Genomic DNA, 133,959 nt, shown 5'->3' on the forward strand with positions numbered 1-133,959 from the left:
TAGGAAAGCGATTGTTGGGGGCGGGATGTTCCAAATTCTGTTTAAAAGTGTGTTGTGTACTTCCAATAAAGGTCTTCCTGTTTGAACTTACATACAGCCTGCCTGGTGTTTGTTCTAATGGATTACGAACGGCATATAGCTGTAGTTCGGATCCCGGAGCCTTGGATGACCGAACCATCAGACGTTGCGATCTGCAAGCTGACTCACTAGTAGCAGAGGAGTGTCGGGAGAGCGGAAGCGAGCGAGCAAGGGTCTCGTTACAGTAGGCACAACCATTGGTTAAAAATCCAGGCATGCTCGGAATCAAGTCGACGCATGCTTGGAAGCATTGAACTTCGTTGTTTACAGCACGTCGTTGTGTTTTACGTCACCGCATTCTGACACGATCAGTTTTTAAACCGATGGTGTGTAGGCGCAACGGACCATCAGTCAGCTTCATCGGTTAACCGATGAAAACGGTCAATCAGTCCGCTCTCATCAAATGGACTGATTGCGTGTACGCGGCATTAGAACTGGTTCACACTGGGGAGGCACGACTTTGGGGGTGACTCGGCAAGGCGACCTGAAGACAACTTCAGAGGCGACTTGCAAAATGACTTCTGTATAGAAGTCAATGCAAGTCGCCCCCAAAGTCGTACAAGAACCTTTATCTAAGTCGGAGTGACTTGCGTCGCTCCTATTAGAGCGGTTCTATTGAATAGAATGGGACGCGACTTGTCAGGCGGCTGAGTCGCCTGACGAGTCGCCCTAGTGTGAACCGGCCCTTAAAAAATTACACTTTGCTACAATGTAAAGTAGTGAGTGTGCAGCTTGTATAACAGTGTAAATTTGCTGTCCCCTCAAAATAACTTAACACACAGCCATTAATGTCTAGAACCTGGCATCAAAAGTGAGTTCACACCTAAGTGAAAATGTCCAAATTGGGCCCAATTAGCCATTTTTCCTCCTCGGTGTCATGTGACTTGTTAGTGTTACAAGGTCTCATGTGTAAATGGGGAGCAGGTATGTTACCTTTGACATTATCTCTCTCACCAGGCCCGGACTGGGACAAAAAATAGGCCCGGGCAATTTGGAATGAGCAGCCCACGACATTTTTTAACGACCCCTTCTCCACTCTTCATCCTGATGGATCCCCCGAGAGAGGGGAGGGGAAAACCCGGCAAAGGTGCAGGGGGCAAGGGGACAAGGAAAGAGAGCCCCGGGAAGAACCTTGAGAACATGGGGTGGGGTGAGAGCACGAGGGAGGCGGGGAGCACGGGGGGGGGGGCAGAGAGCACAGGGGAGAGGCAGAGAACACAGGGAGGAAGAGGAGAGCACAAGGGGACTGGAGAGCATGGGGGCCTGGAGAGCACAGGGAGTGGGGGGTTGGAGAGCACAGGGGGAAGCAAAAACACAGGTTGGGGCAGAGAGCACAGGGAGGGCAGGAGAGCACGGGGGCGAAGAGCACATGGAGGAGGCGAAGATCACTGGGGGAGGCGAAGGGCACAGGGGGGGCATCAGAGAGCATGGGAGGAGGTGGAGAGCACAGGGGGTAGGTGAAGATCAATGGGGGGCCTGGAGAGTACTGGGGGAGAGGCGTAGGGCACAGGGGGCGACGTAGAGCATGAGAGGAAGTGGAGAGCACAGGGGGGGCTGGATAGTACTGGGGGGCTAGAGAGCACTGGGGGAGAGGCAGAGGGTACAGGGGGCAGCGTAGAGCATGGGGGAGGTGGAGAGCACAGGGGAAGAGACAGAGGGCAGTGTAGAGCACTGGGGGGGCTGGAGAGAATTAGGGGGAATTGAAAAGAGCACAGGGGGAGGTGGAGAGCACAGTTTTCTCTAAGAAATCCCATCGGAAGAACAGGCTGTAGCAGGCTCCTCTCCCTTCCTGGCCACGCCCCCCGGCACCACGGCTGAACTTCACTGGAGCGGTGTCTCCTCTAGTCCCTCCCCCTTCTGGAGCTGCTGATGCCGATGCCGAAGGCTGAGCCTGAGGCTGAACTGGCAGCCGGGCGGCCACGGAAAGGTCGGAGGACCAGCGCGGGCTTAAAGAGCAGCCTGCCTTGGCCCCACAAGCCAGAACAGCGGCCCGGCGGCCGCAGCCCACCGGGCAAATGCCCGGTTTGCCCTATGGCCAATCCGGGCCTGTCTTTCACTCTCTCATACTGGTCACTAGAAGCTCAACATGGCACCTCATGGCAAAGAAAATAATTGCTGCTCTACATCAGGCATGTCCGAAGTCCAACCCACATATCCTTTGTGGTCCCCAACGAATCCCCAAGCGCCGGGGCCCACGAAAGATGTATATGCTGGCTGCCTTGAAGGGGACAGGAAGGGGGCGGTATGAGTGCTGTACATATAAGAGAATTCCTGTTTACACAGTGGCCTTTACGCTCCCATTGGATGACTGTTCTGTACATCATAGGAGGCGGGACTTTGTATTAAAGAGTCTGCCGAGAAAACAGATTCTCCTGTATGTAATGTGCTGGCGCTCGTCACGCCCACTTCCTGTTCCCTACGAGGCTGCAGATGGGCATGGATCAGGCTGCACTGATGGCAATGGTAACTGGTAGTGTCATTGTCTGGGGCTGCATGACTGCTGCCGGCACAGGGGAGCTACAGTTCATTAAGGGAACCATTGCATTCATGGCAATGGGGTTGCTGCATTCATGGCAATGGTGGGGGTGCTGCATTCATGGCAAAGGGGGTGCTGCATTCATGGCAAAGGGGTGATGCATTCATGGCAATGGGGGTGCTGCATTCATGGCAATGGGGGTGCTGCATTCATGGCAATGGGGGTGCTGCATTCATGGCAATGGGAGTGCTGCATTTTTGGCAATGGTGGGGCTGCATGCATGTCAATGGGGGTGCTGCATTCATGGCAATGGGGGTGCTGCATGCATGGCAATGGGGGTGCTGCATTCATGGCAATGGGGGGCTGCATTCATGGCAATGGTGAGGCTGCGTTCATGGCAATGGTGAGGCTGCGTTCATGGCAATGGTGAGGCTGCGTTCATGGCAATGGTGAGTCTGTATCCATGGCAATGGTGGGGCTGCATCCATGGCAATGGTGGGGCTGCATTCATTTCAACGGTGAGTCTGTAATGCCACGTACACACCATCACTTTATGTGATGAAAAAAAACAACGTTTTTGAAACTTAGATTTTCAAAAACGACGTTGCCTACACACCATCATTTTTTCACAATGCTCTAGCAAAGTGAGGTTACGTTCACCACTTTTTTCCATTGAAGCTAGCTTCATAACTAGCTTCTGGGCATGCACGGGCGTAAAAACATGGTTTTAAACGTTGTTTTTTGCTACACACGGTCAATTTCTGTGAAGTAAAAAACGACGTCACAAGACATAAAACTACGTTTTCCCCCACACACGGTCATTTAAAGTGACGTTTTTAAAAACGTCGTTTTTTTCCATCACATAAAGTGATGGTGTGTACGCGGCATAAGTGTTTTTTCCTGAAACTTCCCTCTTGTGTAGGTGCGTGTTATACGCTAATAAATACTGTATATATAAATAACACTGGAACCATGTCCTGTGGTCTGGTGAGACTACGATAAACTTATTTGGTTCAGATGTCAAGTGTGTGTGGCGGCAAACAGGTGAGGAGTACAAAGACAAGTGTGTCTTGCCTACAGTCAAGCATGGTGGTGGTAGTGTCATTGTCTGGGGCTACATGACTGCTGCCGGCACAGGGGAGCTACAGTTCATTAAGGGAACCATTGATAGAGACTCATTAATTAATTTCCTGACAACCTCAGGGCTAACCATTTCTGCGGCTGATGTCAAATTACTATGGGTGAGACAAATGCAATCTTAGAGACAAGAAAAGATTCACATGCTCACCTTCCAACGGTCAACGGCCAAGAGAGCGAGCTATGCCCCCACAGCTTTATTAAAAAAAACATAGAATCACAAGGAATTACAGTTGATTGGTTCACATTAAACAGAAACACCCACTGATTACTCAGTACCACCCACCCTCTTGTGACGTCTGTAACACATGGCACATATTTCAAAGTCCATGAGAAAAGGGAAAGAAATGGAAGTCCATGTTTGGGCATGCTGCCCTAGTCCAATCAGAGGATTACACGAAGCAGAGAGTAGAGAGTAGATTCAGCATAACAATCCTCGTTACTTAAAAGTTCCTCTTGAAAATCCACGTGACAAACGTTCTCTCAGTAAAGCAGACCAGTTTACATAGAATTCCTTTGGTGGGCTGAAGACAGGAAATGGGTTAGCTTCCTTTGAAAAGTCCACACAAGCCTCAAAGAAAAATGTACAGGAATTCAACATAAAGGAGGGGCCGTAATTAGGAGTGAGGGGGGGAAATAGCTGCTTCTTGATAATAATCCTTTGTATATTCAAAGTTCTAAGATGTACTTATAACTCTAAAACATTTATTTCTTCATTTTATCAATATTCGACAATATCTGCATTGCAACACATACCCATACATACATATGCATATATATCTTATAAGAATACAAGAAAAGCAACATTTGGCAACATTTAAGTGATTCTAATAATAAAAAGAATTAGCCTAATTTAAAAATAGGGATTTTATAATCATCCACTACACCATAAATGCCAACATGTAGTGTGACATACTGAATCAGAGCTGGATCCCCTCCCTTTGGAGACTGGGCTGCACGGCAGTATTTCAAGATAACAACCCCAAACACACCTCCAAGATGACCACTGCCATGCTAAAAAAGCTGAGGGTTAAGGTGATGGACTGTATGTCTCCAGACCTAAACCCTATTGAGCATCTGTGGGGCATCCTCAAACTGAAGGTGGAGGAGCGCAAGGTCTCTAACATCCACCAACTCTGTGATGTCATCATGGCAACCTGTGAAGCTCTGGTGAACTTCAGGCCCAAAAGGGTTGAGGCAGTGCTGGAAAATAATGGTGGCCACACAAAATAACCATACTCGCGGGGAGAACACAGTGATCATTGCTAGCAGCTATAAAAGACATAAATCCAGCAGGCTGGTTCTACGCAAGTTGATCAATCGGTACATTCAGGCTGCCCATACATGGTTCGAATCTCTGCCTAAACTTGCCAAGGTTTGAACTTGAAGTTGTCATATCGTGAAAAAAACTTCCAATTGCCTGGCACCTCAAGGAAACTGATTATATATGCAATTTAACCACTTTGACGCTAAAAACCGGGGTTAATGGCAGCAGCTAGCTGCCATAACCCGGTATTTTCGGGAACGCTGTGCGTTTCTCTTTAAGATAAAAGTGGTCAGATTTCCCGCAAATTCACTTTTATAGGTGGTGGGAGAAGTGCCCACCCCCTCCTGCCGTGCTCCGGTCATCTCCGCCGCTTACCGAACCCACCTGTATCAGCGGAGACTATTATGTCCTCTCCCGTGGATAACTGGCTGCTGACTGAGGGGAAGATGACCCCTGCTCGGCTCCATAACATCGGAGAGCAGGAAGCAATGTCAAACGTCACTTTCGCCCATAGCTCTTAAAGTAGGAAAAGTTATTTTTTTGAAGTGACATTTTTTTTCGCATTTTAGTTCCCCCCCTCTCACCACTTCCCGGTGGTTCCCGGGCTTACATTACTGATCGCAGAGCCCAGAAACCATCCGGGGCCCGCAGCGTCTGCCACTGCTCATCTCTATGCCCTTGGAGGACTGGAGCGATGTCATGATGTCACTTACGGTCCTCCGGCCATGTAAACATACATTTTTTTTCTTAATGCAAAAGATAGAATAATTATTTTCGTAAACAATATATTGTGCAATGGAATCTAATGGGGGAAGAGGGCGCTAGTAAAAAATACCTCTAATGGGGTGTTGAAAACGTGATCCCAAATGGTATATGTGGGAAATGTGTATATGATACACTCTAATGTCTAAACAATTATAACAAAAAATATCTCGATTTGACCATATGCAATCACTGTGCTAATATAGCACACACACTGGTGACCTCAGTGAAAGTCCAAAAAACCACTATCCAAATAGTGCGTCTTACTGCGGTACTCAAAACCATATGCAAAATTAAATAAAACAGTCCATGTGTGCTTATTGACAAATCCAAACGATCATTGGAGCATGCAAAAACGGATCTTGAGTGTTGCTACAGCCACCACCATTAATACATTTGCACCCAAAGTGATCTTGCTAAAAGGGAGGCTTACCAAAGGCAGTGGACCCCTTTCATATGAATTGGGTCAGATCAGCTGAACAGGTGTTAGTGCCTGCACACTGATGATAACGTGCAGACTGCAGATTCAATGCCAGTGATGATCAGGATTCCATCCAAAAACATTAACAGAGAGAAAAGCTATAGTGCATTACCGTTTATTTTAAAATCACATAACATAAAAAGCTGATTGGCCCCTTACTTGGAGAGTGCCTGCCCGGCACTAGGACTGCATGCGTCTAACAGGACCCTCAGCTGTGTGGGTTGCTGTGTGAAGAGGCGCGTTGTTCAATTGCAGCGGCGTGCGGGATCAGCTGGTGTGCTGAGAAAGTGCCAGACTAGCCTCCGACAATTGTTTCGTGGGTTACCACGTCATCAGGGGGGCGTGTCTGACCGCTGGGGATTCTGGTTTATGTAGGCAAGAGAGAGTCAATCTGGACAAGGGGTGGGCGTATCCTAATGACGCATGCACTCCTACTGGCGTGCAATAGGCTTCCCTTACAATTGCTCAAAAAACATTACACCATACTAACGCACATCAAAGGAATTACAAACATAAAAATACTTTAAAAAATGGTATCACAGACTCTGTATTCAACTAGCCTGATTGCCAATTACATACATAGTATGATAATGCCTTGCTATATTGCCAGCTGTAGCACCTTGCTGTGATACTAGCTAAAAGGCTGCATAATTAAGTTTTAATAGGGAACATCTACCATATTAATTAATAAAATCTCTACATCTTTACATCTGACCGATGTTAAATGTAAATGTGTTATGTAGTTGCACATAAATATATAATTGGGAAAAGAAAGGATTCTTTTTATTTATTTATTTATTTATTTATTTTTTTGACAATAATACTGCCATCTTGTGGATTGAAGATAAATTGTTTCAAAAGCATTAAACCAATAATTGCATCCATTATATGTGTAAATTCTCCACCTAATGTGAAAACGCATGTACTATAGGTTGCCTTATTAGAAATGGAGTTTAAAAATTGAACCATTGTGGGAATTGTATATGAATTGGACCTGAGGTTGATAGGCCATGAAAAATACTATTAGAAAGAAAATTGACAATAGGACCATCACTCATTGGCTAAAAAACAATTAAGGTCCAACCCCGTGGGGTGCATAGTTTGCATTCTGTGTATCCACATGGTTTCGTTTTGGGATACGCTCCGGGTCATGTGTGTTCCCCTCCAATGTTTGGACACCTTATCGATACCGTAAAAGGTACACAGAGAGGGGTCACTGTTGTGATGACTGGTAAAATGCCTTGATACACTATGATTAGGGAATTCGTTGCGAATATTGGCTAAATGCTCATTAATTCGTGTTCGCAGTTTGCGTGTCGTTCTCCCCACATATTGTAGTGGACAAGGACATTCCACCACATGCGTTACATGGTCTGAGTCACATGTTATCAGAGGTTTAATTTTAAAGTTTTCCCCTGTTACATGTGATTTGAATTGTGTACGTTTCCTTGGAGCACTGGCTTTCTGTGTTGTTTTACAAGCCTTACATCTGGTGCAGTGATGGAACCCCGGTATGTCAAGAAATGTGAGAGGTCTTTTAGGTGGATCGGGCACATTGCCTGCCACTTTGTTTCTCAAACCTGGGGCTCTCCGATAAACAAATTGTGGGGTTTCAGAGATGCTACCTTGGAGATCTGGATCTTTTAGCAGGATGGGCCAGTATTTTTTGTATATGTTTTCGACTTGTTTGTACTGTTTATTGAACCCAGAAATGAGTGCCACCTCTCTGTGTTCTTTCTTTTTTTCTTTAGTTTGCAGGAGAGACTGTCCATCAATCTGGGAAACTTGTTTTTGAACTTTTATTAATGTTTTCTTATTGTAGCCTTTTTCTATAAGTTTGGCTGTAAGTTGTTCTCCTTGTGTTTGATAGTCTTGATTGGTGGTACAGTTCCTCTTAAGTCTCATATATTGGACTTTTGGGATGGCTCCTAGCCATCGTGGGTGGTGGCAGCTTGTTGTTGGTACGAAACCATTGCGATCTGTTGGTTTAAAATAAGTGAGGGTTTCGAGACTGTTTCCCCTTTTCTTGATGGTTAGGTCAAGATAATTGATTGACGAATCGCTTATGTCAGCTGCAAATTTGAGCCCGTATCTGTTTTGGTTCATATAGATGACGTATTGGCGTAGACTTGTCTCAGAGCCCTCCCAAAAGATGACCACGTCATCTATATACCTTTTATAGAATTTTAGTGCCTGGTGTCTCTGGTGGAAAATGTTCTCATATTCCCATTTGTTCAGGACAATATTAGCTACGCTAGGTGCATAGCGGGCACCCATGGCTACTCCGCCCACTTGGGTATAGTAATGTTCATTAGCCCAGAAATAGTTATTCATCATGGCTAGCTCTAAACCTTGTAAAATGTAGTTGATTTGTTCTGGTTTGAGTTTCCCATCTTTGTTTAAGGCCCATCTGAGTGCTTCAATGGCATCTTGATGTTGGATGTTTGTATAAAGAGACTCAATGTCTACTGTAGCCATAATGGTCACTTCTTGGATTTCTACCTTTTGGATGTCCACTATCAGATCTCTGCTGTCTTTAAGATACGAGGGGCTCATTCGTACTAGTGGTTTTAGGAAAGTATCTAAATACTCTCCTAGTCGGGAGAATAACGACCCGATCCCACTAATAATGGGTCTCCCGGGAGGTTTCTCTAGGTTCTTGTGAATTTTTGGTACAGTATACAATACTGGTACTCGAGGTGCTTCAGGAACCAGATACTTTGCTTCTTGTGCTGTAAGTATTTCTTGGTTAAGTCCTATGTTAATCCAAGCGGAGAGTTCCTCCTTAAGTCTTGGGGTTGGATCTCCTTTCATGCATTTATATGTTTTCGTATCCTCCAATTGTGATTGCATCTCACTGTAGTAATATTGACGATCGAGGATGACCAGTCCTCCCCCTTATCTGCAGGTCTTACCACAATTTGTTTGTTTTTTTTCCAGGGATTTTATACCTTCTTTGAAATTCGCACTTCTGCTTGCTGGAATGGGTAATTCCCTGATTTCATCTTGCACCATCTTGCGGAACACTTCAATATGATGGTTTTTTCCTTTTTGGGGATTAAACACTGATTGATTTCTCAGTCCACTGTGTACATATGGTTCCGGAGATTTCTCCATTTCTACTAAATTTAGGTTTGCAAAATGCTTTTTGATATTGAGCTTACGAGTATGTTTTTCAACGTCGATAAACAGCTCAAATTTGTCTAATTCTTTACTAGGGGCGAACTTAAGGCCTTTCTGTAACACCTCCAGTTCTTGTTCTGTAAGGTCTACCCCAGCCAAGTTATATATTCCCTCATTTAGTAGTTTCTTCTCCTTTTTCTTTCTCCCTCTTCCACGTCGGCCTCTTTTTCTAATTCTTCCTTGGTAGGTTGGGGCGATCTCTGTGGGATACGATATGTATCCTTCCCCCCTCTCCCCTCCCCCCCCCCTGGTGGGGAGTATGGTTGGGACCTGGTCTTCCTCTAAAATGGCCCCTTGGTCCTCCTCTCGGGGGCCTGGGTGGATAGGGATATCTATAGGGATCATAATAATATGGATCTGGTCCCCTATGTTCCAGTGGAGCATAGTGATTATAGGTGTCCACTGGGTACTGATAAGGGTACTGTCCCGGGTTGGAATAAACGGGAGGTTTCGTTGGGCCCCCTTGCGATTTAGGACCTTGTTTAGCTGTTTTTTTCTTCACAGGTTCTTTGGTTGGAGTGCTTGATGCCTGTGTTGTTTTTGGTATAGACACCACTACAGAAGGGAGTGTGGATACACTTTCTAATGTAGATTCTGGAGATGTGCTAGGGCTCATGGTGGTTTGCCACTTGTATACTTTATTATTTTCATAGTCTTTTATGTCTCTCTGAAATTTCTTCAATTTTTTATTCTTAATTTCCCCATCATATTTCGTTAAATGTGCATATCACTAAGTGGTTAATTGATTTCATTAGTGAATTATAATTATAATTAAATAATTTGGCGCGGAAACACATCTCACCTTTAATAATTATTTTCGATCTTTTGCTTTTAAAGGGGTTGTAAAGGAAAACAATTTTTTACATAATAAGCATTGTTTACCTGCAGACATTCCTCTTTTCACTTCCTCATTGTTTGTTTTTGCTCAGAAGTTGCTCTATTTCTTCTCTGTTCTGTTCACTTCCTGCTTGTCTGATTTTACTGACCACCGTGACGGGAGGGTTTACTGCGGTGGTCAGTAACGTGCTCACCCCCTTCTGGGAACTACATCTGTGCGGCAGGACGCTCTCTACGTGTTAGAGACTTCAAGGAGGTGTGAATTACTGGGCGTGCCGCAATTCATACTGGGAAATGTAGTTCTTACATGAACAAACGATGAAAACCAGGAAGTGAATGAGAGAACAGAAACTAGAATGCCGGAGATGATATAGATGAAGAAATTTAATAGGTATTTACTCGTTTTTTAACAGAATCATTACACAATTCTGTCTGTCTACCTTGCAGACATTAATTTTAGGCAAAAAAATGTTTTCCTTTACAACTCCTTTAAGGGTAGAGGAGAGATTTTCAGTCTTTTAGACCCCATATCTCTCCATTAGGGATGAGCCGAACATACCCGGGTTCGGTTCGCACCAGAACGTTCGAACAGACCGCGGGTTCGCGCGAACATTTCGAACCCCATTGAAGTCTATGGGACTCGAACGTTCGAATTCAAAAACGCTAATTTTAAAGACCAATATTCAATTTAATGTTGGAAAACGTTGTTCAGAACCCGGGTCTTGCCCCAGGGAACATATATCAATGGAAAAAAAAGTTTTAAAAACGGCCGTTTTTTCCAGAGCAGCGATTTTAATGATGCTTAAAGTGAAAAAAAAAATGAAAAATTCCTTTAAATATCACACCTGCTGTGTGTCTATAGTAGTGGCACGTGTTTAGAAATGTCCCTGCACAACATGAAATTATTATAAGAACAAAGTAATTTAATGCTGCTTGCGCACGTGCTGTGTGGCAACAATATCTCGATTATTTTAGGGGTGGTGGGCGGGCCATTATTTTTGTGTGAAAGCAAAATTGTAGAAAAAAGGGCACCCCTCAAACATACTGTAATTGGAGCGCAACAAAGAGCCACGTGCAAAGTATTGCATCAAAAATTGTTATTAGGCGCCCCTGTTACACAGGGGCACAAAAATTTGTCCTTAGGCACAACACAACACTGCAACCCCTCCCAATAACTGTAATTGGAGTGCAACAAGGAGCCACGTGCAAAGTATTGCATCAAAAATTGTTATTAGGCGCCCCTGTTAAACAGGGGCAGAAAAATGGTGCCTTAGGCCACGTGCAAAGTATTGCATCAAAAAATGTTATTAGACGCCCCTGTTACACAGGGGCAGAAAAATGTGTCCGTAGGCACAACACAACACTGCAACCCCTCCCAATAACTGTAATTGGAGCGCAACAAGGAGCCACTTGCAAAGTATTGCATCAAAAATTGTTATTATGTGCCCCTGTTAAACAGGGGCAGAACAATTTGTCCATAGGCACAACACAACACTGCAACCCCTCCCAATATCTGTAATTGGAGCACAACAAGGAGCCACGTGCAAAGTATTGCATCAAAAATTGTTATCAGACGCCCCTGTTACACAGGGGCAGAAAAATGTGTCCGTAGGCACAACACAACACTGCAACCCCTCCCAATAACTTTAATTGGAGCGCAACAAGGAGCCACGTGCAAAGTATTGCATCAAAAATTGTAATTAGGCGCCCCTGTTAAACAGGGGCAGAAAAATGTGTCCGTAGGCACAACACAACACTGCAACCCCTCCCAATAACTGTAATTGGAGTGCAACAAGGAGCCACGTGCAAAGTATTGCATCAAAAATTGTTATTAGGCGCCCCTGTTAAACAGGGGCAGAAAAATGTGTCCATAGGCACAACACAACACTGCAACCCCTGCCAATAACTGTAATTGGAGTGCAACAAGGAGCCACGTGCAAAGTATTGCATCAAAAATTGTTATTATGCGCCCCTGTTAAACAGGGGCAGAAAAATGTGTCCGTAGGCACAACACAACACTGCAACCCCTCCCAATATCTATAATTGGAGTGCAACAAGGAGCCACGTGCAAAGTATTGCATAAAAAATTGTTATTAGGCGCCCCTGTTAAACAGGGGCAGAAAAATTAGGCCTTAGGCACTGGTGGCGGAGCCCAAAAAAAAAAAAATTCTTGCTAGATATCAGCAAGAAAAGTGAGGAGGAGAAGGATATTCCATCAGCAGCATGAGGCTGGGTTCACACTACGGTTTTCCCGTCCGTCAGCCGCATACGATTTCAGTATTGAAAACGTACGGGCCCGGACGGGAAAACGTATAGATAGAGAATGCATTGCAAATCGTATGCACTCAGATGCATCCGGGTGCGTACGATTTGCTGGCAAAACGTTTTTTAAACGTCCGCAAAACCGTGTTCAACCACGGTTTTGCGGTCGTTTTTAAAACAGTATGGCAAACGCATACGTTTTCCTTTAACATTAATGTTAATGGAAAATGCACATGTGTGCGGTTCCATACGTTCCCGTCCGTTTCAGCCGCATACGGTTTTCCATATAAATCGTATGCGGCTGACGGACGGGAAAACCGTAGTGTGAACCCAGCCTAACAGGACAGTCACTCAGCATCAGCATACGCAGTCTCAAAGGGATCTGACATTTCAAAAAAAAATCTTATTCAGTAACATCAGCATCAGGTGATTGGTAGCTGGTGTTGATCCAAGCCTGATTCATTTTGATGAAGGTCAGTCGATCAACCGAGTCGGTGAGGAGGCGCACCCTGTGATCGGTCACAAAGCCTCCAGCAGCACTGAATGTGCGTTCTGAAAGAACACTGGATGCAGGGCAAGCCAGTAGCTCAATTGCGTACTGTGCAAGCTCTGGCCAGTGATCCATCCTCAAGACCCAGTAAGCCAGAGGATTTTCGGTGGGGAAGGTGTCCAAGTCGGATCTTGCCGCTAGGTATTTCCGGACCATGTAAACCAGACGCTGGCGATGGTTGCTGGAACCGCTCAGACCTTGGGGCTGTGGACTAAAAAATTGTCTGAACGCATTGGTCAGACGGCCACCTTCTCCACCGCTCCTTCTCTGACTCACCGAAGCCTCAGCAAGATGTTAAAAAAGAAAATGTAGCGCCCAAAAATATAAGTAGACCTTTAAAAAGGTGAATAAAGTGTGTACCCTGAAGGTAAAAGACTTGATGTCTAAGTCTGATACCTCTTAATACACAACGGTGAAATTGTGAAGTGGGTATTTGGAGCTGAAATATACAAAACTGCTCCTATATAGCAAACTGACATATAAATCTGTGCTATAAAGAAAACAACAAGCAAATATGCATATGTGAAACCAACTATGGTGTGAACACCACACCTGTGTACAAAAATGTATAATTATATACAACAAAGAAAAAAAAGAAAAGTCAGTGATAAGGACAGTCCTCCAAGGTCAACGTTTCACTGTTGATCGAGTATGCCTAAATAATAAAGGCGTAAACCCAATCCTGCAGATATTAAAAAGTCTGCTGGGAAATGTGGAGTCTGAAATTGTGTATATGAACTTCCAATGTCGGGTGGAGCAAATATCTTCAATATCAACAAATCTTCAGTGCTGGACACGTAAATAAATAAATGGGTGGGTACCCTTACCAGAGTTGGTGGACCCTCTCAACCACCGTATAGTGGGAGGGTCGTCAAGGCTTTTATAGACCGATTGTCTGGGTCCAGTGGTCCTCACTCCGCGTGCCAGATCCAGAAATGGTTAATGAAGCACTTGTTCTTCCAAGATAGACAGCCAAGGTTGGTTGATCGATAGTAGCTCAAAACACCCAAATTGGTAAAAAAGGAAAAATATAGAGGTGCTCCTCATAGTGTAAAAACATTTAATAAAAAAAGCATTGCAAATACACACACGTGGCAAAAAAATGCAATGAAAATATAAAATGTAAATATAAAAAACTTTGAATAGCCACACGAGAAAAATAGATCACTCTGCTAGTAATCAAATGAAAAAATAGCAAAAGTAAAAATAAAAATATAGCAGCAAACTCCCACCTGGATAAAGGTGTAGGGAGTGTTCCAACAAAGTTGAGAGTGCAATGGGGATGCAGTGGAGTAATCACCCGACCGGTTTCGTCGCTAACGGACTTCTACTGGGGTAACTGATCCTCCTCTGCTCCCCCCATTGCATTAAATACCTTACATCCAGGTCCCTGATTGCTGGCATCTGCTCCTCCATGTCTGACTGGCGTGCGTTCCAACACAAGGAACCGGAAATGACGTCTGCGTTCCAAAGGCCGGAAGTAGTGGGGCGGGGCTTAGCCAGCGTCCAGACGTAGTTATCGTCAGGACATAAAGGATGACTTAGTCGCTCCCCTTCACCTCCTCCATGACAGGCAGGAGGTGTGGTAATCCGCCAACCAATGGGCATTAATCGGCAGCCCTTTCGCAGCGTCATGACGTCACCGTCATACGCTGCGTTCCACGATGCGCTCCAGGCATGTTATAAGAAAACGTCAATGTCAGCACATAGACGCACCAGGGCCCACAGCGTCATGTATCCGCCCAAAGGTAGAGAACCCACCGGGGTTAACCGAGGTCATCCTAAGTCACCCCAATCTAGTTGGACTTTATAAGGTATAAATACAAGCAGTATATAGATACTATATATGGATCAGATAAGGCAAGCAATCAGGGAGGTGAACTAAAGGCTCCACTTAGAAATATAATAATTAAAGAGACATGTACATATAAAAATTCATCTTTAAAACTTCAAAGAGAACTTATTGACTTATTATCTCTGAGCCTCAAAAAATTGACGAATCAGAAGGAATAGAGTCAAGTATAACAAAACAGGTGATCACAAGAATCGAATAAATTATGAATTAGGACTGGTTGATAAAAGCATTCACGTCCCATTCGACGTTCAGTCCAAATGGGGCGTAACTCTTGAGGGTGTAAATCCAATATACCTCTAACTTAGAGACCCCCCTGGTACCCGGTTCACCCCTCCAATGAGGAACAAATTTATCGATAATCAAAAAGGAGGTACCTGTCAATGATTTGTTGTGAACCTGTAAATAGTGTCTGGGCACTGTGTGTTTATCGTTGCCTTTCTTAATTTTAGCAACATGTTCACCTACCCTTGTGGAAAAACTGCGGATAGTACGCCCCACATATTGTTTTCCACAAGGGCAGGTGATCAAATACACTATATATGTGGAAGCACAAGTGGAGAATTGCTTCATGGGATAGTCCATCTGAGTGACACAGGACCGGAAAGAAATACTTTTCTTTCTCCCATGAATATTCTCAAGGCATACCTTACATTTCCTGCATGGGTGGAAGCCTTTGGATAAGGGGAAAAAACGTTGGTTTTTTGGGCGGGTCAATAACATTGGGGGCGACCTGATTCTTTAGGGAAGGGGCGCCTCTATAGATAACTGTGGCTTTGCCTGGTAGTGAAGGTCCCAAAACTTGATCCTCTTTGAGGATTCCCCAATGTTTGCAAATGATATTCTTAATTTGCTTATGTTGACTTGAAAACGTAGTAAAAAATGCGTTCTTAAATTTAGGATCTGGTGACTCTTTAGTCCTTTCAAGTGTAAGTGTTGTACGGTCAACCCTTCCAATATGTTGAATTTCTTCCTCAATTTGTTCTCCCGAATAACCTTTATCCAAAAACCTCTGTTTTAGGACCTCTGCTTGTAAGTAGAAGTCCCTAGTATCGGAACAGTTGCGTCGTATACGCAACAGCTGACTCTTAGGGATGGATTTCAGCCAAGCCGGATGATGACAACTATCCGTAGGGATATAGCTGTTACGATCGGTATTTTTGAAATATGTTCTAGTTATCAAACGATCATTTTTGGCTTCAATAACGAGGTCTAGGAAGTGGATGTTGGAGAAACTTGCCTCGTATGTAAGAACAATCCCTACTTCATTATTATTTAATGTGGCCATGAATGAGGCCAGAGAGTCCTGGTCACCCCTCCATAGGAGGAGGATGTCGTCAATGTACCGAGCCCAGAGGACAATTTCTGGTCGGTTTAAAGCATAGACGACATCCTCCTCCCATTTGGCCATAAAGATATTGGCGAGGCTGGGGGCAAATTTAGCCCCCATTGCAACCCCTCTTTGTTGTAGGAAAAAGTCACCGTTATACCAGAAATAGTTATTGGTGGTTGCAAACCTTAACAGGTCCATAATGAAATATTTCTGTACAACCGGGAGGTTGTCGTTTCGAAGAAGGAAACATTCCACCGCCTGGAACCCCAAATGGTGGGCGATGCTGGTGTAGAGAGAGGACACGTCTGCCGTTACCAGCATAATGTCCCCACTATACTCAACGTCATTAAGGCGAGCGATGGTGTGTCTCGTATCCTTTAAATAAGACGGAGCATCTTTGACCATGGGTTGCAAGTGAAAATCAATATATCTCCCTATTCGGGAGGTGATGGAATTGATCCCACTAATAATGGGTCTTCCAGGGGGGTTAACAACATCTTTGTGTATTTTTGGCAAAAAGTACATAGTGGGGATACGAGGAACCTTAGGCATGAGATATGCTCGTTCCTTTTTATCAAGTATCCCTTTTTGTGTTCCTTCAGTGAGTAACTTACATAATGAGGCTTTAATTTTAGAGGTGGGGTTGGAGGGTAATTTAATGTAGGTATTGGTGTCACCCAAAATCCGGAGCATCTCTGCATGGTAGGCAGATTTGTCCAACACAACAATGCCACCCCCTTTGTCCGCTGGGCGGATCACCAGATCTTTATGTTCACAAAGACTTTTCAAACCAGTCCTAATACTAGGGTCTGTGAAAGTTTTCTTTAGAGGTAACCCCTCAAGGTCCTTGAGGACCATATCTCTAAACACCCTCACATTTGGAGCCATAGGGCAGGAGGGGTTAAAAAGAGAAGGATTAGAAAATCCTGTGTGAACAATTTGGGAGGAGGTATCTGGAAGATTGGGTCTACAAGGATTACTAATGAAATATCGTTGTATGTTTAGTTTCCTTATATATTTTTGCACGTCAATAAACGTAGCAAATTTATTCAACGTTTTGGGTGGAACGTATTTAAGTCCCTTATCCAGTACTGCTTTCTCTGTATTTGATAATAGGACTTTACTAAGATTAAAAATTCCTGTCCCTTTTAAACTTTTCTTTTTTTGCGACCGGGCTCGTCGCCCCCCTCTCGAGCCCCTTTTGGTTCTCTTCCCCTGGAATAATCTTCCTGGTCCCGATGAAAATCCCCCTGGTATTCCAACCTAGGTTGATCTTGATTGTATGTATATGGGGACCTGACCTGACGGTAGTCCTCTCTTTCCATATAGCCATATGTATGGTTAGATTGTTTGTGGGGATTGGGTGGAGGAGGTCTCCACCCCCCATATCCAGGGGTAGACTGTGGATATCTGGTGGAATAATCATAATACTTATGACCACCATAAGGGGAAGAATCATAGGGTCGAGGATCATGGGAGGTATCCCTTCGGTTCTTGGATCTCCCCCTAGGTCCTTTGCCCTTGCCTCTGGTAGGTTGTCCCCTTTGTTGAGGATTGGGGGTTCTTGGGCCCGTTCCTCTGTTGGTAGAGCCCTCATTCCTCCCCAAGGGGCCTGATGATGGACCGGGTTGGGAAAAGGCCAAAACTTTACCCTCACTAGAGGAGGGTTGAGACACCTCCATATCAAGGTCAGGATGTTCAGTTTCATCGTCTCTAGTAATAAGACTCTGCCATCTAAAAACTATACCATTCTTATAATCAGCAACATCTCTGGTATATTTTTTTTGTTTTTTTTGTCTTTTGGTCTAGTTCTTCTTTGTCTAAGTGGGTTTTTAAACTTTGGGACAAGGTGCTATATTCAGGTGTGGACTTGGAAGTGGATAATTTTTCTTTGATGTCTTTTATCTCTTTATCCAATACCTCCATTCTAAGTTTTTTCTTATCATTTAAAAAATTCAAAAGTGATACCCCTTGATTATTAAAAAATTGGTACCAAGATGTTAGATCGAGTTCCCCCTGTTGTGGGTGGACATCCCATCTCAATCCTCTGGGGACCATACGTTCCTTAATGTATTGTTTTAAGAACGCCTGGTCCCACTGTAGGTGGAGTTCGGAGGTCATAAGGTTTTTAAGCCTCATAAAAAGCCCCCCAATCTCTGAATCATTGTCTGAAACGGAGAATACCCCCTCCGTGTTCAACACCCGACTAGTACGATAGTCGAATATATCCATGGGGGTGATTGAATCTGGTTGCTGCAATGTAAGTAATCCAAAGAAAATGTAAAAAAGTGTATATATATAATGCGCAAACCAGATATATGACGTGGATCAGGCTGCCAACATACCATATGGATATAAGGTGAAAAATGTGAAAAAAGAAAATGTAGCGCCCAAAAATATAAGTAGACCTTTAAAAAGGTGAATAAAGTGTGTACCCTGAAGGTAAAAGACTTGATGTCTAAGTCTGATACCTCTTAATACACAACGGTGAAATTGTGAAGTGGGTATTTGGAGCTGAAATATACAAAACTGCTCCTATATAGCAAACTGACATATAAATCTGTGCTATAAAGAAAACAACAAGCAAATATGCATATGTGAAACCAACTATGGTGTGAACACCACACCTGTGTACAAAAATGTATAATTATATACAACAAAGAAAAAAAAGTCAGTGATAAGGACAGTCCTCCAAGGTCAACGTTTCACTGTTGATCGAGTATGCCTAAATAATAAAGGCGTAAACCCAATCCTGCAGATATTAAAAAGTCTGCTGGGAAATGTGGAGTCTGAAATTGTGTATATGAACTTCCAATGTCGGGTGGAGCAAATATCTTCAATATCAACAAATCTTCAGTGCTGGACACGTAAATAAATAAATGGGTGGGTACCCTTACCAGAGTTGGTGGACCCTCTCAACCACCGTATAGTGGGAGGGTCGTCAAGGCTTTTATAGACCGATTGTCTGGGTCCAGTGGTCCTCACTCCGCGTGCCAGATCCAGAAATGGTTAATGAAGCACTTGTTCTTCCAAGATAGACAGCCAAGGTTGGTTGATCGATAGTAGCTCAAAACACCCAAATTGGTAAAAAAGGAAAAATATAGAGGTGCTCCTCATAGTGTAAAAACATTTAATAAAAAAAGCATTGCAAATACACACACGTGGCAAAAAAATGCAATGAAATGTATGTACTTTTTGCCAAAAATACACAAAGATGTTGTTAACCCCCCTGGAAGACCCATTATTAGTGGGATCAATTCCATCACCTCCCGAATAGGGAGATATATTGATTTTCACTTGCAACCCATGGTCAAAGATGCTCCGTCTTATTTAAAGGATACGAGACACACCATCGCTCGCCTTAATGACGTTGAGTATAGTGGGGACATTATGCTGGTAACGGCAGACGTGTCCTCTCTCTACACCAGCATCGCCCACCATTTGGGGTTCCAGGCGGTGGAATGTTTCCTTCTTCGAAACGACAACCTCCCGGTTGTACAGAAATATTTCATTATGGACCTGTTAAGGTTTGCAACCACCAATAACTATTTCTGGTATAACAGTGACTTTTTCCTACAACAAAGAGGGGTTGCAATGGGGGCTAAATTTGCCCCCAGCCTCGCCAATATCTTTATGGCCAAATGGGAGGAGGATGTCGTCTATGCTTTAAACCGACCAGAAATTGTCCTCTGGGCTCGGTACATTGACGACATCCTCCTCCTATGGAGGGGTGACCAGGACTCTCTGGCCTCATTCATGGCCACATTAAATAATAATGAAGTAGGGATTGTTCTTACATACGAGGCAAGTTTCTCCAACATCCACTTCCTAGACCTCGTTATTGAAGCCAAAAATGATCGTTTGATAACTAGAACATATTTCAAAAATACCGATCGTAACAGCTATATCCCTACGGATAGTTGTCATCATCCGGCTTGGCTGAAATCCATCCCTAAGAGTCAGCTGTTGCGTATACGACGCAACTGTTCCGATACTAGGGACTTCTACTTACAAGCAGAGGTCCTAAAACAGAGGTTTTTGGATAAAGGTTATTCGGGAGAACAAATTGAGGAAGAAATTCAACATATTGGAAGGGTTGACCGTACAACACTTACACTTGAAAGGACTAAAGAGTCACCAGATCCTAAATTTAAGAACGCATTTTTTACTACGTTTTCAAGTCAACATAAGCAAATTAAGAATATCATTTGCAAACATTGGGGAATCCTCAAAGAGGATCAAGTTTTGGGACCTTCACTACCAGGCAAAGCCACAGTTATCTATAGAGGCGCCCCTTCCCTAAAGAATCAGGTCGCCCCCAATGTTATTGACCCGCCCAAAAAACCAACGTTTTTCCCCTTATCCAAAGGCTTCCACCCATGCAGGAAATGTAAGGTATGCCTTGAGAATATTCATGGGAGAAAGAAAAGTATTTCTTTCCGGTCCTGTGTCACTCAGATGGACTATCCCATGAAGCAATTCTCCACTTGTGCTTCCACATATATAGTGTATTTGATCACCTGCCCTTGTGGAAAACAATATGTGGGGCGTACTATCCGCAGTTTTTCCACAAGGGTAGGTGAACATGTTGCTAAAATTAAGAAAGGCAACGATAAACACACAGTGCCCAGACACTATTTACAGGTTCACAACAAATCATTGACAGGTACCTCCTTTTTGATTATCGATAAATTTGTTCCTCATTGGAGGGGTGAACCGGGGTACCAGGGGGGTCTCTAAGTTAGAGGTATATTGGATTTACACCCTCAAGAGTTACGCCCCATTTGGACTGAACGTCGAATGGGACGTGAATGCTTTTATCAACCAGTCCTAATTCATAATTTATTCGATTCTTGTGATCACCTGTTTTGTTATACTTGACTCTATTCCTTCTGATTCGTCAATTTTTTGAGGCTCAGAGATAATAAGTCAATAAGTTCTCTTTGAAGTTTTAAAGATGAATTTTTATATGTACATGTCTCTTTAATTATTATATTTCTAAGTGGAGCCTTTAGTTCACCTCCCTGATTGCTTGCCTTATCTGATCCATATATAGTATCTATATACTGCTTGTATTTATACCTTATAAAGTCCAACTAGATTGGGGTGACTTAGGATGACCTCGGTTAACCCCGGTGGGTTCTCTACCTTTGGGCGGATACATGACGCTGTGGGCCCTGGTGCGTCTATGTGCTGACATTGACGTTTTCTTATAACATGCCTGGAGCGCATCGTGGAACGCAGCGTATGACGGTGACGTCATGACGCTGCGAAAGGGCTGCCGATTAATGCCCATTGGTTGGCGGATTACCACACCTCCTGCCTGTCATGGAGGAGGTGAAGGGGAGCGACTAAGTCATCCTTTATGTCCTGACGATAACTACGTCTGGACGCTGGCTAAGCCCCGCCCCACTACTTCCGGCCTTTGGAACGCAGACGTCATTTCCGGTTCCTTGTGTTGGAACGCACGCCAGTCAGACATGGAGGAGCAGATGCCAGCAATCAGGGACCTGGATGTAAGGTATTTAATGCAATGGGGGGAGCAGAGGAGGATCAGTTACCCCAGTAGAAGTCCGTTAGCGACGAAACCGGTCGGGTGATTACTCCACTGCATCCCCATTGCACTCTCAACTTTGTTGGAACACTCCCTACACCTTTATCCAGGTGGGAGTTTGCTGCTATATTTTTATTTTTACTTTTGCTATTTTTTCATTTGATTACTAGCAGAGTGATCTATTTTTCTCGTGTGGCTATTCAAAGTTTTTTATATTTACATTTTATATTTTCATTGCATTTTTTTGCCACGTGTGTGTATTTGCAATGCTTTTTTTATTAAATGTTTTTACACTATGAGGAGCACCTCTATATTTTTCCTTTTTTACCAATTTGGGTGTTTTGAGCTACTATCGATCAACCAACCTTGGCTGTCTATCTTGGAAGAACAAGTGCTTCATTAACCATTTCTGGATCTGGCACGCGGAGTGAGGACCACTGGACCCAGACAATCGGTCTATAAAAGCCTTGACGACCCTCCCACTATACGGTGGTTGAGAGGGTCCACCAACTCTGGTAAGGGTACCCACCCATTTATTTATTTACGTGTCCAGCACTGAAGATTTGTTGATATTGAAGATATTTGCTCCACCCGACATTGGAAGTTCATATACACAATTTCAGACTCCACATTTCCCAGCAGACTTTTTAATATCTGCAGGATTGGGTTTACGCCTTTATTATTTAGGCATACTCGATCAACAGTGAAACGTTGACCTTGGAGGACTGTCCTTATCACTGACTTTTCTTTTTTTTCTTTGTTGTATATAATTATACATTTTTGTACACAGGTGTGGTGTTCACACCATAGTTGGTTTCACATATGCATATTTGCTTGTTGTTTTCTTTATAGCACAGATTTATATGTCAGTTTGCTATATAGGAGCAGTTTTGTATATTTCAGCTCCAAATACCCACTTCACAATTTCACCGTTGTGTATTAAGAGGTATCAGACTTAGACATCAAGTCTTTTACCTTCAGGGTACACACTTTATTCACCTTTTTAAAGGTCTACTTATATTTTTGGGCGCTACATTTTCTTTTTTCACATTTTTCACCTTATATCCATATGGTATGTTGGCAGCCTGATCCACGTCATATATCTGGTTTGCGCATTATATATATACACTTTTCAGCAAGATGTTGTCCAGGGCCAGGTTTTGGTAATCCCCCCGGTTCTGGGAACGCATTGCACAGACCCTTCTGCAAGGCCTCCCGCAGAAGTTTCATCTTCTGCTCCCTCTGCGATGGCAACATAAGGTCCGCTACCTTACTCTTGTAACGTGGATCAAGGAGAGTTGCCAGCCAGTAATGATCCCTCTCCTTGATAGCACGTACACAAGGATCCTTACGCAGGCTTTGCAGGATCAGGGAGGCCATGCAGCGTAGGTTTGCAGAGGCAATCGGGGCACAGTCCTCTGGGTCACTGAGGACGACAGGATCCGCAGCCACCTCATCCCAGCCACGTAAAAGTCCACGTGTTCCTTGGGACTGTAAATGATCCCTTGAAGACTGCTGCTGTTGATGCTGAGTGCTAGGCTCCACCTCCATGCTGCTGGTACAATCATCCTCCTCCTCCTCATCCTCCTCCTCCTCTTCCTGTGTGCTTGGTGGGCAAGCAGGAACAGTGTCTGGATAAAGGGGGCCTTGAGAGGTAAGGAAGTCCTCCTCTTCCTCCCTCTGTTCTGCCTCAAGGGCCCTGTCCATTATTCCACTTGGGGTGTGCTCCAACATGTGAATAAGCGGGACAGTCTCACTGATGCATGCACTGTCACTGCTCACCATCCTCGTGGCCTCCTCAAATAGTGACAGGACAGTGCATGCATCCCTGATCAAGGCCCACTGGTGTGGTGAAAAAAAACCAAGCTCCCCCGACCCAGTTCTGCTGCCATATTGGCACAGGTACTCATTGATGGCCCTCTGCTGCGTGTGCAGCCGCTGCAGCATGGCCAACGTAGAGTTCCATCTGGTGGGCTTGTCACAGATTAGGCGGTTCTTGGGCAGGTTGTATTCCCTCTGGAGGTCTGTCAGCCGAGCAGTGGCATTATATGACCTCCGGAAATGAACCGCTGCACCACCAAATTGAGAACATGCCGCAGGGCAGAGAGGAGGTTGGTGCCATTATCGCTGACCACCATTCCAGGCTTCAGCTGGCGTGGCGTCAACCACCTCTGAGCCTGCCCCTGCAGAGCTGAAAGAACCTCTTCCCCAGTGTGGCTCCTGTCTCCCAAGCACACCAGCTCTAGCACCGCATGGCATCTCTTGGCCTGCATTCCTGCGTAGCCCCTCGTACGCCTACGGAGCACGGCTGGTTCTGAGGAAACATCACCACAGGAAGAGGCCACGGAGGAAGAAGAAGAGGAGGAGTGGAGGAGAGAGGTGTGTCACAAGCAGTAGTAGTGTTTTGGAGGTGTGGTGGCGGAACAACCTCCAAAACTACTGTACCTTGCCCTGCGTCCTTCCCAGCTGCCAGCAGAGTCACCCAATGGTGCCGTAAAAGACAGGTAACGTCCCTGTCCATGCCTGCTGGACCATGAGTCAGCGGTAAGATGCACCTTACCACTGACCGCCCTGTCCAGCGAGGCATGGACATTGCCTTCCACATGCCGGTAGAGAGCCGGAATCGCCTTCCGTGAGAAAAAGTGGCGTTTGGGTACTTGCCACTGAGGTACTGCACATTCCACAAACTCACGGAAGGGGGCAGAATCTACCAACTGAAAAGGTAGCAGTTGAAGTGCTAGCAATTTTGCTAAGCTAGCATTCAACCGCTGGGCATGAGGATGGCTGGGAGTGTACTTCTTTCGGCGCTGCAGCAGCTGGGGCAGGGAAATTTGTCTGGTACTATCAGTAGATTGCCCGCATGTACTACCACTACTAGGTTGTGACACACCTATTTCTACAACTTCAGTGCAGGCTTCAGAGAGGACTGGGGGTCTAGTGGGGTTGGAGGTCACAGAAGGGCAAGGGGAGGTCCGCTTTGGTCTTTGGTGTGGGTCTTTCTGGTATGCTTGCCAACGAGCTGCATGGCATGTCGACATATGTCTGGACAAGCATGTGGTGCCCAAGCGGGTGATGTTTTGGCCACGCGAGATACACTTGAGACATATGTTGCAAACAGCAAAGGTACGATCTGATGGACATGTTTCAAAAAAGGCCCACACCAAAGAACTTTTGCTGTACCGTTGAGACACAGCAGTGCCACGTAATGCAGTTGGTGTGCTGCCCTTAAGCTGACCCCTGGAGGGCATCCTGCCTCTTTGGAGATGTGCCTGTGCCTCGTCCTCCTCCTCCTCCTCTTCCTCCTCCTCTCTCCTATCAGGCACCCAGGTAGAGTCAGTGACCTTATCATCCCCTCCCTCCTTATCATCACTGTCGACGTATCGAACGCGAAGCTCATCCCTATTTGTGAATCTACCTATATATGTCTGCATTAAAAAAGGGGGGAACTCTTCCTGGGCAGGATCACGGCCATAAAGATGACAGTCCTGCCCAAACTCCTTTACCTGTTCCGTTCCCTTCCTGTTAGACTCTCTAAGTCCCTCCTGTTAGATTTCCAGTCACACCTGAACAAATTTATATGGCAAAACAGACCCCCGAGATTTTCCAGAGATGTACTGTACCGTCCAGCGGCCCGGGGAGGTCTGGGGGTCCCTCAGATTTGGCTCTACTATCTGTCCAGCAGGTTCACCCAGCAGGCTCAGTGGAATATAGCTAACTCTAGAGTCCCTTGGGTCAGATTTGAGAGAGAGTCCATTTCCCCATTTTTTCTCCCCGCCCTGCTGTGGTCCTCTGGTAAATCATGGTCAGGATTGCACCTAAATAACAACATTGTGGCTGAGGGTTTGAGACTGTGGTTAGACTATAAAGATACATTTAGACTGGTCTCAGCGGCCCCTCAGGGTGCTTCATTCTTTGGAGATCCTAGATTCCCCTCTGCCTTCAATTACCCTGACTCATTTGACATTTGGAGGGATTGTGGTCTGACTCAATTAAATAAATTCCTGGAAAACACCAAGTTTGTCACGTTCTCGCATCTACAATCGCTCTACCCATTACCCACGAGGGAATTTTATCATTTCCTGCAGATAAGACATTTTTTCCAGCAACATTACCCCCTCCAGGATTCAGGCCTGTCCTCCCTTTATGAAGATATTTGTTCTTCGGCCCCTAGACAGAAGGGCCTCATCTCATTGGTTTACAGATTCTTAGAGTCAGTAGCGGAATCTAATCTAGTGAAGTATAGGGGGGATTGGCAGCGGGAGCTGAATCTGGAAGAGGATGCCTTGGACTGGGTTAAAGGATGGCAAAACATGCGCAAATGCACTAAGTCTCTGACAGTTAGAGAAACGGCAATTAAACTCTTGATGAGATGGTATTACACCCCACTCCGACTTAGCAAAATATTCCCGCAGGCTTCCTCGACTTGCTTTAGGGGCTGCCCACAACAGGGTTCCTTTTTCCACCTATTTTGGGAATGTGAGAAACTGTTGCCCACCTGGACGGCAGCTCTGGAAATGATTGATAAGCTGGCGGGGGAGCATGTTGCCTTAACCTTTAAACACTGCTTATTGTTCCAGGACATTAGTGATACCCCCAAGCATATGGTTAGGTTGATTCACTCCATTTGTATCGCGGTTCATTGGGCTATTGCTCTTCATTGGAAAAAACAATTGGTCCCCTTCGCTCCTATAGTTGCTCGATTAGACCAGATGATGCTCTCAGAGAAAATATTTCACACCCTGCATGATACAATCCCAATTTATGACGCCAAATGGAACCCATGGTTTCTATATAGACTACAGGTATAACTGACCCTGAAATTAGTTTAATATGATTTGATTCTTTGTGTCTTGTTCTTTTCTTGCTTTATTTTTATTTTATTATTCTCAAATGTGTGTTTTTCTTTTTTTTATTCCCTTTCCACTTTGGCTTTGGCCAAATATGTTGTACGGGTTTTGCTATGGAATACTTCCTGAGCTCCTAATTTTTGATTCCTCCCAGGGCCCTGGGCTGGACTTTATATTGTTTTCCCTTCTGTTTTCAGATTGGATGTATTGTTTTTAACATGCATGTTCTGTTAATGCTGCTTAAACCAAATTGTTGTATTGGCTCATCTGTGCCTTTCGGTATTTCACCGATTGATTTCTCATTTTTCGAATAAAAACTATTTGTAAACAAAAAAAAGGGGGGAACTAATGCGCATACCAAAGGGAAATAATCAAAACCTAAAATAAATAGCAGCAACCACCTAAAAATGTTCGCACATAAATAATAATATTAAAAAGAAAAAAGGGGGCGCTCACTGACTGAGTAACTAAATGGATGAACAGAAGGATAATTGATGCAATAAAAACTGATCAATTAATAAAATGTCCAAACAAATCCAAAACATGCAATTCCAGTACAAAAATAAACCAAATGGACAAGTGAAAAAAAAAAAAAAAATAAATAAAAAAGAGGTAAAATAAGCAATCAGTAACCCATATAAAAAAGGTGGATAAAATCCAGTAAATAAATAAATAGATAAATGTGCAACTGACATCAATCAATGTGCATAAAAGTGCAAAAGTGGAAAAGTCTGATACAAAATAAAGTCTTTAAAAAAGTTCATATTTCATACTGATGTGCAATAAACTCCAAAAGTGCAAGCAGGCAATCTTCACAGGATCATGGGGCCTGATCCACAGCCAGCGGGTGTAACTTAAATATTCGGATTTAAGTTACACCGCCGGAAAATTTCTACCTAAGTGCCCGATCCACAAAGCACTTACCTAGAAATTTTCTGCGGTGTAACTTAAATCCGGCCGGCGCAAGGCGTTCCTAATTTAATGGGGCGAGTCCCATTTAAATTAGGCGCGCTCCCGCGCCGGACGTACTGCGCATGCTCCCGACGTCATTTTCCCGACGTGCTTTGCGTGGTTTTACGTTGCGCCGGGTTTTGAGAATTCGCGACGGGCGTAAAAAAAAAAAAATACGAGTTGCGGCGGGAAAAATAAAATAAAAGACAGCGACGCGGGATAGAAGGGTCTACTTTTACAAGGTCTAAACAGTTTAGGCCTTGTAAAAGCAGCCCTAATATTGCGACGGCAAACTAATACTTACGGAGAAAAAACGAAGCGTAAAAGCTTTGTGGATCTCCGTAAGTGCTAATTTGCATACCCGAAGCAGCATTTCGACGAGAAATGCCCCCAGCGGCGGCTGCGGTACTGCATCCTAAGATCCGACAGTGTAAGATTTTGGTGTATATTAAATTGTAAAATGTGTAGAAATTGTAAATTAGCGCTACCCCGTAGGAGCCACTGATTTTAACTGGTACTCTTCCAAACAGTGCAGAGGCAATTGATCACACAGGCAACAGTCCATTTACTCTGGTGCCATTGACCAGGGGATGTCTTTTAAGATTTATTGCTTGTAGAACTGTAACAGGAGAGGAGCTGGGGTAGTGCGGGATACTCCGAAAAATGTTGACTTGTAACAGGAAGACACTCGTCATTAGATGATACTTCTTTGAACAGTCTTTTAAGCCAGGAAAAATGGGAAAGGCCAAAATTGAGACCCTGTAGGAGCAGCCTCAAAGAAAGCTACTGGTACCTCAAAAGTAGAACAGCACACAGTCACTAGAATCATGAGCTCAGGTCAGTACTCACAATGCCCCAAGGCAGCTACACACCTTCCAATTTTCACCAGGCACACTTTTTTGTGTTCTTCAGACCAGATCCTTGAATACAACTGCTTACATTGGGCCAGATTCACAGAGGAAATACGCCGGAGTATCTACTGATACTCCGGCGTATTTTCAAATTTGCCGCGTCGTATCTTTATTTGTAATTCACAAAAAAGATACGACGGCTTTTGGCTAAGATCCGACAGGCGTACGTCTTCGTACGCCTTCGATCCTAGGTGTAATTTTTCCGGCGGCCGTTTGGTAGAGTTTGCGTCGTTTTGCAGCGTCGGGTATGCAAATTAGCTGATTACGGCGATCCACGAAGATACGCGCGTTCGTCGCAATCTCTTACGTCGTCGCTAGTCGTTTTTTCCCGTCGCAAACTTAGGCCTGTTTTTTCATGGCTTATATTTAGAACAGCCATGTTAAAGTATGGCCGTCGTTCCCGCGTCAAATTTAAAATTTTTTTTTTTGCGTAAGACGTCCGGGAATACGAAATTACGTAACGCACGTCGCCGTTCAAAAAATACGTCGGGGCGCCGTAATTTCACGCAAAGCACGTCGGGAAATTTTCACACGGAGCATGCGCAGAACTTTCGGCGCGGGAATGCGCCTAATTTAAATGGTACACGCCCCATTTGAATTAGGCGGGCTTGCGCCGGGCGACTTTACGTTACACCGCCGTAAGTTTACACGCAAGTGCTTGGTCAATCAGGCACTTGCGCTGAAAACTTGCGGCAGGGTAACGTAAAGGGGATACGTTACGCCGCCGCAGATATCTGTGAATCTGGCCCTTAGTTTCCAAGGTAATTAGGAATAGGCTCCCCAGCTCTGCTAAAGCCTAGGGACTTTGATGAATATCAGCAGACTCCAGCAGAGCTGCCTCAAAGGGGGAGCAGCCCTGAGGCTGAGAACTTCTCCAGCAGGACAAGAACAGGGCTGCTCCAGGACTCCCAGACTATTTATGTCCTCCGAGCCACCTAATGCGCATATCGCCCCAAGGGATTGGCTATAGCACAAGTCTCTCCTACCCCCTATGTTCTGGAAGCCTCCAGAATGCAATCAAATCTGCAGCCTATAAGCTTTAGAACAGCCCAGAGAAATTAATAGCTGTTCCAATGGTTACAGAGGATCCAAAAAGCACAAAATAAAATCATATCATCCTAGCAACCTGCCTGTTAGGATGTTGCATCAGTAACCTGATCTTGGCTAACCAAGGCATTGACCTGAAATACACCAGTGCAGACTTCACACTTCACTAGCTGTGTACATGCTCCAGGTCCATTGGCTCAATATGTAGTAAAGCCAGGAGTATAACACCTTTGGATCTTGCACCCTTCGATAATTAAATGAAATTTGACAAAACAACAAGTAACAAATATGGCAATTTCAGCATTAAAAGAGAAGTATGTTTTTTTTTTGTTTTGTGTTTATTCTCACCTAGGTGGATGCAGCATCGGTCCGATGCTGCATCTGTTCCCCGGCTCGCTGAGAGGCTGAGCTGGATGTCGGTTCAGGGATCTAGGTGGATCCCGACTCCGTGGTCGTGATGACGCAGAGCCTGGGCTGACTCTGTGAGGTTAGCAGAGCGAACTTCAGTCACAAGAAAACAAAATGCACTCCTGTGATCCATAGGAGAAGTACAGCCAAACAAGCTTTGGCTGTACTTCTCCTTTAATTAAATAACATTTGAGTTGCATTGAATTAGAACTGTTACTGTAATGCCACGTACACACGGTCGGACTTTAGACCGGGCAAAACTTCCGACGGAAAAATAGAGAACCTGCTTTGTTATCTAAATTTCCGACGGAAAAAGTCCATCGGAAAAAGTCCATCGGACCGTGTGCACGCGGCATCAAGCAACCTTTGGTTGCAACCGGCTGAATTTCGATCCATGTATGGGCAGGCAGGTTTGTCAAAAGTCGATCTACCTATTGTTTTTTTCCGAATCAATCAGTGTTTGCCATCTATAGCCATAGGCACTAATCATTGTATTCTGAAGGCAGATAAGATTACCATAACGGGAAGGATTCCCCATCCACATTGGGTGTGTTGATGAGGGAATTGGGTAATTTTTTTTTTAAATATAAATCTGCGCAAAGGTAAAGACAAATGACAAGTTGTACCAGCAGCTATCCACAATGTCCAGACACCGAACAAATATAAATATGAAACTAATAGTGCAGCGCTAAAAAAGAGGGGTTATCAATTAAACCTAATCCCTACTCGGGCTCTGAGCGTGAGGCTAGGAGAGCATATCTCTAACACTGTTAAAAGGTTTTCCAGGGCATAGTGTGTCCAAGCACTGACCACAAATATAATAGAGATCCAACTGGTACGATCTTTATAGTCTTGGAGAAGTTCCCTATTAGAGATGGGTAGATTCCCAATTGGAGATGGATAATGCAAAGAGATGTACCGGTATCTCCAGAGCTGAAACCAGTTAGATTTATCAGTTAAAGTCCTACTCCCCTTTGGGGTTAAATTTTGAGTGGGACATTAAGAGCCCTTTCACACTGGCACCGCTCTGTGTTAGCTGTGCTTTTTTTTTTTAGAAATTCTTTATTTTAGTTTTTCTTTCACAAAGATATTAATACACCATTCATAAAATAAATCTATACAACAGTTCTGTTATTTTAAGCATAACATCTTCTTTTCCTTAACCACTTGCTTACTGGGCACATATACCCCCTTCCTGACCAGAGGACTTTTTGCGATTCGGCACTGCGTCGCTTTAACTGACAATTGCGCGGTCGTGCGACGTGGCTCCCAAACAAAATTGACGTCCTTTTTTTCCCCACAAATAGAGCTTTCTTTTGGTGGGATTTGATCACCTCTGCGGTTTTTACTTGTTGCTGTAATAAATAGCTAAATTTTTTTTTAATTTGTTTTTTTTTCTCAGTCTAGGCCGATACGTATTCTACATATTTTTGGTAAAAAAAAAAAAAAAAATCGCAATAAGCGACTGGTTTGCGCAAAAGTTATAGTGCCTACAAAATAGGGGACAGAATTATTATTTTTTTTTTTACTAGTAATGGCGGCGATCTGCAATTTTTATCGGTACTGCGACATTATGGCGGACACATCGGACACTTTTGACACATTTTTGGCACCATTCACATTTATACTGTGATCAGTGCTATAAATATGCACTAATTACTGTATAAATGTGACTGGCATTGAAGGGGTTAACACTAGGGGGTGAGGAAGGAGGAAGGGGTTAAATGTGTACCCTATATAGTGTTACTAACTGTGGGGGAAGGGGGGTGACTGGGGGAGGTGACCGATCTGTGTCCCTATGTACAAGAGACACAGATCGGTCTCCTCTCTCCCTGACAGGACATGGATCTGTGTGTTTACGCCAGGCACGCGCATCGGCATCCCAGTGATGCGGCGGGCGGGCGCGCGCCCCTCAGTGGCCAGGAGGAACGGAGGCTGTAAAAACACGGCGGCTCAGAGAAGTAGAACCACCCTGCGGCCGTATAAAGTCGTACGGCCGTCGGGAAGTGGTTAACATTAGTTACTCTTTCACCAACAATAACAGTTTTTCAGTTCTACTTCAACTACCTCACACTTTTATATAGGTCTAGGATAGTCCCATATCTTTGTTCGATTTTCATTACCCTGTTCCCCACCCTGGTTATCCCCCAGTACAAAAATAAAAAGTATCATAGAAATTAAAACGTAGAACATAAATATAGAAAGATAAGAATAAGAGGGAAAGGAAAAGAAAAAGAGAGAAAAAAAAAACTCCACATCTCCCCTACCTCCCTCAGCTCCTCCCCCCTCACGTCATTTGTTCCCTATATATCATAAAGGGAGTCCAGATTTTGCAATTGTTGTCCTCCTGCGTCATTGTGAGATTTTCCATTTGTTGAATTTCTGTTATTTTAGCAAATCATTGTTGTCTAGTAGGACAGTACTTTTCCATAGCGGCACTTTTCGGCCACTAGTGGGACGCTTTTAACCCCATATTAGCGGTTGAAGAAAGGGTTAATGCGCCCGAAAAGCGATGCTGCCGAATCACTTTACTACCAGAGGATCAGTCACACTTGCCATGTCACATGTTTCCCGGCTGGTTGGCTGTATGGCATGTGACACTGCCCTTTCATTTCAATGGGCAGGGGAGGTGGAGGGGGAGGGTGGGAGGGCACTGAATATGTGACTTAATGGCATGTTTTAAGTGTTCCCCCCAACTGCAAGTCTAAATGAGCCCTAATTCATTCCAGTAACACAAGTCATACTTCTTAATTACACATGCCACACTTTTCAACAGTCCTGGATTTTAACAAAATCCTGGCGTCCCACAGATCTGGGAAGTGTCCCACTGCTGCAGTCACCTCCATTTGGTCTCTCTCTTGCTGTGGTAGGGGCAGCCCACTTGCTCATTGAAGTAAGACCCTTGTTTGAGGCGAGAGCTTTCTTTTGGAAAGGTAAAAAATGGCTGTGAAACAGCTATTACAGCATGCAGTACCATTGGCCATTGTAGGAAGGAGACTAGTGGGCAGGGCTTAACACACCCTAGTGGGGACACAGTGCTCACTAATGCCTTCAGGAGCCGAAGTCATGTCAATCCAGCATTAATGTGTCACTCCAGAGATAGAAGCGAGCCAGACAACTTGCACAGTTAACACTTTGTAACCTGTTGCCATACTTACACTGTTGACACTACTGCACTATGGACACAACTTCTGTTAAAGATCACCTCTCCCAGGGTGTGCAGCATTTCTGAGCGGAGTGTGTACCAGTCTCCACCAGCTCAGCAGTTCCATCACCTCGCCCCCAGTGACTAATCCGTATGTTGTTATTGGATAGAGGAAATGCATGTATCCATAACTCCATGTTTGTTATCCTCCCGGGGCTCCTATCAAAGCTAGGTCCCTAAGTACTGTGTGTCACAAGACTGGTCCAAGTATGTGGGGAACTAGTTGCTAGTGAAAAGGCCAAGTATAACACCCCTTTACTACCAGAGGAACCTGTTTACCAGCTGGTTGGCTGTATGGCATGTGACACAAGTACATTAGTCATTATCAATGGCAATGTAGCCCTCTTAGGACCGCTTCTCTACTCGTTATACCCTGGTATTTTTTTAACCTCTCTAGTCCCCTGTTGTAAGCCCTGTTCTTTTGATATTCCTTACATGCCCCCCTTTAGAGACTTCAGACCAGGCAGAATAGATGAACAAAAAATAATGTTATTGAAATAGTAAATAATAAAAGAGCATCAACATGTTGCTCCTAATGTGTACTATCAGAAATAATCATTTTCATCTCCCTATAGCTAATATGTTTGACCTTTTCAGAGATGAAACCTATTACTTCTGATTTAAAAAAAAATGAGTAGTGATTCCAAGACAGTGCATTCTCAATTTGTAAAGACCTCTGCTACCATGGTGTGTTGTAGTCACATGGTCTGTGAGGATTCTTTGATGGTTTGTGAAGTGACAGTTGATTAACTTTATCTACTTGGCAAACCTACAGGTCCTGTCTGAGATTTGTTAGCAGCTAGTCTTTTCACAATCTAAATCGGGAACATTTGTCTAAACCTGGCTTTTTCAACCATGGTGCCCAGGCACCTTAGGGTGCCTTGGCAAAATGCCTACAATTCTTTAAAAATGTTATACAAGCCAGTGGGTAGATGAAGCTTACCTTTTAGTTACAAAAAGCCACATGTTTTCATTGTGCACCATTATAACCTTCTAGGCCCTGGGTTCCAAACAACCAATGAATGACGTAATTGGTTGATAAGGAAAACGTTGGGCGCCTGCACTGCACTACCCTTCCCTGCTTCTCTCTGTAAGTGTAGCGCTACCCCCGAAGGAGACGCTGATTTGTTTTTGGGATCGGCATATTGAGTTACCTTGATGTGGCGTATGGGTGCAGTTGGAGAACAAAGCAGTGAGCGAAGGTCCAGACAGAGTGTCAGGGCACAGACCTTTCACGGTCACATTCCCCAGTTGGTTCTGGGTAGAATCGAACCTAGGACCTATCCATTACAAGTCCAGCTCTTTGCCTCTGAGCCACTGCTCAAGTGTTAGTTTGCTTGCTGTCCATTGGAGCCTGGTGCTGAACCTATGTTACTTTGGACCAATCAGTGGCCTAAGCGGCCTATTTAAGCCAGCCCCTTCCCCTTTGCTAATTGCTGGTTCGTTGTCAGCTTTACCCTGTGAGAGAACCTTGAAACCTGAATACCCTGACCTGTTTGACCCGGATTGGACCTTGACTATTCTCTGCCGTCTCCTACACTTGACCCCTGCCTGCTTATCGGATTTGCTGTTGTCTCCTGCCCCTTGACCTTGGCTTGCTCTCACGGACTTCCTCTGATCTCTCCAACTCCTGACCCACGGCCAGTGACCCGGATTTGCCTTGTTTCCTGTTGGTCCCTTCTGGACTTACCTGCCTGTTCCTGCCTGATCAACGACTGTCTCCAGTCCTCTGCACCTGCCCTGTTTTCGTCAGCTGCACCAAGTCTGCCTACCAGTTCCCGGCACCGGTGCCTCCTTGTGCCGTCCCTCCTCTGTTCTAACTCCAGGGAGCGGTCTGCACAGGGTCGCAAAGGTGAGCCGCCCTCAGCATCTCGGCCTCGGTGAGTACTTACCTTAATGGTCCTGACAGTATGAACCAGCCATTATGTCTGAGGCCGACAGGGCATGCTCACCCCTTGAAAACCTGTGTCAACAGGTGTCTGTTTTGACGGTTGCCGTTCAAAAATTGCAAGAAGGTAAACCCTTACATAATGGACTAACTAATAATATGGAGTCCGCAGACTTGTACAAGATGCTCACCTCCCTGGCTCTGCAAGTCTCCAGCCTGAACCATACTATTCAGGAACTACAACAAGAAATCCAAAAATTGAAAGGGACAACACGCCCAGCCCCGGAACCAGCATGTTATGAACCGTTTGTTGTCATGCCAGAAAAATTTGGTGGTAGCCGTGCATCCTTCCTGTGCTTTAAAACTGATTGTGAGCTGTTGTTCACCCTCAAACCTAGGACCTATGCCACGGATTATATTAAGGTTCGAGCCTCCATCAATTTGCTAACAGGGCAGATCAAATCATGGGCTCATCTGCTGTTGCAGGAAAAGAATCCAGTCTTGGACAGCTGGGAGACGTTCATGGCTGCGCTGGACTCATATATTCCTGTTTCCAAGAAGACCAGCGCTCCCAGGTCTGCTCTTAGTTCACGGGGCCTACGGGTACCCAGGGATAGGAAGCCCCAGTACGGTTATGACCTCCAGCCAGCCCAGTGTGTGCCAAATTATGAGACTCCGTATGTGCCCAGCCTGGAAGCTTCCCCATCACAAGGTCTTGACATTTCTGTGGATGCACACACGCCCACCTTGGAGGAGGAAGAACCCATGCAGATCGGGGCCATCCGGTCCAGCCTATCTGAGGTAGAAAGAGAGCGGAGGAGAGGCCATGGACTTTGCTTTTATTGTGGTGCTAGCGGGCACCTTATATCGCTCTGCCCAACTCGCCCACCTCGGCCAAAGCTTCTTCAGCTGGGTACTATTGGGAGTTTTTTCTATGCCTCAGAATCTGTACCTACCTTTCCAGTTCCAGTGTCTTCGGTTCCTGTGTCCCCAGTTCCAGTGTCTTCAGTTCCTGTGTCCCCAGTTCCAGTGTCTTCGGTTCCTGTGTCCCCAGTTCCAGTGTCTTCGGTTCCTGTGTCCCCAGTTCCAGTGTCTTCGGTTCCTGTGTCCCCAGTTCCAGTGTCTTCAGTTCCTGTGTCCCCAGTTCCAGTGTCTTCAGTTCCTGTGTCCCCAGTTCCAGTGTCTTCGGTTCCTGTGTCCCCAGTTCCAGTGTCTTCAGTTCCTGTGTCCCCAGTTCCAGTGTCTTCAGTTCCTGTGTCCCCAGTTCCAGTGTCTTCGGTTCCTGTGTCCCAAGTTCCAGTGTCTTCAGTTCCTGTGTCCCCAGTTCCAGTGTCTTCAGTTCCTGTGTCCCCAGTTGAAATTCCAGATCATATCTCCCCAAGTGAAGTTCTCCCTCCAGATTGCACATATGCCTTGAATGGTACTATGGTCCGTAAACAGGATCTGGCGACTTTTGAACAGGCCTTACAAGCAAGGAGGGCGCCCCCTACCGGAACTTCAGGATCAAAAAAGTCCAAAAAGAAAAAGTAAAGATCCACATGCTCCCCGTTTGATCCATCAGGAGCATCCAGAACTAGTGGACAGTTTGGGCGTCCGGAGTCCGCCCCTAGGGGGGGGGCACTGTCAGGGCACAGACCTTTCACGGTCACATTCCCCAGTTGGTTCTGGGTAGAATCGAACCTAGGACCTATCCATTACAAGTCCAGCTCTTTGCCTCTGAGCCACTGCTCAAGTGTTAGTTTGCTTGCTGTCCATTGGAGCCTGGTGCTGAACCTATGATACTTTGAAACAATCAGTGGCCTGAGCGGCCTATTTAAGCCAGCCCCTTCCCCTTTGCTAATTGCTGGTTCGTTGTCAGCTTTACCCTGTGAGAGAACCTTGAAACCTGAATACCCTGACCTGTTTGACCCAGATTGGACCTTGACTATTCTCTGCCGTCTCCTACACTTGACCCCTGCCTGCTTATCGGATTTGCTGTTGTCTCCTGCCCCTTGACCTTGGCTTGCTCTCACGGACTTCCTCTGATCTCTCCAACTCCTGACCCACGGCCAGTGACCCGGATTTGCCTTGTTTCCTGTTGGTCCCTTCTGGACTTACCTGCCTGTTCCTGCCTGATCAACGACTGTCTCCAGTCCTCTGCACCTGCCCTGTTTTCGTCAGCTGCACCAAGTCTGCCTACCAGTTCCCGGCACCAGTGCCTCCTTGTGCCGTCCCTCCTCTGTTCTAACTCCAGGGAGCGGTCTGCACAGGGTCGCAAAGGTGAGCCGCCCTCAGCATCTCGGCCTCGGTGAGTACTTACCTTAATGGTCCTGACACAGAGAATAAAGGGTTTTCCAATGCTTTATTCCAGGCAAAACATGGCCAACACCAACATTAAATGGGAAGAGCAGGTTGATGAAGAAAAGGGAGAACCTTGCAGTGTCAGGCCCGGATATTAATTGAGCAGTACTTGCTCAATGGAGTACCAAATTGTTATTCGTCACCACTCTAGTTGGAGTGGGTAAAGTGCCCCCGGACAGACACCTCTCACAAGCCTGGCAGCCGAAGTGTCACTTAGGATTTGCTTGGAGGAACAGATCTCTCTCACAGACCTGGCTCTAGGGCCTCTGCCACAGGCCAATTACTTTAGGTGAACTAGATGGATAAATGGAGCGAATCCTCCCAGTAGGTTTTAGCATAGGTCACCAGATGACAGCAACGTACCTGTCAACATTCCGGTCACCAGATCCCTGATTGATTCGTTCAAGCCCTGTTGGACAACCTGCCTCCGGGTTCTCCTCCATCCGACCCCCCAATCGAACGGCACCCAGCCTGGGATCCTTTCAATAGAACTGGGGACCCAGTAAGTCACTGGAGTCCCCTTTTACCTCCGGATGAGGGTTTTTGAAGACTGCAATTCTGGCCTGGTGGGGTCCATGGATGCGCGCACCCTGAAGGTGGATGCCACACCTGGAACAGGGACCCCGCGAAACTTGGTTAGCACATGACACATGTCACAGATATAGCCCTCCCCAGCATGCCTTGCGAGGGAGAAACTTCTCTAATTGGCTGCTGGGGAAAGTTGCTCTGCAAGAACCCCTCTGGTGCCAACTGCTGGGCAGGGATGCTATTACATCCCTGGAGCACAGACTGACCCAGTGGACGTTTCTGGAGTGACAGAAGTCTCAATTGTAGCAAACTGTGAATGGGAGCAATGTAACTCTCCCATTCCCCACTAACTTAAGTGTAGTGCCCATACTGAAAGTAAGGGGGTGCTACATAAGCATTGGGTTCATATTAGCTGAATAAGGGAGGGAAACTGAGGGAGAAAATAAACATTGGAACACTAGTCAGTATCAGTGTGCAAAGGTGTATTTGCTTTGGAAGAATAAATCATCTTTAATGTTGGGTGTCCTACATGTGCGAATGTTCTTAGATTATGTAAAACAATTTGTTTAGTTGTTTTACATTTTAGAATGTGGTGCCCCAAGATTGTGTATAATGTTTAAGGATGCCTTGATCGAAAAAAGGTTGAGAGACACTGGTCTCATTGGATTTTAAATGTTCCCTCAACTGCAAGTCTAAATGAGCCCTAATTCTTGTGGAAATGCTAGACAGTAACACAAACCATACATTTTAATTACACATGACATACTTTTCAACAGTCCAGGATTTTAACAAAATCCTGGTGTCCCACAGATCTGGAAAGTGTCCCACTGCTGGTGTCACCTCCCTTTGGTCTCTCTCTTGCTGTGGTAGGGGCAGCACAGCCATGCTGTATTATTGGAGCAAGGATCATATCCACACCCACTTCCTCTTTGAAGTAAGATCCTTGTTTGAGGACTCGGAGAGAGCTACCTTTGAGAAGGTAAAACATGGCTGTGAAACAGCTATTACAGCATGCAGTACCATTGGCCATTGTGACCACTAAATTAAAGAGATATCATTTTAATTAAAATGTTCCTTGTCAGGGAAGACAGATGTGCTTTGAAGAAGTACAAATAACTAAGACCAAAAACATGGTGATTAACCAAGCAAACCTTATGCAGGAATTGAAAGAAACATTGGGCCAAATTCTCAAAAATCTTGCTTAACTTAACTTTAGGGAGTTAAGTTACACTGCCGCATTTTTCCGAAATTAAGTACCGATTCTCAAAGCACTTACCCGGAAAATTGCGGCAGCGCAACTTAACTCCGTCCGTCGCAAGGCGTTCCTAGTTTAAATGGGCGATTCCCATTTAAATAGGCGCGCTCCCGCACCGGACGTACTGCGCATGCGTGTGACGTCATTTTTCCCGACGGGCAGCGCGCGAGCGTAATTTACGCCGGGCTTTGTGGATCGCGACGGGACAATAAAGTTGCGTCGGGAAAAAAAAAATACGCGCCGGGAAAAAAATTCAAATTTAAAAAAAAATTGCGGCGATCGAAAAAAAGGTCTGATTTTACATGGTGGACTAACTTTCCACATTGTAAAACCAGCCCTAGTTTTGCGCAAGCAAATCGGAACTTACGCAGAAACCACAATGCTTAAAAGCTTTGTGGATCTGCTTAAGTCCTCATTTGCATACGCAAAGCGGCATTTCAATGAGAAATGCCCCCAGCGGCGGATGCGGTACTGCATCCTAAGATCTGACAGTGTAAGTGTCTTACAGATGTCAGATCTTCTGCCTAACTTTGGAAAAATCCTTCTGAGGATCGTTTCCAAAGTTAGGCACAGAGATACGCAGGCTGAACAGCAGTTCCGCCTGCGTATCTCTTTTGAGAATTTGGCCCATTATTCTGACTTTGAATCCCAATTGCAGTATGTCAATTGGCAACATAACCTTAAGTTTGTCCCAAACCAGTGTGACCCTGGTGTACGCATCTACAGTGAAGTCTGATTAGAATTGGCTTCAACCTGGAAATAAGCCAAGCAGCTTGGCTATGCACAAAAACAGATGTCCCAATATTGGGCAGGTCTGTGGGGCCACCAGAGGATGGGTTGGTTCTCCATCAGGCCACCATCCTGTTTACAGTGGTAATCAAAGAAGGAAATATATATATGTTGCTGTGCATGACCCATTATGTAATGCAAATAATACACAAAACATACCTCTCTCCATTTATCATAAACCTCTATTTTATTTCATTCAAAGGCAGTCAGTGAGTTATTAATAGTAAAAAGCTATCAAACTAATTTTATAAACAGACAACCATCTGCTTACCATTGATACAATATTATATGATACTGAAATCGTTTTGAACAATATGTGAACTCCTTTATTTTTTGTTGTACCAAATTAGTTCATTTTAAAAATTTATCTAAACTAGATTACATTAGAGCAAATCATTTTTTGTGACTGATCCACAATAATTTCTTTGGTAAAAGAGGTCCAACGAAAGTCTTCAGTTTAGAACAACAAGATCGTGCGAATGCTTTCAGAGAAAAAAAATAAGCAAAATAATTAAAACAGTGTACATTAAATGCATATATATTGTATTATTATTGAATAAATATAATATTTAATAAATAATTATTATAAAAATAATAAATATATTATTAGTGTTATACAAGTTAAAGTCTTTTAATTCATTTAAATATACAATTAAAGTAGACTTGAACAAAAAAAAAAGTAAAGGGCCAGATTCACAGAAAAAGTACGCCGGAGTATCTGCTGATTCGCTTCGTATCTTTATTTGTAATTCACAAACAAAGATACGACGACTTTTGCCTAAGATCCGACAGGCGTACGGCTTCGTACGCCTTCGGATCTAAGGATGCAATACTTCGGTGACCGCTGTGTGGAGTTTGCGTTGTTTTCCGCGTCGGGTATGCAAATTGGCTGTTTACGGCGATCCACGAAGGTACGCACGTTCGTCGCATTCTCTTACGTCGTCGCTAGTCGGTTTTTCCCGTCGCAAACTTACGCCTGCTATTTCATGGCTTAGATTTAGACCAGCCATGTTAAAGTATGGCCGCCGTTCCCGCGTCGAATTTAAATATTTTTTTTCTGCGTAAGACGTCCGAGAATACGAAAGGACGTAACGCACATCGCCGTTCAAAAAACACGTCGGGGCACCGTAATTTCGCGCAAAGCACGGCGGGAAATTTCCTAACGGAGCATGCGCAGAAAGTTCGGCGCGGGAACGCGCCTAATTTAAATGGTACACGCCCCACGCCGTAATTGTTCGTAAAAGATTTGCTATGTTATAAGCGATGTAGAAATGGTATTGTACCTAAACAGTACTCTTTAAAAAAAGGTACCTTTTGCCCTGAGTTTTGAAAAATAGCAGCTCACTTCCTGGTATATGAGTGTGCCTGGGCACTTTAATGTCTTCAGACTCAAATCTGTATGTCTACAGTGCGAATTTTAAACAATTGCCTTTCACTGCTAGTTTTAGGAGATTTGGAGTAAAATTTGGTGATGTAAGGCTCTGACATGAGGAAAGGAAGCAAAGCCCTACCTATAGCCCAAAGGCCACCTTTACACAGAAACATAGTGCAGAGCAAGGTATATAGAAGATTAGTAATGGGGAATGATTGGCTACCCTTTACCTACCACTATTTACTTCCTCTTTAAAATACATGTGAGTGAGTGAGTGAATAACTTGTGTAGCGCTACAAATGCGAACTGAATTGCCTCAAGGCGCTTGGTATCCATTTCCTTCTAATTTAGCCTTCAGAATAGGTGGGTCTTGTGTTTTTTCCTGAAGGCCTGGTGATTCATTTCCGTTAGGATATTAGTTGGTAACACGTTCCACAGTTGAGGTCCTTGGACTGCAAATCTTCGTTCTCCTTTGGTCTTGTAGCAGGCTTTGGGGATTTGTAGTAGATTTTGGTTAGTTGATCGAAGAACATGATTGGGGTTGTGGTATTTTATTTTCTCACATAAATATTGGGGGCGATTCCTTGTACACATTTGTGCATCAGGCAGAGGGCCTTAAATGTGATTCGGTCCTTTATGGCCAGCCAGTGGAGGGATCTCAGGGCGGGGATGATTGATTCCCAGGGATTTTTTTCCTGTTACCAGTCGTGCCGCCGTGTTCTTGACGACTTGCAGACGAGCAATCTGGTATTTTGGGAGTCCGAGGTAAAGGGAGTATGCATAGTCGAGCCTGGAGTTGATTATTGTTCCCACCACTACTGCTGTATAGGAGTTGTTTTACCTACCAAAGGATTTACATTATTCTTCAGCCAGCCCTGATTTACTTGGCCCTGTGTCTTTATACAAACAAAAAGCATCATAATTTCACCTAATGTCATAAGTAGTTTTCATAATCTGACCAGGGAAAAGGTCATTCAAATATTCAGGACAGGTGTCACGGGTTGATTAAGAATATGCATACAAGTTTTAAAAGTACACTGTCAGAGAGAGGCAAAATTGTTTAGACATCAGCCCATGTGGCTGCATTTCAATTAGTCTACTCCTAAAAAGTTCAGGCGCTGTATGGAGAACCAACATATGGCAGTCTGTGTAATAAAAGTCAGCCCTCTGCAGCTAGAGGGGTACCAAAACACAGGGGATAGTGTTGTGCAAATGAACAAACAACAAACGATTCCTCTTAATCCCGCCGTGGGGGGTGATGGCTACAAACCACTTGAAGCATATTTCAGAGTACCACTGTGCCTACTTTATATTTTGCACTGATGTCAGTTTATTTTTCTATGTCTGAGTGTATTGCCTAACGTTTATGACCAGGTTGTCTGGTGTATTTTTTTTGTATGTTTTTCTGTTTGTTGGTTTGTCTTAAACCTAATAAAAATATCTTTTAAAAAAAAGCATATTTCAGAGTAGCAGGGCCAGACTGTCTTACCAGGCTACCGGGAAATTTCCGGGTAGGCCGCCTGTCCTGAGGCCGCTTTGAGCTGCGGCTGCATCGCTCCCCTCTCTCCCTCTCTTGTCCTCCTCCTGTCACTCTGTAGATCACGGAGCTGGCTGTGTTGTGTTCCATGGGCGCGATGTAAAAAAGTCCCGCCCCCTTAGACTGGCTCGTGTTCCGCCTATCCGACGAGTCGGTCTAGAGGGGCGGGACTTTGTTACAGCACACCCGCCAAAAACAACACAGCCAGCTCCGTGATATACACAGCAGGAGATGTGTGTGTTATTTACCAGACGGGCAGGTGATGGTGAGTCTGAATTAATCGGCACAGTGAGGCTGTAATGGTGGACACAGTGAGCCTGAATTTATGGGCACAGTGAGGCAGTAATGGTGGGCACAGTGAGGCTGCATTCACGGGCACAGTGAGGCTGCAATTATGGGCACAGTGAGGCTATAATGGTGGGCACAGTGAGGTTGTAATGGGCACAGTGAGGCTGCAATGGTGGGCAAAGCGATGCTGCATTCATGGGCACAGTGAGACTGCATTTAATCGGCATTGAGCTCTTGTATCATGTCTGCAGTCTGTGACCGTCTCTTGTAGCATGTCTGCATTATTTTACCATCTTTACTATGATGTCCTCAATCTCTAACCCTCTCCTGTATCATGTCTGCAGTCTATAACCATCTCCTGTATCATATCTGCAGTCTCAAACCATCTCCTGTATCATGTCCTCAGTCTCTAACCATCTCCTGTATCATGTCCGCAGCCTCTAACCATCTCTTTTATCATGTCCTCAGTCTCTAACCATTTCCTGTATCATGTCCTTAGTTTTTAACTATTTCCTGTACTATGCCCGCAGCCTCTAACCATATCTTGTACCATGTCCGCAAACCTCTGATCATCTCTTGTCTTATATCATGTCTGCAGTCTCTGAGGAAATCTGAAGAGGAGTCAGGAGTGGGAGCACCGCCTGGATGGGGGTCATGGGAGAAGTCAGACGGGTGTGGACTGTGGAGAGGAGACTATAGGATAAAACTAGAGCCACCAAGCTGGAGCCGACTGACTGATCCCTGCATGGTGCACCTGAGAGTAGGTCAGTGACAGCACCGCTAGGCCAGTCTGAGGGGGGTGGGAGTCACTGATGTAAGGAGGGAGTGAATACGATAATGTAAGGGAGCACTTAGATCGGTAACCCACCCCCCTTAACTGAAAGTATTCTTTCTGCAGAAGATGGTCCCCCCCCCCCCACACATTCTGAGTTCCTGGGGTCCCCCTTGATGAATGACCACTATTACTACTTTTAACTGGAATTTGCTTTTATATATATATATATATATATATATATATATATATATATATATATATATATATATATATATATATATATAGCCCTATGTGATTTCATATCTGTCTTCTCTATACATAATAAACTCTTCAAATGTGCTAAAATGTATGTTTTTCCCTTTCATGAACAAGAAAATAATGACGTTATGCGATTGGGCTGGTATATAATGCTATGGGGCTGTTGGCTGTTATGAAATTTTTTCCAGGGCTGGTTTATATTCCCAGTTCGGCCCTGCAGAGAAGTCATAAAAATGTGTATGCCACGGTTTGTATAAAAAGATTTATCGTAAAATCAAAGTATTCCAAGAATGTTAAGGGTTAAAACATGGCTGACAAGCAATCTATGTTAAACATCTTTCTTGATATTGAACTTCAATCTCACCCAAACTTTGGCAGGCTGACTTGGGCATATCAAGGTCGGTGCTGGGGACAAACAAAAGGTCTAAAGGTGAAATATGTCGCATGGGCATCCACCCACTGGAAGAGATGACAGACCACTAGTGGTGGTCATGTGGAGAGGCCCGAGGCCACCCCCCCCAGACTAGGCCCGAGGTCACCCCCCCCCAGACTAGGGGGCACCCTTAAGGGCCACTGACTAGGGCTGTCGAATATAATCGATGCAGCGATGCATCGCGATTCGACCCCCGGCGATTCTGCATCGATGCGGTTGCTTTAAATAATCGATGCATGTTGATGACGTCAGCGTCGCGTCCGCCTTGCAGAGCCGAGTCGGAAAAAAAAGTTTTTTGGCGCCTTCTTTCCCCCTGTGTCGCACGTGTGAGTCGACTCGTGAGGAGGACTGGAGAGGAGACGGACGGAGCAGCACTGAGCACAGCGGACCCGTCCTCGTACCCCCAAGAGCGCTCAGAGTGTACAAAAGAAAGAAAACAGGCTGACAGTGTCTTGCAGGGGGACAGAGGAGGAGGAGACCGCAGGACTGGAGTGAAGGAGACGAGTGAGACCCGAGCTAGGCCGCAGCCACCGCCTGACACAGTGCCGCACACTCAGACACAGTGAGAGCAGCAGTGGCAGGCAGCACATGCCACATGGGAGCACAAACTGGTTAGTAAGTTACCCTTCTGCATTTTTTTGGGGGATTTTTATTATTTTTGGGGGGGAGATGATGATCTGCTTCTGCACAATTGCACACTGTTTGACTGTCTGGCATATCTTTGTATTACTGAGATGCATGTGATCAGTGATCACTCACTAAGACCTCTAACTTAGTTTACAGCATTGCAAAAAGCTGCAAGTCAAAATACACTATGTGTATTGAATACACTACAGTCAGTGGCAGCTTTTTGCAATGCTGTAAAGTTAGAGGTCTTAGTGAGTGATCACTGATCACATCATTTACAAAGATATGCCAGACAACACTGTTTGCAACTGTTCAATACTGCTGTTCTTGGGATTGTCATGTGGTTTAAAGCACAACTATTTAACAATATAACATGCCTGCCTGCCTGTTTGGTTACTTAAAAAATAAAACATTTTGACTGTTCTGTCCCATACATCTTGAACTGGGTATTTTACAATTTTTAATTTTACCCCCCTTTTCACTTTCCAGTTTCGTGATGCAATCAATCAATCAATTGCTATCTTTTTTTTTTAGGAGAGGGAGACCAGCCCATCCGTTACCCGGCTCGCAGGACAGGGAGCTAGGCCGCAGCTGCCAGTGCCACACACTCCGAGTCCCTTCATCATCACAGGCAGCAGGAGAGGAGACCCGCAGGTGCCACGTGCCAGCCAGACTCTGCCACCTTGTTGTGACAGGTAGGTGACCATCACACAGATACACCACTCACAGAGACTGCAGCTGCTCACTGCCTGTTACCGTACCTAAAAAAAAAAATTGTCACTTGTGTCACCTCACCTGTCCGTTTTTCCTCACTCCTCAGGCTCAGTCCAGTCCACCACAGGCAGGAGGAGAATCGCTCCACCACCAGCAGCCAGCAGTGCCACCACCACCACCACCACCACCACCACCACCAGCACCACCGTCGTCGTTATCATCGTATCATCATTAATCAGGTAGGAAAACTAATAAACATCATCTTTCACATTATATTAAATAACTATGTCATGAAAGGTTTAATGAGTTTAAGTGACAATCACCAGACCATACCATTGCCATTTAATGTTGGCGGGACATGTTGTTGTTGTGTTATAGCAGCCAGTTTGTGATCTCAAATAATGCCAGTGTACCAGATTGGAGAAGGAGAGAGAGTGCGATATAACGTGACCGGCTGTCGCTGACTCTCTGAGACTGTGACCATTGCAATGCCAATGCATTGACCAATGACCATGACCACCACCAGTTGAGTTGACCAACCACCGGCGGCAGACGAGATGAGGGGCCAGGGCGCATTTTTTCTTTTACACATGATGAATAATGATAGTTGACACTTGACAAGTTGACAGCGACTGCGACTAACTGCGTGTGTGGGGGGGGGGGTAGAATAATAAATGAGGATTTTACATATCATACAATTACATACATACTAGAAAGAAACGTGTTACTTTTTCTGTTGATCTCGTGGCAGGCTTTAGGCTTAGTCACTCAAATTTTTTTTTTTTTTTTTAAACTGACAGAGTTTGACAACATCATCGTCACGTCAAGACTTGTGTCATCCCTACTCACAAATTCACATAGATGCCTGGCATGCATTGCATTTGCTAGTAAATAAAAATGGCAGAAGTAGAACAAAAGGAACGAGAGATAAAAAATGCACCTAGCTTTTTAAAAGCAAACATCTGGGAACATTTTGGCTTTTATGAAAAAAGTGGGAAGCACGAATTGGACAAGTCATACGCTGTGTGTAAAATCTGTCACACAAAAATTAAATATCTAGGGAATACTACTAATCTGAGAAACCACGTCAGCCGTTTTCACCCAGAAATGCTAAAACCTACCACCACCACCACCACCAAGGAAATGAACCCAGATCAGCCAAAAATTGATGCAATGTTACAGTCAACTTTGCCGCCCAACTCTGAAAAGGTAAAGAGAATAACAAAAGCTGTGGCAGCTTTCATAGCGAAGGACCTGCGCCCTTACTCTGTTGTGGAAAACAGTGGGTTTCGCTACCTTTTGAAGACGATAGAGCCGCGTTACAAGATCCCGTCACGAAGTCACTTTACAGAAAACGTCATACCTGCACTCTACCACGAAACCAAAGCTAAGATAATTGCATCAATGAGCCAAGCAAGTCGAGTCGCAATAACGTGTGATTCCTGGACTTCAGTCACGACAGAGTCTTATGTTACAATAACAGCACATTATGTTAGTAAGGACTGGCAGATTTTGTCGCATGTACTGCAAACGAGAGCCATTTATGAGTCTCACACGGGTGCTCATCTGGCAGAGCTACTTTCTCATGTTGTGGAAGAATGGCAGCTGTCCGATAAATCTGTAGTGCTTGTGACCGACAACGCGTCAAACATGATAGTTGCAGCTCAAGTTGGAAAATTCCCCCATGTGAAATGCTTCGCCCATACACTGAATCTTGCATCCCAGCGAGCGTTGAAAGTGGCCACTCTCTCTAGGCTTCTTGGCAGAGTACGTCGGATATCCACATTCTTTCACCGCAGCACTAGAGCAAGCCACTGTCTAAAAGAGAAACAGAAATGTCTTGGCTTGAAGAATCATAAGCTGATAACTGATGTGGCAACAAGATGGAACAGTGCATACGACATGGTCGAGAGGTTCTTGGAACAACAACCTGCAGTCTGTGCCACCTTGCTGTCTCCAGAAGTCAGAAGAGGAGAGTCCGATCTCTGCACTCTAAACGAAACAGATGTGTCAAATGCAGAGGACGCCGTGAGTGCATTAAAGCCAATGAAGGATGCAACCATGCTGATGTCAGAAGAGCGCAATCCAACAGTTTCTCTCATTGCCCCTATAAATGCACAACTTCTCCAGAGCATGACAGACACGATGGGAGACACACCCATGATCCATGAGATCAAGAATTCTATTAGAACAGATCTCCAGAAGAGGTACAGCAGTGAGGCCGAGAAGAAGATCCTTCATACAGCCTCTGCACTGGATCCTCGCTTTAAGGGACTGCCTTTCATCCTCACAGATGAAGAAAGATTGGAGATATTTAAAGGAGTCACTGAGGAAGCTGCATCCTTGGAGGTAATTAAATTAATTTGAAGAATTCCATCATGTTTCTTCTTGAAACGACAGTAGCACTACCACGCTTCTGAATCTGATGCGGTGCGGGAACTGTACTGTCCGTTTCCTGTGCTTTTTCATCACCCCATCAGAATCAAAGGCATTGACATTTGTGTTTTTACTTATTGTTTTTTTTCCGTTTCTTTTTTGTTCAAACACAGATTACATCAGATGAGAGTGAGAGGACACAAGAGGATCATCAAGTGCCTAGAAGAAAACGAACTCTGGAAGAAGAGGACAGTTCACCCATCGAAGACAACCATTCTCCATCTCCACCATCTCCTCCCAAAAAGGCCAGATCGCTGCTCGTGAGTTTGCTGGGACAGTCTTTCACTGACACTGAAGGTACAATAGAACCCAAAAAGACCCCCTATGCCAAGGCTGAAGAGGAAATGGAAAACTATTGTAAAGCCCCACCTCTGCCTCTCACTGAGGACCCTTTGAACTGGTGGCGTGAGCATGAGGTCATATTTCCCCTCCTTTCTCGGCTGTCAAAGCAATACTTGTGTATCCCAGGTACAAGCGTGTCTGCAGAGCGGGTTTTCTCCACTGCAGGAGATGTGGTAACTGCAAAAAGAAGCGCCCTCAAACCAGACCATGTAGATCAATTGGTGTTCTTACAGAAAAATCTACATGTTCCCAAATGCTGAGCAGTGTTTTTAATTTTATAGATTTTGTTTATAGCATTGTCTCTGCCACTGAAATTTTTTATTTCTCTGTCTCCCCTGCCAGACTCCCCTTTTCCCTTCCCCTCCCCTTTTCCCCCTTCCCCTTCCCTTTTCCCTTCCCCTTCCCTTTTCCCTTCCCTTTCCCTCCCCTTTCCCTCCCCTTTTCCCTTTCCCTCCCCTTTTCCCTTTCCCTCCCCTTTTCCCTTTCCCTCCCCTTTTCCCTTTCCCCTTTCCCTCCCCTTTTCCCTTTCCCTCTCCCTCCCCTTTTTCCCTCTCTCTCCTCCTTTCCTTTTTTTCCCTCTTTCCTCCCTCTCTCCTCATTCTTTCCTTCCTCCCTCTCTCCTCATTCTTTCTTTCTTTCTTTCTTTCTTTCTTTCTTTCTTTCTTTCTTTCTTTCTTTCTTTCTTTCTTTCTTTCTTTCCTTCCTCCCTCTCTCCTCATTCTTTCTTTCTTTCCTTCCTCCCTCTCTCCTCATTCTTTCCTTCCTCCCTCTCCCTCATTCTTTCCTTCCTCCCTCTCCCTCTTTCCTTCTCCAAGAGAAGGAAAGAAGGGGAGAGAGAGAGAGAAGGAAAGGGGAGAGACTAAAGGAGGAAAGGAGGAGAACTTTTCCTCTCCTCCGGCTCCTAGTCCTACTAGTCCTTTCCTCAATTTTACCTCATTCTTTCTCTCCTTTCTCTTTCTTTTCTTTCTTTCTCTCCTTTTTTCTGTCTTTCTCTATCTCTCTTTCCGTCTCCCTATCTCTCGTTCTGTCTCCCTCTCAGTCTCTCTCTCTCTTTTTACGTTTACCGCTCTCTGTGTCTGTCTCTGTGTCTGTGTGTATGTCTGTGTCTCTGTCTGTGTCTGTCTGTCTGTGTCTCTGTGTCTGTCTGTCTGTGTCTCTGTGTCTGTCTGTCTGTGTCTCTGTGTCTGTCTGTCTGTGTCTCTGTGTCTGTCTGTCTGTGTCTCTGTCTGTGTCTGACTGTCTGTGTCTGTGTCTGTCTCTGTGTCTGTCTCTGTGTCTGTCTCTGTGTCTGTCTCTGTGTCTGTCTCTGTGTCTGTCTCTGTGTCTGTCTCTGTGTCTGTGAGTGTCTGTCTCTGTGTCTGTCTCTGTGTCTGTCTCTGTGTCTGTCTCTGTGTCTGTCTCTGTGAGTGTCTCTGTGTCTGTCTCTGTGAGTGTCTGTCTCTGTGTCTGTCTGTCTCTGTGTCTTTCTTTCTCCCCCCCTTTCCCTTCCCCTTTCCCTCCCCCCTCCCCCTTTCCCTCTTTCCTCCCCCCCTTCCCCTTTCCCTCCCCCTTCCCCTCCCCCCCCTTCCCCTCCCCCCCCTTCCCCTCCCCCCCTTTCCCCTTTCCCTCCCCCCTTTCCCTTTTTCCTCCCCTTTCCCTTTTTCCTCCCCACCCCTCCCTCACGACGAGTTACTCCAACTCCATCCCTGTCATTGTCAACAAGACCAGTTACTTAACGGTTAACGCCAGTTATGCCACTCTCGTCCTCAACGGAATGCACTCAGTCACTGTGACTGACTGACTGGTGGGGTGCCGTCGTGGCACTGGCAGTCAGACTGGCAGTGACCGCCTGCAGGTGACTGGCAGTGGTCGACAGGTCGTGGCAATTGCAAACGATCAATGAATGTAACATTTTGTTATAATATGTATATTTGTAATTGTATAATATCATATATTCTAAGTTCACTGTGATGATTAATCAGAATATATGATATTCTAGCTTTTAGCAGCACTGGAGTGGAGAGGAGATGGAGAATGGTTTTCTATTATGCGACTGTCAGTCCGATCCATTTTGTATTTTTACACTGACGTGTTTTTTGGTGTTTTCCCAATGTGTCTGTCATGCTCTGTGAATTTCTGACTCTGTTTAGGGGTTTAACCTTCAACCAAAAGAATTCTGTATTTAATTCCAGACAACTGACGCCCGCCAAGCCACCAGAGGAAGGCAAATCCTTGAAAGAATAAATTGAAACTTAAAACCTGGAGTAAATCTTTATTGGATCACACGAACCAAAAAAAAAACACACCTACCTGACCTCATGTTGTCTGTGGCTGTGCCACATTGCCCGCTTGTCTGTCTGACCTGCTGTGGCCTGCCCTTTACCAATCATTATTCAGTGTCATGTGTGTGTTTTCTTTTTATTTTTGGTATTCTGTGGTGACTGTTTGTGATCCCATAAAGATTTGTCCAAGGTTTTCATATTCAGTTGCCAATTTTTTCGGTCAAGGATTTTCCAGCTTCCTCTAATGGTGGCGTGGCTTGGCTTCAGTTGGTGTATGCGACTATGCGTGGTAGAGTGCAGGTAAAATTTTCTGTTAAGTCACTGTGTGACGACAAGCTTTTCAATTTCTAGCACTGGGGAGAATGGTATTATTTTTTAAGATTGTGTCGGACACAATCTTCAAAAATGTGTCCATTCCATTGAATTTTCTAACTTGATGTACTGTCTATCTTTTGAATGTCAATTTTTAGGGGGGCTCAACTTAAAACCTCAGCCAAATATTCTAAAAGTGTATTTATTTGATTAAAGACAACTGACGCCCGCCAAGCCACCAGAGGAAGGCAAATCATTGAAAGAATAAATTGAAACTTAAAACCTGGAGTAAATCTTTATTGGATCACACAAATACACATTCACACAAACCAAAAAAACACACACCGACCTTCTGACATCATGTCTGACTATGGTGGCTGTGCCACATTGCCCGTCCTGTGGCCTGCCCTTTACCATTATGATTCAGTGAGGAGGATGTGTGTTTATTTGTTTTCTGGTATTCTGTGGTGTGTGTTTGTGATCCCATAAAGATTTGTCCAAGGTTTTCAGATTCAGTTGAAAATTTATTCTGTCAAGGATTTTCCAGCTTCCTCTAATGGTGGCATGGCTTGGCTTCAGTTGATGTATCGTGGTAGAGTGCTCGCTGAGTGCTCAGTGCAGGTAACGTTTTCTGTAAAGTGACAACTCTGAGAGCTTATAGCACTGATCTAGACGTACTACCCATCTGGTGCTGGTGGTGGTGCTGGTGCTGGTGGTGCTGGTGCTGGTGGTGGTGCTGGTGCTGGTGGTGGTGCTGGTGGTGGTGCTGGTGCTGGTGGTGGTGCTGGTGGTGGTGCTGGTGGTGGTGCTGGTGGTGGTGCTGGTGGTGGTGCTGGTGGTGGTGCTGGTGGTGGTGCTGGTGGTGGTGGTGCTGGTGCTGGTGCTGGTGGTGGTGGTGGTGCTGGTGGTGGTGCTGCTGCCAAAACAATCACGGTGAACCAGGAAGTTCTGCAACACAGACAACTTGAACACACTGTGTGACAGACAGTTCCTGACTGGCAAACATCACAGTGAGTGAACCTATAACACAGTCACTGACTGTGTTATAGGTTCACTGACTCACTGTGATGTTTTACAGTCAGGAACTGAAGTGCTCCTTTTTTTGTAGGTACTGTTTAATATTATATAATATATAATATATATTATATGGTAAAACTATTGCAAAACTTATAAACTAACTGCACCAGCCAGGCCAGCACAACAGTTTAATGTTTCAGAGACACTGACAGTACTGTTTTAAATAAATACTGTTGTCTGCTGCACTGTTTTGTTCATTCAGACTTTGCTATATGATATGCAGGGAACTTGGTATGATTTGTTTAAATAGCAGATACAAATAAATATTTTTGTGCAATTTCTGACTGATTGAATTAATTTTTTGATGTAAAATTGAAAAACAAGGGGACTTGGGTAATAATCTTGATGCATCGTGATGCATCGCCGAATCGAATCGAATCGAATCGTGGACTTGATAATCGTAATCGCATCGAATCGTGAGACGAGTGAAGATGCGCAGCCCTACCACTGACAGTCTCCTCAGCACTCCATCTCCATTTTCCACCGGACTGCCCTTTCTGGCATATGAGATGCCTACCCCCTTTCAGCCCCTTTGCTGGGGATTGATCAAGGACCTCATAAATATGCAAAACAGCACTTCTAGGCCTCCACCCACTACATCTGGAAGCTTCTCCATGGTTCCAGAAAACTGGAGGAGGCACCAGAGATGCTACTTGCTGAGTCATCTGGCCTTCCTGAGTCACTCAAATCTAACCCAGATTCAACCCAGGCCTGGCTCTCAGCCAAACCAATTTACCTTAACTAACTGCTAACTATACACACTAGCGCATTAGCTATAGGGTGCTGCATGGATATGAAATCATAGGCAGCACATGGAATGAAAAGAACACAAGAATGTAGAAAATTGAGACAAGGAGCTTAGAGATTTAAGACTCATCCACATAAAATGATATTTGAATAGAAATTAGTCAACCAGCTTTATATAGATGGAGAAGATAAGGGGTCAGAGACTACAAGCTTTTGGTACACTAATAACAAGAGAGTAAAAGGGGGGGGCTTGAAAGTTTATTTAGAAAGTAGGAGGAAATCCAAGAAAGTTCAAGACCTTTGTTTCCTAAGGAGGAGAAAGTCTGGAGTACCACAGAATGGTCAGTCATGCCTGATTCTGAGAAGAGTTAAAGAATATGAGAGAAGCCAGATTAGTTGACTTCAGATTTTGCAGTTAGGGATCATTAGGAACTTTGGTAAACAAAAAAAAGGCTAAAAACCTATAATCTTTCATTATTAATACAACTACCCACCTTTTGCCAGATCTCAGAAGCTCAAAACCTTCATTGATTTTAGTAAAAGGCAAAGTATGAGTCACCAAACCATCCAAGTCAAATTTTCCTGCAAGGTAGTCAGAAACCAACTGGGGGGCAGAGTCCATACTTTTAAAACCTACAAAATGGAATTGAGAAAGTCAGAGACATCAGGTAAATACATGTACTGGTTAGGAATGACAGTAGAAGACTACAATATTTTAAAGAACAAACACATTTTCAATAGAAAAATCACAACTCCATTCTCTGCTCACAAGAAATCTTCCTGCATTTCATGGCCTGTTTAGGAAAGTGTCTGGCAACCTAGCAACTTGGCACCCTGATTCATACTCTGTACTTAAAAAATGCTAAGCATAGCTCTAGCCGCAGGCAATAATGACCAGTCAGTCTTTCAGCACTTGCGTTGAGTTGAATATGAGGGTAAACATTACATTTTTCACACACAGGTGTCCATTTATGAAGCAGGGGAAAATATCCACTCCTCCATTCTTCGGCATTCACAGAGGAGATTGTTCTCCTAGTGGCCTAGTAAGTCTCAAGACCTTAATCCTATAGAAAATTTTAGAAAGGAGCTGAAACGTTGTGTTGCCAAGAGACAACCAAGAAATCTTAAGGATTTAGAGAAGATCTGTAAAGAAGAGTGGACCAAAATCCCTCCTGAGATGTGTGCAAACCTGGTAACCAACTACAAGAAACATCTGACCTCTGTGCTTGCCAACAAGGGTTCCTCCACCAAGAACATAATCATGTTTTGCTTGGAGATCAAGTACTTATTTTACTCACTGAACTGCAACCTAATTTATAGCATTTGTTTTATATGGGTTTTATCCTGTATTTTTGGTTGATATTCTGTCTCTGTCATTTAAAAAACAGACCCTTGATTTCTTTGTAAGTGGGCAAACTTACAAAGCCTGAATGGGATCAAACACAAATAATTATTTTTCTCACTGTGTATATATATATAGATAGATAGATAGATAGATAGATAGATAGATAGATAGATAGATAGATAGATAGATAGATAAATATCACAGGGGGACATGTTTACTGTCTTGGGGGGGTCTGATCGTGGTAGAAGAAAGTTAATAATCTTCCTCCTTGCTCCTCAGTTCCCCTGGGAATCTCTCTTCACTCCCTCATTCAACACCTCTGAGCTGGGGAATTGGGGCGAGTAAATTCTGACACAGATCGCCAGTGAGGTGCTCAGATCGCAGCTTCATAAACTAACCATCTCTGTGTCAGTCAGTGATGGATTCTCAGTGTGTGGAGATGATTCAGGGGAGAACATGTCCTCCCCCGATCATCTCTGTTCTATAAAACGTTTATGAGCCGAGATCAGTGGCGATCCTCGGGATTAGGGATGAGCCGAACACCCCCCGGATTGGTTTGCAGCAGAAAATGCGAAACAGGCAAAAAATCTGTTCGAACACGTGAACACTGTTAAAGTCTATGGGACATGAACATGAAAAATCTAAAGTGCTAATTTTAATGGCTAATATGCAAGTTATTGTCATAAAAAGTGTTTGGGGACCCGGGTCCTGCCCCATGGGACATGAATCAATGCAAAAAAAATGTTTTTTAAAAACTGACGTTTTTTCGGGAGCAGTGATTTTAATAATGCTTAAAGTGAAACAATAAAATTTAAATATTCCTTTAAATTTCGTACCTGGGGGGTGTCTATAGTATGCCTGTAAAGTAGCACATGTTTCCCGTGCTTAGAAAAGTAATTTTGCTGCGGGACTGTTCTAAACACGGGAAAAATGTGCCACTTTATATGCATACTATAGACACCCTCCAGGCACGATATTTAAAGGAATATTTCACTTTTATTGTTTCATTTTAATCATTATTAAAATCACTGCTCCCGAAAAAATGAAAACTTTTTTTGCATTGATACATGTCCCCTGGGGTAGAACCCAGGCCCCCAAACACGTTTTATGACAATAACTTTCATATTAACCTTTAAAATTAGCACTTTTGATTTCTCCCATAGACTTTTAAAGGGTGTTCCGCGGCTTTTCGAATTTGCAGCAAACACCCCAATGTTCGATTTGAATTCGAATATTCGACTCAAACATAACGCTCATACCTACTCGGGATCACTGCTGTTCACAGTTTCATAAATGGACACAGTAGTCACTGCATGCAGCAAGATTGAACTAAGTAAATATAAAAAATGTTTTCTTTTGTAAAATTAAGAATGGAACATAAGTTCAACAATATGCAAATATAAATTGAAGCTGTCAGCATCTACACAGCGTGTCCATGCATCCTCAATGAATAAATTATATTGTATTATACAGTGGGGATCAAAAGTTTAGGCACCCCAGGTAAAAATTTGTACTAATGTGCATAGCGAAGCCAAGGAAAGATGGAAAAAATCTCCAAAAGGCATCAAATTACAGATTAAACATTCTTATAATATGTAAAAAAATAATTGATTTTATTTCCATCATTTACACTTTCAAAATTACAGAAAACAAAAAAATGGCGTCTGCAAAAGTGCAGAGTTAATATCTTGTACTGCCCCCTTTGGCAAGTATCACAGCTTGTAAACGCTTTTTGTAGCCAGCCAAGAGTCTTTCAATTCTTGTTTGAGGTATCTTTGCCCATTCTTCCTTACAAAAGTCTTCCAGTTCTTTGAGATTTCTGGGCTCTCTGTCACGCACTGCTCTTTTAAGGTCTATCCATAGATTTTCAAATATGTTGAGGTCAGGAGATTGTGATGGCCATGGCAAAACCTTCAGTTTACGCCTCTTGATGTAATCCCCCGTGGATTTTGAGGTGTGTTTAGGATCATTGTCCATTTGTAGAAGCCATCCTCTCTTTAACTTCAGCTTTTTCACAGATGGCATCAAGTTACCATCCCCAATTTGCTGAAATTTTATTGAATCAATTTTTCCTTCTACTCGTGAAATGTTCCCTGTGCCACTGGCTGCAATACAACCCCAAAGCATGATTGATCCACCCCCATGCTTAACAGTTGGACAGAGGTTCTTTTCATTAAATTCTGTGCCCTTTCTTCTCCAAACGTACCTTTGCTCATTCCGGCCAAAAAGTTCTATTTTAACCTCAACGGTCCACCGAACTTGTTTCCAAAATGCATCAGGCTTGTCTATTAGCTGGATTCAGGTACACGTGCCTAACGTTAGGCAGGCGTAGCGTATCTCATATACGCTACGCCGCCGTAAGTTAGAGAGGCAAGTGCTGTATTCACAAAGCACTGCGTCCTAAGTTACGGCGGCGTAGCGTAAATGTGCCGGCCTAAGCGTGCCTAATTCAAATTGTGAAGAGGTGGGCGTGTTTTATGCTAATGAATCGTGACCCGACGTGATTGACGTTTTGAACGAACGGCGCATGCGCTGTCCGTGGACATATCCCAGTGCGCATGCTCCAAATTACGCCGCAAAGACTTATTGGTTTTGACGAGAACGTAAATTACGCCCAGCCCTATTCACGGACGACTTACGCAAACGATGTAAAAATTCGAAGCGGTTCCGACGTCCATACTTAACATCTTTTTGGTGGAATATCTTTAGGCCTGAAAACTCCTTACGTAAACGGCGTATCTTTACTGCGACGGGCAAGCGTACGTTCGTGAATAGGCGTATCTCGCTGATTTATGCATTCTAGGCGTAAATCAGTGTACACGCCCCTAGCGGCCCGGCAGAAATAGACAGCTAAGATACGACGGGGCATCTTAGCTAGATTTAAGTGTATCTCAATTTGAGAATACACTTAAATATACGACGACGCAGATTCAGAGTTACGACGGCGTATCTACTGATACGCCGTCGTAACTCTACGTGAATCTGGCTATATATATTCATTTGCAAAGTTCAAACGCTGATTTTTGTGGTGAGGACGTAGAAGAGGTTTTCCTCTGATGACTCTTCCATGAAGACCATATTTGTACAAGTATCTCTTTATAGTGGAATAATGTACCAAAACTCCAGTGTCTGCCAGATCTTTCTGGAGGGATCGTGCAGTCAAACGTGGGTTTTGAATTGCTTTTCTCACAATCCTGCGAGCTGTTCTGTCTGATATTTTTCAGATCTTGCTTTAACTTCCACTGTTCCTGATGACTGCCATTTCTTAATTACATTCCAAACAGAGGATATTGACATCTGAATACGCTTTGCTATCTTCTTATAGCCTTCTCCAGCTTTGTGAGCGTCAACTATTTTCAGTTTCAGTTTTCTAGACAACTGTTTAGAAGAACCCATGGTGCTGATTGTTGGGGCAATGTCAGATGAGTCTGGGCATTTAAAACTTTTGAGATTGACATCACCTGGTCTTCCCAGACGATGATTGAGAACAATCTATGATACTGGCAGGTCTCAGCTTTGCAAAGGGGGCAGTGCATGCTAGAAATTCTGCAGGGTGCCCAAACTTTTGCAGACGCCATTTTTTTGTTTTCTGTCATTTTGAAAGTGTAAGTGATGGAAATAAAATCTAACTTTTTTTGACATATTATAAGAATGTCTAATCTGTAATTTGATGCCTTTTGGAGATTTTTCCTTCTTTCCTTGGCTTCGTTATGCACATTAATACAAATTTTTACCTGGGGTGCCCAAACTTTCGATCCCCGCTGTATCTTTCACTCTCAGGCTCATGATTATTTCAGGCTTGCAGGACTGGTAAGCTGTACTGTTTTTTTTGCAGTTTGCTATTGTATTGATATTCTATACCAAATGTGAAAACAGGACTTTAACCACTTCAGCCCAGAAAGGTTTTACCCCCTTCATAACCAGGCCATTTTTTGCAATACGGCACTGCGTTACTTTAACTGACAATTGCTTCCTTTTGGTGATATGTGATCACCTCTGCGGTTTTTATTTTTTGTGCTATAAACAAAAAAAACAGACAATTTTGAAAAAAAAAATATTTTTACTTTCTGCTATAAAACATACCCGATAAATGTAAAAAAAAAAATCGAATTTCTTCATTAATTTAGGCCAATGTGTATTCTGCTACATATTTTTGATGAAAAAATCCCAATAAGCGTATATTGATTGTTTTGCGCAAAAGTTATAGCGTCTACAAACGATGGGATATTTTTATGGAATTTTTATAGATTTTTTTTTACTAGAAATGGCAGCAATCAGCGACTTAAAAGCCGCTTGGTTGTTATCCTGGAGGAGCGGGAGGGGACATCCTCCCCCCATCCACCCCTCCCACCGCCTTCCGCCGCTCTTACCAGGCCTCCCGTCCCACCGGAATACCCGATCCACCTCTTCCGGTGTCTAGCCACTTGCCGTCGCCGCACCGTCATAATACGTCCACAAGGTGGCTCTCCTAGGCGAGACCACGTAATATGACGTCCTGCCTTTTTTCCGCCACTAGGGGCGCACGCGCCCCCCGCTCGCCCCCGACTCCCGTGCGTGTGCCCGGCGGGCGCGATCGCCGCCGGGCACACGCGATCGCTCGGTACAGAGCGGGGAACGGGAGCTGTGTGTGTAAACACACAGCTCTCGTTCCTGTCAGCAGGGGAAATGCTGATTTTCTGTTCATACAATGTATGAACAGAAGATCAGTGTTTCCCCTAGTAAGGCCACCCCCCCCCCCCCCACAGTAAGAACACACCCAGGCATACTTAACCCCTTCCCCGCCCCCTAGTGTTAACCCCTTCACTGCCAGTGGCATTTTTATAGTAATCTAATGCATTTTTATAGCACTGATCGCTATAAAAATGCCAATGGTCCCAAAAATGTGTCAAAAATGTCCGAAGTGTCCGCCATAATGTCGCAATACCGAAAAAAAAATCGCTGATCGCCGCCATTACTAGTAAAAAAAAATATTAATAAAAATGTCATAAAAATACCCCCTATTTTGTAAACGCTATAACTTTTGCGCAAACCAATCAATAAACGCTTATTGCGATTTTTTTTTTACGAAAAATATGTAGAAGAATACGTATCGGCCTAAACTGAGGAAAAAAAATGTTTTTTTATATATTTTTGGGGGATATTTATTACAGCAAAAAGTAAAAAATATTCATTTTTTTCAAAATTGTCGTTCTATTTTTGTTTATAGCGCAAAAAAAAAAAAACGCAGAGGTGATCAAATACCACCAAAAGAAAGCTCTATTTGTGGGAAAAAAAGGACGCCAATTTTGTTTGGCAGCCACGTCGCACGACCGCGCAATTGTCTGTTAAAGCGACGCAGTCCCGAATCGCAAAAAGTACTCTGGTCTTTGGGCAGCAATATGGTCCGGGGGGTAAGTGGCTAGACAGAGACTGGCATGGCTTCGCTCCAGTCTCCTGTATGTAAACACAGAAGCGACGTCACAATGTCACTTCCGGTTTACTCGGCTGCCAATGGTGCCGGTTTAAAAAAAAAATGACAGTATTCAGAATCACAGTTTTTGGTGATCTGAATGCTTTGAAGTGCAAAGGAGGTACCCCCTCGATAAAGAGTACCTGTCACCCCCTTTTACTGTCACAAGGGATGTTTACATTCCTTGTGACAGCAATAAAAGTGATGAAGATTTTTTTTTTAAAACACAATGTAAAAAAAAAAAAAAAAAAACAATAAATAAGAAAAAAAATTAAAGCGCCCCCTGTCCCCGCAACCTCGCGCAGCAAATAAAACGCTTACATAAGTCGCACCCGCATATGTAAATGGTGTTCAAATCCCACATGTTAGGTATTGCCGCGATTGTCAGAGCGGGAGCAATAATTCTAGCACTAGACCTACTCTGTAACCTGGTAACCATTAATTTTTTTAAAGCATTGCCTATCAATATTTTTAGGTACCGTAGTTTGTCGCCATTCCACAAATGTGTGCAATTTTAAAGCGTGGCATGTTTGGTATCTATTTACTCGGCGTAACATCAACGTTCACATTATACACAAAAATTGGGCTAACTTTACTGTTTATTTTTTTTTTAATTCATGAAAGTGTCTTTTTCCCCAAAAAGTTGCATTTAAAAGACCGCTGCACAAATACCGTGTGACATTAAATATTGCAACAATTGCCATTTTATTCTCTAGATTCTCTGCTAAAAGTCATGAAAGGGTTAAAGTCACAGCGACTTTAAACAGATTCCTGCACAACTTTGATGCAACTTTCAGGGGGATTGAGTGCCATAGACAGCAAAGTAAATTCTCAAAAGTCACATGAATGTAGCATCTTAATGTTATCAATGCGACAGTTGTGCAACAGTCAAAGTCAACAGCCAACGTTGCATCAAAGTTGCAAAGCAAAGTCGCAATGCAAATCGCATGACTTTGGAGTCGCACAAGTGTGAATAGAGCTTTAGCATTTTGGTACATTTTGGTACATTTTTGCCTGATGCCTTTTCTATTGTATTCAATGAAAACACATCAAAATCATGTTGATGTTTTTTAATGTATGTTGCAATGCACATCAAGGTGTGCCATAATACATGTCAACACATGTTGATGTGCTATGAAAAAGCATGTTGTCATGCAATGCTGTGCTTTAAAGCATGTTACAACATGCATTGACATGCCTTTTTTATGTCATTTTATGAAAGTCATTGGGCGCCAGACACTCCTTGTATGTAAAAGAGGTTTTATTTCTCTTAACAGTTTTTTTTTTATTTTTGGGGGAAAGAGGACACCCTTAAGTAGTTGAAGATTCAATTGGCAGACTCTTAGGCCTCATACACACGTCCGAGAATCTCGTCAGGAAAAACCTCTCGTCGTTTTCCCTGACGAGATTCTTGGCAAGAAACTCTTGCCGCCGGAGTGTACTGATTTTTATTTCAAAAGAACCGCGGTTCTCTTGAAAGGAAAGAACGCAGTGACGTCATCGCGTATGACAAGCATGCGCTTGTCACATTCGATGCCGTCGCCGCCATCTTGCTTCACCCTACCTATGCCGTGGAAGCTACCGCGCATGCATCAAAGTCATTTCGAGCATGCGCAGGTTTCCACGGCGACAGGTAAGTATACACACTCTTGGGTTTCTCGTCTGGAAACAGGAAAACGAGAATCTCGACGAGAAAAAAGAGAGCAGGTTCTCTTTTTTTCTCGTCAAGATTCTTGCCTGATTTCCAGACGAGAAACCTGAATGCCTCGTACACACGAACGGGAATCTCGACAAGAAGCAGTTTTATTGCTGCATTTTGCCGAGAAACCCGGTCGTGTGTACGAGGCCTGAGACTTCCATAGCTGTGCAGGGAAAGGCCCCAGCAAGGCGCTACATCTGCACCTGCAGGAATGCTGTCTCCTATGGCAACAGTCTTTAACAGTTCCTAACTCAAAGGTAACAGTTCCTTCAGCTTCACTACAACTGCTTCTTGTAGATCTTCAACACTGAGCTCTCGGGCTTTTACTAGACCCACTGATTCACTGACTCTGAATCGCTTGAGCTCCTCCAATATTTGGCTTGACACACAAGGCTGCTCTGCAAGCGTCACCTTCGCTGGTTGGGTCCTTGACTTGATCAGCGACTGAAGTTTCCAGATTTTCCACCGTGCCCGTTCGATGAGAATACTGCTCCGGTACTTGCTTCAGTTACTCACTGTGGTCCCTGGTAAAGGTGGTTGGTTCCTTAGTGGCGACAGCTCCCCTTCTACCTCTGACCATGACAGGTCCTCTGGGCGCAATACCAACCTTGCGCTGCCCTCTTACTTCTGGAAAGGCCCTCACACAGCCTGACAGCCAGATGCCCACAGGATAGACCCAATCTCCGGCATAGCAACCCGGTGTGTACAACACAGCACATAGATCACCTGACTCCACCCAAATATATAGGTGCTCCCAGCAGTCCAAGGGATTCAAGAAAACCCCTGCCCATTAGCTTAGATACCCCATATACCCATTATCTGACCTTGGGTTACCCTTCTCATATCTAGTACCACCAAGTACCGGGCACCTAGTGGTAGAAGAGAAAAGTGCAACAAGGCCAAACTTAGGGAGAAATCAATGGATCTCTATCAATCAACCAGGATAACTACTCCTGGCAAGTAAATTTGTAAGGAGCTCCCTGCCTAAGCTACAGGGTGCTACATCTATAACAAGGGTTTTGTTTAATTCTGTTCAAAGCTGCACAGCTGGTTTTCACTACAGACAGCCCTCATCTGCATATTTTTTTGTAAAGGTGAACTATGCCTTTAAATTTTATTTTCTGGGCCTGTAGACCTAAACGAGTAGTTAACACTTGCAATGTGGGGCAGCCCAACTGCAAGGACGATTTTTCATGTTTCCCAGGGTTGGGCTTTAAACACAACACGATATTCAATGAAATATTAAAGTATCAAAGTATCACAGTACTTCAACAATATAAGTAGCAGACATTTCATTAGCTTTTTATAGTAAAATGTACCTCCATATAGAGAGCTTTTCCACGTGCGTCCTGTGAGGAGAAGCAAAGGAGAAAACGAAAGCATTGCATCCTGGGCAGCTACACCTATTACCACACTGGTTCCATATCCTGGATGAGTACACTCCAGTGCTGCTTTCTAATTCAATGGGAAAATAAAATCAGAAAAAATATGTCAGTACTTGTGAAATAAATGTTAAACAGCTATAGTCTGGCTTTAAAGGAAACCTGTCATTAGAGAAACATGAAGGCTTTATTATTGCTCATTTCTTTTAAAGGTACTACCTGTCATGTTGACCCTCTTTCTTCAATACTAGTGTGTGCTACTAAAAGTGAGTGTAGGAAAAAGCATTTATCTGGCCCAGGGATAAACCTGAGTCGCTGAATCTGGGTCAGGGTTATTAGAGGCAAGGGCTTGCTGACTCCTTCTGGTAGCTCTCTGGTGCCTCCCCCTGTTTCTAGAGTGTTGGAGAACATTCTAAAAGATAGCGGATGAAGGCTAGGAGCAGTTGCCTTGAATTTTTATGAACTCACAGCCAATCCCCAGGTCTGGTTATGGCAGGAGACTGAGAAATAGACATGAGCCAGTCAGTGGAAGATGGAGAAGCAGTGCTGAGGAGAGGCTGTCGGTAGCCCTTGAGGAACCCTTTGCCGGGGAGGGGTTTTACCTTGGGCTGGAACTTGGGATAGCTGGCCTGGAAAGATTACACTACAAGAGGAGGGATGCATGCTGGAGAGAGCAAGCAGAGACAGTGAGTAGATCAGCATGGTACAGGGACAAGACAAGGGAAGAGACTGTCAGCTGTAACAGTGCTGTCTTTAAGGCCTCGTACACACGACCGAACATGTCTGCTGAAACTGGTCCGCGGACCAGTTTCAGCAGACATGTTCGGTCGTGTGTACGGCCAACCGGACAATTTTCCGGTGGATCGGACAGGTTTCCAGCGGATGACTGTTTCTTAGCATGCTAAGAAACATGTCCGCTGGAAGCCTGTCCGTCGGACATGTTCGGTCGTCTGTACGACTTACCGGACATGTCCGCTCGGCCGAAAGCCCTCGCATGCATCGAAGTGATTCGACCCATGCGTGGAAGCATTGACCTTCCAGGGTCGCGCACATCGCCGCGTCATCGGCGCGGCGACGCCGCGGTCACGTCACCGCGTATCCTGTCCACGCAGATTTCGGTTTGATGGTGTGTACAACCATTAGACCGAAATCTCAGAGTGGACATGTCCGATGTAAACGGTCCGCGGACCGTTTTCATCGGACATGTCCCCTCGTGTGTACGAGGCCTAAGAGCCAAGTCTTCATCTAACCTTGCCCTGGGGAATCTCCATGTGCCAGTCAGGAGGGCTGGGGGAAGCAAGCAGCCAGGTGGGCTTCTGGCAGACATGTGGGCTGGAAGTCTTCTGAAGTGGTAGAACTGGGCTCAGTGTCTACAGGCCACAATGTACTAAATTATCCACACAGGCAGGGGATGCTCCTAGCTTGTAATGGGCTGAATTGACAAGACAGTTAATTCCACAGGAGTGATCAGTAGGTGTTATGTGTAGTGAATCACATTTGTGCAGGAGGAAGAAAGAAGAGGGTCTTCTAATAAATAATGAGGAAGTTGTCCTGTTTGTTCTGTGTTCTGGACATTTTTCAAGTTGGGCATCCTATAATCCCCTACCCCATCCAAGTTATCATCCCCTAATAAAACAACAAAACCATCCAAGGACTGATTTCTGTGTTTGAGTGAATGAAGGAAATGCTAAGTGACTGGTTGTTCAGCAGTGGGGGCCCAGACAACAACAACTCCTGCGGGGGTAGTGCTGTGCAAATAAATATCCCAGAACATTTAATCAGATAATGACATTTGTGAAAGCCAGTTGGGTCAGCATGCCAGCCAGGCAACTAGCATATTTACAAGAAGGTCAGCAGTAGCCGTCCTCACATTTCTTAGGTTTGTTTTTACAGAATAAGTATCACAGTGAAATGTTAAAAATATTATTGAAGCAGGTAAAAAATTACGACTAAAAAGGAAATCTCTTTTTTTCTCTCCTACAACTATTCATTCAGTTGTGGGCGGGGCCACTTGCCTTAAACTTGAGAATATCTTTCGCCAGGATCATGCTCATCAATGCCTGGGACCAGGCAGGGACTGCGGTCACATGAGAATCAAACATTAAGAAAGTTCCCCGACTTAGAGATGAGCCATGTCACTGTGTGCAATAATAAAATTACAAGCCCTGCCTTATAACCTGGCTACATTACCAGGCCCTCTGACCCCGATTGAAGGAAACCCTGACTTCTTACCTGGCACAAACCAAAAATCCCTCCCGAACCCTAGCCCCTCCTCGAAAATCTTAGCCACCCACTGTATGTCAGGCAACTCGGTTAAATCACTTTCAACCCTCAAAGCCGAATATGGAGACTCATCCCCAAATCCCTGGTTCTACCTACAACTTAGGAACTTTCTTGTCAATAGCAAACACAAATCATCATACTTCCAAAGATTGACACCCCTTGAGGACATATGCCTCAGGCGGTCACCGATCTTTAAAACGACATCCTTGGCTTACACTTGGCTGAGCTCTCATGACTCAAAGGAAGCTACCAAACATAAGGAGAATTGGGAGAGGGATCTTGGACAGCAGTTTACTGAGCGCCAATGGGAAAGGGCATGTATATTCGCACACAAATGCTCACTGAGCACTAAGCACCAAGAAACCTCTTATAAGTTACTAACACAATGGTACATGACCCCATTGAAAGCTAATAGATGGTCTCCGACAATCTCTGACACATGTTGGTGCTGCAAAGCAGAAGTAGGCACTTTCCTGTACATTTGGTGGGAGTGTCCCTTAATCTACGTTTTTTGGGAGGAAATCTCCAAATGGATTAAGCATATCACTGATACTAAGATAACTCTGAACGCAGCTGCCTGTTTACTACACATCAATTATTTTTCAATACAAAAGTACAAAAAGTCTTTAACCAGACACTTGCTTACTGCAGCAAAATCATTGGTTCCGCTACATTGGAAAACTAACTGTGTTCCAACTGTCAGAGATTGGCTGGAAAAGGTACGTTACATTTACAAAATGGAAGAATTAATTGCCATGAAAAATGAATGCAGTACCAACTTCATTGAAACTTGGCAACCTTGGGTCTCTTTCATTTACTCAAAAGAATATGAGCCCCTGGCCGCTCGCTAGTCCACTCCACTCCCAACTTGTGTTCCTTGATTACTCTTACACGCCTCCTTTGTCAAATGTACCTTTGAATGTTTTAAATCTGATCGGACATTAAATGACTGTTTATATGTCTTCTCACTGCAAACTTTATACCCTTCTCCCTCAATGATCGTACCCTTATCTCTTCTCCCCCTCTTCCCTCCCCTTTCCCCCTCCCTCTCTTCAGCAGACCTCTCTGCTCCCCCCCCCCCCTACCTCTTCTCTTTCATTACATTCCTTCCTCCCAATACCTCTCTATAATTATACTTTATATTTTTATTAGATTAATTCATCTAAGATAAACTTCTTATATATGATACTTCTGTTAGACGATAAATATCTGTTTCATGTTTTGCAAATATACATGCTGTTTACTGTATATTTAAATTATCCTTTAATAAACCTTGGATTGTGAAAAAAATAAAATAAAATTACAGGGTTCCTCTGAAATTGATGCCTGGTGTCCCTATACACCTTAGCTGATGTATGTGGCATTTAGGAGGGACACCGCTGAGCCTGTGCCCTCTCCACCAGTTAAACGTAGTTCTGCCACCTCACTCCCAGTGACCGCATGGGGTCCCAATGTGCACATACCACGGACCCCACACAGTTTTATTACTGTACATGTTTATTAAGAGCTCTGTAAGGGACAACCATTGTTCTTTTCCTCCTGTCATCCATTGCTGAAGGCAGCATGCATGTGTGCTTTATCTCCGCTTAACCGCTAATGGCAATGCCCCTCAACTTGCAGATGCCCAATGGATGTTCTGATCCATGAGGCCAGCATCTACCTTAACCCCCCCCCCCCCCAAGTTCTCTGTTTCATGCTGGTAATAATGAAGCCATCATGTGAGGACTTTCTATCTGCAATAAAACCTAAAGGAGATTTCTTTAAGCTGCTGGTAAAATCTATAATATTGTCTGTAGTCCTTTGAAACTCAACAGTTGTTTTTATTATGTAGGATGAACATTTACACCATGTCTAACTAGTTTAAGCTGTTTCATGGTAAAATATATTTACAATTACTGTACATACCATAACATCAGTATTGCCGATGCATTCAATGGAATAATGTACTCCACCTCCTGTCATTTCTATGATCACCTCCTGGATTGGTTTGCTGTAATCCTTAGAATTGATGCAGTCAGTGGCTCCAAACAGCTTTGCCTTTTCAAACTTGCTGCTGTTTATATCTATAGCAATAATTCTCGATGCTCCAGAAACTTTACATCCAATAATGGCGGACAGCCCAATAGCACCCAATCCAAATACAGCACAAGTAGTACCAGGCTGCACCTGTTGGTTAAACAAATATGTTTCTGATGTATTAAATCTTGGTTAAAGTAAACCTCTGATGACAGAAATGTAAGAGTTGACATTGCTGACTTCCCTCTGAACATATTAGTTGACTGCCTGTCATGCTGACCCATTAGATGCAATGCTTTCTGAGTCACTGACCTTGAAAGACATGCAAATCCGAAAGGTTATATAAAAAACTGTTGTTCCTAATTGCATAAAGACATCATCACAAAGGCATGACTGAAACCATTCCTGGTCAAAAACTGTCTTACCATTAACTCTGCAACTGGCTAAAATTGACTGGAGCTCAATACACACAGCATGGCACATTATATATTACATATTTGCATGTCTTTATCAGAGAAATATATATAAGAAAATATGCGTACTGTACCATAATCTATGGGCTAAATTCTTGTTATCCAAGAGTTAAAGTATAGAAATGTAGGACACCTGCACCCAACTCCAAAACCCTGCAGTTATGGCACAGTGCCTTCTAGACCCTTGCCCCTGCACTCTGTACTAATAGAGTCTCTTTAATATCCTTTTTCAACAAAAGACGTTAATTTCTGACAATTCACATCCCAGCATGCTTGCTGTCCAAGGAGAATGAACACATTGGGCCTGATCCACAGCCAGCGGGTGTAACTTAACCACTTAAGCCCCGGACCAATATGCAGCCTAAAGACCCAAGGTGTTTTTACAGTTCGGGACTGCGTCGCTTTAACAGACAATTGCGCGGTCGTGCGACGTGGCTCCCAAACAAAATTGGCGTCCTTTTTTCCCTACAAATAGAACTTTATTTTGGTGGTATTTGATCACATCTGCGGTTTTTAGTTTTTGCGCTATAAACAAAAATAGAGCGACAATTTTGAAAAAAAAGCAATATTTTTTACTTTTTGCTGTAATAAATATCCCCCAAAAACATATATAAAAACATTTTTTTTCCTCAGTTTAGGCCGATACGTATTCTTCTACCTATTTTTAGTAAAAAAAATCGCAATAAGCATTTATCGATTGGTTTGCGCAAAATTTATAGTGTTTACAAAATAGGGGATAGTTTTATTGCATTTTTTTTTTTTATTTTTTTTTTACTACTAATGGCGGCGATCAGCAATTTTTTTCGTGACTGCGACATTATGGCGGACACTTCGGACAATTTTGACACATTTTTGGGACCATTGTCATTTTCACAGCAAAAAATGCATTTAAATTGCATTCTTTATTGTGAAAATGACAGTTGCAGTTTGGGAGTTAACCACAGGTGGCGCTGTAGGAGTTAGGCTGCACCTAGTATGTGTTTACAACTGTTTGGGGGTGTGGCTGTAGGAATGACGTCATCGATCGTGTCTTCCCTATAAAGGGAATGACGCGATCGATGCGCCGCCATAGTGAAGGACGGGGAAGCCGTGTTTACACACGGCTCTCCCCGTTCTTCAGCTCCGGGGAGCGATCGCGACGGAGCGGCTATAAACCAATAGCCGCGCCGTGGTCCCGGATCGCTCCCCGAGCGGACCCGACCTCCGCATGTAGCGGGGGGGTCCCGATCGGACCCCCCACCCGCTAATAGGCGAGGACGTACCTGTACGCCCATGTGCCTGTACGTGCCATATTGTGGACGTACATATACATGCGGGGGTCGGGAAGTGGTTAAATATTCGGATTTAAGTTACACCGCCGAAAAATTTCTACCTAAGTGCCCGATCCACAAAGCACTTACCTAGAAATTTTCTGCGGTGCAACTTAAATCCGGCCGGCGCAAGGCGTTCCTAATTTAGTCTCATTTAAATTAGGCACGCTCCCGCGCCGGATGTACTGCGCATGCTCCCGACGTCATTTTACCGACGTGCTTTGCACGGTTTTACGTTGCGCCGGGTTTTGAGAATCGCGACGGGCGTAAAAAAAAAATACGAGTTGTGGCGGGAAAATTTTTTTTTTTTAAAAAAAAAGACAGCGACGCGGGATAGAAAGGTCTACTTTTACAAGGTCTAAACAGTTTAGGCCTTGTAAAAGCAGCCCTGATATTGAGACGGCAAACTAATACTTACGGAGAAAAAACGAAGCGTAAAAGCTTCGTGGATCTCCGGAAGTGCTAATTTGCATACCCGAAGCGGCATTTCGACGAGAAATGCCCCCAGCGGCGGCTGCGGTACTGCATCCTAAGATCCGACAGTGTAAGTCCCTTACACATGTCGGATCTTCTCCCTATGTATGTGAAACTGATTCTGTGGATCAGTTCCATAGATAGAAACAGGGATACGACGGCGTATCAGTAGATACGCCGGCGTATCCCTTTTGAGGATCAGGCCCATTATCTCCACTGAGAGAAGCAAACCCAGTTCTTTGACTTTTAATGCTTTTATCAAAATCTTGCTCATTCAAGATTCTACAATTGCTGCTGAGCCAGAAGAGCACATTTTAGCAGCTTGGATTGGCTGATCCTCAGCATAGCAATGGAGCTTGTACCCAGACCCTACTGCGAGGAAGAAGCAGGGTCAACCTATAATGTGCCCTGACGTGCATGCTGTGAAAGCAGCTTCTCTCTGACTGGTATTCTAGTCACCTTTTGCTTTTATACTAATATACTATGCTGCAGGGACCGCACTGACTTAGAGAGCTGGCATATTTCTATGGTTTAAACCATTTTACTCTTTATTAGCTCTAAAATCTGATAGGGGTTCTAAGGCTGCATACACACGATCAGTCAAAACCGATGAAAACGGACTGAAGGACCGTTTCATCGGTTAACCGATGAAGCTGACTGATGGTCTGATGTGCCTACACACCATCGGTTAAAAAAACGATCGTGTCAGAACGCGGTCGGTGATCTCCGGTCCAGCGATGAGAAGATCCATCCATCCAGAGAGCAGCCACGCCGACCTCCTCTCACCGCTGGACACAGCCCAGCGAATGACGCGGCTGAAGCTGTGACATTTCTTATATAGGGGAGGCGGTGCCACCCGTCACGTGACCCCGCCCCCTCTGACGCACCCTCTGCTACGTCACTGTGGAAGCCCAGTCTTCCCCCTTGCTGGGCTTCCCCAGTTACGTAGCAGAGGGTGCGTCAGAGGGTGCGGGGTCACGTGACGGGTGGCCCCGCCTCCCCTATATAAGAAATGTCACAGCTTCAGCCTCGTCATTCGCTGGGCTTTGTCCAGCGGTGAGAGGAGGTCGGCGATGCTGCGCTCTGGATGGATGGATCTTTTCATCGCTGGACCGGAAAACACCCGTCGCTGGATACAGACAACGGTGGAGCAGGAAGCCAGGACCGAGAGTGGATTATCACCGCTGGATTTTTTTCCTTTTTTTTTTATTAATAAAGGACTTTTTTCTAAGGTGTGTGTGTGTGTTTTTTCCAACTATTTACACTTCCTTCGTGAAATGGTAGGGATACAATGTACCCCATTACCAATTCACATAGGGGGGGGGCAGGATCTGGGGGTCCCCTTTCTGAATTGGGCAGGGGTTGTGAGGATGAGGCCCTTGTCCCCATCAACATGGGGACATCCTCCCCATGTTGAGGGCATGTGGCCTGGTACGATTCAGGAGAGGGGGGCGCACTCTGTCCCCCCCTCTTTTCTGCGGCCGGCCAGGTTAACATGCTTGGATAAGGGGTCTGGTGTGATTTTTTGGCGGAACTCCACGCCATTTTTTTTTTAATTTGGGGTGGAGTTCCCCTTAAAATCCACACCAGACCTGAAGGGTCTGGAATGGATATTTGGGGGGAACCCCACTTCATTTTTTTTTAAATTGACGGCGGGGTTCCCCTTAATATCTATTCCAGACCTGAAGGGCCTGGTAATGGAATTTGGGGGGACCCCCACGCTATTTATTTATTTTTATGAATGAATTCTCTCTGAATTGCCAGAGCCGACAATTCATTATAGCCGCAAGTCCGGTTTTAAAATACTTTTTTTCTTTCAGAAATGACACTTTGTGCAGAGACAGTTCTAAGTACGGGAAATATGCGCTTTTTCACATGCTAACTTTACACCCCCCCTAGGTACGAAATTTAAAGTAATATTTCACTTTTATTGTTTCACTTTTAGCATTATTAAATTCACTGCTCCCGAAAAAACACCCGTTTTTAAAACTTTTTTTTGCATTGATACATGTCCCCTGGGACAGGACCCAGGTCCCCAAACACTTTTTAGGACAATAACTTGCATATTAGCCTTTAAAATTAGCACTTTAGATTTCTCCCATAGACTTTAACAGGGTGTTCTGCGGCTTTTTGAATTTGCCGCGAACTCCCCTAATTGTTCGTTGTTCGCCGAACAGCGGAACAGGCAATGTTCGAGTCGAACATGAGTTCGACTCGAACTAGAAGCTCATCCCTACTGGAGAAATGTGATGGCAAGCATATAATGCATTTGTACTGGAATTTGTAGTTTAACCACTTGCTTCCCAAGCCAATTCTGACACTTCTCTCCTACATTTAAAATGTATCTTTCTTTTACTAGAAAATGATTTAGAACCCCCAAACGTTATATATATATTTTTAAGCAGTGGCCCATAAATAAAATGGTGGGTGTTGCAATTTTTTATGTCACACGGTATTTGCGCAGTGCTTTGTTGAAATGCAATTTTTGGGGAAAAAATACACATTACTATAATGAATTTTAGTGAACAAAAAGACAATATAATACCTATTTTTTGGGGTAAAATATAAAAGATGTTACACCGAGGAAATAGATACCAAACATATCATGCTTTAAAATTGTGCAGGCTTATGAAATGGTGACAAACTAAGGTACGGTTTAAATTATACATAGGGAAAACTTTAAAAGCCTTTACAAATTACCTGTTTAGATTTACACAGGAGGTCTGGTGCTAGAATTATTGCTCTCGCTGTGAGGTCCTAGTGATACCTCAAATGTGTGGTTCATATGTGTGCGAGACCGAGGTGTGTGTATTTTTACAGATCATTTTATAAGACAGTCATAACGCCTACCTGTAAGTATACTTGATAGGTAAAGCAAGAGTAATTACAATTTATTATCCAATGTGCAACCCTCACTACTATTCCCAAATTCTGCATAAATCTATTTATTGTTAATTTTATTTTATTCTATGCTTTATATGTACATGTATACAGACTTTTTAGTGTATTACCACCAAAGCTTTGTTTTTTGTATAAGGCTTGTGCTTTTTTGAGAAGTGTGTGGGGTTTGCTGGGACTAGCGCTGGTATGTTGCGCCTTGCAGTTAGTTGCGCCGCCCCCTCCTCTCTCCATATAAACCTCACTTAAGATAGCCGGATCATAAGCCTGATGAAGGAGTACGCATGCTCCTAACGCAAGCTCAACAACGCCCCCCGTCCAAGAGTGCTGACGTGCCTGCTGTGAGACAATCCAGCCTCAGAGCTATAGAGACCACCACTGCATGCGAGCACGGAGGCACAAGGGCTCTATAAATCTTTTTTATTATTATTATTTATTTTTATTTGAAATTCTTGTACTTTTACACTGTTTAAAAAAAAAAAAAAAAAAAAGTGATCATTTTTATTGCTGTCAAAAGGAATGTAAACATCTCTTGTGACAGAACTAGCAGTGACAGGTACTCTTTATGGAGAGATGGAGGGTCTATAAGACCCCTCATCTCTCCTTGAGCTCAAATACAGCTGATGAGACCAGAGCTGTATCCTGGCCTAGGCCAACAAGGCCCAGGCCTAGGGCAGCACTTTGCAGGGGGGCAGCACGGAAAGAGTCCCCGCCGGCTTGCGCTACGTTAGTAGTAGTGTAGCGGCAGTCTTATGGGGCGGACTGGGCTGAGAGGCAAATTAGTCTAGTGCCCTCATAATAAGGTTGCCACCTCATCCCTTTAACCCCTTAACGCCCGCCGCACGACTATTTACGTCCACAGAATGGCACGTACAGGCAGAAGGACGTATATATACGTCCTTGCCTTCTAGCGGGTGGGGGGTCCGATCGGGACCCCCTCCGCTGCGTGCGGCGGGCGGATTCCCTCGGGGAGCGATCCGGGACGACGGCGCGGCTATTCGTTTATAGCCGCTCCGTCGCGATCGAGAGCCGTATGTAAACACGGCTTCCCCGTGCTTCACTGTGGCGGCGTATCGATCGATTGATCCTTTTTTATAAGGGAGACTCGATCGATGACGTCAGTCCTACAGCCACACCCCCCTACAGTTGTAAACACACACTAGGTGAACCCTAACTCCTACAGCGCCCCCTGTGGTTAACTCCTAACCTGCTACTGTCATTTTCACAATAAACAATGCAATTTAAATGCATTTTTTGCTGTGAAAATGACAATGGTCCCAAAAATTTGTCAAAATTGTCCAAAGTGTCCGCCATAATGTCGCAGTCACGAAAAAAATCTGATCGCCGCCAATAGTAGTAAAAAAAAAAAAATCATAAAAATGCAATAAAACTATCCTCTATTTTGTAAACGCTATAAATTTTGCGCAAACCAATCGATAAACGCTTATTGCGATTTTTTTTACCAAAAATAGGTAGAAGAATACGTATCGGCCTAAACTGAGGAAAAAAAATTATATATGTTTTTGGGGGATATTTATTATAGCAAAAAGTAAAAAGTATTGCATTTTTTTCAAAATTGTCGCTCTATTTTTGTTTATAGCTCAAAAAATAAAAACCGCAGAGGTGATCAAATACCACCAAAAGAAAGCTCTATTTGTGGGGAAAAAAGGACGCCAATTTTGTTTGGGAGCCACATCACACGACCGTGCAATTGTCTGTTAAAGCGACGCAGTGCAGAATCGCAAAACCTGGCCTGGGCATTTAGCTGCCTAAAGGTCCGTGGTTAAACCCGAACACATATTAATTACACAGGTTCTGTGGCTGATTAAGGTGGTAATTAAACTCACTTGGTGCCTTTCCTGCATTAAATTAGCCTCAGAACCTGTGTAATTCATATGTGTTCGGGTTTAAAGGCTTGAGGTGTCAACCCTACCCCATAAAGCGGCCGCACTGCTTCTGGTATGCAGGCGGCTGGCATTCTGCAACTATGGGGGGGATTCTGCTGCACCATTTCCATGGTTATATCTTCTTAGTTCTCTCCATAAAATTATCAGAAATTTGTGCTTAAAGTAGAACTATAGGCTACACTTTGTTTTTAATTGTGGATAGATTAAAGGGGGGGGGGGGTTAGAGTCCCTGTCAGTTTATTTTTTACCATCCCCGTCCCATTGCAGAGATTTACCTTCACTTCCTACCCCATAGCCAAACAGGAAGTGAGAGGAAATCTATGCAAATTAAGGGAATTCATTGCCCCCCCAACCGGCCCTCAGAACTAGTGTCCCCACTCAATTTTATTTAGGGCGGGTCTTAAACAGAAAGGGGCGTGACCTTGCCAGGAAGGGGTGTGTCATATTTAAATTAGGGGGTGCGCGAGTTTAGTCAGGCCTAGGGCAGCACAAAACCTAAATACACCTCTGGATGAGACACAGATCAGTCTGGTTGCTTCACTGGCTGCTATGCGGCCAGTAAACAAAGAGGCGGAACCATAAGTGACTAAATAGTCTCCGCTTCAAGGTTCTGATGTCACACAGTGGGAGGAACAACTTGAGTTCCCCTCACTGTGAGCCCAGAGCTGGATGCCACTGTCTGCACCATTGCTGGAATTCCTGGTCGCTTGGGAGAGCCTGGTAAAGGTGGGGGCAGAAGGGGGTAGGGACCCCCTTCCGCCACCTGTAAAAGAAATCCAATGGCTGCTTAGCTGCTCAGATTACTAAGCACTAAAAACTGATACTGGGATCATGGTTGTAATCTCAACCGGTTCTCTACCGCAACATATAAATACTGTGACCGGTAGGGAAGCGGTTAATATAGTAACATTTTCCCTAACCCATAAGGTCTAACACACACAAAAAACTTACTTTGGCAGTATTGACAGCAGCTCCATATCCTGTTGGAAAACCACATCCAAAAAGACATATCTTTTCCATGGGTGCTCTGTCATCAATCTTCGCAACAGCATTAGTAGGGGTGACAATATATTCAGAAAAGGTGCTGCACCATGCAAAATGATTCACAACCTTTCCCTTACATGAAAACCTTGATGTCTTGTCAGGCGATACATCCTTTTGATCACTTAAGCTGTATGTAAAATAAAAGGGAACAAATGGACATGTACATTATTTAAGGTTTGTCTTTTTCCAGAATAAATGTTTAAAAGGATTTCAGAATGAAGGTCTCGTTCACATTTTGTGCTGCGACCTGCGTTTTTCTGCATTAGATGCATGCTGGTCACTACTAGGGCACATAGAAAATTATTGTTTTCTATGCATCCTGTTTACACCAAAATACTGGTATGTGGTGGCACATTGCAGTGAAGAAAAAATTCAGCATATTTTCATGTCACCTCACATTAGTGCAACGCACAATGTAGCACTTCCAATAAACGTAAAAAAAAGAAAAAGAAAAAAAGCAAGCATTGCAATGCCCTGCACAATAAAATGTTGTGTTACCGTGCAGGTTATTGTCAACCTATTCTTACCTACAGAATTATCCAATTCTCTGTTAACCCAATTGACAGGTAGATTGTATGTAAACCCCAACAATAAACACATTATTATACTATTTTTACATACTATCTGTCAGAGGAATAATAGAAGATGAACTTGACAGTATCGGAACTTTCCCATGGGCACGCGTGGTAGAATGGTGCACTGTCGCATGCGTGAGCGTGATACAGCAGACTGGCGCATGCGCACTGAAGCGTGCATAACGTAAGTCCCCTTGCTGGCCTATAAAAGGCTGCTCAGTCTTATGGTTAATTGCTGGTTTGTCTTTTAGCTTCCCGTGTTCCTGCTTCAGTACTCTGCTATCTTGTGATTACCCGGATTGACCCTGACCTGATCCTCTCCAGTACTTTGACCACAGCTTGCCAAAGGACTTCTCTACTCTGCCTGCCTCCTGTGTTTGATCCCCGGCTTGCCAAAGGACTTCTCTACTCTGCCTGCCTCCTGTGTTTGACCCCGGCTATTCCCAAGGACTTGCTTCTACTTGATCCTCTGTGTTTGACCCTCAGCTTCCCTCAAGGACTTCTCTACAGTCCCTTCTTCCAGATCTGCTGGGTTTGAGCCCCAGCTGGGCTTCTTACTCCGACTGTTGAATGCCGACCACAGCGCGGTGTACCAGCATTTCCCAGCAATCATCACTCAAGTCCTTCCTAGCCTGCTGGTGACTCGTGCCTCTTGGTGCCTTCTACCCTCTGTATCACCTCCAGGGGTAGAGTGCGCTTAGCTGCAAGGGGAGCCGCTCGCAGCATCTCGGCCTTGGTGAGTACTTCTGACACTATCATCCTGAATAATATTTTCTCCCCTTTGGTCTGTTAAATATACAGTTATAAAATACTTGACGAGTGCAAAAAATTACTTGATGTTCATTCCAGAAATCCACTAAGCTTGCATCTTCTGCCTCTGCTGCACTGTTGTCAGTTAGCAATGATATTAATCCTGCCCAGCCCTACACTACAGAACAACTATACACCTCCCATCTTAAAGTGACACTAAAGGTTCCTTTTTTGTTAAATAAGCATGTCATACTTACCTCCACTGTGTAGCTCGTTTTGCACAGAGTTGCCCCGAACATCCTCTTCTGGAGTCCCTCGGTGGCTCTCACGGCTCCTCCCTGCATTAGATAACTACCTTGGAGATGCTCTCTCCTGAGGGGGTTACCTTGCGGGCGCGCTCCTGAGTCATACACTCGGCGTCCATAGACGCTGTGTGTATGACTCGGCCCCGCCTCCCAGCACCACGTCATTGGATTTGATTGACAGCAGCGGGAGCCAATGGCTGCGCTGCTTTCAATCTATTCAATCAAATCCAGGACTCCGTGGAGATAAGGACGGTGGGGACGCGCCGAGGAGATGAACGGGCTCAGGTAAGTAAAACGGGGGGCTGGGGGGCCGGTGATTGCCAGGTGTTTTTTCACCTTAATGCAAAGAATAAATTAAGGTGAAAAAACATGAACCTTTAGAACCCCTTTAAGGGTCGGTTCACACTGGTCCGACAAACGCTCCAACTTCAAGAGCACAAGTCAGTCTTTTTTTGTTTGTAGTGCAAAAAATAAAAAACACAGTGATGATCAAATACCAACAAAAGTAAGTCCTTTTTTGGAAAAAAAGGACATAAATTGTATTTGGGTACAGCGTTGCATGACTGTGCAATTGTCAGTTAAAGTAACGCAGTGCCTTATTGCAAAAAATGGCCTGGTCATGAAGGGGGGTAAACCTTCCGGAGGTCAAGTGGTTAAAAGATGTGTGGGGGTGCCATTAAATATTAATTGCACCTGTGCAAGTCTGCCAAAGGGCAGTATGTTTTTGTGCAGAGTGGGATTTTCCATGTGTTCCCATACCGCAGCTGTTATAAACGACATCTTATTCTTTACCCATTGATTAAAAAGGTCCTGAATGTAACTGCTTTAATCTATGGGTACAAAATGAACCCTTTAAACATTTGAACATGCAAACATTAAAAATAATGCACTTTTGTACCTGAATCGTCTGAGACTTTTCATTTTACTTTCTAGCTTGAGAACATGCACCTCTGCTAACTTGAAATCCAACCGGGGAGGCTTACAGAAAGACTCTGGGCCAGATTCACGTACCTGAGCGCATCTTTGTGCGGGCGTAGCGTATCCTTACGCTACACCGCCGCAACTTAGACAGGCAATTGCAGTATTCACAAAGCACTTGCTCCGTAAGTTGCGGCGGCGTAGCGTAAATTGTCCGGCGTAAGCCCTCCTAATTCAAAGTAGGCTGGTAGGGGGCGTGTTGTATGGAAATGAATAGTGACCGCACGTAAATGACGCGCCTAACGAACGGCACATGCGCGCGCATGCTCAGTATCACGTCAAATTTTCTCCCTAAGTTACGCCGGCTCAATGCTTAGTCGACGTGAACGTAACCTATGCCCATCCCCATTCACGTACGACTTACGCAAACGACGTAAAATATGACGCTGTTCCGACGTTTCCGACGTCCATACCTTAACATGACTTACCCCTGCTTTATGAGGGGTAAAGTTACGCCGGTCGTACGCCTTACGTAAACAGCGTATATTAATACGCCGGGCGCAAGTATGTTCGTGAATCGGCGTATCTAGCTCATTTGCATATTTATAATGGGAACGCCGAATGCGTCCAGCTTAACTATGCTCCCACGATACGCTGGCGTAGGCAAGTTACGTCGGACGGCTGAAGCCATGTTTTTGGACGTATCTCGCTTTGTGAATCGGCGTAAAGATGCGACGGCTCACATTTGAAATTACGCCGGCGTACATCGTTTATGAATCTGGCCCTTTGGTACTTGATTGATGGGCCCAAAACAGCTGGCCTTTTTGCCCTTATTGCTAATGCACCCCTTGACTAATCTAACCAGGGTCAATCTTGTGGGGTTTTTTCCCTTCAGTTTTTTCTATCTACTACTCATCTGTGCTGGTATTCTGTATCATCATAGCTACCTTTCTCTCCTAGTTATTATTTACACTGGGAGACTGAATTTCTTGCATTTTGTCTCCAAAGCTACAAGAAGCATTTTCATAAAACGAGGGAGACCACTGTTATCATATGCCTTTTCGAGTGGTAGATAGTTGCTTGTAAATTAGTAAAATTATGTTAGTATATGCCATATTTGCACATGGAAGTCCAAAGAAATAGGACTTTCCCATACAGTCAGGGGATGATTTTTCAAAAGGAAAGACCAGCTATTCTTAACCTATAACACGTATTGTTAGTGTTTTTCATGTTAATATCCACTGCTAATATAGGTACATTATACCGCCACTAGGCTCCACTGTTCAGCATTTTACAGATGAGTATTCACCAGAGGCAATATGAATAAAAAAAATAGCTTTTGATAATGGAAACAAATATTTAGCCAGACAAAACATACAGCTTCTCTTCTACCAAAATAAATAATTGTGCTTACTAATACTTACTTTGCATTAGTACAAAAGTTGCTGTTTGGATTTAGACAACATGTGCACTTTCTACACTGAGGAAGCCAAAGTGGAATGACTTTGTCTCCTAAAAATAAGAAAGAAAATTATGTGAATATATTATTTTTTTTAAATCATCAAATTCCATTACAAATCTCCTAAAACTACCAGTCACAGGCATATGGGGCCAGATTCAAATAGAAATACGTTACGCTGCGGCGGCGTAACGTATCCCATTTACGTTACACCGCCGCAAGTTTACAGCGTAAGTGCTTGATTCACAAAGCACTTACCTTTAAACTTGCGGCGACGTAGCGTAAATCCGCCCGGCGCAAGCCCGCCTAATTCAAATGGGGCGGGGACCATTTAAATTAGGAGCGTTCCCGCGCCGAACCTACTGCTCATGCTCCGTCCCTAAAATTTCCCAACATGCATTGCGCTAAATGACGTCGCAAGGACGTCATTGGTTTCGACGTTAACGTAAATGGCGTCCAGCGCCATTTACGGACGACTTACGCAAACGACGTAAAAATTAAAAAATTAGACGCGGGAACGACAGCCATACTTAACATTGGTTAGGCCACCTAGAGGGCATGCTTAGTTTTACGCGACGTATCTCTACGGAAACAACGTAAATTTAGAGCGGCGGGCAAAGTGGACGTTCGTGAATCGGCGTAACTAGTCATTTGCATATTCTACGCCGACCGCAATAGAATCGCCACCTAGCGGCCGGCCTAGAATTGCAGCCTAAGATCCGACGGTGTAAGTCACTTACACCTGTAGGATCTTAGGGCTATCTATGCGTAACCTGATTCTATGAATCAGGCGCATAGATACGACGGTGTATCAGGAGATACGCCGTCGTATCTCTTTTGTGAATCTGGCCCATGGTGCCTTAAGGTGGCCATGCCTATATCAAATTAGATGCAAATAAGTGGTTTATCATCTATAAAAATATCTGACAATGCAATATTCTGTATATTGAAATCAACTAAAAATATCAATCTAAAATTGAATCTGAGTTTATAAATGCAAAATTATAATTTAATCGATCCCAGTTATGATCACTTATCAGACGCATGCAAATATGTGTTTCATCAATCAGAAGCAGTGGAAACAATTCTGCTTTACAGTCAATTGTCTTGGAAGAATAAAACTGGTTCAAGAGCTCACTAAATTGATCAAAATGGTTTGTGATTTTTATTCAAATCAATCATTATCAATTTATCCTGGAGAGTGGTTTCCAATAAAACTGAGCTCATATACTTTCTATAACAGTTCTAAGGGAAGGTCAGAGAACGCTCAAAACACAAGGCTTTGTATGTGCCTGCAAAGGTGATAAGGGTGAACAATGGAAGAGAAACAGCATAGTGTAAAGAGCATGATGGGACTGTAACGTTATGAGGGGCGGGGACACTGGGTGACATCACCTGGTCACGACTCCCCATGCCTATATAAATCATTGTGCACCGCGCTCAGGGCATTACAGCGGGAGAGAGCATCGTGTCAACATCAGAAGAAGAGGGAAGAAGATGATGGAGAAGGCCGGGCCAACGCTAGAAAAAGAGCTAGAAGAAGATAGCAGAGGAGCCAGGCAGAAGGCACCGGAGAGTGGGAGAAGGCAACGGAGAGTGGAAGAAGAACCGGAGAGCGGGAGAAGAGAGCGGAAAGTCGGAAGAAGACCCCCGAACTCAGAAGAAGACCACTGGAGCTGCCAAATAAATGACGAAAAACCTGTGTAGTGTGTTTTTTTTCTTGACACTTTTTTCCCCCAGGTGAATGGGTAGGGGTACGATGTACCCCATACTCATTCACATAGGGTGGGGACCAGGATCTGGGGGCCCCCTTATTAAAGGGGACTCACGGATTCCGATAAGCCCCCCGCCCGCAGACCCCGACAACCAACGGCCAGGGTTGTCGGGAAGAGGCCCTTGTCCTCATCAACATGGGGACAAGGTGCTTTGGGGTGGGGGGGCCACATGTTGAGGGCATGTGGCCTGGTACGATTCAGGAGGGGGAGCGTTCGCTTGTCCCCACCCCTTTTCCTGACTGGCTGGGCTGCGTGCTCGGATAAGGGTCTGGAATGGATCTTGGGGGAACACCCACGCCGTTTTTTCGACGTAGGGGGGGTTCCCCTTTAAATCCATACCAGACCCAAGGGCCTGGTATGCTCTTGGAGGGGGAACCCATGCCGTTTTTTTATTTAAAATTTGGCGTGGAGTTTCCCCTCAAGACCAACGGAGCACAAGTTGCATGTCAAAGTCGGATCATGCAAGACAGCGTTCCGACTTTGATCCGACTTCAATGATATTCAATGGGCTGAAGTAGGATCAAAGTCGGACCAAAGTAGTACAGGAAGCATTTTCAAAGTCGGTCCGACATGTGTCGGACCAGTTAAGACAGCTCCCATAGGGAAACGTTGATTTTCACACGTCATGCAACATGAGTTCCCAATGTCGGAGTGTTTCTCGTACGTAAGTGTGAACCCAGCCTAACAGATCCACTTTAGTTGCAGGTTTTGCATCCTTTTTGGTGTTTGCACTTTCCTAATAAATATGTTCACACATGTTCCTTAGGTTTTAAACAGCTTTCAAAAAAATAGGTTGTTAAAATTAAAATACCTGGTTTTAAATTGGTTACACCTTTTCCAACGCTTTCAATTATTCCAGCTCCCTCATGACCAAAGATAGCTGGAAACTCTGACCCTTTTAGAGTACCATGGATTGCGTGATCATCTGTCCGACATATTCCTGTGCTCACCATCTAAAGATTAAAAAAAAAAGGAGAACAAGTAACTGTTTATCCTAAAGCTGTTTAATGTCGACTATACAGAATACTGTTAAAAAGGATTTACAGAAGATTATTGCTTAAACCCACATGTGCTTTTATTCAACATTACTTTTCCTTAATACTGGCTTTTGAAAATAACATATTCTAACATTTAGAGCAGTGGTCTGCAAATTGCAGCCCAGGGGCCAGATGTGGTCCTTTGCCTGTCTTTATCTGGCCCTTGGGGCACTATTTCATTTACTGATACAAACAATGGGGCACAATTTATCCCAATGATACCAACATTACAGCACAATTCTTCCCAATGACACCTAATACTGGGCACAATTCCTCCCAATGACACCTATGATGGGGCACAATTTATCCCAATGACACCAAAGATGGTGCACCATTACTCCCACTGAAACAAATGATGGGGCATTATATTTTTCCCACTGACGTCAGGAGCTATTCTACTCTCAATAGCCACAGTCTGGCCCCTCTAAAGTTTGAAGGACAGTAAACTGCCCCTTTGTTTAGAAAGTTTGGAGACCCCTGCTTTAGAGCATATGACTCGCAGACCTGCTTTGGATGGGTCATCACACTGGGCACATGTACCACATCTCTTGCCTTGTGTCTCAAATAGGGAGGCTGTTGCTGCCTGTTATAATGTTTACTCATCAACTCTGGAGGCGGAGATAAAGAGTACAGGCAAAGCAGGGGGGCTGTGAAGGATGTGACAGCAGAGGAAATACAGTCTTTGTGGTGTTTGGTGGCAGGTGGTGTCAGGGTTGCTTGGAGTCAGGAAAGTGTAGTGTCCTGGATGCTGAGAGACATGTAGTTGCAGGAGTGCAGGTGAGCTCAGAGGTGCAGTGCAAATGGGTTCATTGGTGGAGGAGTAGTGCAGGGGGTGTAGAGGTGAGCAGTGGTGGAAAAGGGGTGTAGAGGGACAAAGAGATGGACAAGAAGTGTGGAGATTAGCCAGGGCCGGCCTTAGGTGTTCAGGCACCCTGTGCGAGCTAATCCTGTGGCGCCCCCCCCCCCATCTTCACCCCTCGCCCCCAAGACATTGTGCAATTTGCCGCCCCCCTGAAAGTGCCGCCTGGTACATTGGTACCATCGGGTCCTATGTGATCATGTGAGCAACTGACTGCGACTTACATTCTGCGAGCTGTGATGGCCGCACGGCGCCCCTGTTGCCCATGGCGCCCTGTGCGGCCGCACAGCTCGCACACCCCAAAGGCCGGCCCTGAGATTAGCATTGGATTAGAGGTACAAAGGTTTATAGTGGACAAGGGATGCAGGGGTGAGTGGGAATCAAAGGGTTCAAAGGTGAACAGTAGGCTAGGGTTACAGGGGTTGCCAAACTGAATGGTGGAAGCAGTGGTGGAAGAAGGGTGCAGAGGGAAGAAAGTGGGGCAAAGTTGAGCAATGGACAAGAGGTGCAGGAATGAGCTTTAGATTAAAGACACAGCAGTGGACAAAAGATGAGTTATAATGTAGGGGGTGCAGAGGTGAGTTGGGTACAAAGAGTGCAGAGGTGAAAAATGGACAAGGGCTACAAGGGTTGCAGAGCTAAGTGGTGAACAAGGGTTGCAGGAGTGCAGAGGTGAACAGTGTACAAAGGGTACAGGGGGTGCAGCGGTAAGTGGTGGACAAGGAGTGCATAGGAAAACAGTGGAAGAAGGGTGCCAGTCCTTGAATTCTTTCATCCAGAAGGTGGAGCTTTTACTTGTCTTTTTACATGTTTGCCTGTATTTTTTTACCGCCTGTTAAAAAACACCCGTATATATTGTTGCTTGAAAAAAATATATAATTGTTTTTCACATATATGTACACTGTATATATATATTTTTTCTCATTTGACTTTGAACTCTCCATAATCCCAATCTTAGTACAGATTTTTTTTTTTTGATTTGTATATAGTTGGAAAACAACAGATTTTAAAAAAGTTTCACCTTAATACGAACTTCATCTGCTTTTGGTGGTTGTACTTCGATCTCCTCAATCACCAGTGGCTGATTTGCGGCCCAGGACACAGCAGCTTTGCATTTTATAACCTACAGTATATACAAAAAAAAAAGTGCAGCTAATAGGAAGAGTACAGATAGTCAGATACTGTGTTCACTATCACTATCAGACATTTGTGGGCTTGTGGCAAAAGTTGCAATCTTATGGCAGTGCGGTAAACTAGAACACCCAATCAAATTTCACTTTAATATATTCTGATAAATAAAGAGGTTATTTCTAATTGGCTTTCCAGGAAAATTGCATGTTTCACGCATCCATTTCTCTTTTCAGTACCTTATTGGAATATATAACTGTTGCGCCCCCTTACTTTCAGTATGGGCACTACGCTAAAGTTAGTGGGGAATGGGAGAGTTACCTTGCTCCCATTCACTATTTGTTCAAATTGTGGGACTTCTGTCATTCCAGAAATGTCCACTGGGTCAGTCTGTGGTCCAGGGATGCAATATCATCCCTGGCCAGCAGTTGGCGCCAGAGGGGTTCTGGCAGAGTAAGTTTCTCCAGCAGCCAATCAGAGGAGCTTTTTCCCTTGTGGGGCGTGCTGGAGAGGAGTATATCTGTGACAGGTGTCATGTGTTCTAAAATCTTTGCGGGGTCCCGGTTCCAGATGTGGCATCCACCTTTGGGGTGCGCGCATCCATGGACCCCGCCGGCGTGGCCCATCTGGCCATAATTGCAGACTACTTGGGACCTCACCCGGAGGTACCAGGGGACCCCAGCGACTTGCTGGGTTCCCGATTCCACTGAAAGGATCCCAGGCTGGGTGCCATTCGATTGGGGAGTCGGTTTGAGGGGGACCCGGAGGCAGGTCGTCCAACAGAGCCTGAACAAACCAATTGGGGATCCGGTGACCAGAGTACTGACAGGTATGTTTGCTGTCATCTGGTGACCGATGCAGAAATCTACTAGGAGGATTCGCTCCATCTACCTATCTAGCTCAGTTATTGTAATTGGCCTGTGGCAGAGGCCCGAGCCAGGCCTGTGAGAGTGGCCCGTTCCTCCCAGAAATCCTAAGTGACATCTCGGCTGCCAGGCATGTAAAAAAGGGTCTGTCCCGGGCAGTGGCGGCTGGTGCTCCATTTTTTTGGGGGGGCGCAAACAAAATATCACAAGCACCCCCCCCCCCCCAATGTCACTCACAGACAATGTGACCTGCATTTAGACAGAGGGATAGATTGGATAGGACAGATAAAGAGATGGATAGATAGATAATCAATCTATCTATCTATCTGATTATCTATCTATCTAATTATCTGTCTGATTATCTATCTATCTATCTATCTGACAGATAATTAGATAGATAGATAGATAGATAGATAGATAGATAGATAGATAGATAGATAGATAGATAGATAGATAGATAGATAGTCAGACAGATAATAAGATAGATAGATAGATAGATAGATAGATAGATAGATAGATAGATAGATAGATAGATAGATAGATAGATAGATAGATAGATAGATAGATAGTCAGACAGATAATTAGATAGATATATAGATAATCAGATAGATAGATAGATAGATAGATAGATAGATAGATAGATAGATAGATAGATAGATAGATAGATAGATAGATAGATAGATAATCAGACAGATAATAAGATAGATAGATAGATAGATAGATAGATAGATAGATAGATAGATAGATAGATAGATAGATAGATAGATAGATAGATAGTCAGACAGATAATTAGATAATCAGATAGATAGATAGATAATCAGATAGATAGACAGATAGATAGATAGATAGATAGATAGATAGATAGACAGATAATTAGATAGATAGATAGATAATCAGATAGATAGACAGTCAGACAGATAATTAGATAGATAGATAGATAGATATTCAATCTATCTATCTGATTATCTATCTATCTATCTGATTATCTATCTATCTAATTATCTGTCTGACTATCTATCTATCTATATATCTGTCTATCTATCTGATTATCTATCTATCTGATTATCTATCTACCGAATTACCTGTCTGACTATCTATCTATCTATCTATCTGATTATCTATCTAATTATATGTCTGTCTATCTATCTATCTATCTATCGATCTATCTATCTATCTATCTATCTATCTATCTATCTATCTATCTATCTATCTATCTATCTATCTATCTATCTATCTGATTATCTATCTAATTGTCTGACTATCTATCTATCTATCTATCTATCTATCTATCTATCTATCTATCTATCTATCTATCTATCTAATTATCTGTCAGATAGATAGATAGATAGTCAGACAGATAATTAGATAGATAGATAATCAGATAGATAGATTGAATATCTATCTATCTGATTATCTGTCTGACTATCTATATATCTATCTGACAGATAATTAGATAGATAGATAGATAGATAGATAGATAGATAGATAGATAGATAGTCAGACAATTAGATAGATAGATAATTAGATAGATATATAGATAATCAGACAGAGAGATAGATAATCAGATAGATAGATAGATAGATAGATAGATAGATAGATAGATAGATAGATAGATAGATAGATAGATAGATAGATAGATAGATAGATAGATAGATAGATTGATAGATAGTCAGATAGATAGATAGATAGATAATCAGACAGATAATTAGATAGATAGATAGAGAGAGAGAGAGAGGGACAGAGAGAGAGAGAGACAGAGGGACAGAGAAAGAGAGACAGACAGACACAGACAGAGAGAAGGACAGAGAGAGAGAGATAAGAGACTTGTAAAGCATGGCTGTAGGACGCAGAGCAGGGAGCCCTCCCTCACACACACAGGAGAAAATGTAATGAAGGCTTCAGCACAGATCGGGTGAAGCATGGCCCCCCCTCCACTCTCCACTCTCGAACACAAGCTGACAATACATCCAGCACAAGGTGCTGCTCTATGTGGATGGAGTGGACACTGGACAGACACTGGGTTAAAAGAATAAAGGGTTTTGATAAGAATATTTTACTTACCTCCATGTCCTGGAGCCAGAGAACTGAAACTGAAAGTGACACAGCCGCCCGGGAAAAGCACTGCTCATTTCCTAGCAGTGCAGAAGGAACCAATGTGAGGGGCTGGAGAGACACAGGACCGATGTGATTGGCTGGAGTGGCGTCCTGCACAGCGCCACAGAGCTTAAAAAAACACTTGCAAATGAAACGTCTTGCTGCAGCATTGGCAGGATGTTTCAATGATGCCTATGCCTTAATATCGCACTGTTCCCGGCGCCCAGAGCCCGCCCCGAACACTTAAAGGATCTTTTTTTTTCTTAAAGGGCCAAAAAAAAAATTTTTTTTTTCATTTTTTTTTTTCATTTTTTTTTTCATTTTCTTTTGTTAGTGGCTTTGGGGTGGGGGGGGGGGCGGCGCCCAGGCGCCCCCTATGGACGGGCCGCCACTGGTCCCGGGGGCACTTTACCCACTCAGTTGGAGTGGCGACGAATTACAAATTGGTACTATGCAGAGCAGTACTGACTGCTCTATCTAATATCCAGGCCTGATACTGCAAGGTTCTTCCTCTCTCTCTATTCATCAACTTTGTCCTTCCCAATTGATGTTGATGTTGGCCATGTTGGCCTGGAAAATAAAGCATTGGAAAAACCCTTTATTCACTGTCTGGACCTTCGCTCACTGTTTGTCTCTACAATTGCACCCTTAGACAACGCCAGGGTAACTTAAATAGGCTGATCCCAAATCAAACAGCGGCTCCTTCGGGGGTGAGCGCTACATAACATTAAAATGTGAGCTGTTATGCAGTGAAAAAGAACGTCTATTTCTGTCTATATAGTCATTGGATAAGTGCAGCCCTACCAGACAGAGAGACAGGTGACACAATTTTTCTCTACTGTCCTTAAACAAAACAGTACGAGAGTAAAGGGGCAGCAGAACAATGATGAAGCCAATCCGTGAGGAACTTCATTCTACTCTCTCCTTCTCTCAGAATATTTCTTGGTACCTTACTTTTACTACCGCAAAATATAGTCCCATAGTGCCATTGATAGGGAACATTGGGCCAAATCGGGTCAGCAGGTGGCCATGGGCCTGACAGGTAGGGTGTACGGGGCCTCATGATTTCTAATGGTGGTTCTGGTCAAAAATATCCCTCCTCATGTCTGGGTCATATTGTATCAATGTGGAGAGCCTTGTCCTCCTGCAGACCCTCCTGCCACCACAGTTGGCGAGACTTACTTGCACACAGCTCCAAAAACTGCTATCTGCATAGTCTCACCTCCCAGCTGGCTGGAAAATGATTGGTCTGCTGCCTTGTCATTCCGCATTGCACCTGATGGTTCCTAAAATCTGAGCTGTGTAATGTGTGGAAAGTTTCATGCCCAGCCTAATGCCGCGTACACATGATCGGAAATTCCGACAAGAAAAATGAAATGTGAGCTTTTGGTCGGAAATTCCGACCTTGTGTATGCTCCATCTGACTTTTGCTGTCAGAATTTCTGCCAACAAAAGATTGAGAGCAGAAAATCCACTCGTCTGAATGCAATTCCGAAGTGCAAAAAAACACACATGCTCAGAAATCAAGCAGAAGAGCCGAACTGCCTATTGAACGTCATTGATCTCAGGTCGTCATACGTCTTGTACGTCACCGCGTTCTTGACGGTCAGAATTTCCCGACAAGATTTGTGTGACCGTGTGTATGCAACACAAGTTTGAGCCAACATTCCGTTAAAAAAAAATCCGGTCAGAATTTCCGTTCGTGTGTACACGGCATGAGATCTAAATGTCTGCTGGATCCAAGAACCGGAGCCACAGGGAGGTAAGTGGCAGGAGCCCTAATTAACTTGGGTACTAAATGAATGGTACCTTATTGACTTGTGTATAGGGATGAGCCAAACCCCCCCCCCCCCTGATTCGGCTCACACCAGAACATGCGAACAGACAAAGAATTTGTGCGAATATGCAAACACCATTAAAGTCTATGGGACGCGAACGTGAAAAATTGACAAAGTGAAAAAGTGTTAATTTTAACCACTTAAGACCCGGACCATTATGCAGGTAAAGGACCTGGCCAGTTTTTGCGATTCGGCACTGCGTCGCTTTAACTGACAATTGCGAGGTCGTGCAACGTGGCTCCCAAACAAAATTGGCATCCCTTTTTCCCCACAAATAGAGCTTTCTTTTGGTGGTATTTGTGGTTTTTATTTTTTGCGGTATTAACAAAAATAGAGCGACAATTTTGAAAAAGATGCAATATTTTTTACTTTTTAATAAAGAAAAAAATTTGCGCTAACCCAAAAAATTAAGTGAAAAAATTAAATCACAGAAGGCAGCAATCACGTGACCTAACACAAGCATAAATAGAAAAAAAAAATTGCGCCAACTTAAAAGATTAACAATCAAGTCCTTATGTGAAAAACATGAAAGGTGAATAAAGTCCAATAAATACGATGAAATATTCAGGACAGACAGCACCCCGGTGCACTTGCAAACTCGTGAGCCACCACCACATGGACTGAGGCTTACCAGAAACTAGCTTAATAACAGCGTTAATAGAAATCCAAAGCTGGATATCCCAGAGGTTGGTATCACAGCACAGGGTAAATCCTAATTCCAGACAGACTACAGCTGATTGCGGGATCCACAGCGGAATATGACCAGGACACAGCGTGGGATACTCATCAGCGGCCGTATCATGCAGCACAGCGGTAAACCATATGTAAGGAAGAAGACGGCAACATAGTGTAGTACCATATAGAACAATTTATTAAAAAGATAAAAAACTACTTACACAAGGATGTGCAAATCGAGCAGTTTAAAACAGATGCCGGCCGGCATAAACAGGAGCCCTTCCTCCTAGCTCAAACGCAGTGACGTCACTACACGCCGTCGACCCAGATGCGTTTCTCAATGGGGATGTCAACGTATGACGAAACGCTTCTGGGTCGACGGCGTGCAGTGACGTCAACGTGTTTACGCTAGGAGGAAGGGCTCCTGTTTATGCCGGCCGGCATCTGTTTTAAACTGCTCGATTTGCACATCCTTGTGTAAGTAGTTTTTTATCTTTTTAATAAATTGTTCTATATGGTACTACACTATGTTGCGGTCTTCTTTATGTTTTACTTTTTGCTATAATAAATATCCCCCAAAAAAATATATAAAAAAAACTTTGGGCCAGATCCTCAAAAGGGATACGCCGGCGTAACTGCTGTTACGCCGTCGTATCCCTGTTTCTAACTATGGAACTGATCCACAGAATCAGTTTCCCATAGTTAGGCAGAAGATCCGACATGTGTAAGGGACTTACACTGCCGGATCTTAGGATGCAGTACCGCATCCGCCGCTGGGGGCATTTCGTGTCGAAATGCCGCCTCGGGTATGCAAATTAGCACTTACGGAGATCCACGAAGCTTTTACGCTCCGTTTTTTCTCCGTAAGTTTTAGTTTGCAAACGCAAAATTAGGGCTGCTTTTACAAAGTGTAAACTGTTTACACCATGTAAAAGCAGACCCTTCTGTCCAGCGACGCAATTTTTTTTTTGTTTTGAATTTTTTTTATTTTTGCCGTATCTTTTTTTTTTTCCGACGCAACTTTATTGACCCGACGCGATCCACAAATCTCGGCGTAACGTAATTTCGCGCTATGCACGTCGGGAAAATGACGTCACGAGCATGCGCAGTACGGCCGGCGCGGGAGCGCGCCTAATTTAAATGGGAATCGCCCCCATTTGAAGAGGAACGCCTTGCGCCGGCGGAATTTAAGTTACACAGCCGAAAATTTCTAGGTAAGTGCTTTGTGGATCGGGCACTTAGGTAGAAATTTTAAGGCAGTGTAACTTGAAGGGAAAATTTACGTTACGCCGGCTCTTTGTGGATCTGGCCCTTTTTTTTCCCTCAGTTTAGGCCGATACGTATTCTTCTACATATTTTTGGTAAAAAAATCGCAATAAGCATTTATTGATTGGTTTGCGCAAAAGTTATAGCGTTTACAAAATAGGGGATAGTTTTATGGCATTTTTATTAATATATTTTTTTTTTACTAGTAATGGTGGCGATCAGCGTTTTTTTTTCGAAACTGCGACATTATGGTGGACACATCGGACACTTTTGACACATTTTTGGGACCATTGTCATTTTCACAGCGAAAAGTGCTATCAAAATGCACTGATTACTGTGAAAATGACAATGGCAGTAAAGGGGTTAACCACAGGGGGCGCTAAGGGGTTAAGTGTGCCCTAAGGGAGTAATTCTTACTGTAGGTGGGCGTGGCTGTAGGTGTGACGTCACTGATCGTCACTGCCACACAGAAGAACGGGGAAGGTGTGTTTACACACACCTCTCTCTGTTCTTCAGCTCCTGTGACCGATCGCGGGACACTGGCGGTGATCGGGTCCGCGGGTCCCCCGGGAGCGGTCACGAAGCTTCGGACCAAGTTGCGTGCGCGACCCACGGCTGGGCTCTTAAAGGCGACGTACCTGTACGTGCCTGTGCCCAGCCATGCCATTCTGCCGACGTATATCGGCGTTAGGCGGTCCTTAAGTGGTTAAAGGCCAAAGGTTATTGCCATGAAAAGTGTTCAGGGACATGTGTCAATGCAAAAAAAAGTTTTTAAAATGGCGTTTTTTTCAGGAGCAGTGATTTTAATAATGCTTAAAGTGGATGTAAACCCTCCATACACCCAGTGAAGTTAACAGCCTCAGATGATACACAGAGATGAACCAAATCTCCCTACATAGGTTTTACATGTAGAAAGTTCAGATTGTGTTAGGAAATTTTCTCTTCCTGTTTAACACAGAGTGTGATGTCTGGGCATACAGCCAAGCTAAAATTGCTGATTGGAGGAAAGGCATATACCCCCCATCATAGGCAGAGACTCTCAGAGGTGTTTTGTAACAGGGCCAGCTCCCTGTTAATCTATTTTAGCAACCTCCCCTGACAGAAATGTCAGGCTCCTTTTATCTGATGTGTCTGAGATTTCGTCAAGCGTTATCAGGCTGATAACAGTGAAACAGTTCAGGAGAGAGTTATGGAACTTAGCTCTTTGAAGAGAGATAACAAGATACTGCAGATACTGTATATGTGCCCAGCTCACATTTCATGAATTGGGTTTACATCCACCTTAGTCTGCCTGTAAAGTGGCGCATCTTTTTCATGTGTTTTACTGTGCTGCAGCAAAATTACATTTCTAAAGGAAAAAATGTCATTTAAAATTGCTCGCCGGCTCCGGGTAATATAGATGAAAAATGTATGAAAAAAACAGCGTGCAAAAATACTAGGCCCTTCAGGTCTGGTATTGATTCTAAGGGGAACCCCACGTCAAAATAAAAACAAAATGGCGTGGAGTTTCCCCACAAAATCCATAACAGACCCTTATCCAAGCAAGCAGCCATTGCAGGCCAGGAAAGGGGGGGGGGACGAGCGAGCGACAAGGGCCTCATCCCCACAACCCTTGCCCAGTGGTTATGGAGATCTGGGGGTGGGGGACTTATCGGAATCTGGAAGCCCCCAGATCCCGTCCCTCCTATGTGAATGAGTAGGGGTACATTGTACCCCTACCCATTCACCAAAAAAAGTGTCCAAAAAGTAAAAACAGGAGACAGTTTTTGACAATTCCTTTATTAAAAGGAATCACTGCGCCTGATGCACCTGAAAAATAAGTGCCAGAACACTGTAACCCCACACAGTTACTCTTGTTGGGCCCTGCTGTTAAATATTATTTAAAAAAAAAATAATTACATGCACTGACTGAATATAGAGTATACACTGAATATATAGTCTACGCTAAATAAAGAGTGTGTATATATATATATATATATTAGGGTTGTCCCGATACCACTTTTTTAGGACCGAGTACAAGTACCGATACTTTTTTTCAAGTAGTCGCCGATACCGAATACCGATACTTTTTTTAAATGTGTCCCCAAATGCAGCCATGTCCCCCCACAAATGCAGCCATGTCCCCCCCATATATGCAGCCATGTCCTCCCCATATCCAGCCATGTCCCCCCCCCCCATATGCAGCCATGACCTCCCCATACCAGCCATGCCCCCCCCCCATATGCAGCAATGTCCTCCCCATACCAGCCATGCCCCCCCCATATGCAGCAATGTCCTCCCCATACCAGCCATGTCCCCCCCATATGCAGCAATGTCCTCCCCATACCAGCCATGCCCCCCCCCCATATGCAGCAATGTCCTCCCCATACCAGCCATGTCCCCCCCATATGCAGCAATGTCCTCCCCATACCAGCCATGTCCCCCCCATATGCAGCAATGTCCTCCCCATACCAGCCATGTCCCCCCCATATGCAGCAATGTCCTCCCCATACCAGCCATGCCCCCCCCCCATATGCAGCAATGTCCTCCCCATACCAGCCATGTCCCCCCCATATGCAGCAATGTCCTCCCCATACCAGCCATGTCCCCCCCCATATGCAGCAATGTCCTCCCCATACCAGCCATGTCCCCCCCCATATGCAGCAATGTCCTCCCCATACCAGCCATGTCCTCCCCATACCAGCCATGTCCTCCCCATACCAGCCATGTCCCCCCCAAAAAAAATCAGCCATGTCCCCCCCTTACCGTACATGCCACCGCGCCGCGAGGGGAACATCACAGCTTTGAATAGCTGTAGTCTCTCACGCTGCGTATAGACACTCCCCCTTGCTCGGGATTGGACAGTTCACCCGAGCAAGGGGAGTGTCTCTACGCTGCGCCGCGGGAAAGACTACAGCTATTCAAATGAATGCTGTAATCTTCCCCACCCGTGGTAACCAAGCAGGGATGCGGCGAGATGCGGCCATGCCCCCCCCCCCCTTACCGTACATGCTGTCGCGCCGCGCGGGGAACATCACAGCTTTGAATAGCTGTAGTCTCTCACGCTGCGTATAGACACTCCCCCTTGCTCGGGATTGGACAGTTCACCCGAGCAAGGGGAGTGTCTCTACGCTGCGCCGCGGGAAAGACTACAGCTATTCAAATGAATGCTGTAATCTTCCCCGCCCGTGGTAACCAAGCAGGGATGCGGCGAGATGCGGCTTTAGCGGCGGGATTCGTTCGGCGCTTGCGGCGGCGGCGGGGGGGGGAAGTATTCTATTTTGGTATCGGGGGTATTTGCGGGAGTACGAGTACTCCCGCAAATACTCGGTATCGGTCCCGATACCGATACTAGTATCGGTATCGGGACAACCCTAATATATATATACACACACTAGACTGACTCTATATATAGAGCCCCATAATATTCGCTGTCCAGTGAACGGGGCGAACACCCAATGTTCGAGTCGAACTTACGTTCTCAAACATCAAGCTCATCCCTACTTAATTAATGCCACCTAATTCACTTGGGTACTAAATTAGGGGAACCTCAATCTTTGATATCATAATCAATCATTTTATTCTAAGTCCATCGAGTCTGCCACATTTTTTTTATTTATATGTCAGGACCTGGAACACCTGCTGGTGGCACTGTGGTTCCCAGAGCAGAAGGTCGTAGTTCTGTAGTTCTGGTGTCCACAAGTGGGTGTGTCCCAGAAGCCAGCAGATCCCAGTAATCAATCTGTACCTGATGCTGGCTGCTTGGAGGGAATTTGGTCCCTCCTCTACTATGACCTTTTGCTTCAGTGTTTTGCCTGATAGCCAGATTGTGCTTGCTGACTTATCCTGAGCCTAGATCCTGCTCCTGCTCCTGTGCTGTATCTTGTTTCCTGCTGCCTTGTACCTACTCCCCTTGTTCCTGATTCCCAGTGCTGGTTCCTCTTCCATATTAATAATGCTTTTTTCTAAAAAGATGGACTTTGTAGGCACAGAAAAATAAATAAAAATTATTATTTTAATATTGCATAAATAAATACATAGATGCATCTACAAAAAGTATAACATAATACACAAAGCAAAGGCAAAAAAGGTCTTTCCAAGGAAAATACTCAACAGCCTCAGGGCTTGATATATGGCTGTAACGTGGTACAGATCTCACGAACGGACAATGCTCGATGTGCCACTGGCAATGTCAGTATCCAAACCCCTCCCTGAGGTAGGGGCAGGACACATCGCCAGTGGCTTACGTGGCCACACTTAGACCTATACAGTGCTTGCACTATGCCAAAGGCGCATGGCGGTGTGGTCACAAGGGGAACTGCAGCTGAACTAACAGTACAGGGCAAAACATAGAGGGCTAGATTCAGATAGATTAGCGGATCTTTAGATCTGCGTAATCTATCTGATTTACGATCCGCCGGCGCAAATTTGAGAGGCTAGTGCAGTATTCAGAAAGCACTTACCTCGAAAATTGCGCCGGCGGATCGTAACTCCCCCGACGGAATTCAAATTCCGCGGCTAGGGAGAGTGTAGTATTTAAATCAGGCGCGTCCCCGCGCCGATTTAAATGCGCATGCGCCATCCATGAATTTTCCCGGCGTGCATTGCTCCCAATGACGTCGCTAGGACGTCATTGGTTTTGGCGTGAACATAAATTACGTCCATTCGTATTTGCGACCGACTTGTGCAAATGATGTAAAAATTCAAATCTCGGCGCGGGAACGACGGCCATACTTAACATTGGATACGCCGCATATAGCAGGGGTAAGTATACGCCGGAAAAAGCCGAACGCAAACGAACGCAAACGACGGGCGGGCATTCGTTTCTGAATCGGCGGAAATCGGAATTTGCATATTCGTCGCGTAAAAAAACGAAGCGCCACCTAGCGGCCAGCGGGAGATTGCAGCCTAAGATCCGACGGTGTAAGTCACTTACACCTGTCGGATCTAAGGGAGATCTATGCGGAACTGATTCTTATGAATCAGTCGCATAGATCCGACCATCGGATCTCAGAGATACGGCGGCGTATCAGGAGATACGCCGTCGTATCTCTTTCTGAATCTCCCCCAGTATCTCCCATCGCAAAAAAGTAATAAATATATTGATGCATGCTTATAGCCTGCGTTTGGCAAACCAAAAAACATATTCTCTATCAGTGCAAGGCACCCTACTGGTTGGTAGTCTTGGACCTGTTGGCCTTCATTATCACCTCCCTCAATACCACCTCTAGGAGGTGTGATTTGTTTGCCAGTAGCTGGCCTACAATTCGGGGGAACCATCGTTATCTCCCATCAAAGCACCATTTTTTGATGAGTATGCATATATTAATATACCTGATGTTTTTATATCTACATATTAAATGCAAGCTATTTGGTAGCTTTTTAGTCTAAATGTATTATGTATTCTAATCAAAGTTCATTTTTCTTAAAAATTTAGAAGCTCCTAAAGAAGCGATATATTTGAAATCACGAAACATGTAGAGCTGCTTTTTAATGTTCCAAGGACTCAATCGGTTCTACCCAGGATTCACTACTCCACCCAGTGTGAGATCTGTACCACGTTACAGCCATATATCAAGCCCTGAGGCTATTGAGTATTTTACTTGGAAAGACCTTTTTTGCCTTTGTTTTGTGTATTATGTTATACTTTTTGTAGATGCATCTATGTATTTATTTCTGCAATTTTAAAATAATATTTTTTTATGTCTATGTGCTGTAAGATTGGGGTTATTAGACTCCAGCGATAGATGTGTTTTCCAGTGAGTACGTCAATCCAGAACTGAGTTTTTAAGGGCCTGGTAGACCACTTTTATTTAAAAAACACGAAAGTTCACAAATACAATAGTAGCCCTCGCAGGGGGTTCCACCATTCCTGTATCTTGACAAATTCAACAGTTTAGCCTCCTGGCTTTCACACACTTGCCATCCGGCTGTTTCAGGCCTTTAGCCTAGGCCTAGTTCTGTTCCTTAGAACACACAGTTTCCTAACGTTAAGCTCAAACCTTGCTTTCTTCTGTCAGCGTCTTGCTGCTCAGCTATGCAGCATCTCTGACTTCTCTCAGAGAGATTGGGAGTCACCTGACTCCCAACACAGACCTCCTATCTGTAGGGTGGGGCCCTGAGCTATAGTCAGATCAGAACTAAATAGCTGAACACACAGCTGTGTAATTAGTGCGTCTTTCTCTTCAACATATGGCGTAAACCAGCAATCTTTCACATAGCACAGAGTCCCACCCTCACAGTGCCTACAAAGTCCATCTTTTTTGAAAAAAAAAAATATTATTATAATGTTTTCTTCTTCAACCCATATATTCTAGGATGTGGCATTTATATATTAGAGGGTGTGTGATTACCACCCTAGGGCAATTTAATCACGCAAAATCATATCCTCTTCCATATTGTTTCTTGCACTATTGTTTCTTGTTTTAATAAACTTGCTTAAATCATATATAGCATGGTCTCAGTTACCTATGTGTAGCTACGCAGATCTCGCCATCTCTGCTGCTGGTATGCTTGACATTATAGTTATATATTGTTGGGAAGGGGGGGGGGGTGTAAACTATTTTGTAAATATCTGTTTGTACCAAGCATATTTGAATCCATTTACTGTTGACTGACTCGGTACCTCTTCCTCTTCCAAACATTAAAGTGGTAAACCCCTTTTTTTTAACTTTATGCTACAGGTAAGCCTTAATATAGGCTTACCTGTAGCTACCCAGGATATCTCCTAAACCTGCACCGTTTAGGATATATCCCCCTGTGTCTGCATGTGCCGAAGTCATCGGCACATGCGCACTGGGTCAAACTGAAGCAATGGCATCTATGTGCCACTGCTCAAGCCTTCATGCGGTTAACGGCGGCTCCCATGCGCATGCACGGGAGTGACGTCATTGCCGCTCCGGCCAATCACAGCGGCGGAGCCGCGATACCTGCAAGTAAGTCTGAGATGACATGTCGGCGGCCGGAGGGGGAGATGTGGACCGCTGGGGGGCTTCGATCGGAGGTAAGTACTAAATAATGAGCTAGTATGCTATGCATACTAGCTCATTATGCATTTGTCTTGCAGGGTGCTTTTTTTTTTTGAGAGGGTTTACTTCCTCCTTAACTACCCTTTCAGTAAAAAGGATTTGTTTTGAACTTTCCTCCTGCCAGTTTGAGGTCATGTCCATGTGTTCTTGATCTTAGCTTTGTATTGAAAATGCAGCCCTCCTGAATCTTATTCATCCACTTGATATATTTAAAGGTTTTAATCATGTCTCTCCTTTGCCTTCCTTCCTACAGAATGTACATAATAAGCTCCCGAAGTCTCTCCTGATATGTTTTATCCCTCAGACCTTTCAGTTTTTTGTTGTTCGTCTCTGGACCTGTTCTGTCTTATCAATATCTTTTTGTAAGTGACCGCTAAATGAGGTCTAGCTCAGTCCTCAATATGTGGTGAGGTAAAATGCAGATTAACCATGGCAAGAGCTCTAGAGATACATAGTATCACCAAAAGTATTGGGATGCCTGCCTTTACACATACATGATCTTTAATGGCATCCGATTCTTAGTCAGTAGGGTTCAATGTTGATTTGGCCCACCTTTTGCAGCTATAACAGCTTCAACTCTTCTGGGAAGGCTGTCCACAAGGTTTAGGAGTGTGTCAATTTTTCCAGAAGCGCATTTGTAAGGTCAGGTACTGATGTTGGATGAGAAGGCCTCTTAAAGACACACTCTTAAAACTTATGGACAGCCTTCCCAGAAGAGTTGAAGCTGTTATAGCTGCAAAGGGTAGGCCAACTTAATATTGAACACTACGGACTAAGACTGGGATGTAATCACGCATGTGTGTGTAAAGGCAGGAGTCCCAATACTTTTGGTAATATAGTGTATCTTTTATTTTCTAAATTGAAATCCTAATATCAATAATTTATGTTTATAGGATGATATACAGTACATCCTTTTCTTTTGCATTCTGTTAAGTTGTGACCTGTGTGTAAGCGAGACATATCTGTATTGGTCAACATGTTGTACATCTTAAAGGGGTTGTAAAACCTCCTGTTTTTTCACCTTAATGCATTAAGGTGAAAAAACGTCTAGCAGTCACAGGCCCCCCAGCCCCCCCGTTTTACTTACCTGAGCCCTGGAATGTCCCACGGCGAGGACGTGCTGTCTTTCTGCCCAGGGTCCTTGGCTCTTGATTGGATAGATTGATAGCAGCGCAACCATTGGCTCCCGCTGCTGTCAATCAAATCGAATAACGCGGGCACCGGGGGGCGAAGCCTGCATTCGGCGGCTATGGACGCCAAATGCTGGACTCGGTAGCATGCCCGCAAGGTAACCCCCCGGGAGAGCGCTTCACCTAGGGGGTTCTCTGATGTGGGCAGGAGTCGCGAGAGCCACTGGGGGACCCCAGAAGAGGACGATCAGGGCCACTCTGTACAAAACAAACTACACAGATACTAGTACCGGTATCGGCACCGATACCGAGCATTTGCCCGAGTACTTGTAAAATCTAAACAGCAGTGATCGGTGCTTGTAATTCCCCCACACACGATCACCGCTGACTGTCCCCGCATCCTCCTCCAGTCCCCCTCCGTGTATCTCTCCATGCCCCCTCTGTTCTGCTGCTGTCCCCCTCAGTTCTGCTGCTGTCCTCCCAGGGCCAATCCTAGGGTCACATGCGCCTGGGTGCAGAAATATTTTTGGTGCCCTACAAGGGCGTGGCCACCTTACTAACTCCTCCTCCTTTACACATGTTTATATGGCAACGATTCAAACACAGAGATGCTCCCCTAAGGAGTTATCGTTACACTGGGATCCTCCCATGATCTCTTAACAATAAACAAAATACAGAAAGAGAAGCAGAGTACTCTAATTGGACCTGGAGGGGGGTCTCTCTAATGGACACAGAGAGGGTCCCTGTTAGAGAGTCTGTTTAGAAAGAGCCCCCAGACATACTACAGGAGATGGTCAGAGACTTCTAACATAGTACAGGAAATGGTCAGAGACTGCAGGCATAATACAGGAGATGGTCAGAGACTGCAGTGCAGACATAGTACAGGAGATGGTCAGAGACTGCAGACATGGTACAAGACATCAATGCAGTATACCAGTGCCCACCAAATGCAGCCTCATCAATACCCATCAAATGCAGCTTATCAGTGCCCATCAAATGCAGCCTACCAGTGCCCACCAAATGCAGCATAACCAGTACCCAACAATTGCAGCCTTATAATTGCTCACTAATTTCAGCCTACCAGTGCCCCTGGATCACACAGAAGAGCAATATCCTGCTGTACCAGAGCTTGGATTTGATTCGCCCGGGCAGCCACTGTAACAAAGACCGGCTTGCGGCTCCTATGGTACACATCACACTGATTATACTGACTATACCCCCATATACCCCCCACCCTGATCACACCTCCCCAGATACCCCTACCTGATCACACCTCCCCAGATACCCTTACACTGATTACAACCCAAGATACCCCCCACTCTGATCACACACACCCCCATATACCACTACCCTGATTACACCCCTGGATAACCCTCTACACACTGCAGATTACTCCATCTCTACTAGAGAGAGAGAGAGGGGGCTAAAAGAGAGAGCAGGCTCAGACTTACCTCCTCTTCCCTCCTTGTATGGATACAGCGGGCGCCGGGCGGGGGATGTGGACACTGCTGCGGGCGTGCCGTGCGGGTCAGTGGGCCGGCGGAGGTAGGGGGAAAGAACGAGGTCACGATGCCCTCGCTGACATGTGCTCGTGACTCATCTAGGACGACACACCAGCGCTGAGCACTATTTACAACCAGGGGCAGCTGCTGCAGGATTCTGAAGGGAAAGCACAACGGTGCTCCTGACACTTTGTCGCCCCCTCCCCTCTGGCACCTGGGTGGAGTACACCTTGTGCACCCCGTCTCGGATCGGCCCTGTGTCCTCCTCCATTCTGCTGCCGGCCCCTTTCCACTGTGCTGCTGTCCCCCTCCGTTGTGCTGCTGTCCCCCTCCGTTGTGCTGCCGCCCCCCTCCGTTGTGCTGCTGTCCCCCTCTGTTGTGCTGCTGTCCCCCTCCGTTCTGCTGCTGTCCCCCTCCGTTCTGCTGCTGTCCCCCTCCGTTTTGCTGCTGCCCCACTCCGTTCTGCTGCTGTCCCCCTCCAGTTTTCCTCCGTGTCCCTCTCCATTCTGTTGTCTCTCTCCATGTCCCCCTCCTTCCTTTTCTGTATGAACAGAGTCAGTGATCACTGACTGTCCATTCACAAAATGAAACATTGTAACCTCCTGTGATTACGATGTCTCCGTTTATGAATGGAGAGGAGCGGCTGTCTTGTCTCCATTCATTTTCAGTGCAGCTGAGGCTGCAGAGAAAGGGACTGGGAAATCTCTATCCTCAGTATCTTTCTCTGTCTCAAGGGGGAGATATCAGGGGTCTGTTAAGACCCCTGATATCTCACCAAATCCCCCCAACAGGGCTGATAAAAAAAAAGTATTGCAATAAATAATAAAAAATATAAAAAAAATAATAGAAATTGAAATAAACACCGTCACGTAACATTAAAAAAAAAGGAAATCGGTATCGGCGAGTACTTGAAAAAACTTATCGGTACTTATACTCGGTCTTAAAAAAGTGGTATCGGGGAAACCCTATTTGGTTGTTTTTTATTTATAACTATGTCAAATTCTCAATAAAAATGGATTTGGTTTTTAAAAAGTGAGAACTAACTAAAGATGTATATAGGGAAATCAGGAAATCATGCACACGGGACGCTGTTAAACTCGCGTTCAGAGGCAGTTTGACACTTTTTTCAACTGCCCCTGAACTCATTCAATGTTATCCTATGTGTCCATGTACACAGTCTTGTTAATTGCTGTTTATATGCAGTTGCATTACCGGCATTTTGCTGCAATTTTGTTTATAAGCGTTTTTAAAGGTGACCTATTTTTTTCATTAGAAATCTCTAAAATGATGGCAAATGATGAAAAACCATTAAACAAATATAAAAAAGCTGCAATTGCTTGCATTGCATTGTGGACAATTCACAACTTGTGGCAAGTGGACAATCCACAACTTGTGGCAGGTAACGTGGCAAGTGGACAATCCACAACTTGTGGCAGGTGAAGTGGCAAATGGACTATTCACAACTTGTGGCAGGTGACGTGACCAAGTGACGTGGCAGGTGATTTGGCAGGTGGACAATCCACAACTTGTGGCAGGTGACGTGGCCAGGTGACGTGGCAGGTGACGTGGCCAGGTGATGTGGCCAGTGGACAATCCACAACCTGTGGCAGGTGACGTCGCTAGGTGACGTGTCAGGTGACATGGCCAGGTGATGTGGCAAGTGGACAATCCACAACTTGTGGCAGGTGACATGGCCAGGTGACATGACAAGTGGACAATCCACAACTTGTGGCAGGTGACGTGGCGAGTGGACAATCCACAACTTGTGGCAGGTGACGTGGCCAGGTGATGTGGCCAGTGGACAATCTACAACTTGTGGCAGGTAATGTGGCAGGTGACATGGCAGGTGACGTGGCCAGGTGATGTGGCAAGTGGACAATCCACAACTTGTGGCAGGTGACGTGGCCAGGTGACGTGGCAGGTTATGTGGCCAGGTGATGTGGCCAGTGGATAATCCACAACTTGTAGCAGGTGACGTGGCCAGGTGACGTGGCCAGTGGACAATCCACAACTTGTGGAAGGTGACGTGGCCAGGTGATGTGGCAGGTGACATGGCCAGGTGATGTGCAAGTGGACAATCCACAACTTGTGGCAGGTGAGGTGGCAAGTGGACAATCCACAACTTGTGTCAGGTGACATGGCCAGGTGACGTGACAGGTGACGTGACAAGTGGACAATCCACAACTTGTGGCAGGTGATGTGGCCAGGTGACGTGGCAGGTGACGTGGCCAGGTGACGTGGCCAGTAGACAATCCACAACTTGTGGCAGGTGACGTGGCCAGGTGACGTGGCAGGTGACGTGGCAAGTAGACAATTCACAACTTGTGGCAGGTGACGTGGCCAGGTGACATTGCAGGTGACGTGGCAAGTGGACAATTCACAACTTGTGGGAGGTGACGTGGCAAGTGGACAATCCACAGCTTGTGGTAGGTGATGTGGCAAGTGACACGCTAAATACAAGTACACTGCTGCTCTCTCAGCTGCTACTCACTCTGGTCTCACAAAATGGCTGAAATGGTTAAATAATACTGTTTTTTGAGGGAGGGTCTTATGATGTTTATTAACTAAATGCTTATAGACGCAAATGCGGTAAAACACGGTCAAAAGCCGCTAAAATTGTGGAAAAACAGCGTTTCTAATTGCCGGTTTTAGCCTTTAAAAAAACAGAGTTTGCACCGGCGTCCCATGTGCATGGGGCCTTAGACTTTTACATGGAACTGTTTCAAATACTTTGCTGAAATCAGACCAGGCTATGTCCACAGTGCCACCCTGGACCAAAATATTAGTGATATAGTCAAAAAATGTAATCAGATTAGCATACCTCCCAATTTTTGGAGATAGGAATGAGGGACACCTATTAGCAAAAATATGAAGGACTAGGAGACACCCAAAGGTGAAAAATGCCATCTGAAGAGGCCGGCGGCTTTGCACGTAACCCCTCTCCGGAGGCCTATCTGATATTGGCACAGGCGAGAAGAGAGGTGAACCTCCACTATACCACTTTAACAAACATTGATGTTAATTTATTAGCTGGTAGAATTTTCGAATTAGGTGACAAGAACGGCAGACTGTTAGCTAATCTTGTTGCTGACCCACGCTACCAGACGGTAGTATCTGAACTGCATACACCTGACGGGGAGATAATTGTGGGCACGAAAGCCATACTTAATGAATTTGTGAACTACTTTAGGGAACTGTATAGCCAGTTTCAGCCTGTCTCTACTGAACTCATGGCAGAGGAAGTCCGGAGTCTCTCCCTTCCCTCTCTGGAACGGGAAGATGTGGAGGCTCTGGACGCTCAGATTTTCACTCTGGAGATAGAGAAAGCGATTTCATCCCTTCCCCCTGCTAAGACGCCAGGCCCAGACGGTCTACCGGGAGACTGGTATAGGATGTGTGCAAAAAGGTTGGCTCCTAGACTACAAGCCCTCTACACACAATGTCTAGAGAATGGGTCTCTCCCGCCTACCCTGTACCAGGCCCACATAGTTCTCATTACCAAACCTGGGAAGGACCCGAGCCTTTGTGCCTTTTAGGCCTTGTACACACGACCGAACATGTCAGCGGAAACTGGTCCGTCGTACCCTTACCCATTCACCTGGAGGTAAAGTGTAAAAGAAAATAAACACACAACATAGGGTTTTAAAATAATTTATTAGTCAGCTCCGGGGGGGTCTTCTCCGCTCTCCAGGACCTAACGTGGGGGGGCCTAAGGGCCTGGTATGCCCCTGGGAAGGAACCCATTTTTTTTTTGCTGTGGCTAACAGCACTGTTTAGGCAGATAACCTGTTAGGTACCGATTCACGTGGTACTTTTTTGAGCTGGGGAATGAACCAAAGCTCTGTTTTTGTAAATCTATTAAAAATCAATAAAGAGAATAAAAAAAAAGGTGAAAAAAAATTGTTAAACCCACATGTGCTTTTTTTTTTTAGCACTACTATTCCTTTATACTAGCTTTTGAAATTTACAAATGCAGCAATGTAGAATTTGGATGAAATGAGGAGGAAAGAGGGACTTTGTTCCAAATCAGGGACAGTCCCTTTGAAATCAGGAAAAGTTGAGAGCTCTGGATTAGTCTGACATGATTTGCCCTCGGTAAAATCATGCTGCTTTTGGCCCAGCCAATTGTGTGTTTTTAGATGACCAATGATCCTTTAGGAGTGATTCCACTAACTTTAGATGTGAGGCTGGATTCACACTGAAATCAGATGCGGCTCACAGCAAACCTTTGGTGTGTCCCTGTTCTCTGTTTCAGGGAAGAATCAGGCCCGCATTTTGCCTGAATTTGGACCTGAAATGCAGCCAAAGATACACAGGACCCTTGTGAAATCTGCTCCACAGCTGCCCTGGAGATGTGTGAACCGACACCATTGAGAGTCGGTCATAGTCTCCTGTCATGGGAATTGGATGTGGGGAAACCCAGTGTGAATGCAACTTTAAACGAACTGGTCTGTCATTTTAACTGTAGCATATGTTGAGATCTTTGGCACCATATACAGTATATCCTGTGGTGACATTGGAGACCATAGAGAAATGTTTTTGTATCCTGTATATTGCTTTATTGCTTGTTCAGCAATGAAGTGTCAAACTTATCGATTGCCATCAGATTGTGCTTTTTAGCAAACAATTTAAAGCAAAAGTACCACTATAGTCTTAATTTTTTAAGATCTACATATAGTATAAAATAAATCATCTTGACTCAAATTATATTATTAATGTGTTGGTATAACCTTGTTACTGTTAATAGTTTGTGATCATATAATCATATATCATGTATATATATATATATATATATATATATATATATATATATATATATGGCAATATAGTGTGGATGAGCGAGTTTGAGACACCTGTGATGATTGTCTAAGTTATTCCCCTAAATAAAAGATTACCCAACTGGACACAGAGCCAAACCACGTAGGGGTTTATTTACGAGAGGCAAATCCACTTTGCACAGTGCACTTGTAGATCCGAGGGGGACATGCAAGGAAAATAAAAAACAGCATTTTAGCTTGCACATGATTGGATGATAAAATCAGCAGAGCTTCCCTCATTTCAGATCTACCCCGATTTACAGTGCAGTTTCAAGGGCACTTTGCACTTGTAGTTTGCATTTGTAGCGCAAATTTGATTTGCTTTTCGTAAATAGCCCCCTTAGTGTTGTTCCAAAGCTTTGAGTTTACATATACTTTAAAATAAACACTGGAATAAATTGAAATTCATGTTCAATCATGTTTACCAAGAAGTGAAGATTTTGATTCTGTGTTGTAATTATCAATATTCTTTACAATATTAAAATTTAATAATAATGATTAATTTTTAAGATTCTTATGTACTGAGCCTATAAACTCTTACCTTTCCTGTAGTACTCATTATTATAATACTATCTTCTCACATAAATGTTATGCCAGCTTTTCTTGTGTGCGGTTTAGTAGCTCTTTGCTCTAGTAACTCCCACTGGACATAAAATCCAATGCCACTATTTCGAGCCAAGTACTTTGGACTATGCAAGTTAATTTTTATCTTTTTTTGAGACTTTTTAAGTTGACATGTTTAGGGCATTGTCAATTAAAGTGGAACTGCTGTGGTCAGGAAGTTAAATGTAGAAATATACACACAGTGGAAAAAAAAGTCTCCTTCCTCAAACTGGCATCCTTCCATGTTCTCTTCACACCCCATGTGTACCAACGACTGTATTATGGTGTCTCTCCACCACTGTATTATACAAATGGAAAGTGTCTGTATCTTTGTTTTCGGGATGGATGCATAAACCAGCCAACCCCTTGTGTTCATATGATGCCCCTTGCATGTTCCCCATGCTCATACCTCCCAACCTTTTGAGATGGGAATGAGGGAAACCTATCAACAAATGTATGCAGGCATAGGCCACACACCCTTGCCATGCCCCCTTAACCACTTAAGACCCGGACCTTTATGCAGGTAAAAGACCTGGCCAGTTTTTGCGATTCGGCACTGTGTCGCTTTAACTGACAATTGCGCGGTCGTGCGACGTGGCTCTCAAACAAAATTGACGTCCTTTTTTTCCCCACAAATAGAGCTTTCTTTTCGTGATATTTGATAACCTCTGCGTTTTTTATTTTTTGCGCTATAAACAAAAATAGAGCGACAATTTTGAAAAAAAAAAACAATATTTTTTACTTTTTGCTATAATAAATACCCCCAAAAAAGATATACATTTTTTTTCTCAGTTTAGGCCGATACGTATTCTTCTACCTATTTTTGGTAAAAAAAATCGCAATAAGCGTTTATCGATTGGTTTGCGCAAAATGTATAGCGTTTACAAAATAGGAGATAGTTTTATTGCATTTTTATTAATAATTTTTTTTTTTACTACTAATGGCGGCAATCAGTGATTTTTGTTTGTGACCGCGACATTATGGCAGGCACATCGGACATTTTGACACATTTTTGGGACCATTGTCATTTTCACAGCAAAAAAATTTATAAAAATGCATTGTTTACTGTGAAAATTACAATTGCAGTTTAGGAGTTAACCACTGAAGGGGTTAAGTGTGACCGCGGAGCTTCGGACCGGGTCGCGTGCGCGACCCCACGGTTGGGCTTAAAGGGCCACGTACAGGTACGTGGATGTGCCCAGCCGTGCCATTCTGCCGACGTATATCGGCGAGAAGGGGTCCTTAAGTGGTTAAAGGAGAATTGTAGAACCTTTTTTGTACAAGCTTTTTTAACCACTACTATTCCTTTATATTGGCTTTTGGAATTTACAGATGCAGCAATTTAGAAATTGGATGAAAGGTTTAGCACTGGAAAACACTTTTTGATAGATAAAAAGTGCATTTTATATACATCTATATAGATCAGACCAAAATAAGGGACAAATGAGGAGGAATGAGGGACAGAGGGACATTGTTCCAAATCAGGCACAGTCCCTCAAAATCAGGGACAGTTGGGAGCTATGCATGCTCCCTACAGTAGCCAATCATCCAAATGGGTTTCTATGACAGCAATGATGCTTGAGTTCAGATCTTATTTAACTATTATGGCAACCTGAATACTGTGACACACATCTGAATCTGGTTCATAAAGAATGTCACATTGACAATTATATGACTGGAAGACCAGGAATTTTTTGATTATCTGGCTGTATAGCTTAGCCTTCACTTACAATAAAACAGCTGCAATCCCTCAAGTTGATATTTTCTTTATAACCCATTTGAAATTATAATTAAAACATTCAAATAAATTCCAAATCAGCCTGTGTAAGCATTTTCTTATACATGGCCCACTATCAAACCTTAAGCCTACTGATTGTTTAAATCTCAAGTTTAAATCTTTAGTTTAAATCTCTAGTTACTAATAGATCTGTTTTTGACTGACACAAGCACACCCTATAAATTGGTCCAAGAAACTTGGACTTATTATATGGTTAGAACATGCCCCGAACTCAATGAAGCTATACCAAGCACCTACTGCCAACAGTAACACAATCTGGAGTCTTAACGACTCTCTTATTTCACTCCCCCAATATAAAAAAATGATCTTATCTGAACTAGAGCATTATTATACAACCAATGCTGGGTCTATAGACAATCCAACTATATTGTGGAATGCCCACAAGGCTTATATCAGAGGCCTGCTTATCAAGCTAGGGGCCACAAGAAAAAACAACGCAATGCCACCACCAACAAACTTTTAGAGCATATACACACACTTGAACAAGCCAACAAACCCCAGCCCTCCTCTTATTTTAACTCTGAACTGCCTGCAGTTAGACAGACTCTCGGTGACCATCTTCATGACAGCTTTGACTTCCACCTTAAATGCCTCCGCTTGCAATATTACTCGCAAACATAACAAACCCGGAGCATATGTGGCCAAACAACTTAGGCGCAAGCTTACCCACACTAAAATCCCTTACCTCACTAGCCACCTTGGTGCTCGACTTACAAACCCCAAAGATATTGCTGATTAATTTTGCTCCTTCTATTCCAATTTGTACAATCTAACCAGTTCCAACTTTGCCCCACCACCCTCACCCAATGACATAGACTGGTTCCTGTATAATCTACCCCTACCTTCAGTATCATAGGACCAATTAAACTCCCTCTCATCACAATTCTCCCTACTAGAAATGGAAGCAGTCATTGCCACCTTGCCACTCCATAAAGCTCCAGGTCCTGATGGGTTTAGCAATGAATATTATCAAATATTCTCAAAGCTCCTCACCCCACATCTATGTCACTCCTTCAAATGTATCGCTACTACAGGCTCCATTCCAGTAGAATCTCTACAAGCAACTATTGCCACAATACCAAAGCCAGGTAAACCAACTGATAACCCTGCCAGCCACAGACCCATCTCGCTACTGAATACTAATACTAAACTATATGCCATACTCCTAGCCACACGGCTTTCAGACATCATCCCACAATTTGTGAATATGAACTAGATAGGTTTTGTAGCTGGCAGGCAAGCACCAGACGGCACCCGCAGATTTATTGATTTGCTGCAGTAGACAGAACATTATCAAGCCCCTTCTCTGCTAATCTCCCTTAATGCAGAGAAGGCATTTGATAGAGCAGACTTGTCCTACTTTTGAGAGCAGTCCTGCAGAAATTTAGGTTCTCTGGGATCATTTTGAAAGCCCTACTTCCCCTTTATTTTTCTACCAGCATTATTTTACATATTTCTACATTAAACCTCATTTGACATGTAGTTGTCCACCCCATTAATTTGTTCAGATCTTGTTGCAAGGTTTCCACAGTATGTGGAGAAGTTATTGCCCTGCTTAGCTTAGTATTATCTGCAAATACAGAGACTGAACTGTTTACCCCATCCTCAAGGTCGTTTATGAACAAATTAAATAGGATTGGTCCAAGCACAGACCCTGACCATTACGAGTACTCCCCATTTATCACCATCCTTTGAGAGAGAGAGAGAGAGAGAGAGAGAGACTTGTAAAGCGCAACACATGCGAACTGAATCGCCTCTGGGCGCTGTATCCATTTCATGAGTAAGGAACCCCTTGACCTCAGAAGAGATGGGTTTTAATCTTTCTCCTGAAGGCCAAGTGGTTCCCCTCCAATCAGATGGTGGTTGGTAGCGCATTCCACAGGCGAGGCCCCTCGCCCTTGTAGCCAGTTTTCAATCTACTCACCTTATGGTCCATGCCAGTGGACCTTATTTTGTACAGTAAATGTTTATGGTGAACTGTGTCAAATGCTTTTGCAAAATACAGATACACCTTCCTTTATCTAGGTGGCAACTCACCTCTTCATAGAAGGTTAATAGATTGGTTTGGTAATGATACCGTTCTCATTACTAAAATCTTGTAAATAGTCCTTTATCATCTCCTCCAGGAGCTTCAATACTATTGATGTTAGGCTAACTGGTCTGTAATTCCCAGGGATATATTTTGGCCACTTATTAAATATTGGTGCTACATTGGCTAGTTTTATTTCTGTCATCTGTTAACCATGGAGGTGCTTCCTGTGATGTGTCATAAGGATGAACACTGAAGCTTTGGTTACTGAAGCCCCACGATTCCCTCGTGAAGACTAAGGAGAAAAATAAATTCAATACCTTTGCCATCTCCCCATCCTTTGTAACCAGATGTCCTTCTTCATTCTTGGGGCCAATATGGTCTGTCCTTCTTTTTTTTGCTCTCCTATACTATGTGTCTTTCGTGTTCTATCTTAGCTGCCCTAATTGCACCCTTACATTTCTTGTTGCATTCTTTATTCAAGTCTGAATGCTGATGATCCCTCAACCTTGTATTTTTTAAAGGCCTTCTCCTTTGCTTTTATATGCATTTTTACATTGGAGTTAAGCCATTCAGGACTTTTGTTCGCTCTTTTAAATGTATTACCCAATGGGATGCATTGGCTAATGATGGGTTTTACTTCCTCTTTATTTCCCTGCAAAGGTAAAGCATAATGGGCTACTATGCATTGCATAGTAGCCCATTATGTGTCACTTACCTGAAACCCAAGCCTACGATGTTACCAATGTCCCCTCTGGCACGAAGCGTCCATCTTTACCCCTCTTCTTCCGGGGGCACGAACTTCGCCTCTGTGACTGGCCGAAGTTGCGTGAGGTCACTCCTGCGCATGCGTGCTGGAGCCACCAGTCACAGCATGATTCCTTTAGAAATGGCACGATCGTGCCCTTTCTAAAGTGCTCATGTGCCAATTAGATTGGCACACTCTTTCATTTTATTTATAGGTAAGCCTTAATATAGGTAAAAGTGGTTGTACAACCACTTTAACACAAACCCATCTCTCCTCTGTGTGCTTTGTTCCTAAGATTTTATCCCAATTCATGCATTCTAGCAAGGTTCATAGTTTAGGGAAGTTGGCTCTTTTGAAATTCAGTGTCTTTGTATTCCCCTTATGTTTCTTATTTGTGTGATTTATACTGAAGCCAATTGACCTGTGGTTGCTGTTTCCTAAATAGCCCCGTATTTCCACATCCATGATCAGGTTTGTATTGTTGGTAATCAGTAGATCCAGTAACACTTTATTTCTAGTTGGTGTGTCTACCATTTGAACCATGAAATTGTCCTGCAAGACATTTAGGAACTGACGAGCCTTAGATGAATGCGTGCTTTCCTCGCCCAATCTATGTCCGGATAATTAAAATCCCCCGTTATGATAACACTTCCCATCCTTGCTGCTAATCCAACTTTTGATAGGAGACCCGTATCTCCCTCCTCCCTCAGGTTAGGGGGCCTATAGCATACTCCCAGTATTATTTTCCCCTTAACTTCATCCCTTTGGAGCTCTACCCATAAGGATTCCACCTCCTCCCTAGCTCCCTTAGGCCCCTTTCACACTGGGGCGGAAGGCGCCGTGGTGGTATAGCGCCGCTATACCGTCGGAATTTGTCCGCTAGCGGTGCGGTATTAACCCCCGCTAGAGGCCGATAAAGGGTTAATACCGCCCGCAATGCGCCTCTGCAGAGGCGCATTGCAAGCGGTATTACAGTGGTTTCCCATCGGTTTTACCGCTCCTCTCACCGCTCCAAAGATGATGCTTGCAGGAGATTTTTTTCTCTCCTGCCAGCGCATCGCCTCAGTATGAAAGCCCTCAGGCTTTCACATTGAGAAGGCTGGGCAGGAGTTTTCAGGCGGTATTTAGGCGCTATTTTTAGCGCTGTACCGCCTGAAAAACTCCTCAGTGTGAAAGGGGTCTTAGTGATATCATATCTCACATTCACTTGTAAATTATTCTTGATATATAGGCATACCCCTCCCCCTTTTTTACCCTCTCTATCCCTTCGATAAAGGATATATCCTTGAATGGATGCCAGCCAATCATGAGAGCTGTTGAACCAGGTCTCTGAAATTCCCACAAAATACAACAGTATCTCTAATTCACCCATCTTGTCCGCCAGGCTCATGGCATTGGTGAACATGCCACGTAGTTTAGACCGGTTGCATACTATCCACTTATTGGGTGATTCTGAAATTGCAACTAGGACTTGTTACTATACTTACCTTGGGTTTATGTGCTTTAGTCAACCTTCCACTAATGCCCCCATACTACCCTCTGGAATATGTTCCGCGCTGACTATCTCTACCTATCTCTCGCCTAGTTTAAAAACCCCTCTAACGTTATGGTCATCTTTTTTAAAAAGAGAAAACTTTTTGGCCATCTTTAGTCTCAGCTGATCTGCACCCTCCTCATTTAGGTGCAGTCCGTCCCTTCTATAGTACTGGTGATCGACTGAGAAGTCAGCCCAGTCCTCCAGGAATCCAAACCCCTCTTTACTACACCAGCTCCTCAGCCACTTGTTTACTTCCCTAATCTCCCTTTCTGGTGTGGCTCGATGTACCAATAGTATTCCCGAGAATACTACCTTGGAGGTCCTTTTCCTCAATTTAGCTCCCAAGTCCCTAAAATTGTTCTTTAGGATACTTCATCTGCCTCTGACTTTATCATGACAGCCGGATCTTCCCCAGCCCCTCCCAGTAATCTGACCACCAGATCCATGATGGGCCGAACCCGAGCGCCCCGGTAGACAACATACAGTTCAGAGCTTAAGGTCTTTGTTACAGATTGCACTCTCTGTCCTTCTAAGAATTGAGTCCCCTACCACCAGAATCTGTCTTTCCTTTCCCTTCGCTTCCCCCCACTCTCACTGGAGGAGTTCTTCCCCCGGCAGCTAGGGGAGTCCCTCAGCTCCAGCAGTGCTGGTGCCTGACTGGTTTTACCGATGTCACTCAATGGAGCATACTTATTGATATGCTCCAGCCCTGGATCAGCCTCCCTGGCACTTCCCTCTCTACCCTTCCTGACTGTCACCCATCTAGTGCCTCCACCTCTTTGTCTCCACCCACCTCTGTGCTGTCCCCTGCTGGCACCTGCCATGTACATTCCTGGCTCTCCTTTAAAATGGAGGGTCTTCTCAATGCTGACAGTTGCTTCCCCAGATTCAGAACCTGGGCTTCCAGGGAAACAATGGGCTTACATTTTGCACAGCAGTATTTGCCCTTGATTGGATGATCAAGGAATACATACATGCCGCAAGATGTACACCGAGTCGCATCTCCACACCTGCCGGGCATCATACCTACTAATTTAATGAGGATTGGGAATTATACCCTGTCCAAATTACCTAACAACTAGCTTCCAACCAGCAGCCTGGAGCACTTATATAAGTGCTCCACGCTCATGTCCTTTCAACAGCTATAGTCTACTTGGCATATTCTGTCTAAGGACTTCCTCAAATACTTCAGGATATGCTCAGCCCTAACTAGGGTAAAATGGCCAGTAGACCTAACACACTGGCATTTAATAAAATTCTTTAACCACTTGCCGTCGCCGCACCGTCATTATACGTCCACAAGGTGGCTCTCCTAGGCGAGACCACGTAAATGGACGTCCTACCTTTTAGCCGCCACTAGGGGCGCACGCGCGCCGCCGGAGGTGCGCGCGCGCGCCCCCCGCTCGCCCCCGACTCCCGTGCGTGTGCCCGGCGGGCGCGATCGCCGCCGGGCACACGCGATCGCTCGGTACAGAGCGGGGAACGGGAGCTGTGTGTGTAAACACACAGCTCTCATTCCTGTCAGCAGGGGAAATGCTGATTTTCTGTTCATACAATGTATGAACAGAAAATCAGTGTTTCCCCTAGTGAGGCCACCCCCCCCCCCACACAGTAAGAACACACCCAGGCATACTTAACCCCTTCCCCGCCCCCTAGTGTTAACCCCTTCACTGCCAGTGGCATTTTTATAGTAATCTAATGCATTTTTATAGCACTGATCGCTATAAAAATGCCAATGGTCCCAAAAATGTGTCAAAAATGTCCGAAGTGTCCGCCATAATGTCGCAATACCGAAAAAAAAATCGCTGATCGCCGCCATTACTAGTAAAAAAAATATTAATAAAAATGCCATAAAAATACCCCCTATTTTGTAAACGCTATAACTTTTGCGCAAACCAATCAATAAACGCTTATTGCGATTTTTTTTACGAAAAATATGTAGAAGAATACGTATCGGCCTAAACTGAGGAAAAAAAATGTTTTTTTATATATTTTTGGGGGATATTTATTACAGCAAAAAGTAAAAAATATTCATTTTTTTCAAAATTGTCGTTCTATTTTTGTTTATAGCGCAAAAAATAAAAAACGCAGAGGTGATCAAATACCACCAAAAGAAAGCTCTATTTGTGGGAAAAAAAGGACGCCAATTTTGTTTGGGAGCCACGTCGCACGACCGCGCAATTGTCTGTTAAAGCGACGCAGTCCCGAATCGCAAAAAGTACTCTGGTCTTTGGGCAGCAATATGGTCCGGGGGGTAAGTGGTTAATCAAAACTCCCCTCACCGACGTGGAATTTCTTATATCTACTAATTTCTCACCAATGCCTGCCACAAATCAAAGACCCAAATGATGCTACTCTGGGAACAATTGCTACAATGTTCCTACACCCCTTAACAATGGTACTGTCTTGCTTCAAACACCCTTGAAAACTTCAACATGCATACTACACTGGGAAGCTGTTCCAAAATTATATCACAGCTGGTATCTCAACTTAACACACCCGCATCTACCCATCCTCCACCAATCTATGTTGGAGAAATTGTAGAAACTCAGGGACTTCTTTGCATATCTGGTGGAACTGCCCATCACTTACCAAATTCTGGACTATGCTCTCTAAGTTCCTGTTATCCCTCTCACCTCATTGTACTATTGGGTCTGGACATGGATACCTGGCCCCGATCCTCTCACACAGTTATCTCCCGCGTATTCATAGCCACTCACCTAGCCATTGCCAGAAATTGGAAAGCCCCCCACTCAGGGCCGGATTAACAAGGGGGCTGATGGAGCTGCAGCTCCAGGCCCCTTTCTCAAGATAGGCCCATTTGTCCCAAAAAATAAAAAAAGATCGACTTTGGGGGGTTGTAGCTCGACAACCAGAGGTCACATAAACCCCACATTTGGGGGGTAGGCATGGGAAGACCTACCCCACAACTGGTCAAAATATGGGGCAGCTATCATTTATGGTTCCGGAGATACGGGCCGGCTTGCACAGCCTGTCAGAAGCTACATTCAGAGCGGCCAATATAAATACAAGCTGACACACTGCAGCAAACTGATAGGATCACAGGGCTTATAATAATTATTTGTATATTACTCATGGTAATTAACCCCTTACCACCCAGGCCAATTCTGACACTTCTCTCCTACATGTAAAAATCATCATTTGTTTTTTGCTAGAAAATTACTCTATGGTGGTCTTTGCACTTTTTATGTTGCACGGTATAGAGCTGCACGATTCTGGCTAAAATGAGAATTGCAATTTTTTTGCTTAGAAGATAGATCACAATTCTCTCACGATTCTTGCAGGGTAACATCGGGCCAGATTCATGAAGCACTTACACCATTTTTTGGTAGATGCACGGCGTAAGTGCAGATTTGCGCCGGCGGATCGCTGCGCCTTACCCAGAGAACCAGATTACGCCTCCAAATAGACTTCATCGCCTCGGTGTAACCTTTCCACGCCGGCGCGGCGTTGGCGCAGATTTACACTGGTCGGATCTGGCGCGGCCATGGTTTTTGTGTTTTAAATATGCAAATTAGGTTTTTGGGCCGATTCATCAACTTAAGCTTGACCGGCGCAGGCTACTCCCGGTGAGCGGAGCTGAAATTTCCGGTGCAAAGTTACACCTCATAAAAGCAGGGGTAACTTTGCACCAAACTTGCAGAGGTCAGCTGGAGAGCAGCTAAAGCAGCAGCGTTACAAACGAACTGAGCAACAACACTTGCTGGACAACACATAGAGGCGGTCCCCATGTTGGGAGAGGCCCTCAATAATTACAGCCCTCTCCTCTGGGCTGAAATTGGTCATCCGCCCACCTGAGGATTCCTCATCAGCCATAACTGCCCCACCACAATGCAAACGACCTAGCTTAGAAAAAAAAAGCTTCAGTACATTTGCACCTGCAGAGCGGAAGTCTGGGCTGATTTATGGACTGGGCTTTGGTAGTGGGTCGGCGTAGCTCAGGGATCACGAGGGGGGGCAGTTCTGAGCATGTGCAGATTGGGGCATTTACCCCTGGATGTCACTGAGCATGTGCGGTCTAAGATGCGCCCCGGCGTGACCCCTGCGCCACGGTCGGCACTTCATTAGCATAGGGTGACTCCCAGTTGGCCTTACCCCGCCTTACACCGTCTAAAATCCGCCCCGCTGGGGCATTGTAGACAAAAAGTTTCTTGAATCACCTAACTGCCTCTCCGCGCTGGACCGGTGTAGTCTAAAAATGATGCACCACGCCGGTGCAAATCTGCACCATTGTTCATGAATCTGGCCCACCATCTTTCACATTAAAACAAAAAAACAAACAAAAAAAATGGGCTAACTTCACTGTTTTGTTTTTATGGTTTTTATTATTCATTGAAGTGGGCAAATGCAGTGTGACATAAAATATTGCAGCAATAGCCATTGTATTCCCTAGAGTCTCTGCTAAAATATATATAATGTTTGGCGGTTCCAAGTAATTGTCTAGCAAATAATATTGCTTTTTAACTTAAGAAACAAGTGTTGAACTTTAGGTGGTTAAATTTAGTTACAATGTTAGTTAGTTACAATGTTTCATTTTGTTTACAAACTTCGCAGACTGCCCAGATTTTTTCTTTACACACAGAAGTGTATCCCTTTGATCTAAGAAGGAAGTGTTAGTTACAATGTTTCCTGTTAAAAACTTGTTAGACTGCCCGGATATTTTCTTTTGATAGCTGAAAGTCTTTCCACTTTATATGAAATATGGTTATATGAAAGAATCGTCAAACTGTGCATTGGAGATCGTCAGGGGGGTTGAATCGAGATCACAATTTTTTTAACGATTAATTGTGCAGCTCTAGCACGGTATTTGCGCAGCAATTCTTCAAACATGTTTTTTTTTATTCATTAAAAAAAACACTAGTTAGTTAAGTAAGCACAATTTTTTTTGGTATCTTAAGCGATGCTTTACATTTTTTTTAGGTTACATGTTTAGAGTTAGAGGAGGTCTAGTACTAGAATTATTGTTCTTGCTCTAACAATCGTGGTGTATGTAACCTGTGTGTATCTGGCTCTGATACTACCAGTTCCTACCCAGCCACTGACTAGCATCTCTCCCCAGCCTGTCCCTCACACACCCTCTCACCTGCTGACCTGTGGAACGGGGAATCACTCCTGCAGTGTTATTGTGTTCTGCCAGTGCGTACAATGATCAGTGTTGCTAACTATAGCTGGCAGCACTGATTGTTTTGGGAAAAACCTAACAGGCTGGTTGTACTCAAGTCGATTAATAGATTGACTTGTGTAAAACCAGCTAGCCCATACATAGATTGACTATGGCTGGTCTCTGCATAATTGGCGTAATTTCAATCCATGTATGACCCACTTAACCACTACGCAGTCCCTAAATATCCTTCCACTTCTGTACATAGTGCTCACTGTCATACTCTCCACACTCCTCTCCTGTACATAGTGCCCACTGTCATACTCTCCACACTCCTCTCCTATACAGAGCGCCCACTGTCATACCCTTCACACTCCTCTCCTGTACATAGTGCCTCCTGTCATACACTTCTCTCCTGTACATAGTGCCCACTGTCGCACCCTCCACACTCCTCTCCTGTACATACTACTCACTGTCATACCCTCCACACTCCTCTCCTATACATAGTGCCCACTGTCATACCCTCCACACTCCTCTCCTATACATAGCGTTCACTGTCATACCCTCCACACTCCTCTCCTATGCATAGTGCCCACTGTCATACCCTCCACACTCCTCTCCTATACATAGTGTTCACTGTCATACCCTCCACACTCCTCTCCTATACATAGTGCCCACTATCATACCGTCTACATTCCTCTCCTGTACATACTGCCCACTGTCATACCCTCCACACTCCTCTCCTGTACATACTGCCCCATCATACCCTCCACACTTCTCTCTGGTACGTACTACCCTCTGTCATACCCCCACACTCTTCCTGTACATACTGCCCATTGTCATACCCTTCACACTCCTCTCCTGTACATAGTACCTTTTGCCGTACCCTTTGCACTCCTCTCCTGTACATAGTGCCCACTGTTAGACCCTCCACATTCCTCTCCCTCACCTGCACATACTTCCCACTTATATACCGTCCATACGCCTCCCCTATGTCACTTACCCACAAAAACAGTTCTTTAAAATTATACTGAAAACCCTCAATGTTACCAGCTCTAGAATAGACACACTTTTGTTAGTTCAACTAAAGGAAATCTCAGTTCTCATATTTGTTCTGCCCCATTATTAGCACTCCTTTAATTTTGTGATTACTACTATGATGTATAGAGGAACATCGGGGATCTCAGCTACTCTAAATATAGCACTTATATAAAAAAGTGTCCCTGAAAATATTTTTCAAATGTTGGCAACTGTGCACTTAGGCACTGCCCAAGGACCACTGGGTCAGTAGGGGGCCCCATGAGAGGCTCCTGGGATCCTGTGATAATAAAGCGGTAGTAAACTTTCCTGACATTACTACTTTTTAGAGGCCCTGGGGTAGGTTATGCCACAACGTACAAGTATGCACAGCATATTAGCACATTAGTGTACACTTAAATTTTCAGACTGAGCCCTCCAGTGCTGCTCTGTGATGAATCAGGCGGGGCCCGGGCGCTTACATCTTCACCCGGTCTTCCTTCTGGGTTCTGTGCCATTGGTCACTTGCCTTGGCCGGGCTGCGTTCATGTCATTCCCACGCATTTATTTATTATTTATAAAAGGCCCCACCAAAATCCTCAGCACCAGGCCCATGATGTTCTTAATCTGGCCCTGCCCCCACTCCCTTCCAGCTTAGAATTGATAGCTATTTTGAACAACCATTGTTTGATGGAGTATATGTATGCCAAAACAACAAATTCCTACCTTGCAAAAGCACTGGGACCTTTGGCTCAAATACCCTAAATGCCTACCTCCCTCATGAATGCATCACCGCATCCTTGAAATCCTAACACCCTGTCCATATCCAATCCACCACCTTTCTGATAACGCTTCGCAACTCATAGCACCCTACTTATGATTGACTATATTTACTAAGCACACTCTAGCCGTGAATAATTGTATCTTAATGACCTATGTACACCCTTTGTTGGTACATTAACTTGTTCTTTAACTGATTGTTCACTTGCCGATCTACTGTTCAACTTTGTACTTTGTACTTTGAAAAGCTTATAATAAAAATTGAAGTTCGAAAAAAAAAATCTGCACAATGTTAATGTTCTTCATGACTCTGTAAATGTGTGTGTTTATAATAATTTTAATGATAAGAAGTGTAACATAATTATGACATCCAAATTATTATCCAAATACTGAAACAAAGTATCTTTCACTCAAAAATATATGCACTATATTTTGTATAGGCGTTGATATCAGATAAGAAGACTAAGCTCCTCTTTAAAATAAAAATTGTGCCTCTGCCTGGAAATTTAATTGTTTTAATACTGCATAGCTAGCAACTCTTCACTGAAATCCCCTTGTTTTCATACTATGAAAAAACAGCAGTGCTTAAAGGATAACTAAAGCTAAGATCAAATATAGAAATTAAATATGGTATGGACATTATCGGTATCCCATAAGCTTGACTAACAAACAGCTGTGGAAATATACAACAACTTTATTACAAAAGATACTCCCATAACAAAATGCACATATAAGACCCCCAAAGCATGTAACTAATTAAATACACACACAAAAAAAACACAATTCCAAAGTAAGGTTAAATCAGTCGATTGATTCAACTTTAGTCTGGAATTGTGTTTTTTCTTTTGCAAGCTAAGAACATTTTCAGCAAATACCTGTTGATCTTGGCAGAAATTCATTGTCCTTGTGACTCCCTGTCAGCTGCACAGAAGAGTATCTCCCTTCCCAGCTATCTTTTGTAATTTACCAATTGCCCTGTCCCCTTGTAATGTGAATGAATAGATATGGACATGTTTGTAGTCTATATCAGGAAAAAAGCTTAAGGTGCATGACTATGGTACCCTCCATAGATACAGTGGAGGAGTGATGTAGCCACTTAGAGACAGGAATTGTGTTATTTGCAGGAAAGTAAAGCAAGAAAGGAAGCTGTAAATAAGAAAACGGATGCAAACACCACACCAAGAATTAGTATATTACATTTTAGGATATTAATTGACATACACTCGAATATCCTTATGTTGGCCCTGCAGAGATGTTCAGGTATCTCCCTTATTTTCTTGGGGGAGGAGGAAGCTGTGAGAGGAGATCACGACTTTTGAGATGTGGGCTGCAATCTGATTATGTGGAAACACATCTCTATGCAGGATCTACAGTTTGTGCTACAATGATTATCATTGTATTTATTTAATCTGAGATTACTGTATTTTTGATGTGTTTGCTATAGATCATTTTTATTATTTTTAGTAGGGTATTTTTCTCAATACTAATGAGCATGCTGTTGATGGTTTTTGCTCTAGTTCAGGGGTCTCCAAACTTTTCAAGCAAAGGCCCAGTTTACTACCTTCAGTTTACTACCTTCAGACTTTAGTGGGGCTGGACTGTGGCCAGTGAGGGTAGAAAATGCCCCAGCGTTAGTGGGAGTAAAATAATTACATAGCTCCTGTGGTCAGTAGTAAGAAGAATAGGGCCCCATCATTGGTGTCTCATTGGGAGGGAATGGTGCCTCATTGTTGGTGTCAGTAGAATGAATAGGGCCCCATCGTTGGTTTCAGTTGCAGGAATAGTTCCCCACTGTTGGTCTCAGTTGAGGTAATGGTGCCTCATCATTGGGACAAGTAGGAGGAATAGTGCCTTGTATTAGTTAGACAAATAGTACTACAAGCAAAGGACCGCATCTGGCCCCTGGGACACAATTTGGAGACGACTTCTCTAGTTATTTGGTCAGTTGTAGTAAAAGAAATCTGCATGGTAAAAGTCTTCCACTCTACAAATGTAAAAAAAAAGGTGCCCTAAGGCTGATATATGCAGTGTGCATATTTATATAATTCTTGAATACTGGCATACTACATGTTTTTGTCTCTCAGTTTAGTTTTCTCACATGTAATGCCTATCGCATAGTCATTTAGTTAGTTCTAATCCAAAACCCAAAGTGAGATTTGCTCAAGTGATAAAATAGCTCTCCAATAACCATTTGCATACAGTAGTATGCCCAGTAGTATTGCAGATAGAATAATGCAGAGAGGACCAGTGCCAGATCTTCAAAGCTGTTCTCCTACATGCCTGATTGGACTGAAGGTTCTATCTGTGAAGATTAGGGATCAGGTTGGGGTTCTCTGCAAATCCTGCTGATTTAGGGTTTGCAGTCCCACCAAATAAATTTTAGAGATTAGACAAAGAGAATTTTGTTTACACCATGATGCACTGCATAGCCTTTGAACCGTGACCAGCAGGCCTAGAAGATAAGTAAGTGGACTTTTAGATACGTCATCCTGGAAAAGCTAACAAAAACTTACTTTAATTTTGATTTCTATATATTTGACCATTTAACCCTTGTGCTTCCTTTTTTTCTGTGTGTGGTTTGTTTGAGATCAGCAGTCGCTTTTAGCTGCTGTCCCATCCTTTTTTTTCTACTGCAAGGCTTCTCTTTAAATAAAAAATGGGCCACTATTAAGGGGTTTATTTATTTTATTTTTATTTATTTATTTTTTATTGTATGTTGAAAGGGATTTTTATTTAGGTGTAGGGCTACTTGTTTTTTTGCTGCAAGGCTTCCTAATAAAAAGGTCATATTTTAAAGTTTGAATTTTTTAGGAGTTTCCTTGTTTTTTATTTTACGATAAGGCATTTTTGTGCAGCATTGACTTGTTACCTATCATTTGTTCTTGAAGCTGCTTTTTGTTTGCAGCCCCCCTCTTCGTCATTTGAAAGAAAAGACAACGAAGTGCAAGAACAGTATGCACATTAACCATCTCAAATTATATACAATTAAGTCACATTCACCCACACATCCCCATAGTAAAAATAAAAGTTGGGCATGTATTTTTCAGTTAGAACGTAGCTGAACATTGTTCCACCACCTCCAACGCTGACTTCTTGCCTGCCACTCACTACTGTCACTTTTAAACACAGAGGGGCAGATTCACAAAAGAATTACGCCAGCGTATCTATTGATACGCCGCGTAATTTCAAAGTTCCTGCGTCGTATCTTTGTTTTGTATCCACAAAACAAGATACGACGGCATCTGGGATCGATCCGAAAGGCGTACGTCTTAGTACGTCGTCGGATCTCAGATGCATTTTTTCGGCGGCCGCTAGGTGGCGTTTCCGTCAATTTCCGCATCGAGTATGCAAATTAGCTAGTTACGGCGATCCACGAACGTACGTCCGGCCGGCGCATTTTTTTACGTCGTTTGCGTTCGGCTTTTTCCGGCGTATAGTTACCCCTGCTATTATGAGGCGTACCAATGTTAAGTATGGACGTCGTTCCCGCCTCGCATTTTGAATTTTTTACGTCATTTGCATATGTCGTTCGCGAATAGGGATTTGCGTAGAACGACGTCACCGTCGCAAGCATTGGCTTGTTCCGGTTTTATTTCGAGCATGCGCACTGGGATACCCCCACGGACGGCGCATGCCGTTCAAAAAAAACTTTGTTTACCTCGGGTCACGACGTATTTACATAAAACACGCCCCCATCACATCCATTTGAATTCTGCGCCCTTACACCGCCAAAGATACACTACGCCGCTGTAACTTACGGCGCAAATTCTTTGAGGATTCGAAAAAAAAAGTAAGTTACGGCGGCGTAGTGTATCTTAGATACGCTACACCCGGCGGTAATATGCGCCGCTGTACGTGAATCTACCCCAGAATCTGTGTACACAAGTGACAGTTCACCATTCCTTGCGATATCCACAGAACTCTCCTTGCCCTGACACTCGGACAGGACAAGGGAGTGATAGCTGGGCAGCATGGTGTGTTAGTGGCCGGGAGGGGTGTGCTGCCTCTGTGAACCCCAAGCTCTTGCCTGGCAGGGAAAAGGCAGAGCCAAATGAGTGTGCACATGGAAGGTGGTGGAGCATTGTAGGGGGAGGGCTGGCAGTGGAGGAGGATCAGAGCTGAAAAGGACCTGGGCCCTAAGTTCTGTATATAACACTATCCAGAACCCTGAGTTCTGTACATCAGACCACTCTGGACCCTGAGCTCTGTGCATGACACCATTCTGAACCCTGAGCCCTGTGTGTAGTCCAGTCCTAAACTTTGTGCATAGCATAGTCCTAAATCCTAGGCATAGTGCAATCCTAAACTAAGTGCATAGCGCAATCCTGTACTCTTAAATCTGTGTGTAGCGCAATCCTGAACTCTGAGCTGTGTGCATAATGGAATCCTGAACTCTGTGTATAGCATAGTACTGAACTCTGTGCTTGGTGCAATCCCGAACTTTGACTGTGGAGCAATCCTGTATCCTGAGCTCTCTGCATAACACAATTCTGAACTCTAAATGTAGTGCAATCCTGAACTGTTTGCATAGCGCAATCCCAAACTCTGAACTGTGTGTGTAGCACAATCTCGAAATCTGACTTTTGTATGTAACACACTGCTGAACCCTACACTCCGTGCATAATGCACTCCTGAACCCTGTTCGAAATTCACTCCTGAATCCTGCACTCTGTGCGTAATGCACTCCTGAACCCTTCCACTCTGTGTTGCACACTCCAGAACCTTTCAAGTCTGTGAATTACACATTCCTGAACCTTGTCACCCTGTGCGTTCCAATGCTCTTCTGGTTTTATTTAACAATTCTTTAAGACCTTCCCACTTACACTGTGGGTGTGGGTGTGGGGGGTGGCAGGATTGGAGTGGGCGTGATTTCCTGCACCTATTCTCTGTCCTGGTGACACTGCTAAAACTACTAGTGTAGGGTAGGAGCATGTCGTCGTAGAGTGACGTTCCCCACATTGACCACAGATGTCACCCGAGTTAAAATGTTACTAAACCCACAACAGTAAAACCGGTCTGTATATGCAGAACATCATGCTTGTTATACTCACTGTGGAACGTAAGGGGATAGTCCTCTGCATTGAGTAAAAAGGCTCTTTGATCCTGTATGCATAGATCCTTCTGTAACGGGAGGGTCCGTGGAACCCAGAATCCCTTGGAAAGGTTGGGAAACCCTTGTTTCAGCTGCCCATTAGGGGCACAGGGTGACTGAGAAAATATGACTTGGATTACTTCAAATGGGACAGTAATATTTATCCACAATATCCCAAGGATATATATATATAAAGACTATTCTTGGTTTGTTTAAATCTGAACTCAACATGTTAATTGAAAGAGCTGATCACATTGGCCTCTGCACAATGTAGGAGACAGGCCAACACCTACTAGAGCTCCTGCTATTGTGCGAAGGTGTCCTGTGTTTATACTTATGATTATGTATAAACTACTGTGTGAAGCTCAGTGACAACAAGTCTGACCTGTAGTGAAATCCTAACTAATTACAACAATGGCCAGGTGGGCATTGAGTCACCTTGGCTGCTTTAAGGTATTAGTTAATTAGCTCATGTTAATTTATGTTTATGGTTACACGTGTGTTGTTAGAGTAATATGAGCAAGAAGGGGGGAACCTTTTCTTCAACTGTATACAAGACTGTGTTCTTGTTCTAATAAACAGTTCATGTTCAGCAACCAAATGAGTATTGCCTTGTTTTGTGGTTGTCAGCGATTGGAATATCTGATATCTATATTTAGACTGGGAGGAAGCAGTATATGACGAAAGCACTCAAGCGGAGTGTGGAACATTTTGTTACATTGGTGGCAAGCAGTGGAATGCTTCCTGCAGTCTGGGACATCCAAACCTCCACCTGGATTCAAGGTCCGGATAGCAGGAGAGGAGAGGTACAGATACCAGCTGCCATGGAAGAGGAATTCGGAAGGAGGTTGTGAGAGAGGTGGATACAGCACAGAGGACCCGTATTGGAGCAGGTCCTGCTGGGATGGTATGATTCAATCCACTGTGAACTCTGGAAGGAAACGCTAGCCCGTAGGCAGCAACACCAGGGAAAAAGTCTCCCCTCCATCCAGGAAAGGTACTGGTTGCAGTATGGATTGCGGGTGCTGTTATTGGGAGAAAAACGCACAAGGAGCAGACACCTGAGTTTGGGCAGAAATTCGGCTGGATGAGCCCTCTGGTGGCATGTATCCCAAGCATGTCCCTGGATAGCGGATGACGGCCCAACAGAAGGCTTTGGCTTCGGCGGCCTGGGACTGTTGTACGTCAAGCTGACAGGGGACCAGCAGACAGCTCTGATATCCTGGCTGAAGAGTCAGCAATGTGGCAGAGTGAGGCCCCGTACACACGATAGAATCCATCCGCTGAAAAATCCCAGCAAATGGGTTTCAGCGGATAGATCCTATGGTGTGTACACTCCAGCGGATCTGTTTCCGCGGATATTTTTCCCCTGGGATGGATTCCAGCAGATCGAATATTTGCTGACATGCCAAACAAATCCATCTGCTGGAATCCATCCCAACGGATGGATCCGCTGGTCTGTATAGACTCACCGGATCCATCCGTCCGAAGGGATCCCCCGCATGCGTCGTAATGATTCGACGCATGCGTGGAATTCCTTATATGACAGCGTCGCGCACGTCGCCGCGTCATAATCGCGGCGACGACGCGACACGTCATCGTCAGAGGATTTCGGCGCGGATTTCAATGCGATGGTGAGTACACACCATCGCATTAAAATCTGCTGAAATCCTCGAGAGGATTTATCCGCGGAAACGGTCCGCTGGACCGTATCCGCGGATAAATCCTCCCGTGTGTATGGGGCCTGAGAGTGTGCTTTGCCCACCTGCACCCACAGCCATGGAATCTGAGGTCTTATGGCAAATGCAGCAAGTGTTGACTGACCATGACGATCCTGTTTCTGCACGGGATGATCTTGGTTAGAGGATGGCATTTGTTCAGCAGCTGGATGAGGATACCGGAGATTGAGCAGTCGGCTCATCTCTCCAGCCACAGATTACAGAATGTATGGACTTAATGGACTGTTCATCAGAGGATGTTATAGATTATGCGTCACCTGCTCAAGTGTTGACACTGGGCCCAAGTGTCACCAGCCCGTGCCCTGAATTTTCAGCATTTACAGAGACTAGTGATTTAATCAACTTTTCTGTAGAGGAGGAACCATCTAATGAACCCCCAGCAGAAGTACTGACAGCAGGACAGAGTACTGCAGACCCCTGCTCCACACACGTGGCAGTTTCGGAGGTCCGAGGTGTGAAGGTGATGGTTCCTCATCCCCAGTGAATTTTAGAGATGCAGGGAGGGGAAGCAGCTATTCCCCTTCCCCAACAAGGGTTTGTGCCCCTGGGAGACAATATCAGTGAAAGGGAGTTCCAGCAGCAGACAGCGCCCCAGAATGTTGACACCAACCCAGCTGAAACGCTGTCAACAGGTTAGTGGGTCCAAGACCTCTGCCCAACACCTGTGGCAGTTCTGGAGGCCCAGAGTGAGGAGGTGGCGGTCACTCCCAAGCAGCAGATAAGGACCCAAGGAGAGAATGCAATCGGCACCTCACAACTACAGCTTGATCTGGTGTCGGTGGATGGGCCTGTGGTCTCCACTATCATAAACCCAGCAGAAGTTCTGGCAACTGGGCAGAGTGCTACCAACCTTTGCCCAGCACCGGCAACAACTACAGAGTTCCAGGGAGCCGGGCAGTCGGCCTCCCCCCCAACAGTTAGCTGGAGCAGATGGTGTGGGGTCTCCAGCAGAAGTGCTGGCAACAGGACAAACTTCTGCTGGCCTCTGCCCTCAACTAACAGAGGACGGATTTCCTGTAAAGGTGGATGGGACTTCAGTCTTCACCTGTATACCCCAGGGAAACAGCATGACAGACTGAGCCCAGCCCCTCTGTCTTCTCTCCTGTGGCTGAAGGGACTCCAGGGGGAAGGGCCAGTCTGTACTTCCCCCCAGCAGCAGGTATGTTCTATAAGAAAGGCAGATGTTGCCAAAAGGGTAGAGATGTGACGGGAGAGCCCGTGGAACCCAGAACAAGTATTGCCTTGTTTTGTGGTTGTCAGCAGTTGGAATATCTGATATCTATATTCAGACTGGGAGGGAGCGGTATATGATGAAAGCACTCAAGCAGAGTGTGGGATGCTTTGTTACACCTTCCCTCCTGCACTGTCAGCCGAAAAGGTATATAGTGGCAGTATTTTAATGTAAAAAGAAGATTTATAAGCTGTGGGTGGGCAGATGAACTATTTTCATATTCATGGGATTAGTAACACTTTAAACTTATGAACCCTGTAGTGACGAGTAGGCAGTGTAGGTGACTAGGTAGCTGCTAGAAATCCCCAGAGTGGTGAATGGGGTGTACGATGGACAGTGAGGAAGAACCAGCCCTGCCCAGCACCAGCCCCAGTGTGCCACATTTTGGGTCAAGGGCTGTATATAAATAGTCTGGCTTGAGTCGGGTGGTCTATGGTTTATGGAAAGCAGTGTGAGGATGAAGGCAGGAAAGATGTAAATTTTGAGGACTCATGTTTTGGAACTTACCCTGGAGAGGGAAAACAAGCAAGACGAGGTGAACGATAATGGAACTACTCGTCATCCCTTGGATTTGGGATGTAGGACTAGGATGTAGAAACAGATATAATAAATCTTTGTGTAGTTAAAGCGGAGTTCCACCCAAAAATGAAACTTCTGCTTTAAGAGTAGGTGGCCCCCTGACATGCCACACTTGGCATTTCATTTATTTGGGGTGGAGCGGAAACCCTCTTTTTAGAGGGTTCCAGCTCCCACTTCCTCCCAGGGCTCCGCGGCACCAAAGGAAGTTCACCTCCCCCCCCACCTGGCAATCATCACAGGTCCCAGATGATTGCCCGGCAAATCACGGCGCGCATCGCGGCTCGCGCATGCGCAGTGCATGCCCAGCTGTGAAGTACGCCCGCATCGCTGGAACCTGGGATAGGTGAGTGTCTGGTTAATAAAAGTCAGCAGCTACACTTTTTGTAGCTGATGACTTTTATATGGGTGGAACTCGGCTTTAATACTTCCTCTTAACCAAATAGCAAGCCACCACTAACCTTGTGATTCAAACATGCATATAAAATAAATACTCAAAAGGTGCAGCGCTATAACCTATAAAGTGTGCTCAAATAAAATATATATACTATAAAACACATCACTAATGAAAAACAACACATAAGGTATAAACGTGATAATCAGTTGGAACCAAATAAATGTCTACAAAAGAATGTCCATTAGTCAAAAGATAAACGTGTAAACAAATTTAGTGTGCAAAAGTCCAAAACCACTGCAGCTATTTCTTCATGCACTTTGCCCGTGTTGTGCCATCAGTCTTTTCACCCTTGTGATAATAGATTTGCTTTAACCACGGTGGTTGAACCCATTGGGTTAGAGGAGGTCATACAGTGCTTCCTTCACCTTAGGAATTAATACTTTACATCTCTTCCTCTATACTAATCCCAGCTCAGATCAAAAATAACAAAATTTACAGTGGTTATTGTGACCCTTTATAGAAGGCTACTAACAACAAACAGAACACTCACTGTGTATACTGTAAAAACAGGCCTGTCATCTCAAAATAATCCATCTGTAAAAAACACTTTTGTATAGACAACGGAGCCATAGGCTATACTCGTTGTGCTGTATAGTGTTTCAGAGATCAGCTTCCTCCACCCAAAAGAACTCTAATTCCCCATCCACACTCCCCCCCCCCCCCCCTCCAGCTAAGCCTTTGTATTCTGACAGCAGGGAAATGTACCCTTAGAACAGTGTTTTTCAACTCCAGTCCTCAAGGCACACCAACAGGTCATGTTTTCAGGCTTTCCATTATTTTGAACAGGTGATTTGATCAGTTTCACTGCCTTAGTAATCTAATCACCAAAGTCGTTTCATCTAAAGGAAATCCTGAAAACATGACCTGTTGGTGTGCCTTGAGGACTGGAGTTGAAAAACACTGCCTTAGAATACACTCATCAGCATCACTGTCTATACCTGGCGGGGCTAATCAAGAGAACATTTTCCAACAGGCTGATTGTTCACAAGTGGATCAGCTGCCCCAATAAGATGTAAACATGGTGAGAGTCTAGTGTGGGTGGGGTTTGCTTCTCTAGACTATACTGTGTCAGGTTCCCCCCAAGATAAACTATATGTTCTCGCACAACTTAAAAAATTGATAGGGACCAGACACGCCGTCTACAGATTCCCTTGACTAAGGTGCACAAACCCTTTTCAATCTTAGCTGTTGATAACTCTTCCTTGTCCATGGGCCTGGTCACCTAATGCACTGTAACCAGGGCTGCTGTTAGAAATTCCAGGGCCCTGTACAGCCTACCTGGCAGCCCCCCCCCCCCAAATATATCAAGACAATATTTTCACTAAAATTGTACTAAAATTATTATTAGTGGACACAAACATAACAGAGAATTAACATGTGAATTAGCCATGTTTCAATCGTTTTTTTTACATTTTATAAAAAAAATTTAAATGTTGAACATTTTGTAATTACCGTATTTGCCGGTGTATAAGGCGACCGGGCGTATAAGACGACCCCCTAATTTTACAGTTTTTTACGATTTTTTGCCTGTACTCACCGTATAAGACGACCCCCCTTCCGAGGCTTCCGACGCTTCATATTTCTTCCTTCTGGAGCCATATTCTTCTTCATTCTTGCTGGAGCTGGTGCCAACCATGGCGAGCGATGTATTCTATTAATGAATACAAAGCCTGCTTGGATTGGCAGAGGCTGTAACATCATCAGCCCACGCCTCTCTGACTCTCAAAGCCAATCCGAGCAGGCTAATGTATGTAGCCTGCTCGGATTGGCAGAGTTTGTTACTCCAATCCGAGCAGGCTCTGTATTCATTTGAATACATTGCTTACTGGGATTAGCTAAGCGGTATATACTGTATGTAGCCGAAGCTACATACAGTATTACCGCATATCCAGCAGGCATTCGAGCAGCTGACCCGGCGTATAAGATGACCCCTGTTTTTTGGCCAGTTTTTTTAAGTGTAAAAATAGTCTTATACGCCGCCAGTATTTTTTTAAATAATTTTTTAAAATTATTTATTACAATATTTAATTATTATTATTATTTTACAGGACAGGGAAGCCTATAGCTGCAGATTGGGGGGGGGGGTGGTCACAGTAACAGAGGGCACATGGGGGGGATCAGAAGCAGGCAGAACAGGGAGGGGGATTGCTGTCAAGGAATCAATTATAGGAACCATGCCCTGTGTCTGCATCAGAAAGCGAGCAGGAGGGGGAGAAACTGGCTTTCAGCTGTTGCAGAGAACCGCAAAGGGCATCCTTCTGTAATTGCCCCTCTGCACCGATTCCCCCTGCTGTTCGGGGCCCCCTGTGTGCCTGGGCCCCCTACAGGAGGACTGGTGGTCCCCCCTTATCAGCGGCCCTGACTGTACCTAATACTCTGACCATTGGGGAATTTCCTAGGGAGACAATCAGCTTCTACTTGATAACATCGCCTGCTTTTCCCTTTCCCTTATCTTAGGTTATCCTTGGCTTTAACTACATAACCGGCACATAGATTAAGCTACAGGGGAGATTAGGTCCTGGTCCCAGACCTGCATCCAGAACTGCCTTAAACTGCTGACCAGTTGCCCATTTGTAACTCTTTGTAGCCAGTACCAGTCATGTGCCTTTATTGCAGTCCTATTCGGATCCTGATCATCACGACAATTTTTCAAATGTGAATCCAGTTTGCATAACTATTTGCTCTTATATGACTCTGTTGTAGCAAAAGACACTGACAAGTTTATTATTGAATCCTCTATAGGCCACCTCTCCAGTCAATTGCCACAGTCTGAATTGTTTCCTCCCAGAGGATGAATGTACCCGCTGTCTCACAGCCTTGAGCCTTGTGTGGAAACTTCCTCCAAGTTTTACAATATCTTACCTCCATGACAAGTAATGGGGGCCTTTTCTCCTGACTTTTTGGACCTTTTAACCTCCCTGGCGGTATTATTATGTCAGATTTTTGATGCTCAAAGTGTTACAATGTTTTGCATGGAAATTTGGCATTTTATATTGTAGGCCTGTAATTCTTAACACTTAAATATGTCCAAACAAGAGTCTAGTAGACATCCCGGGTATGATAATGTTTGAAACACAAAATCATGAAATATAATAAATAACTATAAATAAATATAACAAATAATAACATAATAATAATAAAAATGATTCAATTATGTAATCAAATCAAAAACACTGAAATTTGCTCAGTTGCAGAATTGTCGCGGTCATTACTTTCAGTGTATGATGACGAATTTTCCCACAAATCACTATCTCTCAATTTTTAAAAGTGATTCAAATTTATTATTGCTGTTTTCTAGCTGGTCTAAAACACGACACTCGCAGGGAACAGAACTTTGACACTGTGATGAATCGAGCGGAGACATGGCACGCACACACAGTGGGGAGACATCACAGGACCCTAGGGACAAGGAAAGTATCTTTGCCTGGATCCTGCAAAGCGATCCCGAGTGTGGTTTAGGGTTACTGCTTTTGGTACTGAAAATTCACCCCAAGCCACACTCAGGAATACCGCTAAGGAGGTAAATGCTGTTTGTTCCCCTCCACCTTAGGCTTAAAGTGCTTTCAGAAGCACGTGACAATAAGACTGTCGGGCACCCAGGAATTATTAAAACATTTTCTTTGGTTTTTCTCAGGCTTTGGTGGCCCTCTCTCCATAAGTATAAGATTGCACAATAGTCCTAAAGTCCTCAAAAGCCAAGCCCTCTGGATTACCTCTACCTTTGCCTGTCCCTAAACTCCCTTGGACACACATCAATCACTGTCCTTAAGACCTGATAATGCGGTCCAGTCTGTCTCTACACCTGCCAATGAGGTTCAGTCTGTCTCTGTGTCAGTTATTCCTGTTCCAATTGAGCCTCCTGCTTTTTCAAATTCTGGATTTTTAGTAACCTAGCCTCACCCTACTGAAACTACATCTGCTCAAACCTGTCTAAAAAGTTCCATCCAACCATTGGATAGACTGCCTCATTTGGCCTGGTGGGGCCTTCAAACTTTTCTTTAAGCCATTTAACTTTTCTTTAAGCGTCTAGCTCTCCTGCTCCTCATTCCAGCATCCTGGTTTTGGCTCTGACCAGGTGGGATTTAAGCCAGCCAATCTTTCAGTCTCATTTTTTCATACAGTGTGATTACATGTGCAATATTTGATCAAGCTCTCTGTCTGTCTGCCCTGCTAGATTGAATTTCCCTGTGTATGACCTCGGACCAGATAACGACTATTCTCTTAACTCTGCCTGCCTTTACCTGGACTGTCATTGAACCACACTGCCTGTCTGCAAACCATAAGTACCTGTTTGCTTTGCTCAGTTCGCGCATGCCCTGCCATGGTAGCCAGGAACAATAGCATTGTGTATAAGTCCTTAGTGCAACCGAAAACAGGTAGGCCTGCTTGCCTTATGGGAAAGGGGCCTGCTATAGGTGAAGAACACATTACCCAGGTAAAATGTCTGACCGCCTGCATTTGGGGTAAGCGTGACAGGGAGAACTACAAGCTTCACTGGTGGAGTTGGATTCTCTAGCAACACAATTTCACCAAACAACACAAATAGGTAAGTACCCATGGTAACGATGGCAAACGTCCCAGCAAGCAGAGCCACCAGAAGTTATTTGTATTGGAAAGGAGCATGCAATCCCTTCCCCTATGTGACCTTCTAAGGTGGTGGTGATAATAGTGAGGTCCAATGAATCTCTCATAGAGTAAGAAAAATGTCTCAAATATGCACAAGTCTGCTAACAAACCATCACATATAATTCTTGTAGTACCAAACAGAGAGAGCTGTCACATTCACATTTATCACATTTATTTTAATGTCAGTATTGTCTGTTTCTTGTACTATCTTTTCTGTATTTTTCTGGCACTGTATTTTTTTTCCTTTTTATGTCATTTTTAAAACCCTTAAAGTGGTTCTAAAGATTGTTCGCCTTCATGCATCCTATGCATGAAGGTAAAAAAAACTTCAGCGTTCAGTGCCCATCCCCCCAATCCTTATTTGAGCTCCCTAAGATCCAGCGATGTTCGTGATTACCTCAACTGTCCTGGGACTCTCCCTCCTCATTTGCTAAGATAGCAGTGGGAGCCCATTGGCTCCATCAGAGCCAGTGAGCCACTGAGGAGAGAGTGTGGGTGGGGCCAAACCATGGCTCTATGGGGGTTATTTACTAAATGAACAAATCCACTTTGCACTACAAGTGCAAAGTGCACTTGAAATTGCACAAAATGTGCACTTGGAAGTGCAGTCGCTGTAGATCCGAGGGGGACATGCAAGGAAAAAGTCCGACCGTGTGTACGGGCCTTAAGATAGTAAATGTGTTAAAGAAAAATGAAAAAAAAAAAAAAAAAAGATAATATAGACACAACATCTGAGAACTGGTTAACTGAAAAACATTTACTGATGTGGCTTTAATGTCACTTTTATTAAACCCAACAAAACTGTATGCACAACCACCTGTCACAATCTGTGTGTCCAGCCAGCACCTGGTAAGTGTTTCACACCCTCACTCAGTGGATGTTATAACATAGTATATGCTGCCAGCTGGTTTATCATCTTTCGCGGCCAGAGTTGTTTTTGGGATTTGGCAGTTTGGCGGCAGTCACGATTGATGGATCTACATCGGGGAAGTTGCTTTTTTTAAAAAATAAAGTACTCCTAATTATTCACATGGGAGGCAAGGTTTGGGGACCCCCTTATTAAATGGGGCTTGCAGATTCCAATAAGCCACCTGCCCACAGATCCCCACAACCACTGGTCAGGGTTGTAGGGAAGAGGCCCTTGTCCCCATCAACTTGGGGACAAGGTGCTTTGGGGTGGGGGAAGCAGAGTCCCCCCTGCTC

The 133,959-nt window shown here is 44.3% G+C and overlaps 2 protein-coding genes across 5 annotated transcripts; one reads left to right on the plus strand and one right to left on the minus strand.

Moving 5' to 3' along the window:
* Positions 1 to 40,105: 40,105 nt before the first annotated feature.
* Positions 40,106 to 106,061, minus strand: LOC120917213 (alcohol dehydrogenase 1-like). 2 transcript variants are annotated; one of them, XM_040328347.1, is made up of 9 exons: positions 105,943 to 106,061; positions 84,100 to 84,201; positions 81,994 to 82,135; positions 79,373 to 79,460; positions 75,308 to 75,527; positions 67,184 to 67,444; positions 62,933 to 63,068; positions 53,615 to 53,753; positions 40,106 to 40,423 (listed from the first exon to the last, which is right to left on the minus strand). In XM_040328347.1, the coding sequence occupies exons 1-9, from the start codon at positions 105,958 to 105,960 to the stop codon at positions 40,399 to 40,401; spliced, it is 1,131 nt and encodes a 376-aa protein (XP_040184281.1). In that variant the 5' UTR covers positions 105,961 to 106,061; the 3' UTR covers positions 40,106 to 40,398. The 2 variants fall into 2 exon arrangements, with proteins under 2 accessions (XP_040184281.1, XP_040184288.1); XM_040328354.1 differs by lacking the exon at positions 105,943 to 106,061 and adding an exon at positions 87,134 to 87,154.
* On the plus strand, positions 44,920 to 49,060 carry LOC120917199 (E3 SUMO-protein ligase ZBED1-like). Of its 3 annotated transcripts, XM_040328326.1 has the most exons (5): positions 44,920 to 45,215; positions 45,766 to 45,926; positions 46,052 to 46,184; positions 46,746 to 48,294; positions 48,495 to 49,060. In XM_040328326.1, exons 4-5 carry the CDS (start codon positions 46,843 to 46,845, stop codon positions 48,981 to 48,983), a joined length of 1,941 nt encoding a protein of 646 aa, XP_040184260.1. In that variant the 5' UTR covers positions 44,920 to 45,215; positions 45,766 to 45,926; positions 46,052 to 46,184; positions 46,746 to 46,842; the 3' UTR covers positions 48,984 to 49,060. The 3 variants fall into 3 exon arrangements, with proteins under 3 accessions (XP_040184260.1, XP_040184251.1, XP_040184269.1); XM_040328317.1 differs by lacking the exon at positions 44,920 to 45,215 and having other exon boundaries at positions 45,431 to 45,926; XM_040328335.1 differs by lacking the exons at positions 44,920 to 45,215; positions 45,766 to 45,926 and having other exon boundaries at positions 45,960 to 46,184.
* Positions 106,062 to 133,959: the final 27,898 nt, after the last annotated feature.

This window comes from Rana temporaria, chromosome 1 (genome assembly GCF_905171775.1).
Source record: "Rana temporaria chromosome 1, aRanTem1.1, whole genome shotgun sequence".
Taxonomy (NCBI): domain Eukaryota; kingdom Metazoa; phylum Chordata; class Amphibia; order Anura; family Ranidae; genus Rana; species Rana temporaria.

Excerpts from the sequence above, each read along its gene's own strand:
- LOC120917199 (XM_040328326.1), top strand. The coding sequence starts at position 46,843 with ATGGCAGAAGTAGAACAAAAGGAACGAGAGATAAAAAATGCACCTAGC. Across the intron at positions 48,295-48,494 it reads AGGAAGCTGCATCCTTGGAG|ATTACATCAGATGAGAGTGA; the intron begins GTAATTAAATTA and ends GTTCAAACACAG.
- LOC120917213 (XM_040328347.1), bottom strand. Across the intron at positions 79,461-81,993 it reads TGTAACCAATTTAAAACCAG|GAGACAAAGTCATTCCACTT; the intron begins GTATTTTAATTT and ends TCTTATTTTTAG. Across the intron at positions 63,069-67,183 it reads TCGGCAATACTGATGTTATG|AAAGCAGCACTGGAGTGTAC; the intron begins GTATGTACAGTA and ends CCATTGAATTAG.